General features: G+C 38.0%; 2 protein-coding genes across 4 annotated transcripts; one reads left to right on the top strand and one right to left on the bottom strand.

Annotated features, from left to right (window-relative positions):
• The first annotated feature begins 31,414 nt into the window (after positions 1 to 31,414).
• On the top strand, positions 31,415 to 43,538 carry LOX (lysyl oxidase). Of its 2 annotated transcripts, XM_036409064.2 has the most exons (7): positions 31,416 to 32,422; positions 32,786 to 32,894; positions 34,819 to 34,956; positions 36,197 to 36,353; positions 39,801 to 39,896; positions 40,333 to 40,448; positions 42,301 to 43,538. In XM_036409064.2, exons 1-7 carry the CDS (start codon positions 31,774 to 31,776, stop codon positions 42,305 to 42,307), a joined length of 1,272 nt encoding a protein of 423 aa, XP_036264957.1. In that variant the 5' UTR covers positions 31,416 to 31,773; the 3' UTR covers positions 42,308 to 43,538. The 2 variants fall into 2 exon arrangements, with proteins under 2 accessions (XP_036264958.1, XP_036264957.1); XM_036409065.2 differs by lacking the exon at positions 42,301 to 43,538 and having other exon boundaries at positions 31,415 to 32,422; positions 40,333 to 40,452.
• Positions 43,539 to 62,536: 18,998 nt separating this feature from the next.
• Positions 62,537 to 128,343, bottom strand: SRFBP1 (serum response factor binding protein 1). Of its 2 annotated transcripts, XM_036409062.2 has the most exons (8): positions 128,189 to 128,343; positions 112,365 to 112,453; positions 110,787 to 110,859; positions 87,455 to 87,526; positions 77,148 to 77,229; positions 75,344 to 76,052; positions 72,761 to 72,798; positions 62,537 to 69,059 (listed from the first exon to the last, which is right to left on the bottom strand). In XM_036409062.2, exons 1-8 carry the CDS (start codon positions 128,222 to 128,224, stop codon positions 68,875 to 68,877), a joined length of 1,284 nt encoding a protein of 427 aa, XP_036264955.1. In that variant the 5' UTR covers positions 128,225 to 128,343; the 3' UTR covers positions 62,537 to 68,874. The 2 variants fall into 2 exon arrangements, with proteins under 2 accessions (XP_036264955.1, XP_045427830.1); XM_045571874.1 differs by lacking the exon at positions 87,455 to 87,526.
• Between the last annotated feature and the right edge of the window lie 15,836 nt (positions 128,344 to 144,179).

Raw genomic sequence — 144,179 nt, 5'->3', positions numbered from 1 at the left:
CGAAGGATTAATAACTACGTCCAGACAAGGGCGGGCACAGGTGCTTCAACATAGTTCCGCAAACATATCCCAGTTCCGACAAGCGGGCTATTTCTGACTGACTCCTTCAGACTTCAGTCACACTGTTTGGCCTAGGAGAAGCACAACCCCCTGGCAGAGCTGTCAACATCACCATCTAAAGGGACTGACTTTTTACTGGCAAAGTGCATTCTTTGAACATATTGACTCTCCGAATAGAGAACATCAGACCAACAATTTATTAAAAGCAATTGTGCGTTTCCTAGGTCTCGCCAAACATTTGGTGCATGTTACACAACCCTGCAAGACCAAACTCCAGTCTTATTTCTTTGAAGAAAAGCTTGCCCAACTAGCTCAGATGATGATGAACCCATGATTTCCCATGGCAAACAATGTCTGGAATGTTCGTTGTTCACTTCGCCATGTACTGCCATGTGCCTCTTCCATAAAATAGTTATTTTATGTTTTTATTCTGTTTTTAATTTCTCTCATTTGAAGTGTTTTCTCTTTACCTTTAGCTACATTTTAGACTCTTTGATGGCAAAGATGTTTTTTTTATATTTGTTGGCTTATATCTAATAGGCCTTAATATGTTTTTATTGATTTGAAAACACAATTTTAAAATTTCAATTTAGAAATAAGCATACACTCCTAACTCCTTTTAAAATTATTTTTGGTAGCAAGATGACACTTGTCTAGCATTCCTGTAGTATGAGAGAAAAAGAAATTAATTTTATTTTTATTAAATTTGGGGGTCTTGGTTGGTATATAAAGAGGAAACAAAGAACACACAATCTATGCATCAGATGTTCCAGAATAATCATCCAATTTACTAGTTAAAGACTATGGAATCAATCAAGTACTTGCATGCACATTGCCCAGTTTCAAGCTTAAAATCAGAGCCTCTTCTCTGCTTCCTAACATCCATTATTTGGAGGCTGATAGCTTTATAACAGTAATGTTGATCTGGTCAGAGCCATATAGTATTTGGGTCTTTCCTGTAAGTGGCAATTTGTACTATTTAATTTTAAAAATAAAAATTACAAAGTATGGTCCACATAATCATTTAGCAATTTACTAAATCATATGAGGTGACTCATATATTAGCTATACCAGCTAAAATCTGTTTAATGTTTAATAAGTATGGTTTCCAAATCTGACATTAGTAAATGACCTCTTCTTTCAAAGACCTCTTACTTGGAAGAATAGAACCTAGAGATCAGTGAATACAACCTATGTTTGAACCTGCTAAAGAAAAATCTGAAAAACTAGAGTTATTTGGCCTGTTTAATAGCAACTTTTAAAAAGGAATTAGTTGTTTTCAGCCTTATCAACAGGATAGAAAATGCATAAATAAAATGTTTTTAGTATCAGAATACTAATAGGGGATCTTTCTCTTCACTCTTGCAGATGGGCAGCTTGGGGGATTTAGAAAACCAGAGTCAAGAGGTACACTTTGTTATAATGATGAATCAAACATGTGTGTGTATATGAAACCAATGCATGGTCATGATAGTAAATATGTGCATCACCTCTGAATGTTTCCTTTTGCCCCTTTGTATCCCACTCTCCTGCCTACTTACCTGAACCCATCATCTCCAGACAACCACTTATAACCTTCTGACACTATATATTAGTCTTCATTTTTTAGAATTTTATATAAATGGAACCATATAGTACATACTCTTTTGTTTGGCTTCTTTCATTCACCATCATGATTTTTATAATCACCCATACTGGTGTGTTCAATAGTTCAGTTGTTTTCATTGCTGAGGAGTATTCCATTGTATGTATACACCAAATTTTGGTAATCCATTCACCTGTTGGTAGATACGTGGGCTGTTTCCAGTTTCTGTCTATTGCAAATGAAACTATTATAAGCATTTGTCTATAAGTCCTTGTATAGACATATGCATCTCTTTCTCTTGAGTAAATGCCTACAAGAAAGGCTAGATTATGTGGTAGGTCTGTATTTAACTGCTAAATTGCTTTCTAAAGTAGCTATATCATTTTCTATTGCTAACAGCAATATATAAAAGTTCATGTTCACCCAGTTGGCATGGCTCAGTGGTTGACCATCAACCTATGAAACAAGCAGTACATAGTTCAATTCCTGGTCAGGTACATGCCTGGTTTGCAGACTCAGTCCCCAGTTGGGGGTGTGCAGAAGGCAGCTGGTCAATGATTCTCTGTCATCATTGATATTTCTATCTCTCTCTTCCTTTCCCTTCCTCTCTGAATAAATAAATATATATATTTAAAAAATAAAAATAAAGACAATAAAAGTTAAAGTTTCCCCACATTATTGCCAACATACGATAGGATTAATCCTTTAATTTTAGCTACTCTAGTAGGTATGTAGTAGGATTTCAGCATGTTTTCCTTGCATTTCCCTAATGACTGATAATTTTTAACATCTAATGAGGATTGAGGAAATACTAAAGCGTTTTCCCTAACAGAAACCCAGTTTTCCCCTTTCTTGCCTTTCTGCAAATAATGTTAAACCCAGAGTTTTACTGTCCCAGAGCAGGAGTAGTAGATAGATATTCCCTAGATTAAAAATTCCATTGCTGAGGTTTGAGTCTAAAAGCAGACTCTTTTGATCCTGTGTGAAATAACAGCACTAAAATCCAGGTGTTAAAACAGAGTTTTAAGAGTAAATCTAAACTTCCTTCTGAAGAACAAAACATGAGGGCCTGATCATATTTATTGTAAGCCTTCGTAATGAGAAAAATGAAGCTACGATGTAAGGGAAGACTTCATCCAATAGAAATAAGGAAAGGTTCTTCCAATTGCTGTGGAGCAGAGCCAAGACGGGTGAGAGTTGGGCAAGTGGTCAGATGCAAGTATTTTAGCTCCTCTCTCAGGGTCAAAGTCTCTGGGGTTAGGGGACAGATATCAAGCAAGTTTAAGGGATGATTCAAGAGCACTAGAGCTAGTGGTCTATATCAACAAAACCAGTCAGGGCAACTACATTCCTGTGCAAAGCTCCACATCCAGTTTGGTGTTGGAGTAATTGGGCTCATATGAGCAGAATAGCAGCGTCTGAGAGAGGAGCCTTGTGCCTTCTCACAAAACACTGTACCCTGCAGCGAAGTGTGAAGAAAGCAGAGAAGACTCTGGAGCTTTCCAGTGGGGCACTCATAGAACCAGCAGTTCCAGCAGACCAAGGAGGCCTGGGGCACAGGGGTCATTGGACATAAAAGCAATGGCTAAATCCATGACCATTGACTTGTAAATGCCAGCACAACACCACAGCACTACATCAGACAAAGCCAGCTGCAACTGAGCAACCGCCACAGCGGTCCCAGGAACAAGGCAAGATTAGGGAATCTCAGCAAAGTGGTGAGCAAGAAACTGCCTTTAGCCAATGCTACAGGTTGCATTCCCTTCCGTTTACATCCAGATGCCAGCTTGGACAGAAAGAAAGGGAGTAAAAATCTTGGAAGTGAAAATTAACCCCAATTAGAAATGTCCATCTTAAATGTCCTTTAGTTGGCAAATGCAATTATTTTTTTTGCCATCAGAGGAAATAGGGTTTCCAAGGCAAGATGACAGTCTTAAAAAGCAAAGAAACTACATTTTGTCATAGATTTGAATCATGGTATATACTTTTCAAGCCCTCCCCTCACTGCACTACACATTCCTACATGTTACCAGCTATTCCTCAGGCAGAATTGTCCAGGGAGAGCCTGGTCCCTTAGGTGATGCAGATGCCTCCTATCTCCAGGATTCAGAGCCCAGAGCACCAGGGCTAACCCCTCTCTGAGCAGCTGATGTCCTGGCATAAGGATCACAGACAATGATGCTTTGTTGGATCAGTTAACCTTTTCCCCATACTTTCTCTCCCATAGGGAATGACAAGAGAATTAGACTCTTATTCTGACTCCTCTTCATAGATGAATATGTACATGAAAGAGGCAAACGAAGTTTGTTCAAATCTATTATTCCATCTTCTTAGTCTTATAAATAGTTCCATGTGGAATATTTATGAAAATAACAGAATTCATACGTAACTTTTAACTTCTAGTGGGTTCTAATTGTTCCATACAGTAGAAATCATGATGTAATCTGGATCTATAGTTGGTCATTAATCAAAAAAATCTGTTAAACACTCATGCATAAAAAACTATACTTACCTTTAACTTTTATTTCAACTTAAAAATACACATTTATTTACCACTGTGGAAATGAATATGCATTTATTCTCAGTCTTTTGATGGAAAGCTAATAGTCAAATGATTGGATATATGCCGGTTTAAAAAACAAAACACCTTGTCAATGTGCATTACCTATAACTTCTAATTTTTATTTCTTTAAGGTGGGTTGAGATTTTGAAGGTACTAGTAAAACAATCTGAGTGTAAAATCCTTCTAAATTAATTTACCCCTCTCCCAATTTTTTATACTAATTGCCCACATGTAATTCAGTAGCAATGTTAGGAATTTATTTCTATCAACTCAATTTTCATTGAAACAACTATTTTCCCTTTTCTCACTCAGATTTCATTAATTTATTAATAATTTACACATTTAAAGTTGTAAGCACAAACAGTTCTGGGAACAAGCACAACTATTATGTAGGTGAACATATGCCTCACCTGGCAGCAGCTCAGCAGTCTGGAGAACAAACAACCTGATGACCAGGAACGTGCACCAAGCTCTGGGAACCAATCAATGTGCTTTACAGAGAGGAATGGAAAATACTGGTTAGTATGGCAAATTGTCATAACAATGGAGTTTCTTGCAAAAATATTCCCAGGACACTAAAACTGCTGCACATAAAATGCTTTTACAGTGCCCACCAGCAGCATCAACAAAGTCAACTCAGTTTTCATGTACTTGCTTTGCAGTGTTCAGCACAGGCACGTTATGTAATCTTTTTCAACCTTTTTATTATTGTTTTTATAATCTATTTCCCTCCCAGTCTTCTCACTCTGAGTAAGTTTTGTCTGTTTATGCCCATTGGGAACTCTCAGCCAGGCTTTCTAGTCATCTCCAGCTTGCTTTCCTAGGACTATCCCTTATTTTCCTTCCACTGTTTGTTCTGACTTTTATCTACTTCCTGGTTCAATCCCATACCATCTTATAAACCTGAGCAGTTTTTCAAAATGTTTTTGTTGTTGTTGATGTTGTTAATCCTCACTTGGGAATATTTTTCCATTGAATTTATTTATTTATTTATTTATTTTGAGAAAACAGAAAGGAGGGAAAGAGACAGAGAGAAACATTGATATAAAATAGACAAATCAATTTGTTGCCTCCCACATGCACCCTGACCAGGGCCAGGGATCAAGCCTGCAACCAGTAGTGCCCTTGATTGGAATCAAACCTGGGATCTTTCCGTCCACAGGCTACCATTCTATCCACTAAGCAAAACTGGCTAGGGCTCAAAATATTTAGCAATCAGTAAGATGGGGGCACCTACTTGTCTTTCTCTGATTGGCTTATATCACTCAGTATAATGCTGTCCAGGTCCATCTCACCCGTCTTGGCTCTGCTCCACAGCAATTGGAAGAACCTTTCCTTATTTCTATTGGATGGAGTCTTCCCTTGTGTCATATCATCATTTTTCTCATTACTAAGGCTTACAATAAATATGCTCAGGCACTCATGTTTTGTTCTTCAGAAGGAAGTTTAGATTTATTCTTAAAACTCTGTTTTAACACCTGGATTTTAGTGCTGTTATTTCACACAGGATCAAAAGAGTCTGCTTTTAGACTCAAACCTCAGCAATGGCATTTTTAATCTAGGGAATATCTATCTACTACTCCTGCTCTAGGACAGTAAAACTCTGGGTTTAACAAAATTTAGAGTATTTCTGTTCATTAATTAATTTAACAAGTATTAATTGTGCACCTCCTCTGTCCAAGAACAGTATACTATGCACTAGGGTTATCTGTGGTAAATGAATAAATACATACTTAAAAATCTTAGTTCAGGAAACATATAGTTATAAAATCTATGCTGAATTTTAGCTACTTTCCTGTTTGGAAGAGCACAATGTACAGAGTGCCTTATTAAAAATTTGCTTTCTGATAAGAAATACATAATTTGTAAGATTAACATATTTTCATATTGAATATTTTTCTATTGATTCATTTCTATAAGGAGCTTATCACCAAAGCAGGATAGTTCAATAAAATACATTAATTAACCCCCAAAAAAGGTAAAAATATTAATTGTAGAATAGTACAGTGAAAAATATTTACAACTTGATGGGGAAACAACTCTCAGGTCTAGGATTTGATTTTACCCTCCTTACAAACTAATAAACCAGCTCTTTCCTGACTCCCAAATCAGCAGCACAGGACCCTGCTGCCCCTGACTCAGCACCCACAAGAGTAGCAGCATATTTACTTTGGTTCTCCCTGTCCCCAAGCCCCACCTGCACAACTCAGTATGTTCCAATGGACTCAATACATACTGTGGGTTGCATCACAGCTAAAGGAGACAGAACTTGGGGGAACCACTGCTTTTTTAACAAAGTGTAAGCAAGTCTGTTCTTTCTCTGGGGAAACACACTTACCTCATCCTCTCTGAAAAGATTGAAAGTTCAAGTATATTCTAAACTAGAAACTGGACTAAGGGACATCTGCAATCTCTCTCAACTCTGATTCTTTAAGCCCCATGATTAACAATTGTTTTCCTATTGACATCATGAGGCATAGGAGTTCTTAATTCAATCAGTTCTTAAACAGGCTTATGAAGATATCATGTATCAATTTAAAAAATGATGTATGTAACTGCTCAGAGCCTTGGCTGGCTTCCCTTCCACACATCACTCCTGTCATGTGCCAACAGGCCATACGTAGGATCCCAGTGGGTGGATAGTGAAGTCACAAGAAAAAGAGAACATCAGTTAACAAAGTATTATCCCACTATACAAGCCTAATCAAACACTGCTTGATGCTCAAAAGTGCTAGGGTGATGGAGAAAAATAAGAGGCCAACTCTTGTAAAGTTAAAAGTCACTCATCTTCAGGTTTCTTTTCTTACAGAGGAAGTGCACATAAGTTTCCTGGTACAGCAGAATCTGGAATGAGTTCCTGAACAGTACTCATGGTGACCAGGAGAGGGCATCTAGCACAAGTGAATGAAATACTTGTGCCAACATTAGGTTTTAAAGATTACTCTGAGTCTACTATCTACACTTTACAAATCTACTTATGTGTCCATTGCAACTTCCCTTTGATCCAAGGATAATCATGGTTACACATTCTTAATCACAAACTGGTACTATCCCAAGTGGCCGAGATGCTGGTTTTTCCATACAGGCCACAGAAGCAGTCCATATGAATATGAAATAAGTTTCAGAGAGAACTTATTTATGTGGACAATTTCCCAAAATGAACACTTGAGAGGAATAAAATGTGCTTAAGCAATTGTTCAGAAGAGGGGAAACTCATATTTATTGAAACCTTCTTGTAAGGAAAGATTTTTGATTTGTTCTCTTTTCTCCATTTCTTACATAAATATGTGGTTTGGTTCAAATTGTGAGCTCCAAGAATTCAAGATCAAAGAATTCATGCTCAAAGAATTCATTTTTCAACACACTAGAACAGGAGAAAGAATATTATTCTATCATCAAACAAAATGGGTCACTATATTTCCCAGAAGAAGAAAAAAACTTGAATTCTATGTATTTCCTTTCAGGCCTAGCACAGACATAAACAACAATAAATCGGCCAACCATATTCTTCAGGCATATAATTTTCTTTCTTTCCAAAGTGGACACTCCCTGGGAAAATACAAATCACTTCTAATTTCAAAGCCCTTCAACACAAAAAGAAAACAGGCCACCTTGACCAGAGCACGAAATAATCTTTTCCAAGAGGACTTGAATGAGCACTTCATCATCCAAAAAAAATAAATAAATAGCAAGAGTTTTTACTACTTTATTTTGTTCATTTTAAATACTTTTATAGCCATGAAGAAAAAATATATTGATGAATCGATTTTTCCAAAATAAAACCATTATGTCTTTTAATGTTAGCCTAGAAATGGCTCCCCATGCCCAGTATTTTAGAAATAATAACACTGTGGCAGAGTGTGGCTGAAAGGCTTGTTCAGGGACACACAATGTTTCTAACTTTGGGAGAGTATTTCCACCCATGAGGCATTGATTTTCTACTATAAAGTCACCTACAAATTCCAAACTATTTCTATCCTACTAGATAGCAAGCAATTTCAAAGTAATTAAAAGAGATTATGGTTTAATTTACATTACAGTAACTATAATCAGGTTTAGTCGGGAACCTAATTATTTCCTATTAAAAGGAACTACATTTTGCTCTTAACTCACAATTCATTTTCCATGTCATTCAGAATAATAAACACTATCATTAGTGTTGATTGATTTCTATGTGCCTTGACTATTTCCACTATCTTCCCAGGTAATTTTTGTTGTTGTTTCTGTTAATCCTCACCTGAGGATATTATTTCCATTGATTGTTAGAAAGTAGAAGAGAGGGAGCGAGAGATGGAAGGAAAAGTGAAAGAGAGGGAGAGTGAGAAACATCGATGTGAGAGAGACACATAGGTTATCTCCTGCATGCTCTTCAACTGGGGCCTGGAATCAAACCTGTGACCCTTTGATGAGCAGGCAGATGCTCTAACCGCTGAGAAACACTGGCCAGGGCCAACATAATTTTTATTATCCCCATTTTATAGAAGAAAAGACTGAGAAGGCTCACAGATGTTAAGTAACTATCACTAAACACAGAGCAATTAGTGGTAGAAGCAGAACTGGTCCCAGCTGTGTCTAACTTCTAAACCTTGCAGTCTCCACTGTGACTCACTTCTTAATTGCATAAATTATTTTACCATATTGGAACACAAATGTCATTTCCTGTTAATAACAACTTTCCTAATTTTCTAATTTTCAGTTTGGGGCAGAAAGTGGTTGCAAAACAAATTAACTTTTTATTGCACTTGATAAGAATCCAGAAAATACCATGAATTTTTGCTATAAAAATATACTTGGATTACTAGGCTTAGTACACAATGCTACATACATTTCTAAGATATCTTGTTACTAATCAATAGGAAAGCATTTTATCTACTTATTTAAATCTAGATAAAAATCTTAATGATCCAATAATCAAGTTTTTGAAACAATAATATTTAGTTATCTGTGATAAAATGTAAATTTCAGGAATCTGAAGTAGATGATTTCAAAAATATGTTCATTTTGCTTACACTCAGAGGACCACACAATTTTTAAAATTGCTTTATGCACTTTATCAAGTTCAAACTAGGTGACATAACATGCTTTAAGTCTAGGACTCATTTTTAGAAGGTTACCTAAAATCTCAGAAGTGCATACAATCCTTTTGAACAGTTGCCATCTGAGAGCCACCAGTGACAAAACAAAAGACAAGCAGTAGCTGGTTTGGCTCAGTGGATAAAGCATTGGCCTGCGGACTGAAGGATCTCAGGGTACCATTCCAGTCAAGGGCACATGTCCAGGTTGTGGGTTCAATCCCCAATGATTCTCTCTCATCATTGGTGTTTCTCTCTCCCTCTCTTCCTCTCTGAAATCAATAAAAATATATTTTAGAAAACAAAGAAACAAAACAGGAAAGTTTTTTCACGTGGTCGCTGAATACCTGAGCCATTCTTTGGCCAGAGCACTCAAGACCAGCTGAGTCTTGGGGAAAATACCCAGAAGATGAATGGACAGAAGAGAGAATTCTGGGGGTTCCGAGTGGTCTCAGACTAGACCTTGCCTCTGGCTCCTACCCTCTCTATCAGGGGGTAGCAGTAAGATCTCAGCCTGCTCCATGTGTTTGAAGGAGTCCATGTAGAGAGCTCTGGGCACATCAGAGCATTAGTGGTCTAAGCAGATGCAAGGGCAGGCTCTCTGCTATGGCTCTCCCCTGTTGTGGACCTGGTCTCCCAGTGGGAGCTGGAGCAAGGCTGCTTCGCTGGTGGGAATGGTAAGATCTTGCGATCTGACTAGTCAGTCCACTGTTCTCTTCAAATGAGCTACCCCAGAGCCTTAAGGGAGGGAATCCCCATATTCTGTCTTACTGTACCCACCCCAGCTTGTCTTCTACACTGGGGTTGCTCCTGAGGTTGTACCCAGGAGGCCTCAGCCCAGGCTCCAAGTCACCTGAGTGGCAGGGTTTCTCTTGTGTGCTCATCCTCTTTCCACCCAGCCTGCTCATGTTAGAGGCCTCTGACAACTGAGGTGCCAGCCACTGTCTCCAGCATCCCCCTTTCTGTCACTCAGCATGGTAGCCTTGTTCCTGCCCCTGCTTTCTCACTCACTACCTGTGTGACATGGGAAATCACTCCTCTCTGAAGCTGAGTTCCACATTTTGTGCATTATATAAATTGACATGTAGCATTATGTAAGTTTAAGGTGCATAGCATGTTTCAAATCAACATACTACAAGTCTTAAACTTACAGTGTTGCATGCTAATTATATCTCAACTAAAGACCCAGTGCACAAAATTCGTGCATCAGTGGGGGAGGGGAGGTGTCCTTCAGCCCAGCTTGCACCCTCTCCAATCTGGTACTCCTGGAGGGATGTTCGACTGCCCGTTTAAGCCCGATTCCAAATGGGCAGTAGGACACTCCTTTCACAATCCAATACTGCTGGCTTTCAACCGCTCACCTGCCTGCCTGCCTGATTGCCCCTAACTGCTTCTGCCTACCAGCCTTGTCACCCACTACTCACTCCCCTGCCAGCCTGATTGATGCCTAACTGCTCCCCTGCCAGTCTGATCGCTCCTAACTGCCCTCTCCTGCTGTCCCAGTCACCCCTAACTGCCCTCCCTTGCCATCCTGGTCGCCCCTAACTGCCTTCCCCTGCCAGCCTGGTCGCCCCCAACTACCCTCCCCTCAGGCCTGGCCACCCCTAACTGTTCTCCCCTTCAGGCCTTATTCCTCCCAACTGCCCTCCCCTGCTGACCTGGTCCCTCCCAGCTGCCTTCCTCTGCTGGCCTGATCACCCACAACTGCCCTCCCCTGCCGGCCATCTTGTGTCCACATGGGGGTGGCCATCTTGTGTGTTAGAGTGATGGTCAATTTGCATGTTACTCTTTTATTAGGTAGGATTAAAATAAGTAAATAAATTAAGAAACAAACAAGGGCCCACTCTGAGGAAATAGGCTGCAAAGCATTAAGAGACACTTGGTAGACAGAACTGAACTGTTGTAATGTTATCTTTGTGAATCTCCTTAAGAAGGCAACATTGCAATTGTTACAATGGAAAGTTTTCTCATCTGGAAAGGAAAATAAAGTGGGATCACAATCTCACTACTTAAAACAAAACAAAAAAAATACCAAATTTAAAATACAACAGCAAAAACCATAAACAAATGGAAAATAAAATGCTGCCTGGAGAAACGATACAATAAGCAAATGAAAATAATATTGGCAGCACACAAGAAAAACATTTTAAAACATATTCCATGAACATTTAATTAGCTCCATAAGCCATATTGAAAAGACTAACAGTTCATGAGACAATGAATATAAACACTTAAACAGGGCTGGAAATACAAATTACTCTTATATGTAATAAAAAGATGCTCAAAATCACCCAAAATAAAAGAAATGCAAATTAAAACTACATTAAAAGAACTATCTCCATTCATCAGGTTTCAGTTAAAAGAGTAAGGAAATATTTCAGTTGCTTTCATAGATAGCTGATGGGAGTGCAAACTGAAATACTCACCTCAGATGGCAATTTGACAGTGAATGAGCAAAAACACTAATACCCTTTTATTAAAAAAATTCCATTTCTAGGAATATATCCTCCATACACTTTTGAATATGAGCTAAGCTATATATAAAAGAATATTCATTGCAGTTTTCACAATAGCAAGAGCTTGGAAAGAATTTATTGTATTTATAAGTAAGGCTTGTTACACAAATAAAACTCTAGAGAGATAACACTGTGCAGATATTAGCAAAACCAATAAGGATACTCCACTTGTACTAATATCTAATGGTTGCCAAGAGAGGTAAAATGAATATATTTTTTAAAAATATAAAATAATGGCTCAATACTATCTTTTAAAAATTATTTGTGCCTACTTGTATGTGCATATATGCATACATATATGGGATACACAAGAAATTGGTAACAGACCCCCAGGTAAACTGGTATCTGAGGGACGGTTATAAAAGGGAAATTTATTTTATAGCATTTGCATCATTTACTTACTCTTTTTTCTTTTAAGAGTAGGAGCTTTGAGGTCAAACAGCTCTGTATCAAGTCCCATTTCTACTACTCTAGACAGGTTATTTAATCTCTCATCTTTACAATGAGGATAATACCCTAAGTGGAAAGTCTTTTCCATTTTAAAAAGGACAAGTATAAGCAACAGTAATGGTTTGCTTGTGGTAGATTTTTCAGGCATTTTGACAGTACATAGGCTACTTGGGGCAATGGCTTATCCTAGTGACATGACAGTTGTTGTTCTGCTACCCAGCATTCCTTTCCCTTCTGGCAATCCCAATAAATATTCCTTTGTAAATTAAGTTGGTATGACTATAGGTAGAAGTTACAAAAAGGTTACTTACAGCATATGAGTTCTTCATACATGAGTCCATAAAATTTTCTCTCCTATTCTGGATACCTAGAATATTCTATAATTTACTTTTTAAAAATATGTATTTTTTATTATTGACAGATTATTACAGATATCCCCCCTCTTTCAATTCTTTACTTCTTTTAGTAAAATTTTGAAGTGAAAAGTATTTTCCTTTCTGATGTGGCTTTGTAATTGGCTTCCTGTGGTGTATGGGATCAGATTTTACTTATGAGTCTGAAAGAAATGTTGTAAGTAGGATGGAACATGAAGCAAATTGGCATCCCCCAGTAGGGTGACTATATCAGCAAAGCTCACTACAAGTTTTTAAAGCAAGGAAAGACTAGAATACTGGGTATAAGAGACTACTTATGCTCTCATGAGGTTAATGGGTATAGTTTGGGGGTAAGCAAAAATTTCCAAATCCACCCAAGGATCACCTCTTCACATCTCAGAATCTGACTCTCCCCAAGCAGTGCGTTTTCACATAAGAAACCTGGCCAGTCTTTGAATTCAATCTATGTTGTAATTTAACAAGCCAGAGGGCCAGACTCTGAGATTGATTTTTGGCTACCAACAGCCACAGAAAGAAGATTCTTTTAAAGCTAAAAATTCCCTGGTTCTCTAACCACATTGCAGGGATAATTTAAAGCCTTGGATTTTTCTCATTTCTCTTTTTAATTTCTCCAGTGCAGTGCACAGCAGTCATTTCACCGATCTGTCATGCCATCATACTTTACCTTGGTCCTTCTCACTCAGTTACTAAAGCCATGTTCCTATATGCCCTTCATCCTAGGTAATACAAGTAATAACTTATATAACCATTCACCACCAGCTGCCATAGATTCTAACTAGACCATCATTTAACAGTAAGTTGATGTTCACTTCCTTCAAATCCAACTTGGTTAAATACCTAACCTTCTGCTTAATCACTATTATCAATCAGGATTTACAGTTTTAAGGTGAAAGTAATTTAAATCAAGAAATTTGGTTCATATAAAACAATTTAAAAAGATGGAGACTTGGCTCTAGCTGGTTTGGCTCAGTGAATAGAGCATCGGTCTGAGGACTGAAGGGTCCCAGCTTCAATTCTGGCCAAAGGCACATGCCTGGGTTGCAGGCTTGATCCCGAATGGGGGGGCATGCAGGAAGCAGCCAATCAATGGTTCTCTCCCATCATTGATGTTTCTCTCCCTCTCTCTCTCTCTCTCTCTCTTTCTCTCTCTCTCTCTCTCTCTCTCCCTCCCTCCCTCCCTCCTTCCCTCCTTCCCTCCCTCCCTCTCTGAAATCAATAAAAATATATTTTGAAAAATAAAATTTGGAGGCTTGATCTCTAGACTAGTCTTCTGAAATAATTTCAGAACTAGTGGGCTGTTGCACAAAATTTGTGCATGGGGGAGAGGGTGTTCCTCAGCCCGGCCTGCACCTTCTCTAATCTGAGACCCCTCGAGGGATGTCCGACTGCCAGTTTAGGCCTGATCTCTGTGGGATCGGACAGGGATCAGGCCTAAACCGGCAGTTGGAAATCCCTCTCACAATCTGGGACTACTGGCTCCTATCCGTTCACTTGCCTGCCTGCCTGCCTGATTGCCCCTAACCATTCTGCCTGCTGGCCTTCTCCTCACCCCAACTGACACTCCCCTCCCCCTCCACCCCGCCCCGCCAGCCTGCTCCCCTGCCAGCCTGATCACCCACAACTGCTGTCCCACCCTGGCCTGATCACCCACAACTGCCCTTCCCTCTTGCCTCCTAACTCGGCCCCGCCTCTACGGCTTTGTCCAGAAGAACGTCTGGAAGGTCTCCCAGTCTAATTAGCATATTGCCCTTTTATTAGTATAGATAGAGGCCTGGTGCATGGGTGGGGGCTGGCTGGTTTGCCCTGAAGGGTGTCCCAGATCAGGGTAGGGGTTTCCTGGGGGGCAGGGTGGCCTGGGCAAGGGGCCTGTGGTGATTTGCAAGCCAGGCACTCCCCCATTGTGGGTCCCCACTGGGGATGGTGTTGGCCTGGACAAGGGGCTAGGGCAACTTGCAGGCCAGCCGCATCCCAATGGGGTTAGGGTCTTTTGGGGGGGCCTGGCCAACCTGAGTAAGGGGCTGAGGGCCATTTTCAGGCCCCTCCCTTGGCAGCTGGCCCAGGCTATACTGACCCAAGCCTCCTGGGCTCCTTGGCCAGCTTTGTGTCCACCACCCACAGGCCACTCCTTCAGCGGCCGGCCTCCCACACACCCAGGCTAAAGAAGGGGCCTGTGGGTGGCAGCCAGGGAGCTGGCCCGGTCAGGTGGGAAGCTTGGCTTATTCCATTGCCAAGGGTGACCTAAGCCTCCCACTCACTCTGGCTGGCTCTGTGGATGCTTCCATCTTTGTCCTGATCATTTGCATACTCACTCCTGATTGGCTGGTGGATGTCATGAAGTGATGGTTAATTTTACATATTTCTCTTTTATTAGCGTAGATAATTCTGGAACACTATCCCACCAAGAGAGCTGCCACCGAAACTATGTTCAGGCAAATTGGGAATCTGGAAGCTCTCCCTGAAACTATTGCTCTGGGAGCACTTACCTTAGCTGCAGTCTAGGATCTGGAAGGTATAGCTGTTAGTCTCAAGGCCATCTAGCACCTCCTAGGTTCTGCACCATGAGTCACGCCAAGCTCTCCTAAATGTAAATGATCTGGAACCTCATTTGCAGCAGGGAATTCTGATTCCTGAAGAATTATACCTATGAGCAAAAGCAACAGAAAATGAAGGAAAACTTTAAATTTTGTGCACCACCATCTGAATGCAGAATCTAATTCTTTAGCCCTAGAATCAGTGGTCTCTGAGAAGTGTAGGTTTTAATATCCCCACTTCTGTGGTTCAGGTCATATGAGGGGGGTCTAAACCCCCATAAAATCCCAAAGGAAAATTCTAGCAAGCTTGAAACAAATGACCTCACTTATTCTTAGATTTGTAATATATGTGGTTCTTGGATACTCATATTTATAAAATGTAAATATGTGACATTCTGAGTCTAAAATCAGCTTAAGCAAATGCTTGTCCCAGCTGATGTCCAGTGAGTTGGGCCTGGACTAGTTCTGGATCTTTCTCTATGTGGTTAGTCAAGGGCTTATTCTAAGCAAAGCAAATTAACTTATAGAGATTTGTGAACCAAAAGGTTCTATAAATATCTTTTTAAGTAATGTTTAAGTTTATTTAAAGAAGTTTGGGATAAAGTTTCCTATGTATCAATGGAAAGAGTAAGGAAATATTTCAGATACTATAGACATAACAGAGGAATATTATCTTCTCTGAGTAGTTTTTTCCCCCACCTGTTTCTTAGACAAATGTACAGATCTTTTTATTTATAAAAGACAAAGGTGGCAAATTACATCATGATTAGTAGAGTAATTTTCCAAAATAATGAATATCCAAGTGACTTACATGCAAGGGAATAATGAAATCGATGAGCGCCCCAGTGTGCCCTGAAAACCCCATGCAGGCCCATTTGTAAATAAAGTCACAGTTCTGCAGGGTCTCAGATGAGATCTGTACAACCACGCCTCATGGTTGAGTGTTTTTAAAGCATGGACTAATCAAAGAAGAGGAAAAACTATACTTTTTAACCATTTATGTTAATGGTTTAACTTTCAAAAGCAAACATGAATTGTGAACAACTATGTTCAATGAATTGGAATGAAAATGAGAAGGAAACCAAAGGTAGTGTAATCACTTTCAGAGCCTAATAAATGTGCAGCAGTGAAGAACCATTTTAAATTTTTCTTTAATTGATTTCTACATTTAATTAACTTCTACTTTGGAGAGAAACCAGCTTGTTTACAAATGAAGTTTTAAAAAATTAACTTCTGCTGTTAGGGAATACCATTTGCAATTTATTTGCTTACACTTATATTCTTCATTTTTATGTATTTGTTCCACACGTTACCAAATGGGAAAGAACAACAAAGAAATTCAGTTTTAACTCCAGTTCACTAAGAGGAGAATATTAAAGTCCGGATCTGGACTCCGTGGCTGAGCACTGCGGGCTCAGTGTCCCTGACTAAGCAGTGATGCTGTGACCCTGTGGTCTCTATCATCATCAGCTCAGCTCCTCATAGTCTTGAGGTTGCTTCCAGTCCATGTGTGTGCTGAAATAACTGGCCTCATCTTCCTAATATGACCTGGGTATGGTCTTTTTACTTCTATATCCAAAGAGTATAATTTAACAGACAGTTTATTCCAATAGTATAAAGAACAATGACAACAAAAAAGCAAAAACAAGAGGAAAAACGAGTCTATCTGTTAGGAGAAAAGGGGACCCAACACTTCCATATTCAGTTTGGAGAAAACATATACCTTGTTTCTTGGATCTGCTGAGTGACTCCACTGAAAAATCTCTCTTTCCAGCATGTGGCTTGAACTAACCGACCAACTTTCCAACAGACTAAAGTCTCCACCCAGCTTCTCATTCCAGAGTTAGAGTTATTGAGTCAAATACTTTGGCCATTCTAAGAAAATTCCACAAGTAACAATTACTGTACTTGGCAGGAAGCCTGGTAATACCCGGCTAGAACTTTATTATTTTGTGGATTTAAAAATACATTTCTAAAATATTTTCAGATTTATTGTTACTTAGGAAAGTGTATGATCAAAATATAAAGTGAAGAAAGAGCTCAAAGAAGTATTTTTAGGTTAATAAATACATCATAATATTCTATTGAATTATGATGTAAACATAATTGAGTCCCTGTCCCCAAATGGCCTATTCAAATAACAAAGACATGTAATTGGGATCTTTACTAAATCTCTTGGTGGGGAAAGATGCCTAAAGACAAATATTGTATTCTTAATATAAGCCACATGACTTAACATTCTTTTTTTTAAAATAGTTTTCTTACTCATCTCTTTACAATACTCAACTTAGTCCCTTAACATGGTCCCCCACTGCCACCCTTTCTCTCATCTACCTCCTTCCAGAAGAGAGACCCTCCTACTCATCTCTCACTAACAGCGCCAGCCACCCACAGAGACTTTCCAGGCTGCATGCAGCCCTATGTCAAGTTCATCCTCACTTGGTGCTTTGATTGCTTTTCTTATAGGAATTTCCCCATCATCCAAAATATGCATAGAAAATAGAGATCCCACCTGTAAGAATTTTATCTCCTTGGAAGAAATCAGAAGGGTGGGTGAAGGAAGCTATGGATATTTGCAAAGTAATTCTATTTTCTCTATTACCTTTACCCTACTTGATTTTTACATGCCACTATCCAGAGAAGAATGCCTTATGTGTTAGTATTACTCACCACTACCACTCATCTCACTCCAAGTTGCTTTTCTTCTTTGCTTGGGTTCGACAGGCTTCCCACCAGGCAATCTGGAAAGTGTATCATGCTTATGCCCACCTAAAATTTTCCTACAACACTAGAAGGGAAATGCATCAGCAGTAGGGTTTTAGAGCTCACCCACCCACCCAGGGTCCTTGTTTTCATAACATGCAGAGCAAGGTAATTCCACAGAATTGTTTCCATTACAGGGGCACTTGAGCACTAGAATGGCCTGCATCAACATAGCTGAGAGAGTATGGAACCAAGCCAAGCCACTGATGTTTGGGGAATCAGAATTGGTCCAGAAAAATCCGCCCCTTTCCCCCATTCTGGGTGCTATAAAATATAGGGAGTTACATAGCTGAGAAATCACAGTGAAGTTAAATTAAGGGGAATACTTCCCACTGGGCACTCCCTTGGGGCCAGAAACCTCACTTAAAAGCATCCACCTTGAAGAAGCTGAGTCAGCCTTGCCTCATTTCTTCTTAAGTCTTCTCCAGACCTAAGTATAGGCTCACTCATCTGCAATGCAGGGCAGCTACAGTCATCTCTTGGTCTACTTCAGCCTGTCTAGCTTTACTAATCAGAAACATTGAGTGAGACTCTGGGGTGGGGGTGGGGGCTATAAAAGTTGGAGCTTATTTAATGTTTTCTAAGATTTATAATAATAATTCTTTGTGATCAATCCTTCTCAGAGGAGCTTGATCCAGTCAATTCTGAGCCTATATCATACTCTATTGCCCCCTAGAGGATGACTCATTTCAGTGGTTTCTGTAGGAATGCAAACGCAGAGTGTGTTTTTTTCCACCTTATAGTTATGAGCTTGACATATGAATTACAGCAATTCTCCATCCTGCCACACAATGATTTTAAAGCAGTGAGGGGGTCCACTATGGAATGGAAAGTACTGTGTGGCTTTGAGCCCACTGGAACTATAGAGAACATTTTTCTGCCTCTGAGGAGGTCTACTAAAGCAGATTTCAGTCATTCACTAACCACACCTAAAATTCTGCTTCTTCAGCTCCTGGTGAGACATCTCCCTTGAATTCCCCAGATTCCTAATAGAAAGTAGTCTGTATCAGTAACACTAGGAGCTGTTTGACTTCAAATCTCCCAGTAGAAGCCATGTTCTGAGGACATGAGGTTTGTGAAAGGAAATAGAGAAATTAAACTAGTTTCTTTCAGTTTAGAAATTATTCCAAGAAATTAAGATCTGTTGAGAATGAATTAAAAGCCAAACCTCTAGATACCCTCACTACAACACTGCATAAATCTAGTTCTACATTTAGACCCTCCTGTCCACAAAGTGACATCCCACAACATAACATGGCTTTTGGTGTCACTCTAAAAACCATTGGTACTTATTCTGGGACCATTTCCTCCTTTATAACTATGCACTTCAGAGTCTGTCATGCATAGGATAAGTGTTTAGCCCTAGCAATTATTATACACTAGGCTCAAAATCCAAAAACTTACTCCCGAACATGTAACTCAAACAGAACCTAAGCTCCATACTAACTCAGCAGGATGCCAATGTAATTAATAATAGTAAATTATCCTAATTGTCATAAGGCAATTAGAAACTTTATTCAGCCATTTATTTATAAGAAAATGAGAAAACAGTGTCAATTTGTTCTCACTCATCATTTGTTTATATAACTGATTACTAATACAGGGCTATAGCATAGTAAAAGTATATTGATAAATTCAACAGTAACTTCTGTCAATGTTTATTCTTCATTCCTATAGCCAGTTGTAGGGTTTATTTTTCCTTTTTGAAAGCAGCCTCCTTCAATGGAGATACTTAGAGAAAAGCCTTTGATTGTGTACATAAGTGTCAACACAAATTCAGCTGTAGTAATTTGTGGCTTTCCTCTGTGGTTTGCTTGAAAGATCACTAAATGATCATTTAGCACTTCACATATGAAAATATCACCATTTTTACTGCAGCTGTACTGCTCTTAGCAGGGTCTTTGTGATGTCCCAGAACAAGTCACAGCATTTTTTTTTTTGAGCCCTTAACATGTAACTCAAATGGAACCGAAGCTCCACATTTAATGTTATATCATCTTAAAGTATTTATTTTTCTCAGCATTTTCACAATTCACCATGCAGTCATTGTTGAGCTGCCCAAACACCATTCTTATCAAAAGGCAACTCATAAAATAACCAGTGCTAAGGAGACATGAATAACTGCTCAGTTAAACAAATTATTCAGTTTACAAATAAAAATTTAAACTGACTAACTCTAAAACTATTTAGTCTACCATAATACTTCTTTGTTTACAATTAAGTTACCCTTACCCTTTCAAATTAAGAAACATGTAGATTTGGATACATGTAAATGTGAAAGCTAGTTTGGTTTGGTCAAGTATTGGGCAAGATTCCCCATTCACCTCTGCCAAGACCCTGTTATTTTAGTGAGATTAAGGTTCCAATTGCTTCAGCCCAAGACCTCTTTGGAGCAGACACTCAGCTATTCTGGTTAAATTATGCCCATTTCTTTCCCAAGTGAGTAAATACTTAAAGTTCCCATGCTGAGACAGCTGAAGTGACTTTTCATTTGGCATACTGATTCTGGGAGTGTAATACATGTTTGTTGAAACTATGCTTTGGGCTGGGACAAAGTGTTTTTATGATTACGACTTACTAACATGCATTGAGAACAGATATTGTACTTGGTCCCCACACCATACATAAAGGATATCATCATTCCTACAGATGGAAATAAGCAGCTTGGATGACTATATTATTGATGACATTTATATCCCTATAAAAATATAGTTGAGTTGGGAAGACAGATATTGAACACATAGTTACAGGTGAGCCCAGCTTTATAAAAAAGTGCAGTGTACTATGTATGTACAGAGAAATGAGAAGTTTCCACACTGAACATCACAAGAGATTGCTGAAAGAAATGAAAGAAGACCTGAATAAGTTTAGTCCTATACCATGTTTATGGATAGGGAGATTCATAGTTAAAATGTAAATTGTCCCCAAATTGATCTATTGATTCCATGCAGCCTCAATCAGAATTCCAGCAGTTTTTTAGGTAGAGATTGACACGCTATTTTGTATATGGAAATGCAAAGAGCCTAAAATAGTCAAAGTATTTTTTAAAATATTATAAAAATGGAAAACTTTCACTACGTGATTTCAAGACTTAAAACTACAATAATCAAGACTGTGGTACTGGCATAAGAATACGTTACCAGATCTGTCAGAATGAAAAGGAAGTGGAATAGATTTTTGACAAAGGTGTCAAGGGACATTGGCGGGGGCAATCATCTTTTCAACAAACAGTGCTGAATCAACTAGATATCCATGAAATAAACCTCGACTCCTACCTCATACTAAATGTACTTTTAAAAGGACCATAGACCTAAATATAAAGCTAAGATTACAAAGCTTCTAGAAGAAAACATGGAATAAAATATTGTGGACTTGGGTAGAGAAAGATTTCTTAGACAGGATATAAAAAACAAAACCAAAACACACTAACCATAAAAGAAAACAGATGGATAAAATGGATTTTATCAAAATTACAAACACCTGTTCTTCAAAAATACATCATCCTACATAATAAAAGGCCAATATGCAAATTGACCAAACAGCAGAATGACTGGTCACTATGACACACACTGATCACCAGGAGGCAAACCTCAATGCAAGAGCTGCTCCCTAGTGGTCAGTGCACTCCCATAGGGGGAGCACTGCTTAGCCAGAAGCCCTGAGCCGGGCTCAAGGCTGGCAAGTGCAGTGGCAGTGGCAGAACCTCTCCCACCTTCACGGCAGCGGTAAGGATGTCCAACTGATGGGGAGCAGGCCTAAGCCATCAGTCAGACATCCCCCGGTGCTCCTGGCTGTGAGAAGGCACAGGCCAGTCTGAGGGAACCCTTTCTAGTTAAAAAATAAAAAGGTAAGCCCACAGAGAAAATATATATTTCTCATATACATCGTGCATCCAAAATGTATAAAAAACTCCTATACCTCAATAAGAATGTAAAAAACTAAAAATTGGGTAAAAGATTAGAATATATATTTCACAAATGTATAGTACATGAAAGAAATGCTCAAAACCATTAGTCATTAAGGAAATGGAAATTAAACAATAATGAGATATCACTTCACACTTACTGGCCAAAATGAGAAAAGACTGAAATATCAGAGGTTGGCAAGGATGTAGAACAATGGGAATGCTCTAGCTGGCTGATATGAATGTAACATAATATAATAATTATAACAATATTTGAAAGTTTCTTATAAAATTAAATATCTACCTTCTCTAAATATACAGCAATTCTGTCTTGAAATATTTGCCTAAAAGAAATAAAAAATACATTCATGGAATAATTTGTAGCTGAATGCTCAATAGCCCCAATCTGAACAAAGCATGTTCACAGCGTGAAACAAGTATGTATGTTCACAGTGTGAAATTCTCATTATTAAGGAAAACAAAAGAACTGCTAATTGAGTGACAGAATAGTTGAATCTTACAGACGTGCTGGGCAAAAGAAGAGACACAATGGTGTCTGTTGTATGAAATTCTATATCAGTGGGTGCAAGCAGTGGTTCCAGTACCAGCAGCTGGTGAGAGTGCTGGACAGGAACAAAGAATTTTCAGTAACCACCAAAGGCTCACCCTGATGACAGTGACTGGTGCTCGCCATGGTCTGGCGCCCCTGCTCCACCATCCTGCTGCAGCTGATGCCTGCCTTGTTCTGCGCTCTGCCGCCTGCTGCCGATGCCTGCCATGCTCCATGCGCACCCCCTGGTGGTCAGTGCACATCATAGCGACTGGTTGTTTGGTTGTTTCACCGTTCCATCGATTTGCAATATTAGCCTTTTATTATATAGGATACCCAACAGAGTTGCTTAATATATTTTTCAAAGAATATTCCTTCCTCAAAGTAACATAATAGGCATTTTAAAAGTGTAAAAAAAAAACAAAACCCATTTTCATAGAAAATGCTTTCTATATTGTACCACAAATAGTCTTTGCTGACTTTTAAATTCTAATGTCTAAGCAATTAGCAGTAACAACAGTTACCATCCACTTAATGCCAAATATAAGCAAGATTCTCTGCCATACACATATAAATATTAGGTCTAGTAATAATTAATGTCGTTTTCTAATACTTTTTTTAAATCGAATTTATTTAAACAATACAACAAAATTTAATCAACAATATAGTTGCCGTTGTTTTCTACTACTTGTGCCCAATGCTCAGGAAGCATTTTAATCCCTCTGTTGTAAAATTCTTGTGATTTTGATGCAAAAAATTCGGTCAATGCATTTTTGAGGCATTCATTATTAAATTTTTTTCCAAGAAGAAAGTTTTGCAAAGAACGAAACAAATGGTAATCGGAAGGGGCAATATCAGGAGAATATGCAGGTTGAGGGAGAACTTCCCATTCCAACTGGCGCAGTTTTTCAGCAGTGATTCTTTCAGTATGCGGTCGTGCGTTATCGTGGTGAAGAATTACGCCCTTCCGATTAATCAGCGCGGGTTCTTTTTCTCTTAAAGCTTGGGCTAACCTTTCCAATTGGGCACTATACACTGCACTTGTAATGGTTTGGTTAGATGGTAAAAGTTCATAATGAAGAATTCCTTTAAAATTCCACCAAACACACAACATCACTTTTTTCGCATGCAAGTCAGGTTTTGGCGTGGGCTGTGGAGCCTCATTTTTGTCCAACCATTGAGGCCGCCTTTTCAAATTAACATACAGCACCCATTCTTCATCTCCGGTAACAATTTGCTCTAAAAACGGCAAACGGTTTTGACGAGAGAGGAGCGAACTGCAAATTGTGACTCTTTGATTACGGTTGTTGTCGGTCAACTCATGAGGAACCCATTTTCCAAACTTTTGGACTTTGCCAAGTGCACGCAATTGATTGGAAATTGTTTTTTGTGAACAATTTAAAGTTGTCGCAAGCTCTTGTTGGGTAATTTGAGGATTTTGCACCAAAAGAGCTTGAAGAGCTTCTTGATCAAAATTGGACACACGGCCTCGACCACTCTTGTCATCTAACGAAAAATTTCCCTCACGAAATTTCTCAAACCAACGCTGGCATTTTCTGGCGCTAACTGAATCTTGACCAAGAGCACTACAGATGTTTTTTGCAGCCTCACTTGCTTTTCTTCCTAATTGGAACTCGTAAAGCATGCAGTGCCCAATATGCTCTTCATCCGCCATCTTCTTAGCCCTAGTTTTGCAACAAAAACCAAACCAAACACAAACTTTTTCAAGCAAAACTTGTTAATTGCACTTCACACGTTCTGTAGATACCACGTGTTTGAAGGTTATGTCAATACAAGTCAACACCAAGCAAGATTTTAAACGAATGTTAAAAAACGACATTAATTATTACTAGACCCGATATTTCATCCTCGTAACAACCCTGCAAGATAGGTCTTATTATCTTCATTTTGCACGAGAAATCCACGTCTCAGAACAGTTAAGCAGTTTGTCCAAGAACATCCAGTCAGTAGGAAGCAGAGGTAGTGGTTATCCAAGGACTATCTCTGTCATCCATATTCTTTCTACTACTTGTCACCTTTCAGTAATTCATATGTCAGACTTATCCCAAAGCCATCTAGCTACTAGATGAACAGCCATTGCTATTCTATTCATTTAATTGGTCTGGTCACAATGTCCTCATCATGTTACTTTTAATGAGTCACCCATTTAATAATTATCCCAATAATTAAAACTAAGAAAGAAAACCAAAGAAACAAATACTTAACATTCTTTCAACTTCACATGGCAAAAGTTCAATATGGTATTTAAACAGAATAGACCTGGGTTCAAGATCTAGCTTTGGCAATTTGTAACTGAGAATATTGCTTAGAATCTCTAAGGTCCTATTTCTTACATGAAATGAAAGTATTAATAACCACCTCATAGGGTTGTTGTGAGAATAAAGTAATACATTATAAGCACTTTGCATTATGCTAAAAACACTGTAAATGACAAGAAATAAAAATGTTATTAATGAGAGGACAGATATCGTTTGTTAGAAAGACTCAATAATTGCTTATTTTTCTTATTATTACACATTTCCTTATTATTTCCTTTTACTAGGGACCATTTTAGCAAGCCTGAAAAGACCCTGTGTATTCAACTCAATTATCTGGTCTTCAGAGATTCTTTAGCCAAAAATCATTTTGAGATTGTATACATTTAGTTTCCACTTAATATTTATTTAATATTTTCCACATGCCATTGTATTATCTGCCCTTATATTACTTCCAATAACTTATATGGACAATTGAGAATAAAGTATACAAGGTATGCCACTGTCTTGTTCTCTGTAATTAGCCCAAAACAATGGTCAAACTGTCCAGTGCCATTATGTGACCTATAGGGACACAGTTCCCACAAACTGTGAGCTTCAGTTTTTCCCTTTTTATTTTCCACCCTCTGGAAGAGATCCATGAAACAGTGGAAACGTAAAAAAAAGAAACTAGGTAGAAGCCAAAGAAACCAATGTTTCTAACAATGTACTAACTATAACTAACTGAGCCTGCTTTAAAAGACTCTCCCAGCTTTAAAAGGCATTATAGAAAACTAGAGGCCCGGTGCATAAAAATTCATGCACTGGAAGGGGAGGGGGTCCCTCAGCCCAGCCTGCCCCTTCTCACAGTCTGGGAGCCCTAAGAGGAAGTAGGTGACCCAGTGATTAGGGGAAGGTGACACCCCCTCACACCTCTGCTGCTGCCATTGCCAGCAGTGCAAGTCTCGGCTGGCCCTGGTTACCTGCTTCGGGCAGCCCTGGTGGCTTAGCAGCCACCATCCAAGGCTTGCCTGCACCTTGGGCTGGCCCTGGGTGGCTGAGGGGACTGGATGCTGCCACCTTGTGGCTGTGGGCACCACCATCTTTGAGGATGTGACAGTCGATTAGCATATTCCCTCCTTATTGGCTGTGAGCACCATCATTTTTGCAATGACATGAGGGTCAATTAGCATATTCCCTCTTTATTAGATAGGATTCTTTGATTCTCTGCTTAGGGTGTTATATAATGGAGAGGAAGTAAGATGATACAATGAGTAGTATTCTAATAATAACAGAAAAGGAAAGCATGATTCTCAAAACTGACCTTAAACCCAGTTAGGGAACAGATTTTCATCTCTACAGCCCCATCACAATCTTCCTTCCAATCTGCCTCTATTCCAAACATAAAACACTCTCAAACGTTCTCAGAACTATCATTTTTATATGGAAGAGAAAAAAAAAAAAAACTCCATATAATTGCAATAAGTTATTAGTAATTTGTTGTCTTGCTCCTCCTGGGATGCAAAAGAAAGCAGTGCACCTTGGGTTAAGTTAAAGCAGAGGGCTTACTATGGTGGATTGCAACTATTTGTGTGTGGCAGGCAGATAAGAAAGATGCCCCGATGCCCCGGTTAAATATAAATGTCCTTCCCACCTCTATCCTACCATCTCAGAGGATCACATGCAGATTATATTGAATTAAATAGTTTTTAGGGTTCTGGGACAGTGAAGCTGAATCCGAAAGAGCTGAGGAGCAGCAAACAGGCCAGGATGTAGACCCAGAGTGCATGGTACTCTATCAGTTAAAAACAGAAACGACCCAGTACACTCCACAGCATGAACAGTTGCCTCATTGTCATTGGACAGTCTGTCAGGCCTAATCAAATCACTTGGGCTTCACTTGTAGGCAGTTTTGCCAACTGGCTGATTCCTTATTTTTGTGGTCAATATAACCAAGTTACTTTGAACTTTGTTTCATTGAATTTCAAAGACCCATTCTCCTATCATAACTTCACCTCTTCTCATTTCTTCCATTTTGTTCTAGCTACTAACATTATTTACTTAATCACATATGAATATGCATTAAAGATACCAGAATGAAATACTTTTCCATTCCCTAGGGTTAAGCTCCACTTTTCCATTCCCTAGGTGGCCCAAGGGGATAGGTAACCAAACAAGATATATTTAAAATTCATTATTTCTGGAATTCTCCAACCCAGTCTGTTTACAGATTTTTTTTTCCAGTTCAGTCTTGACACACAGACAAGTGTGTACCAACTGTCTACTTTTTATATTTGGGTGAGTACCTGGAAGTGGTATGTGGCAGAAGACAAGAATGAGGAGAAGGGAACACAAGCACACTGTTAACTTCAAGACTACCTTACTCCTCACCTTCATTTTTCTCCAAGTGAAAAGATTCCTGGTTTTTATTTCACTGTTACCCATTTTGAATTACCTTTTAAAAATGTGTTTATGTCCTCTTTTTACCCTTCAGTTCATCCCCCTTGTATTGGATGTCATACCTACCTCTTCTCTCAATAGTTTTCCCTTTACAGATCTCCAACTTCACACTTTCTTTATTCTTCTTCCTCGGATATGTTCAAACTACACAGCATCAAAGCACATATGAGCATTAGTCTTGACCAAATGGTATGAGCTTCCTGAGGCCCCAAACAAAAGAATGTATGCTCAACCTGGAGCCCTTTGACAATGGCATTAGTGTTCTGGAATTGGTTATTCAGAAACATTACTATATGGTTTGGGCTTTCTATATAACACAACTTTCCATATGAGTTATTCTCAAAATATAAATACAGTTAAGTATCAGGAACATAGCTTTATGACCATTTTCCCTTTTATGACAACTTCCCCTTTTTGGGCCAGATCTTGAAGTCCTTAATATTGATAGCCTAGAACAGTGGTTGACAAACTCATTAGTCAACAGAACCAAATATCAACAGTACAATGATTGAAATTTCTTTTGAGAGCCAAATTTTTTAACTTCTTCTAATGCCACTTTTTCAAAAGAGACATGCCCAGGCCATGGTATTTTGTGGAAGAGCCACACTCAAGGGGCCAAAGAGTCGCATGTGGCTCATGAGCCACAGTTTGTAGACCACAGGCCTAGAACCTTAAATAAATTTTAAAAAAAATTTAAGTGACATCAGCCTGGCCAGTGTGGCTCAGTGCTTGAGTGTCAACCCAGAAACCAAGAGGTTGTAGCTGTCCCCAGTAGGAGCCATGCAGGAGGCAGCTAATCGATGATGTTTCTCTCTCATCGATGTTTCTATCTTTCTATCTGCCTCCCTTCCTCTCTTTCTAAAAATCAATAAAAACATATATATTTTTTTTAAAGTAACATCATTCCACCTCTTTTCCTCTTATGGTATCTTCTGCAAAATTGTGCACAAAAAGAAAGTCTCAGTATCAAAGTGAAAACATCTGTGGATCTTACTAAAACTAAAGGTATCTTGATATAGCTGCAGTTACCATTATTATTATTTCAGTGTTGAGTAGAAGGTATTGTGGTTTCTCCAATATTGTGAATAATTGTTTTGTCATTAAACAGAGAGTACAATATGTGTCTAGACTATCTCCCATAGGGCTCACAAACACTTTCAATTGTCCCCAAATGTGGTAGCCACATGTTTGTTTTCAGCTGGCTGAGTCTTAAGCCAGAGTTTAGAGAAAGTGGAAGAGAGAGAAAACCAATTAAGCGTCTCTTTAGGATGTGTCTCAAAGGGTAATGCATTCCCCCCTAAAGTAATGTGTTTAAAAGAAAATAAATATTGCACACCATTACTGTTCTCCTTAGTTACTTATACTTTGATAAGAGTATAAAGACATTTTTTAAACTGTTGGAACAAATTCAGAAATTGGTGAACCTCATTCAGCTATAAATTCTGAGAATGCATGAATTCATTGATATTCATTGAGTGCTTATATGTGCTGATTACCATTATGGTATACTACACTTCAGAGCATAAATACGTTCAAAGTATTTATAAAAGAAACAAATGGATATTGAATTTCATGATAGGAAATAAGTAAAAAAGGAAAATGACTGTCTGCAAACTCTAGCTTACACATAAAATATATCCCGTGTTTTAAAGTCCAACTGAAGTAATTATTCAATTAAATATTAATAATCATAATGAGACACTATAGTGACTGAAAGTAGTTGCAAGTACTTAGACATTTACCAAAAAATCAGAGGATTTAAAACTAGAAAAACTACTTTAGAAAAGATTTTGTGTAATTCTGATTCCTACAGATAACTGAGAGCCAGGGAAAGTAAATCAGCTGTCTAAAGATACACAGCTTTTTTGTGTGAGCACCGGGATTGGAAACAAGGCTTATTTTATCTGAGATCCAGCATAAACTTTCTTGCCTCCATTAGGAGCTGCTGTGGTCAGCCTCTCTGACGGCGTGACCTCCACAGCATAGGTCTTCCCTCAGGAACATGTGGTCAAGCCCTAGCAGTTACAGGCTTCTGTCTTCTGGGAAATACACTGCTCATGGGTGCACACAGAATCTTTTTCAGATGAGAGATAATTACACACTCTCCCTTCCTGCTACTCCTGTAATTTGGCCTGTCCATTCAAATTATATACACCTGCTTCTTTGTACTCTATCTTCTTTTTGTGGGTTTGAGGAAATGGACTGGTTTAATTTTAACCACAGCATCAAGTCCATAAAAGTGACAGCTGGAGTTGTCTCTGACCTTCGCAGAAAGAAATGACACCATTGACCTGTCATCAGAGGGATTTGCACTTGAAGTTTTAGCTTCATCATATATAAGCAATAGGTTTGCTAATCCACTGGCAAGCTTCCATCTGACACCTCTTTGGACCAAAGACACTATGGGGTCATCAGCAGAGCAAATCCAACTTGACTCAAAAAGAGCTAAACCTATCACCCTGAACTCAAAATTGTGTGATCAGAGTAGTTGAGAGAAGCAGCCACAATTCCCCCAGTGTCAATCAGGGTTCTTTAGGTGGCAAATAATTGATATTGACTCTTACCAAGGGAACACATTCGGGGGGAAATGGAAGGACCAGGTCTTCAAAGGTATTGGTGTAACATAGCTCAGGGGGAATCTGTGTGGCAAGACCTCACAGACACTTTCTTCAGTACTGGGAAGAGTGGACTCCAACATCGTTGACCCTTGTGACCCTTTGCTTAAGAGTCAAATTCTAGGGAGACAGTGTGAGAAGCCAAGGTTGGATATCATGACTACCCCCTGAAGCGGGGGAAGTGCTCAGTTAGTGCCACAATTCAATGGGTAGAGGAAGTTTCCCAAAGGAAAATAGTTGTTCAGAACAATAACAACAAAAGGGAAGTGGATGCTGAGCAGTCAAATTAGCAGATGTCCACACCACCACCAATGTGGAGAGACAGAACCTGGCTGGCACGGCTCAGTGGTTGAGCGTCAACCCAGAAGGTCGGGGTTCGATGCCTGGGTTGTGGGCTCAATCCCCAATGTGGGCATGCAGGAGGCAGCTGATGATGATTCTCTCTCATTGTTAATGTTTCTATCTCTCTCTCCCCCTCTCTTTCTCTCTGAAATAAATAAAAATATATTTTACAAAACACGTAGAGTGACAAACAGAGATAGCTGAATATTGAAGTATTTAGCTCAAGGATGACACTACCTCAGACAACAGCTCAAGGATGACACCAACAAAAGGTTACTAAAATCTGGTATTGAGTCATAGTTTTAAATCAGGCTGTTTAGCAGCAATTTTCCTTTGAAATGTCTCCAGCACTGTCCAAAACCTGCGTGGTATGTGAATATCTGGTCCATTAAGCTCTCTTTCCTACCTCCCACCCATTCTCCTCCAGCCACTCCTACTCCCTTCTCTTTACCAAAATCTGAATCCCAGCTGTTTCTTTAGCAACATTTTTTTGTTTAAATTGGAAGATCAATCAAACATCATAGGACTTTTTGACATTTAGCAAATGTGACTTACATTTTTAAAATCCAAAATGAAGCCTAATTATTAGATGTAAAAGAGAGAGAAGGAGGGGATGTCAGATAATATGCTTCTTTGTCCTATGAGTGCTCTCTCAGGCAGTCTTGCCCAGCCCCTGTTCAATGAAGCTTCCTGGTAGACCCTGTTGAGATGAAAGATGGCTCTTCACTTCCACTCAACATACAGATCAGACCAGCATTCTGAAAAAAAGAGGCAGGTTTCACTGTACTGGCTTTTGTTCCCTGAAAAAAAAATCTCACTTTTAGTTATTAAAGCATTCACTGTAGGAAACAAATTTGTAACCCATTTCTCATGTTACCAACACACAAAAAACAAAATTTGATATCCTGGGGTTTATTTGCTGAGGGCACTTCCCATAAAAGTGAGTGAGTATGCATTGGAAAATGTGTCTGGGTAACTCCTTAAGGATAAATGTTAGTCACAATCCTTCCACCCCCAACCCCCAACTCTCGCCCCTAGCGCCCTCCCCACCTCCTGACTTCCCGCCTCCTCAGAGCTGGTGACCTAATAGCATTTTTCTTCATGCATATTTTGGCTTCGCCCCATGGCCTGGCTGCCTTGGTCTGTCTGAGTCTTTTGAAATCCCTGCATGTTCGCCCCAGATTAAACCGAGTGTGTCTCAGGATGTGTGTTCCGTTTGGTTCTTTCCTCTTAACGTTCCTGTGCAACGTGTCTGGGGGGGGGGGGGGGGGGGGAGGAGGAGGACGGGACGGGCAGGCGCGGGAGGGGCCGAGGCAAGGAGCTGTCCCCCTGCACGTTTCCAATCGCATTACGTGAACAAATAGCGGAGGGGTGGCCGGGCCAGAACGGCTTGTGTAACTTTGCAAACGTGCCAGAAAGTTTAAAATCTCTCCTCCTTCCTCCACTCCAGACACTGCCGGCTCGCCGGGCCGCCGCGCCGCTCCCTATCGCCTTCCAGAGCGCTGGGAAAGAGCAGAGGCGGGTGCCACGTCCCAGCAGCCGCCTGGACTGGAGGAGGGTCTGCAGCCCAGCCTTGCTGGGGACTACCATACCCGCGCTCCACCGCCTCCCTGGTGGAAGATTTCTCCCTCCCTCAACGAGATTTCAGCCCAGTTTTCCTTTTTCTCTGAGCTACGTCCTCCCGGAGTGGGGGCCACCGGAGAAAGGGAGAGATGCGCTTCGCCTGGACCGCGCTCCTGCTGGGGCCGCTGCAGCTCTGCACGGTCCTGCGCTGCACCCCGCCGGCCGCCGGCCAGCAGCAGCAGCAGCAGCAGCAGCCCCCTCGCGATCCCCCTGCGGCTCCGGGCGCCTGGAGCCAGAAGATCCAATGGGAGAACAACGGGCAGGTGTTCAGCCTGCTGAGTCTGGGCTCGCAGTACCAGCCGCAGCGCCGACGGGACCCGAGCGCCGCCGCCCAGGGCGCCGCCAACGCCGCCGCCCCGCAGCCGCGCACGCCGATCCTGCTGCTCCGCAACAACCGCACGGCGGCGGCCACCCGGGCGCGGACCGCTGCCCCGTCGGGAGCCGCCGGCGGCCGCCCCAGGCCCGCCGCCCGCCACTGGTTCCAGGCTGGCTACTCGGCGTCCGGGACCCGGGACTCCGGCCCCGCGCGCGCCAGGAACCGGACCGCGTCCGCAGAGCGCCCGGCGCTCAGTAACCTGAGGCTGCCTAGCCGCGTGGACGGCATGGTGGGCGACGATCCCTATAACCCCTACAAGTACTCCGACGACAACCCCTATTACAACTACTACGACACGTACGAAAGGCCCCGGCCTGGGAGCAGGTACCGACCCGGCTACGGCACCGGCTACTTCCAGTACGGTAAGCGCCCCAAGTCTCAGGAACCACCCACCCGGGCACCCCGTTCCATAATGTGGCTGGTGGCTTCCCCGACGTGGCTGCCAGGGCACGGCAGGCCCCAGTCCCTGCAGACCCTCCCCCTCCCCCTGCGCCTGCAGAGACAGCCCTGGAATCTGGTGCAAACCGCGCGCCTGGCCCCTCCTGCTTCCTTTCCACATTGGTCTCCAGCCCCAGGCATCCCCCATTCTCATGCTACCCGCAGCCTGGCAGGAAAACAGCAGTCAGGCTGGGTAGAGGTTGAGGAGTAAGGGACACGGAGGGACCAGTAGCCAGGGCAGGGGGCTCAAGGTTGTCTCACTGTGTCCTTTGCCTGCTGACGTTTAGGTCTACCGGACCTGGTGCCAGATCCCTACTACATCCAGGCGTCCACTTACGTGCAAAAGATGTCCATGTACAACCTGAGATGCGCTGCGGAGGAAAACTGCTTGGCCAGGTACCAGCTGGGATATCAGCGGCCCGGCTCCCCTCTCTTGGTTCCAGCTCCCCTTTCTTGGTTCCAGGGGCTCATCAGGTCCCTGGTTCTGACTACTCTTGTTCCTAACAGACAAGAGTTGGGAAGTAGTACAAGAGCTGGGAAGTAGGACTTGAACACCTGGGCACGCTGACCTGGATGGAGAGAGAAAATTTTTAAGATTTCTGTGGGTTCTGTCTTTCAAACTGCAGCACAAATCAAAGAGATGTAGCAAATCCTTCTCCCAAGTGTGTTTGGGGGGAGGGAGAGAGGATGTCTTTGTCTGTTTTCTAAGATCCTTCAACTTTGAAGCCAACTGTTTCCAATAACTTTCTATTAATTAACTGTACAATAACATGGGAAAATATTGTAATCAAAGAGCTTGTTAATATACCCTTAAAAGACTGGGGGCTAATTTGCCACTGAGGAACCACTTATTGGCAAAGGTTAAGTTTTATCCTTTTGTTTGAAGAGATAATTAACTTAGCTATTTGGGTGTTAATATAGCCAGAATAAGACTGTGAACAAGAACTTTGTTTTTCCATCAGTCCTAAAATAAAATCATAGCAATGAATTTCTCTGAAGTTGCTACTGGGAAACCAGCAGAGGGAGCTAGAGGTCATTTTGTTAGGTCTCAAAATGTTTACACTGTAAAATAAAGTCATTAGTAATCAGTAGTATTTAAATGCATATTCACACAAAATAGTGTATTAGAAGGTACACAGTAATGTTCATTCATATATTTCTTCCACTCTGGCTCTTTATAATTTTCAGGCTAAAGGAAGAGAAGAAATCAAAGCACATCATTTTCATTCTCGAGTCCGGCATCACTAACACCATTGCACTCTCTATACTATTACAGTAATGCTGTTGTTTTGAAGACAGTGTAGTTAAAAAATTGTCTAAAATAATTTGTGTACTTTTTAGAGTGATTTCCCCACTTTACATCATAGTTATTTGTTCAAGAAATGTATTGTCAAATACAAAGTTCTTAGGTAAATATGGATGATTTTTTTTAACATGGGATAATTTCCACCTCAGTTTCACTCATTCATATGGTTAAACTTGACTTAATTATAAAGTTTACTTATCAGTTGCTATTTTAAAATACTTCTTATTATTTATTTCAGAGAGAGGAATGGACAGGGAGAGATAGAAACATCTACACTAATAATAGAGAAATATGCAAATTGACCATACCTTTGCAATGCCCTCCAGCCAATCAGGAGTGAGTATGCAAATTAACCCAACAAAGATGGTGTGTTAATTTGCATACATAGGCACCAAGCTGCTGGGGATGTTTGCATCACCATGGTGATGATGCGGGCATACCACACCACCCTAGCAGCTCCAGGCCTCTGGACAGTGTGGGAAGGTGGAAAGGTGGCTCTGGACCAGAGCCAAAGCGGTGCCTGTAGCCAAGGGAAGGGAGGCCCATTTTTGTGTGAATTTTTGTGCATGGGGCCTTTAGTCAATTATGAGAGAGAATCATTGATTGGCTGTCCCTTGCACGCCCTCTACTGGGGATCGAGCCCAAAACCCTGGCATGTGCCCTGATCAGGAATCAAACTGTGACCTCCTGGTTTATAGGCTGACGCTCAACCACTGAGCCATGCCAGCAACGCTATAATACTAATTTTATTGTTTTTATATTTATACTGAGGATTTCCATAGTTTTCATTCACTTACCCATTCAACATGCATTCCAAAGCTCTGACTACTTGCCAGACACTCCTCTAACATCTGGAGATTCCACAATAATAAGCAAAATGCCTGACTCTTGAAACTCATAGTCTAGTTGGAGGAATGGGAGAGTCACCATTATATACTGAAAATGCTTTGCTTGTAGTTTTCTTTTTAGTTAATAGTCTGTGAAAATAATATTTTTTTTCTTTTTAAATGACAGCTCAGCATATAGAGCAGATGTCAGAGATTATGATCACAGGGTGCTGCTAAGATTTCCCCAAAGAGTGAAAAATCAAGGGACATCAGATTTCTTACCAAGCCGACCAAGATATTCCTGGGAATGGCACAGTTGTCATCAGTAAGTGGATGGGCCTTCTGGGTACTTTTGAGTTGGTTTTTCATTTTTCAAATGATTTTTACACAAAGGGAGAGAATTGCTGTTATTCACATTTAGAATTTTTCTCTATGTAATCTGACATAATCAAGGGAGTCTATCTTTAAAATCACACATCAATTAGTAGATCCTGTTAATTTTTAAATAGAAACTCTAAGTCCAGTTTATTAAAACTGTTGATAGGGTTCAGTGATTGGATTCACTAGAATTTTATTCCAATATATTTCAAGTAGATTTATAAAAATAAAATAAAAAAATAAAAATAAAAAAAAGCAGCCCATTGCGGCCAAGATCATCTGTAGTTAGCATTTAACAGCATTTAATAAAGACCACAAATTTTTATTAAAAGGGTTCAGATACCTTTCTCAAAGAAAGGTGCATATGATATACTCCAAGACCTATCTCCATCTTTAAAAAGACCTGTATCAATACAACTTTGCCTGTTTTGTCCTAAATTTTTAAAGATTCCACATTAGGTAATGCTATAATTAGCCTAGATAAATTGCTCAGGTATTTATTATGAGAAAATCCTGACATGTGCCCTTAAACTTGTTCTCTTCCTAATGGGAGAAGATGAACAACTTAGCATGTTCTCTTTCATGAAATGATAACAACAGATACGAGCACCTAATGTGCTGATAAGATAGAATTATTCATTTCCAAACAAAAGTTTATACTAGTTAAAACAATAATGGTGGGTAAAACATGCCATTTTCTCTTTTGCATTTTAGTAATGATTTCAAATCTATGAGAACTTAAATTTCTAAAATTTCACAGAAACCTCCCAAGAGTCATATGCTCTTCTTTACTGGAATGAAACATCAGTATGGCAGCCAAGGGAAATATACTAGAAAACACATGGCAAGTTTCACTTAAACACATAAATTTACTGTCTGATTCTATTTAATATTCAAAGATAAAACAGGATATGGTAGAAAAGCAAAACACTCAAAACATGTCTTCCCCCCCCCCCCCCCCCCCAAGTAGCAAAGTTGAAAACTTACGGTTTTTATAGACTTATGACCCTGGGTTGTGGGGGTGAGGAGCTGTAAATCATGCATGAATCTGGCTTTAAAAAGATAAACATTATCTCAATTTTAATGTGCAAACAGACTGGTGGGGCAGCGGGGAAGTCATCTGAAGTTCGCACTGCTTTTTCTCTCTCGGTCACTGACCACTGTCTCTGTGTTGTGGGGCACCCTAGACATTACCACAGCATGGATGAATTCAGCCACTATGACCTGCTGGATGCCAACACCCAGAGGAGAGTGGCTGAAGGCCACAAAGCAAGTTTCTGTCTGGAGGACACATCCTGTGACTATGGCTACCACAGGCGGTTTGCGTGTACTGCCCACACACAGGTAGGTTGGCATCATCCAATCAGAAATCTGCAGGCTTCGAGAGAAAACAAAGGAGTCTTCTATTTTCTTTCCTCCCGCCTGTCTTTTACAAACTGCTTCATCTAGGGGTTTATCTAGTCAAGATAGAAGATAACTGAGAAAACAAACGTGCAGGCTTGTTGATCCAAATTAGTTTGAAAGTATTTTATCATCATAGAAAGTCACTGCAGACTCATTGTGTTCCACAATCAAAAGCAGCACATTACTCTCTGGAAAAGTCTGAATGGTTCCCAATATCTGAGCTCATTCTGTATTCTTTCCCTGGCTTGGTAAGTAACTATAGAAAAGATACCTGTTTTCCCACCTGCAAAACCCAGTATGCTAAAAATAGGATACCCGGTGATTATGGTTAGCAAAAGGAGAGAAAGTAGGCTTCTTAAAAAGCACTGTAAAAAACTGTCTCTTTTAATCATGTAAATAAAAGCAGAAGGATACAATTTCTTTCTTTACACATATATATTTAAGGCTACAGTATAATTGATGTCAGATGTTCTTTGGGTGAATTTTTAAAAATCGTGCTGAACTAAGCAATCTGTGTGTCCTATAATAGGAAAATCTGTGTCAGTTCAAAGCCATGCCAGTATTTCCATAAGAAACTCTAATTTGTAAAAGGACATTGTAATTTTACCCCTGCCGAAATCTTGGCAAGGAGTAGTGAGTGTATATGTCTCAGGGCAAGGGGAAGCAATTCCAGGGCTGTGGCAGGAAGCCTTTGGTGACCTAAATGTTACTGCTGCTTCTTTCTCTAAGCTTAGAATATGAGAGCAATTGGAGGGGGTAGGGTTCAATTCCATGTGCCCTGAGGCACCACTTATTCTTTAAGCAAAAGAAGATGTAACCTACATACAGGTTACAGATATGTGTCTATAGAAATTCCTTTTTCACTCTGAGAGTCCCACAGGGCCTGCCTGAGAAGGGACTTAGTTTCCTCTTTTCATTCACACAGAGGCACTGTGGGTGGCTCACTGCTGAAATACTTGAATCTAAGACAACAGGTATTTACAGCACTTCTAGGCTCTCAATTCTTGGGGTCACCCCACTTCGTTTTATATGGTAGCTTTCCCCTAACTGTCCTCATTTATGTCCTATTAACTATTATTTGTCAGTTCTTGTATTACAAGCAATTTGTGCTTTTCGCTTAGACAGGCTTATCATTTCAAGGAAAAAATAATTCTCTCAAAGCCCCAATATTGACTTAGATTAGTTGTATTATAATGTTTATTAAATGTATCCAAATATGATACTAGATATAACTTCCTTATATTTATACTTTCATAACAAATTCATATATTAAATGAATACAAAGCTAGATACTGTCATATTAACTTACTCTATCAAATAGTTGTGTTTTGCTAAAACCAAATAGCTAATTTAGACAGCCTCAGGTAAGGTTCTACATTTAATCTATTTTTAAAGCATGACTTTCAGTATATGAAATGCCTGTTTCTTTAATGGCTTTAAAAACTCCCATATTTGTTTGCTAGTACAAATATTCAAATTCAGACTTAACTTCTGCGAGCTGAGTAATGCTAGAGTCCAGTTTCAGCGTTCTTTAAAGCTCTTTTATTTACTTGAAAGTAATATAAACATTGTAGCATTATTTAAACCTGAATTAAAGATATATCTATTCCAATGACTCCCTTGTAATGCCATAAATTTAGTAGTAGCAACAGCAACAACGAGAGCTAACATTTATTAAGTATTTATTATGTGCCAGAACAAACGATAATCTGGGATGAGAAAGCAAAAATTATTCATTACGTATTAACAGTAACATACTGTTAATGCGTTGGTATGAGCCAAGGTGGGTGCGTGGTTCTCACTGCTGTGGCTAAGGTACTTCTGAGTGTGGCGTGTCCACGCTACATTGTGTGTGGTATGCGAGCACAATTCTTCCTCTTCCTCCCCAAATCAGGTGATCGTCAAACCAGCACTGGTAGGACATGCTTAGATGATTTTGCCATCTCTTTGGTGACGAAGGTGATATTACGCACCAAACAATTTGGGGTGCTGAAGTTAAATAGCAGTATTGAGTTAAAATGATTCTAGCATACGCTTTTTAATTTACTTTAGATTACCATTAGAATGAAAATACAACAGTGAAACTTCTTGTGAAGAACTAATAGATTTGAGACTGCCCCTTCAGACTTCAGTTTGAACAAACTTCTCCAGACTATAACTTTACAGAGAGAAGGACCATATCTCATTGGTATTCTCCTCACAGGCTGTAGAAGTCACTCATTTACTTGCTGACATGAATAACTTAGCGAGTGAAGTAAGATGGGATGTGTACATTGAGACATACATTCATCCCTTTAGTTCAACAAGACATTTCAGTGACTATATGAGAGAGGGAACAGTGTGGTAGGGAACACCAGAGACTCTGGATCCAAAGGCCTAAGCTCAAAACCAACTCAGCCACTTTGAAGCTATATATCCTTCCGTGAGTTATTTGACCTTACTGCGCCTCAGGTTCCTTATTTGTAAAATGGGGATAATAACAGCACCTGCCTTGTGTAGTTCTGGGAACTGGATTTATGCTTAAAATGATTCCTGACATGTAATATATAATTACTGTTAGCTATTCAAAAATGCAATCATAGACCCTACCCTTAGGGAGCTTACAACCTTTAATTAGATGGTTTTATATAGTATGATTATAATTCAGAGCAGAAAAGGATAAGTACTATGAAAGCTATATACACAAAAAAGTATCATGGGCAGAGTACAGGAAGTAATTTCCAAAGGTCAAAATTAGGAAAGGTTGTACTGAAAAGAGAATATTTGAGCTATTATAAATTGATTATTATGTGGCCTTTATTCTTGAACTGATAATAGTCTAGAATTTTGGTGCAGGTCTATTTTTCACTTAAGCTTATACTTATCACTGGTGACTTATGACACTTTTAAGAAGCTAGATCTACTACTTATATGGCAGTTTTTTGCTGTTGGAAGTGCTATAGGTTGAGTAATATATACTTCTCAAGGGAGATGCAATATAAGTATAGTTGTACTTACAAACTCTTGTAAGTGCTAACTTAAAATTTGATTAACAAATAGTATGCATATTCATTCTCTCTCTCTCTCTCTCTTTTGTTAATCCTTCATCCAAAGATATTTTCCTATTGATTTTTAGAGAGAGTGGAAGAGAGAGGGAAAGATAGAAAAATCGATGTGATAGAAACACATCAATTGGTTGCCTCCTGCATGAGCCCCAACCAGGGCCCGGGGCAGGGAGAAGCCTGCAACTAAGGCACGTGCCCTTGACCAGAATCAAATCCGGGAACCTTTGGTCCACAGGCTGACACTCTATCCACTGAGCCAAACTGGCTAGGATTAATATGCATATTCTCTAGAATACTCTAACCATATATCATCTTTTTAAATTTTCTATTTTATTTGTTTTAGGGGTTGAGTCCTGGCTGTTATGATACTTACAATGCAGACATAGACTGCCAATGGATTGACATCACAGATGTAGCACCTGGGAACTACATCCTAAAGGTAGAGACCTTTAAGAATATACAGCTGTAACTTATTTCCACTGCAATTCCATAGATCCCTTTCTCTGGATTCAAATGTTAGATAATCATGACCCTGAAAGCAATTATACATTTTATATAACCATTTCTAAATGATCCCAGATATATTATTTTTTATTTTATTTTTTATTATGTTTATTTTTTATTGTTGATAGTATTACAGATATCTCCCAAAATGTCTTATTTTAAAGAACTTGAGGAGAAAATATACAACCTCTCCCTAAAATGGCTCCAGAGTTGAACCATTTGCCTAAAATTTCATCCTCCCTGCTTCTGTGAGTTGAAGCATGGTAGCCATGTGAAAACAGGAAGAAATTAACTGGTAAACACTGCTAATAAAATCTGAAGTGCAAAAAAAAAAAAAAATCTGAAGTGCAGATGATGTTTGTGTTGCCCAGGTCAGTGTGAACCCCAGCTACCTGGTGCCTGAATCGGACTATTCCAACAATGTCGTGCGCTGTGACATTCGCTACACAGGACATCATGCGTATGCCTCAGGTTGCACAATTTCACCGTAAGTCTGATTTGCCTAACTGATACTCTTTCCCAGGCGTTTTAGTTCATCAGCAGGCATTACACAGGGTATGTTTGTTTCTATCATTAGTATAGCCTCCTTGCAAACTAGACCAAAGGTAGAATGGTCTGCACTGTCACAGAGTTAGAACTGATCTTTGTTGGCTATGGTAGAGAAAGGAGGGTGTACTCAGCTTTTTAGCATCTTAAAACTTAGTTCTGAAGACAACACACACACACACACACACAGAAAGAGAGAGAGAGAGAGAGAGAGAGAGAGAGAGAGAGAGAGAGAGAGAGAGAGAGAGAGAAAGAGAACACATTGTTTACTCAGAAAGTATGTGTGGAGGCTGAATATGTAAAATATGCAATGCACAGTGTGGGCGGCCTTGTGGGAGCCCAAACGGTTGGGTTTCCTGCTGCTGCCAGAGTGCATGATGGAGCTCTGGAGAAATTCCTAGAGTTCCTCAAAGTACATTCTGAAAAGTCACTGCCTTAAAGAATGCAGCTGAAGGGATCAGACTGCCTGCTCTGTGCAAATCAAGAGTTCACATATTTGAGTTCTAGAACAAATACTAGGGAAATATTCCACAAAAGAAGGGATGTGTGGAGGTACCTTCATCATTTTCTTAGTCCTGGAACCCTTCTCCGAATGACATCTTAGATAGAATCCCAGCTCATTAATATTAACAGGAGTGGTGTGTTGATGAAAGTTCTTAGCGAAAGCTGGGCAGGTTTCCTGCTTGTCTGTCCGTCTCACCCTCATGCCTTAAGCACTGACTGCTTTAGTGTAGCTGGGTTTTAGATTCTAACTACACATGCCACCTGTAAGCAGCACCTTCCGAACACTGAGCACACCATGAGAGTGATACTGAACGCGCATCAGCTTTGCTTTGACGCTGGAGAGTCACACAGAAAAGTGTAACAGGTACATAGAAACTCATAATAGTAATTTCTCCCTGATATACAAAACCAGGACAGTGGTTCACCACACACGCACCTGCAGTTGTAGGTTTCCTCAAGACCACCTACACCTGGTTGTGCAGGTTCTGCCTTAAACCTGGGCTCCTGTCCCATGCTCCACTCACAGAGCCACCTCCTGTGGCTTGGGCTGCATTCACCTTACAGGGGCGCCTTCTCATTCCCATGAAGGAGCAAAGGCTTCGTTTTACAAGTGTCATCACAGCATTCAAGGTCAATGAAGCTTGTAACAGCAAAGGGACAGCACTGAAAAAATAATTATATTCTTCTGAACATGCCCCACAGTAGAGGAAACCTAGATGGGTTTATCACTCATATAGTACAGAGTGATCAGGGTGTACCTGCAAATCCTCAGAACAGCAATGGAATTTGAGCTACCGTATTTTCCGGCGTATAAGACGACCCCCTAATTTTACAGTTAAAACATAGGTTTAGGCCTATATTCGCCCCCACTTCAAAGAAAAGACTTACTTTGCCGTCAAGATCTGCAGGTAATTTTTGTGCAATTTTGGTCTTTTGCCTCCGATTTTCAGTTGATTTTTTTTCGTTTCAAAAGTTGTCTTATACGCCGAAAAATACAGGTAAAATGCATGGGTTACCTTGATTTTTATAATTCCTTAATTCTCTAATCCTCTGTCAGGGCATATATAAGAAGTAATCAATGAATGCATAAATAAGTGGGACAAGAAAGTGATATTTCTCTCTCTCAAATTAATAAAAATATTTTTGTCAATCAAGTATTAATGGATAATTTCATAAGGTAACTGCTGCTTAGGTGGAGGAAAAATGATACCTCAATTTTTCAAACTTGTCTACTGTATTCAGTCATAGTATTGTCAGGTTAATAACTTATCTTTTGTTTTTTAATATAGGTATTAAAAAGCAAGCCAAGACTCCCAATGGATAAATCAGTGCCTGGTGTTCTGAAGTGGGAAAAATAGATTAACTTCAGTAGGATTTGTGTATTTTGAAAAAGAGAACAGAAAACAACAAAGGAATTTTAGTTTGGACTTTTTTTTTATAACTAAGCACATAACTGGATTTTGAACATTTATATTGGCATTGTTTGGAAAAATTTTTAATATTATTATTCACATTATTTTGTGAATTGACATGTTTCAATTCTGTACTTGCACCCTTGGCTCTTTCAAAGAAATCCAAATTTCTTATGCTCTTTTTGAAATTATAATACAGAAGGGAAAGTAATATTGCAATGAATGAGCCACAATTACTTTGAACTGGGAATTTTCTAAAGTGCTGTAACTTCAGTGAACTACGGTAATCATTGGCTTATATATGTCCTGGCTCCTACTGTTTAAATAGGAATGGACACATTTGGTGCTGAGGAAGGAACAAATGCATTACCATTGGTCTCAAAAAATATTACTATATAGCAGAGAAATGGCAGTATATGTATTCAGATAGCTATATCCCTATATAAAATTTATGTTTACATTTTTAAATTAGTAGATAAACTCCTTTCTTTCTATCAAGTGTACACTCTGACATAAGTCAGTTTTTATTCTGGAACAAATTGAATAATTGAGCTGCCCAACTCTCCCTGACATTTGTTGATGCTCCCCTCTACTCTTCAATTTTCCTCTGGGCAGAAACCTTTTAAGTGCCATCTTAAAATTACCCTTCTGGGGACTGGTATACATAGGACAACTGTGTCAATGGGAAGTTATTCTGATGACAAATATGATACATCCAAAAATAATGCACAATTAAGTATATTGAAGTACTAGCCAAATTTTTTTTTCTTATGGACATAAAATAAAAATCATAATGAACAAGTCCCTCAAACCACAACTGTCTCTCAAATAATTTTTAAAAAGTAATGAAAACCAATTTGAAATTTTCAAATTTTCTACATTAAAAAAAATGCAGCTTTAAAAAGAGGAATGCTAGAAAGTTTTAAGTTATCCAGAATAAATGACATAATATGTGTGGATACAGGAATCATATCCTATGTCATCCAGGAATCAGTCATGTGGAGTGTGAGTGTGTGTGTGTGTGTGTGTGTGTGTGTGTGTGTGTGTGTCTGAAATATAATCCAGATTAGCAAAGCACACAGCATTACATACTTGAGGGGTTAGTGAATAAGGATTAAAAAAAAAATACTTTCGGCAAAACTAAAGGCTGTGCTACATAATGAGACAGCTGTGCTTTTATTTTAAACTGTGAAATCATGTGCCACAACAGAATTGGGAGACTTTCTCTTTTTTCTAGATTCAAAAGGTGCAGAAATAAATAAAATTACACTTTTAAGTTAGTGGTGCTTAAGCAGAAGTTTTTCTATAATAACCAGTATTAAAATCTCAAGCAAGGTACTTCAAGTGCCAGAACACACAGGTAAAATTTAAAAATGAGTTGGCATCCATGTATTATATGCCATGGAGTTGTAAAGTCAACACCAGTCAGCACTCACTCAGTGCCTAGAGCGGTGGGAGGGGCTAGAAATGGACAGTCATTGAGGGATGGAGGGCCACAGATCTACATCCGCCAGAGCACACTCTTCCCAATAGAGAACACAGACAACTTAGTAGAGATCAGGGCTTTCACTGAGCTAGTATCTGATCTATGGGATAGCTTCTTTGATGTACCTCTTTGCCTTAAATAGCTTTTTAGTTTTAAGATTGCAGGAAGAGCCTTTCTTTTAGATTATAATATTTTCAAATATTTTAACATGCTTACTTTTTAAAAAAACAAGAAACTACTGTCAGTATTAATACTGAGCCAGACTGGCATCTACAGATTTAAGATCTATTAGCGCAAGATTTTTACCCCTGTATTAAAAGTTAGCCATTATCATGGCCTTTTGGATACATGAGAAGACACATTTTCTATTCATTCATCAGACCCTCCATCTGTCTGTCCATCCATCATCATTTGAGGGCCTAATATATGCCAGGCACTGGCATGCTAGGCAATAGGATATAAAAAAGATTTTCTCTAACCTCAATTAAGTATTAAAAATGTCATTATTATGCTTTAGGTTCACTTCATTTCATTTTTTAACAACTATAAGTACATGTCTAAAAATTTTATTTTAAGCTCTATTGTTTTTCATGACCATATTTTATTTTAAAAATAAGTTAAAAACTAATAGTTATATGCATGTATGTGTTACTAATAATTAAAAATGTTTCCAATTCCTGAACTGTCTGCGTTTTAAATATAAAATGCGCTATTTGATTTTGGGGGGGAAATTTCGATTAGGAAGTAAAGATTCTCACTTAATCCTTATGCATCCTTCCCCCTCAGTCATCTCTTACTATTCCCTTAACATTCAATATTTTTGAACCACAAGGGATCTCTTCTCTGAATAACCACAAAAACTCATACAAAATGACTAGCTGGTAAAAGTTATCCATTAATAAAATAAAGAATCCAGCCTTACAAACTCTAAATTAAAAAAATTAAATAGAAAGTAGAAATGATACAAAGAATGTTGAATAGTGAAAAGAGACTGACTTTTAAACTAATAAAGACTGTGAAAAAAAATGGGCTAAACAGGAAATAATTTAATGAGTCTCCCACTCACCATAATAGTGACCTCATAATTATTCAGACCACAGTTTGAACTAAAGATGTCTTGACCTTGTGGGCGAGTATTCAGTTTTCCAGCAGTACCAGAACACATGAATCTACAACTTGCCTATTTCTAGAAAATCTTTACACTTTTACATAATTAATTTATTCATAATTTCAATCACTAGGTATTATTTGTAATAATGAACAATAATTGTTTTTTCTTTGAAACCTCATAGAATAGTCACATTTAAACATTCCCAATATTCAGATTCCAGAGGAAATGCCATGCATTAAAATGATCATGGCACTGAGAAATCACCTTTAGCAAATTGTGTGAAAATATATCATTTCTGGTCAGAAGATGCCTTATTTTAAAAATAACTTGTTCTGATACTAATAGTATAGTAACTGATAAGTAAAAAGTTACCCCTTTTCTACATTTTTTAATATTTATAATCCATATTCACAAATAATACATTCAAACAACAGCTATGTATCATTTCCAGTTACCAAAAGGTTGGACCACTTTTAAACATTTCAAGCATTTCATTTATCTTTTAAACTAAAATGGTGCTGAATTATTTCAACTTGAATGTAAAAATGTGTTGTCTTGTTCACAGGATACAAACATTTAATTAATAGGTCACTGCTTGCTACTAACTACATATCATTTGATATTGTAATACTTTCAATGAAGTTTTAGTTTCTTCCAAAATTTTCAAGAATCCTATTTGTAAAACATCTCTAACTCTTTTTTAGAAGCTCTTAATTTACATGCCTGACACTGGCTTTATAGTCTTTTTGACACTCTCACATTCTTTCATTGTATGCTATACTATGAGTGAAAATTATATAAAAATGCCTTGAATAAATGATTTCAAATTTCCATAGTGGTCATTTGTTGTTACATATAAATAAATGATATGAACTTCATTTTAGGTTAAAATCTAAAAGCCCATGTATATGGTTTGTGGTTTTGCTTAGTTGCCTTTTGTATTGACAAATTGTTTAATAAGCTCACATGACTTGAAACTTGTCTATGATGGATTAAAAAAAAAATCTAGTTGATGTTTTAAAAAAGAAACTATCATACATGAATGGATCCTAACTTCTGTCATCATTACCAGCCATTTCAAGGACACAGAGCAGGCATTGAGAGGACAACCGCACTCTGTTTTAATTAGGATTTAGAAGAAATATGCATAATCATATAAACACTCAGGGGATACATCTAATTAAAGCTACAAACTAGCCATAAAAAGAGAAACATTGCTATCATAGAAATCCTTATTTAAATGTTTACCAGATTAGCCTGGAAGCTGGTAACCTGAGAAAACAACCTGGCCCCAAACTATGGACAACGTTTTTTGTTTGTTTTTTTGGGAGGAAGGGGATTCACAAAATTAACCCACACAACAATTCACCTTTAAAGAGCTCTTACAGATGAAAGAGATGTAGGCTTGTGGTAGGCAGTCTGGAGAGTTAAGTTGCATAATATCTGGTGATACACTGAACGAACAATTTCCTGCTTCCCTAGCCTGCTCAAGGCAAAGCATCTGAATACACTTTCCTTATTAATGCAAAAGGTGATTTTCTTTGTCCCATGAATGTTCAGTACTTCTCACACTGTTCAACATTAGCTCATTAACCAAGACATGGGAGGGCAGAAAACCTGACTGCCTTATGCTACTCATTTATTAATATTTCAAATCCTTGCCACAGATATTAGTAGAGGATTATTAACCAACAGGTTAAATATATCACTTGCGTTGCAGTAATCTGTAGCTTAAATTTAAACAAAGCTCTTGCATCATTCCTCTTTTTAATTTGAAAAGTAAAATATTTATTACAGAATTAGGATAATACTGATTTCTTCAAGCATGTATTGAGAGAGTCTTATTTTACAAGACAGTCTACTAAAAAAAAAACTCTATACAAAAATAAGAGAAATATTATCTCTGTGGCAAATATTTACAATACATATAGACATATTCAATAATTATAAGAAGTTCTGTAATAAAGAAACCACTTTAGCTTTATTATCTAATGTTTCTCAGATTTGCTTTGCCATAAATATCTGTTTTAAATAGCATTTACTATGCTGTCAAAATGTTGTTTTTTCATGGAAAACTGAGATATGCCATATTATTTAATTATCAGTTCATAAAAATGAGATTATTTGAAAATGACTTAAAACATACCTAATACATAGTCACAAACCCAAACAGATAGCCAAAATGAGGAGTCAACCCCCAAATGAAAGAACAAGAGATAAATAAAGCAGAGATAAGAAATTTTTCTGAAATAGAGTTCAGAGTAATGATGGTAAAGATGCTCAACAGAATGGAAAAAAATATAGTAACTAAGAGAAAAGGACAGTCAGAAATAAAGAATGACATAACAAAAATAAAGAACACATTGGAAGGAATATACAGCAGATTAGGGGAAGCTGAGGATTGAATCAGTGAATTAGAAGACAGAGTTGAAAAAAATCACTCAATCAGAGAACCAAAAGAAAGAAAGAAAAATAAAAATAAAAAACAGGAGCACAGCTTAAGGGAGCAGTGGAACAATGTGAAATGTAACAATACTAGAACTGCAGTTGTAACAGAAGAGGCAGAAAAGGAGAAAGAGATTAAAAAAACAAACAAACAAACAAAAAAACACATTTGAAGAAATAATGGCAGAAAACTTCCCTAACCTGGTAAAGGAAAAAGTTCAGTTAGGACACAAAACAAGTCTTTACAAGTTCAAGAAGATTAAAATCATATCAAGCATCTTCTCAGATCCCAGTGGAAGAAATTAGAAATCAACTATAATAAAACACCTAAAAACATTGAAACACATGGAAGCCAAATAGCATGTTATTAAACAATGAATGGGTTATCAAGATCAAGAAAAAAATAAAAAAACTTCCTGGAAATAAATGAAAATGAATACACAACAACTAAAAAGGGCATTCCATCACCTGCCTGGAGGGCTGATCATGTCCCATTTTACAAGACAATCTACTAAAAAACCTCTTCAGCCAGTCACAGGGCTCATGGTGGCGAGCGCCGCTATGGTGGCACAAGCCTCTCCCAGTCAGGATTGACTGGGCATGAGCCCGCAGCAGGCACAGCAGGGCCAGGATGAGCGGAGCAGCAGGCAGGAGCAGCAGGCAGTGTTGGCCTGCTGGTAGCATGCCATGTCAAGGGACTCCACCCATGCACAAATTCATGCACCAGGCCTCTATTCCATTATAAAAGTCAAGGAGACAGGGTCAAGTAAGAGAATGGCTGCTTCCAGACAAATCACATGACTGCATTTTTACTTTATGTGTAGGTGTGAGTGGAGGGTGGGGGAAAGAAAAAAGGATTTCCCCGAGAAAGGGGTCAGTTATTATGGGTATTTTCAATAAGAAATTTACTGGGAACCAACAATCCACCTACTTATATCCAGCAAAAAGATTAATAAAATCAACATATATGTAATCCAACTCAGAACCTTTCCTTCCATGCTACTCATTCACCATATTTCTGTTAAGAGAATTTAACAGAATTTAAAGGCTGACTTTTTCACAAGAAGGACATAATGTCACCTTCCTCTCCCTTTCAACAAGATTTTCCTCCCCTACTGGCAGGTCTAAGCAGTCTTCTCCCTTCCACCCCACTGGCAGTGTTTCCTAAAGTCTTAATAGGTTAGCACAGACTTTAGTAAACTCATTAGTCAACAGAGCCAAATATCAACAGTACAATGATTGAAATTTCTTTTGAGAGCTGAAAACTGACTTCTGCACATGGGCCACAAAGTTTAATCGCTCTGTACGTGCAATGCCCGCACATGGTATTTTGTGGAAGAGCCACACTCAAGGGGCCAAGGATCTGCATGTGGCTCTTGAGCTCCAGTTGGCCGACCACTGGGTTAACATTTTAGAAGGGAAGCTCAGCCTTACAGGTGAGAGAAAATCTCAGTTCCTTCTAATTCAACCAGTCACACTTGAGTTGCAACAGGTGGGTCATACCAAAAAGAAAAAGGGAAAAGAAAAAGAGAAAGAACCATTCTTTTAGGGTTTTGCTTCTCCAATTGCTACCCATTTCCACTGAACCCTCTACCATCCATCTACCCAGTTTATTTGTCTTTGACCATCAGTGAGAGACTCCATCTGGAAGGAGTAATTTAGGGGAAGGGGCATTGCACTCTTTATTTCTATTAGTTACACTATGATTTTAACACACTATAGTGCCTGTGGAGTGGGTGCAGTCAATGGTGAAGTAAGGTGGCAGGGAAAACTTCAGAGAAAAGCACAGCAAAATGCTAGTGTTCTGGAAGAACTGCCATGATAAATGAGAGGCTAGGATGAGATAAAAAAATAGTCAGTATACCCGTCTCTCTCCCAATATTCTTTCTTGATGTTCTCACCATCTTTTAAGGGCATCCCATCATCTGCCCGGAGGGCTGATTACGTCCTGGCCCCCACAAATCTCTTCAGGACGGGCGCCAGACACAGAGCTCAGGTGGCAAGATATAGAAACATGAACACGTGGTTATGCGAGGGTGAGGTGAAAGTAGTATATAGGTGTGACAACTCATCCAAGAAGTTTTTGAACCTGAGTCTGAGATACAACTGTTAAATTGGCTTTGCAGAGAAGAACTCTAAGAGGATGAGGTCAGAGGAATGGGATGGAAAACATACACATGGTGCAACTTCTTCCCTAATTTAGGCAACTTGCTGGAAAAGGACTATAAAGCCAAGACTTTCTTCAAAGCCAAGGCTGACCAGAGATGCCTTTCAGTCCACAGGGGGTTATCCTGTTATTCTTTCAGAGTTTGAGAAGGCTTATCAAGAGCTAGGCACACATAACCTTATTTCCTATCTCTTCTCTCCAATTTTCTCTGGGGAATATTTCTGAATATTAGAGACATGGAAAGAAATAACATATTCTCCTTTTCTCTCTCCTCATGTAGGGATTTCACAATTTAACTACAGGGGGCCCTCTAGAATTCTTTCTCTCAGTGATCAAAAAGAGGCCAATGTGAGTGCTTTAACCTCAAACACTGGTCTCAATTGAATCTACCAGGAAAAAAAAGTCTAAGAGTGAACTTTGCCCTATCACAATAATTTGCATCTTCACCCAAAACCAATACTTCCATCCTGGTGATGCTAAAATCATTTACACTGATTATCATCAATATATAATACTCATTTCCCTGAGCTAACTGCTAAAGTAACTGTTTCTTATATCTAGTTTGTATTCAAATTTCATCAATCATCTTGTAATGTTTTCCTTTTTTTAAAGTATATTTGTTTGAATCAGGATCAAACAAGGACCATACCCTGAATTTGGTTATTAATGTGTTTTAAGTCTTTGAAAATATTTCCATTTTATCATTTTTGTCTTGCTATTATTATGTATGAAAAATAGGTATTTTTCACTTTCTGGATTTGCAGATTTTATCCTGGTAGTGTTATATAATACATTCTTTTATTCCTTATATTTCCTATAAAAAATCAGATCTAGAGACTTGACCAGATATAAACTAGGTTTGATTTGGAGAAGCAAGAAGACTTGATTAGTGGTGATATGTCCTTCTTAACTGCCTCAGATGCCCCGTATATCTCTAGTTGTCTCTTGGTGGTTTTAAGAATGAACAGTGTTCACTGTTGTCAGTCTGATTTGCTCACTACAAAATCCCCCATCAGATTTTCACCTATTTATTTTAGCAGCCATTAATAATCACTGCTAGATCCATTATTGATTATCAAAAGTGATTTTTAAAAGAACTCAGAGTATTTCATAATGCTTTTTCATTTAAAGTGAACTATTTGTTTCTTTCATTAATGCACTTTATTGAATTAAATAACATTTAATATGAAACTTGATAACTGACCTTTTTCCCCCCTGTAGTAATCTGAGATAGTTCTGGAACCTTATGAAAGACATTCAAGGTGCTGTGCTCTTTCATAAGAAAAGCCAAAGTGTTGTTTTTGGAGCTGTTTTTGTCATGTGCATGTGTATTTTTCTCCCTTTATTGTCTAATATAATTTTAATCTTACATAAATGATATGTTGATTTGAAATGTCATGGGAACACTTTGACCTAAAACATTTTCAAAAAGGTTAGTTACCAGATATACAAGCTAAGGAGACATTACACAAGCATAGCTTCCTTCTTCCTCAGATTTTTCTATTTTAAATCTGGCTTCTCAATTTCTTACAGATTTTAAGAAGCCTAACTGACATTCAAGGTTTCCTTTATCAGGACCCAATTCCCACTTAATGGTTTCATATCCTACTATTGTATACTAGAGGCCCAGTGTACAAAAATCGTGCAGGGGTGGGGTGGGTAGGGTCCCTCAGCCCAAACTGCATCCTCTCCAATCTGGGACCCCTTGAAGGATGTTAAACTGCCAGTTTAGACCCGATCCCACCAGGTCTAAATGGGCAGTCAGACATTCCTCTCACAATCCAACTGCTGCCTGCCTTCCTTATTGCCCCTAACCACTTCTGCCTGCCAGCCTGATCACCCCCAACCACTCCCATGCCAGCCTGACTGATATCTAACTGCTCCCCTGCCAGCCTGTTTGCCCCCAACTTCCCTTCTCTGCTGGTTTGCCATCCCCTGCAGAGTTGATTGCCCGCAACTGCCCTCCTTACAGGCTTGGTCCCTCTCAACTGCCTTCCCTTGCAGGCCTGGTGCCTTCCAACTGCCCTTCCCTGTTGGTCATCTTGTGGCAGCCATCTTGTGTCCACATGGGGGCAGAATCTTTGACCATATGGGGGCAGCCATCTTCTGTGTTGGAGTGATGGTCAATCTACATATTACTCTTTTATTAGATAGGATAGAGGTCGGGTGCATGGGTGGAAGCCAACTGTTTTGCCCTGAAGGGTGTCTCAGATCAGGGTGGGGTTCCCTTGGGGAGTGAGGCAGCCTGGGCAAGGGGCCTGTGGTGGTTTGCAGGCCAGCCACGCCCCCAGTGACCCAAACAGAGGCCCTGGTATCTGGGATTTATTTATCTTCTACAATTGAATCTTTATAGCCTGAAGTGGAGCCAAGTGACAGCCATTTCTGTTGGAATTAATGTATCTTCTATAACTGAAACTTTGTAATCTGAAATAAAGGCCTGAACTTCCTCCATCATCCAGGGCAACTCTAACCTCCTGCTCTCCCAGCTCTGTGGCTGCTGCCTTTTCTGTTGGAATTTATTTACCTTCTATAATTGAAACTTTGTACCCTTGAGTGGAGGCCTGGGCCTGCCAGGGTGTGTGAAAAGCTTGGCTTCCTCCATTGCCAGGGAAACCTAAGCCTCTCTCCTGCTCTCTGTGGCTACAGCCATCTTGGTTGGGATTAATTTGCATACTCGCTCTGACTGGCTGGTGGGCATGGCTTGTGGGTGTAGCAGAGTGGTGGTTAATTTGCATATTACTCTTTTATTAGATAGGATTCTCATATATGGCTCAGCTAGACAACTGGCTGCTTTCCTTAGATCTCTTATATAACCAGGGGTAAAGTACTTCCTTTAAACACATAGAGCCTTTACCTCTCTGTCTCTTAAGGTACTTGTTTATTTTTTATAGATTCACATATAGCATGTCCTCCCAAAATGTTTACACACACCTTGAATAATTATACAGGCAGCATTTATTAAAATACATTTCATTTTCAAATCTGAGTTATCAGCTATTCAAGTGTGTATACATTTTTGGGGAACACCCTGTGTATACATACTCTCATATTAGACTTTAGTATACAGCTACTGTTTCCTGGCTAACACCCTTGTGTTTCTATTGGGATGAAAAAAATTTTTTAGTGGTCTTACGGGGCGACTTTGAAAAATATAGAGAATACAGGCTTATTTGACATTTTCACATCCACATTTATAAATGATTTTGCTCCTCCAACCCCACCCTCCATAGTCTTTGTTAGGTTTAGTGTGAACATTATCCAAGCTTCAGCAAAAATGGCAGTATGATATAGTGGCTAACAACAAAGGTTATTTAAGTTAATATCCTAGCTTCACCGCTTAACAGCTACATGACCTTCAAAAAGTTACTTAGCTGCCAAAGACTAGGGTGATAAAACAGAATGTAAATCACCATCTTTGTTGGGTTAGTTTGCATATCACTCCTGATTGGCTGGTGGCGAAGCAGAGGTACAGTCAATTTACATGTTTGTCTATTATTAGGTAAGATTCTCATTTTTTTCCTAGAGGAAAACATTATCTTCTCTCCCATTCCCATTCTGTACTGTTACTAACCAAGTCTGAGCCCTCCTGTCTCTCACCTGGATTATTCTAATAGCCTCCTAACTGGTACCTGTAGCTGTTCAACTATTGGAATCAATAAACTGAAGGAAGAAAAAAAAAAAACACCTTATAGATATTCATGATTATTTACTCAAAATAACAATATTTATTCAAATATCAATAGAATATGTATTCAAAAGTAAGTATGTAACTGAGTACCTACTATTAACCAGCACTGTTCAAGTTGGGGGCATAGCAAAAAAACAACAACAAAGTCTGTACACTCACAAAACATATATTCCAGATAGGGAGACTGACACCCATATAAATATACAGAGGCCCAGTGCACGAATTCGTGCACAGGTGGGGTCCCTTGGCCTAGCCAGCAATCAGGGCGATCGGGGCTGTCTTGCCCAGTCCCAATAGGGGCCAATTGAGGCCTGCTGGCCAGGGGGAGGGACTGCAGTGTTGAGTGTCTGCCCCCTGATGCTCAGTGTGTATTACAATGACCAGTAGGCCGGTCTTTCAGTCTATTGGTTGTAATTGTCACTTAAGCTTTTATATATATAGATGTGTCAGATGATGAATGTCATAAAAGAAAAATCAAGCAAGGAAAAAGCAACTATAACCACTTAATGTTTTTCTAAGGGCAGTCAAAGAAGCTCTCCCAAATAAGATGAAATTTGCACAGAGACCTGTAAAACTTAGGAACAGAGCCTTGCAGATGTCAAAGTAGAGAACAAATTCAAGCCCTAAAGAAATAAATTCTAGATATTTATAATGCAACTATAGTGCTTAAAAAATCTTTAGAAATTTGATGGACCTGAAAATCTCTCCTTTATCATCCATGATAAAAATAAAAATTCAAAAGTAATTCACACCTATTTCAGGTATGAGCTAAGTTGGTTGTTATTAGTACATGTGAAAACTATGAACTTCTGTCCACAACGGAGAGACCTAAGCTAAATACTGAGTATTCACACCATGTTTAGTTTAAAAATAAATACAAATAACCTTCTTCCCTTCAATGACCCTCTAAATTTTGGCTGTTTTTACTGAAAAACATCCTTTTAAATTTGTCCTGAAGACAACATGGAGAATTACTTTCTTTCAAAACAAGTTCTCCCTTGAGGAGAAACACATGTTCAAAGAACAAACAACATTCCTGTATCTGACTTAAGGCTACTTAATTTCAGCAGGATGGTGTCATACTTAGGCTACTAAACATATTCCTGTACATACTATTTCTTCTGCAATTCTATAAGTCAGGCCTATTCATGAAAGCAGACCCACCATTTTATGCAATTAGAGAACAAGTTTGAAGTACAAATACATCCCCAGTAATAAATAATTTCTAAGGGAAATGAAAGAGAAAAATATCAACGTGAGAGAAACACATCAATTGGTTGCCTCCTGCATGAACCCTGACCAGGGCCTGGGCCAAGGAGGAACCTGCAACTAAGGTATATGCCCTTGACCGGAATTGAATACATGACCCTTTAGTCTGCAGGCTGATGCTCTATCCACTTGCCAAACCGACTAGGGCTAAGGATGTTACTTCTTATCCTGCCACTCAGCCTGGGCTCCAGTGACCAGGTTCCAGGGAGCACAGCAGGCCTCAAGCCCGGGAAGTAGCAGAAGTGGTGCTGAGCACAATGAGTGACCAGAAAGTAACAACAGCAGCTGAAGTATCTAATAAAAGTAATTGCTCTACTCTCATTGCTAGGTACCAGTGGGAGTATAGCGGCAAGAAGAGAAGTGTAGCACTGGTGGAGGTATTTACTTACTTAAATTTATCCAGAGCTTACCAGGAACCACTCTCCCAAGTGCTTTATAGTTATTAACACCTTTAATCCCCATAATAATCTTATTTTTGGTCACAATTTTTATTACAACCATTTTACAAATGAGCTATATAGATTAAGTAATTTTCCAAAAGCCACTTGTTCAGTAAGGGGTAGGGCCAGAATTTAAAATTGGCTAGTGCAACTTCCAAAGTACCAGCGGTAGGAGCAAAAGTAACAGAGGCAGAAGCAAAATGTTAACAATTGGAGCAGCAGCAATGGTGGTAGTAGTGTGAGTATTGGTGGCAAAAGTAGTCATGGTAATAGCACCACTGATGATGGTAGTTGTGATAGTGATATTAGAGAGCATTAACAGCAGTGATCGTGGTGGCAACAATAACAATATGGTACTGATACCATTTTGAACACCTACTGTGTTCCAGGCATCGGAGTGAGGTGTTTTCACATCATTAATCCTCACCAAAAGCCGTGAGGAAGGAGTTCTGACACTTTACAGCCAGGGTGACTAAGGCTTGCAGTGGTTCGATGACTTCCTGGGGTCACACAGCTGGGAAGAGATAGAGCCAGGCCTTCCTACCCACGAGGTTGGGTTTTCTCTCCTTCTGGAGTCCTCAGTCCTCCCCCTTACCTGAAGCTGCCTAAGAGGCAGAAGTGTGCACCTTCACTTGGCACCATTAGAAGGACAGTCTATTACCCCACACCCCCTACTCCTTGTTCCCAAACCTACCCCTCATCCCACTCCAAACACATCCACTCCTTTTGCCATGACAGTTTGTAGAGGTTGAAGGCAAAGATCTTATCCTAATCCATTGATTTCTTTCACATCTTCTTGCTTATAACACCCTGCTGGCCCTTCTCCAGGCATGATGTCTAGAACAGGGCTAATTCTGGAAATGGGAGAGTAGTGGAGGAGTCACCTTCCTTGCTCTGGCATGACCTCTTTTAAAACAGCCTGAGATTTCAAAACAGCCTGAGAGTACATGAGCTTCTCACACTGGTGATGTCCTAAGCTGACATCCTAAACCCTTGCTCACTCCTGGGTCTGCTTCTCTCTGACCTGCCTGACCCTGGGCCCTTTCTGTGGTTCTCTGAGACCCTCTACCTTGTCACCAATGCGGAATAGAGGGTTTTCTCCCACAAGTTTTTGGTTGTCCTCTCTGAGCATCAGATTTAAGGGATTCTATATTCAACCACTCATTGTTCCCCTTCTGCAGGATACTGGTTCAGTGATAAGTTAGTAAGTGTTCCTCAGAGAAAGGGTTCCCAGGTCAAATCAGTTTGTGAAACTCTGACCAAAACAGGCTCCTTCTCTGGAGAATTCAGGGCCTTTATGAATCTTTGCAATGGGCCTGGGACTCTCCCAGGAAAGGGTATACTTCCCAGTGTTTCCCAAACCTGGTTCTTTAAATGGCTGTTTATCTGAGTATGTCACACACAAATAAACTCCCTTTGAAAAGAAAAGTCCCAAATTACAGTTAAAGCTAAAAAAAAAAAAAAAAAAAAGGTAATATCCCAACATATATTTAAATAAAATTTAAAAGCTATAGTTAAATAAAATGTAAAAGTTATATTTAAAAATTCTTTGTAAAAAAAAAAAAGAAAAAAGAAATAAAAATATCCAAGAAAACTTTGAGAAGAAAAAAAGATAAGAGTAAAACAAACTACTAAGTATCTAAAGAAAATACAAAGCTATAATAATTTAATGTGTAACACTGGATCAGAGAAATGCAAAAAGCATTAGAATAATATTCATTTAGAAAAACATAGAATAGTTAGATCCTCACCACATAGCATGCATGTATTCAAATAATCCTAGCTGCAGTAACAGATAAATGGCCTAAATCTATCACTTAATCAAGTACTCACTGATTTCTTGCTCATGTAAAGTTCATAGGTGGTTGCATACAGCTGGGGGATCTTCTCAATGTAACCATGGTTTATAGAAATGTCATCATCTTCAAATTCTCTCTTGAAAGGTTGCCGAAGATGTCAATATTTAGCTGGAAAACAAGAAAAGAAATATGGAAAGCTTGGAAAATTTTGTGTGACAGGTGAAAATCATGTAGTCATCTTTACTCATATTCCATTGGTCAGCATTTGCCTAGCTTTATGGAGGCTGGAAATATAATTTAGCCAGTTATTTAAGGAAAAGAAAATTAAGATTCAGTGAAACTTTTTTTTTTAGAAAGTTTTCAACCATCTAGATTCCTAGAATATACCCCTTTGATCCTGGAAGAGATTGACAAACTGCTTAATCAAGTCAATTACAATAAAACACAAGTTATCTACATCTCCAAGCCTCTCTTAAAGTTAGATTGGGATCTTGTGACCTAAGAATTGCTTGACTGGAATATGGGTGAAAACTGTATAAAACATTTCCAGGTCTGGCCCATAAAATCCTCTTCTATCCTCCACTCTTCTTTTGTCCCTCAGATGAATGTGGGTTCCTAGGAAGACATTAGAAGAACTTATTTTTAAAGTGAAGAAGCAGCCATCAGTCTGGGAACCTAAGTGACTGAAAATCATGCTTATCAACCTTTTCTTCCACTTACGCCAATTGGATTTGTTATTAAAAAAACAATACTGTGTTAAACCAGAGAATTGGAGATCATATATATATATATATAATATATATATATATATATATATATATATATATATTATATATATATATATATATTTTAAACAGGACAGGTATTATTCTGATGCAGAAATTTTTGCTACAAGAATTCCATTATAAAAAAAAAAATCCAAAACATATGGCATTAGTCCAACAGACAGTCAAGATGAAAGCTAATATCCAGAGTGAGAAATGAAGTTTGTGTCATTCAGTGACAAAATGATTGTTCAATGGTCATTTGCAATTAGAATGTGGGATCACATATCTAAGGAACCCTTTGCTTTAGGGAAGGAGGTAAGAAAATGGAATGTTGATTATTATTACCTACATTTATCAAGATGATAGGAAAAAAGATATGGGATGTGGCAATAATTTGTTACTTGGACAGCATGGAAAAAAAAAAACAACAAACGTAAAATGATGGAAAAGCATCTAGTCCTAGATGATAAGAGATATACATAAAGGTCCATGAAGACTTCTTCTGGCTCCAGCATACACACCTGAGTAAAGGTGTGGTATTTCCTCTTAACCATGATGGTATGGGGCAATGGAAGAGAAAAATAAGACAAGCTTGAGATTTACATTTAGGAAAGAACTTTGGGAAATCCTAATAGCATGTAACTATTGTCAATAAAGATAACTTTCCCTCAAAAAACAATAATCTGCTTATTTGTAATGGCAATGAAATTGCAAGCCTGCACTTCAGCAGCCTAAAGATGCTCTGTCATTAAAGGTATCTGGGGACTCCCAAACTTGCTCAGGGAAGATATGGATTATGAAAACTGTAAAGGACCCCAAAAAGGCACACAGTCCCCATAATTTTTTTTCGAATGTGATAATGGACAAAAGAGAACCTGCAAAAGGGTAAGTCCAGGGCTGGGAAGAACATTTAAATAAGTAGTTTCTTCCACTTAGCAAAGTTCAAATTAAGGAGATGTCCCAACTGCTATATCATAGGGACCTCAATATGCCTGCCAGATGAACCAGTGCCTCTGTGTGTCTCCTGTCCTTCAGCATAGTAGGTTGAGCCAGGTGGCAGTAGAGAGATTTCTATAACTTGTGTGGCTAGTGCAAGTGTCACTGAACCTTAATGGGCCATATTCAGAACTGATAGAAAAGCCATGCACCATTCAGAGCTCTTGGACTTGGAGCTGGTTGCAATAACTAGGTAGAATTTTAGATTGTCTCACTTGGGGAAAGAGGAAATATGCTCTAAGTTTGGTAGGATACTTAGTAACCAGAAGGGCATACTGCATTAAGAAAGGTAAACACAAATCTATAAAAAGTACTAGTGGAACTACAGAATTATTTAGGGTATGGGAGTTCCATGGACCTACTACAGAGAGTATTTAAAAGACGGGGGCAGAGCAAAGATTAAACTGTCCTTGATGGTGAAAGAAAAGGCTGTGGTTGCAGCAGGGAAGAAATACCCACCTGGATCCCTCTTCCCTGCTGAAGAAAAAGCCTTAAGCTACTGTAAGATAGTCAGACACCGTCAATCAGGACACAAGTAAAGACTCACTGTAGCATGGGTAAAAGAAAATACACTCTACCCCTGGGAAGAGACAGGAGGCTATCCTGAAGCCAGACTTGGGGAGGGGCAAGAAACAACCCAAACAAAGATTCACCAAACAAACTGTGAAGAGTTTAGCTGCCACAAGGAAGAGGGGTAGGAGCACTGAGAAAGCCATTAATCCTAAAATCTAGCCACAATCTAAGAATAAAAACTATGGAAAATATTTTAAAGATCAAGGGCTCAAAGACTTCTTCCCATGAGTTCTTTCCTAAGGAATTTACTAGAAACTGAACTTTATCAAAACAGAAGAGTGGGAAAACTTTAGCAAATTAGTTTTAGTATAACTTAATTGCAAAAATAAGATTAAAATTTAGGAGCATAATCCTATATAATAAAATCCTAATATGCTAAGTGTCCAGTTGTCTGTTCTATTCAACCAATCAAAGCGTAGTATGTTAATGATATGCTAAGGCCACTCAGTGGCTCCCTATGATGTGCACCGACCACCAGGGGGCAGATGCTCTCACTGGTAGGTTAGCTTGCTGCTGGGGTCAGGCTGATTGGAACTGGAACCCTCCTGCAGTCCCTCCCTGGCTGGCCAACCTCCCATGCCCCTCCCAGCAATGATGATGCACCAGTGGGGTCCCTCACCTGGCTTGCACCCTCTCACAATTCAGGACCCTAGGAGGATGTCAAAGAGCCAGTTTCAGCCTGGTCCTGCAGGCCAGGCAGAGGGACCCCACTGGTGCATGAATTTGTGCACTGGGCCTATAGTGTTATATAACTGTGCTCTATGCCTTGTGTTGTATGTTCCAATAAAATAAAAGCAATGCATCTAAAAATGGGAGGAGAATGGAGATGGAATAAGGAAAGTAGAATAAACTCATTAACTGTGATTTAGGTAAGTAAAAGTTAAGAAATATTAAAAATTGACAATACAAATTATAGATAAATGAAATAAGGAACTAAGGACACTAAGAAAGGTGTAAACACAAAGATAACCACCAGAACAAAAATGTTATCCTCCCTAAATACAAAATTTAGAGATTATTTAAAAATAAAACACTCTAAACACTTATAAAGAAAAACAATGAATTATTACAGCATAAATCTAATAATTGAAAGCGAGCATATTCATCTTATCAACATTTGTGGGTTTAATGTGCCTATCAAAAGGGAAGATTTTCAACTTTCATAAAGATGAAACTATATAGTATGCTCTATTCAAGAGACGTGCATAAAACAGAAAGGCTACAAATAAAAGGACAGTCAAAGGTATTCCAGGGAAATGGCAACACTGAGAAAGCAGGGGCAGCAGCACTGATATCAGACAAAGTAAAAGGCAAACAATAGTAAAGATTTCCAAATCCATATGCAAAAATGAAATAGAAGAAAATGAAAAGAGAAACTGATATATCTGACCACATATTAGTAAGTGGCAGACAAGCATGATAAAAAGGAAATCCAAGACAACTAACAAATTTGGAAAAAATATTTGTAATACATATAACAGATAAAGGGCTGGTATTTTTATTTTATTTTTTACATAGAGGGAGAGGGATAGAGTTAGAAACATTGATGAGAAACATCGATCAGCTGCCTCCTGCACACCCCCTACTGGGTATGTGCTCGCAACCAAGGTACATGCCCTTGACTGGAATTGAACCCAGGGCCTTTGAGTTTGCAGGCTGACACTATCCACTGAGCCAAACTGGTCAGGTCAGGGCTGGTATTTATTTTAATATAAAAATAAATCTTAAAAATCGGGGGTGGGGGTGGGGGAGGCGAGGACAAAAATAAAAAATAACTCACTTGCCCTGGTGAGTGCAGCTCAGTTGTTAGAGCATTAGCTCGCACACCTAAGAGTAGTGGGTTTGATTCCAGTCAAGGTCATGTGCCTGGGTTATGGGTTCATTCCCTGCCCCTGGTCAGAGTATGTGTGGTAGGCAATCAATGGATGTATCTCTCTCACATCAGTGTTTCTCTTTCTCCCTTCCCTCATATGTCCCTTCCACTCCCTGAAAAGCAATGGAGAAAATATCCTTGGATGCCCAAACCGGTTTGGCTCAGTGGACAGAGCGTTGGCCTGCGGACTGAAAGGTCCAGGGTTCGATTCTGGTCAAGAGCATGTACCTTGGTTGCAGGCACATCCCCCGTAGGGGGTGTGCAAGAGGCAGCTGATTGATGCTTCTCTCTCATTGATGTTTCTAACTCTCTATCCCTCTCTCTTCCTCTCTGTAAAAATTCAATAAAATATATATATTTTTAAAAATATCCTTGGGTGAGGATTAACAAAAACCCAAAACAAAACAACTCCTCACCAATTAAAAAAAGGGCAAGACAATAAATTCACAAAAATTGAGTCAATAAAACGTAAAAAGTATTCAATTGTACCCATAGTAAGAAAAGTACATAGTAAAACTGTATTTCACTTATTGAAAATAAAAATGTAAAACCACCAAACTCTGTTGGAGGGTGTGAGGAAACAAGCCTCTCTCATACACTTCTCATAGAAATACAAATTGGTACAACCTTCATGGAGAAAAATTTGGCAATTTAAAAAATGCATTTACCTTCTGACATAACATTCTTAACTCTAGGGACATACCCACAATATGAAAATGCATGTTGCCGAAACTGATTTGGCTCAGTGGATAGAGCGTTGGCCTGCGAACTCAGGGGTCCCAGGTTTGATCCCGGTCAAGGGCATGTATCTTGGTTGCGGGCACATCCCTAGAGGGGGTTGTGCAGGAGGTAGCTAGTCGATGTCTCTCTCTCTCATTGATGTTTCTAACTTTGTCTCTCTCCTTTCCTCTGTAAAAAACCAATAAAATGTATATTTTTTAAAAATGCATGTTTTTCCTATTTTCTTTGCAACATTGTAAATGTAAACTATGAAAAATAATCTATATACCCACACATTGAATAAATTGATAAGATTACCCAAATGAAGTACTAAAGTCTTTTTGTTTTTGTTTCAAATGAAGATTTTAATGAACAGATTTGCAATGATTTCCAGAATATATTTTTAATGGAAAAAGCAAAGTTTATAAAAGCATGTAGGGAATGCTCAGTTTTGTATAAAAAAAGAGGGAATAACAAAATACACATACATGTGTTCATTTGTGCAAGTGTACACAGCAAGGATACACCAGGGACTAATGAGATTGATTATCTAAAGGGAATGTATGGGGATGAGGTGGAAAGTAGAGAGTGGCCAATTCTCTTGAGTACAGCACTTTGTGTGGCTTTGACTTATGGGAAACGTTAATGTTTTATATACATAAAGAAAAAAATAAATCAAATTAGCAAGAAAGGAGGACAAATACTTAAAATTATACACCTTCAGAAACATATGACCAAAATTGATTTTAAATGAAGTACTACATAGAAAAAAGGAGGGAGAAAGCACAGACCCAGATAACTTTATTATTTTTTAAATTGAGATACAATTCACATACCATAATATTCACATTTTAAAGTGCACAATTCAGTGGGGTTTTGTTTACTGAGAAAACTGAGCCAACATCACCATCCAAATCCAGCACATGTTCATCAATCCAAAAAACCCCCCAAAAAACTGCCATACCCATTAGCAGTCACTCACAAGGCCTCCATCACCCAGCCCGCACAATTTTTTGTGAATAGGTTTTGACTCCCCAAAAACTTGGTTGTTTCTCAGTATCCACAGATTAGTTTCAGAACCCCTGCTTCTCCATGGATACCAAAATTCACAGGTCCCCTATATAAAATGGCATACATAGATCAATGCAGTCGGCTCTCCACATCCAGACTTCCAACTACAAATGAAAAAATGCAGGTATTCATTAAAAAGATCTGCATATAAGCGGATCCATGCAATTTGAACCCATGCTGTGCAAGAAGCAACTATATTGACTTTTGTTTATTCAATCATATGTTGGACATTTGAATTGTTTCCTTTTAGCTATTATTAATAGTGTTACCATGAATATTCATGTTTAAGTTTTTGTTTGAACATGTTTTCAAAGTTCATCCATTGCCATTATATGTATCAATACTTCTATCCTTTTTATGGCTGAATAACCCCATTTATGTACAGTTGATCCTTGAACAATTCTCTTAAGATATACAGCTGAGTGGAAATGTGGCATCATATGACTCTCATTATGCCTATGTTGGCACACTTGATGATATTCCACAAGTTTTTGTGAACCTGTTCATTTTAGTTGTTTTGTTTTTTTCCTCAGACTGGATCATCTTAATAGACCTATATGTAGGTTCACCTTATCATTCTTTTGCCTGCACAAATCTTCTGTTGAGCCCTTCTGTTAATTTTTTTTTTGTTTCACTTACTGTATTTTTCAGCTGCTGTTTCTTTTTGTCTCTTCATTATCATTTCTATTATTTGGTGAGATATTGTTCTCAGACTTTTTCAGCTCTTTAGACATGGTTTCCTTTGGTTCACAGACATAAAGTAGCTTATTTAATGTTATTGTTGAATAAATATAAAGTCTGGGTCTCCTCAAGAACAGTTTCTATTGATTGCTTTTTTCCCTCTGTATATGAGCCAGACTTTGCTTCTGCATATCCTATGTTTTCTTGGAAACTGAACATTTAAATACAATATTGCAACTCCAGAAATTAGTCCTTTCCCCATATTTTGTTACTGGTTTTTGTTGTTTAGTGACTTTAAAACTATTTTTGTGAAGTCTGTATTCTTTGTTATGTATGCCACTGACTCCTCTACTTCATTAGCTTAGTAGTATAACTGGACAGAAATTTCCACATTCTTGAAATCAATACTTTCCTGATTTTGTTGACCGGGCTCTGTGTGCTGGGACACACCTTCAACACTTAGTCAGAAAGTTGACAATTCCACCTTAGCCTTCATTTCTTGTTTGTGCAAGCTATCTCCTGTGTCCTTGTGACATGTAAGTCCTTTCTCTAGCAGTGAAAAATGTATATTGTGTAGCCAGCCAGAGATCGAGTTTAGGGAATCTTCAGCTTCTTCCTGAACATGCAGTTACACCTGCGACTTCCTTAATTCTAAGAAATTTGATTTCCCAAGGATATTCAATTCTTCATATTTCTTTTTAAGCTTTTTGATAAATTTTTTTTTCTTTTTAAGCTTTTTGATGAAATTTTTGTTTGCCCCAAGTTATTCACCGCCTCAAGCAGCTATGTTGAACAACTGCCTCTCTTTGTTTTCTAAGTTATCTCAGGAAATGGCTTTATGCACTGGGCAAGCTCTTTGACACAGACAGATTTGCAAGAGGGGCCTTCCAGTGAACTACCAAAGTAGTCAAATAATAATTCTGATAACCTATCTATGAAGCTGACCCCCAGTGGCTGTCAGCTGCTGGTTTGCAAGATTACCAGGCATATGAGAAGTGGGGACAAGAATAGAGTAAGTTAAAATGGCACAAAGATCACTGTTCTTATGAACATTCAGCTGTTTTTCCTGAAAAATATTCCCTGGATTGCTGTAAGCCTTTGGTTAATTCCATAGCTCTAAAAAGTTGCTTCTGACAATAAGGACAGTTTTCTCATTGCTTTTGACATCGAGAAAAACTTCTGGATGCCCTTATTCCACCATTTTTGCTGACATCATCCCAGATAACTTTCAAACATAGTTTTGGGACCATATGCCCTCGGGCAAAAGAAAAAAGCATTCTAAACATATACTGAACTTTGGTTAATGGACTACTTTTACAGAGGCATCACATCATTAGCAATTCTGAAACTAATTTCTGTGTATTTTCGAGTTGAGAAAACAAGTAAATATATTGTGAAAGACTCCCAGTGGTCAAATTAAGGACAATTTGAGTATCAAAATAAATAAGGGACTTCTATTTCTGACCATTACATAACTGAAACCAGATTTGCCCTTCTACATTAAGCAACTAGAAAACTTAATGAAATTTATAAAACAAAAGTTTTGGGATAATGGATAAAAAGCTGTACAGAATATTAACACCCTAAAGGAAAAAACCAAATGAGTTGAGTGCTTCAGCTCACTACCTGCTAGTTCAGAGTTTAGATAAGCTAATGTGACTAGATTGTGGGAGAAAAAATACAGAAGAGGAAGACGCACAGAAAGGTTCCTAGATGTACAAAAGGAAGGGTTCCTTTAAGTCGATCATATAAGACTGATCTGTGCAATGCGTATAAAGAATCTACCAAGGCGAGAGGGGAAAATCTCTAGAAAGTAGTGGAACAATACCAATAACTTATAGTCTCAGGAATAGTTTGTGTTTTCACCAGACACAACAGAAAGATTTCCTTACAAAGCATAAGATAGTGATTCAGTATTGGGGCCAAATGAGCCCTACACTAAGGTTTCCCAACCTTAGCATTGTTGACATTTTGACCTGGATAATTCTTTGTTGTATATACTATAGAATGTTTAGCAGCATTCCTGGCCTATTATCAGCAAAAACAATAACAATTATAGGGTTAAACATAGAAGCAAAATGTAGTATGTAAATAACAGAACAAAGGCTGGGAGGAAAAAAATTAAAATGTACTGTCCTGCCAGTGTGGCTCATTGGTTGAATGTCAACCTATAAACCAGGAAATCATGGTTCAATTCCTGGTCAGGGTACATGCCTGGCTTTTAGGCTTGATCCCCAATCAATGATTCTCTCTCATCATTTATGTTTCTCTCTCTCCCTTTCCCTTCTTTCTCTGAAATCAATTTTAAAAAATGTGTACTGTAGGTTAGACTGTGATCAATATGTATATTGTAAACCTTATAAGCCAATATTAGACACAACAAATTAAAAAATACCCAATAAAAATAGAAAGAGGTATCCATGAAATCACAATGAAATAAATTTAATACCTGAAGTTCTCCCTTAATATAAAAAACCAGCTAGTAATTGTAGAAATAAGAAACTTTTTTTTTAAATTACCATTTACAATTACTCTAGCAGTAATCATTTCAGTAAGAATTATGGCTGAATGGTATAACTAGTCAGTGAAAGTTTTAGAATAGTCTATAATCTGAAAGTATCTCCCTAAAAATAATTATTCATTTCAAAGTGGAAAATACTAACTTTCCAGTGGGGAAATCTCATAGACATTACCTGAAACAAGAAAATTAACATCACCAGTACTAGTCACATCAACATCACCTGCCTCTTAATATGCACTGGGATAAATAAAACATCCCTCCTGTGATGTTCCTGCCCAAAGTGCCTAACTTGAATTTAATAATGGAGACATCAGACAAACCCAAATAAAGGGACAATGCTCAATACTTCTAAAAAATGTCAATGTCATAAAATACTAAAATAGACTCAGAAACTATTATCAACTGAATGTAAGGTATGATGTTGGCTTTTCAGATGTAAAAAGACATGGGGACAATTGGAAAAATCTGAGCATTTGGTAACTGGATTGTGGTAATACAAGAGAATAGAGAATGACCTTGTTTATAAAGAGAATATAAAGGGAGGAGGTGAGAGAAGGAAAAAAGAAAAATGAAATGGCAAGAGAAAAGGATGAGAACAAGAAAACAGTTGGAGGGGGAGAAAGAATGGAAAACAGAAAGAGAGGGGGATAAATAGAAGAGGAGGAAAAAGAGAAAGATGAAAGCTGCATGTAAAGAAAATGCAGTAAAATGTTAATGCAGTAAATGTTTATGGAATTTGGGTGCAGGACAGGGTGTGGTAAAGAACTCAGCCTTGCCAAAGACAATAATTCAAGAAGGTGAAGGCAATCATGCCAGACCTGATTGGACTGTCTTTATTTAGGGTAGAAGCTGGCTACACTGAAAAAGACAAACCATGTGATTTACCAGAGGCTTGGGTCATGTAGTATCAGTCCCTCTGGAACAATCATGTGGGCAATCAATCAATCATCCCTAAATATTGAAGGCACAGTAAAAATTCTGGATACAAAACCTTGAGAAAGCTCCTCAGACTAGCAATCTGCATTTGATGCCTGAATGATATGTCCGGAGGACAAGAGAAGCTTTGCATTTAGAACCCTCATAGATATTGCTCTACACAACTCTTTCTATGGCTGTTTATAAGTTGTGATGAATAAACTCTGTTAATGTAATAGGTTTCAGTGAGCTCTGGAAATTTTTCTAGCGAATTATGGACCCTCGGTGTATGGGGAACCTTCCACCCATTGCCCTCCCACACACCATCTCCTAACCTGCAACTGGTGTCAGAAGTTAAGAGTGGTCTTGTGTGGGCTTTTCTCTCTAACTTTGTAGTTGGTCCCTAACTCCTTGCAATTGGGGTAAAGTCTTAAGCAGACTTGGCAGTCTGGAAAACAGTGCTCTCAACTTCGTAGCTTGGCTAAATCTGGATAGGCATAGAGACATTTTTCTTTCACTTTTTTTCTGTAATAAATTTTCATAATTGAAATTAATTTCAATCTAACATAACTAAAATTATATCAAAATAAAATTTGAAAAAACAAATTTTGCATTCAACATGAAATAATTTTCTTTCCACACAGTATCTTGAATTCCATTGCTCAAGTTATCTAAATTTTTAAGCTCATGGAAAATGTAGAAATGACTCTCCAGAGCTTGAGAATTCCTGATAACCAGAAGGCTTTCCCTGCCATTAACTTTTGAAGAGATTTTAATATTTATACATATATATTACAGACACACACATATATTTTTATTGATTTCAGAGAGGAAGGGAGAGGGGAGAGACAGAAACATCAATGATGAGAATCATTGGTTGGCTGCTTCCTGCACGCCCCCTACTGGATGTGCCTGCATTTTACTGAAACACAGGATGTGCCTTGTCCACGAATTGAATCATGTCCTCCTGGTTCATAGGTTGACGCTCAACCACTGAACAATGCCAGTTGGGCTTGAAGGAATTTTTAAAATCTTATTTTTCTCTTAAGAGCACATGGCCACGTAATTAGGTGTCATACATTTTGAATTTAACAGAAAGATTTATATGCAGTGACATAGAAAAGTAATTTTTGGTTGTGTTGCTACATTTAAACAATATGTTACCTAAATAATTGAAATGTTCAGAAATCTACAATTGTCCTGGGAAACTAAAACAGTCAAAAAGTACAAGATCATTACTAAATAAAACTATAATAAATATTAATATTTCTTGTATAATTACCTTTATACCCCAAATAAATATTACTTTTTTTTATTGCTATTAGAGAGAGAGAAAAACATCAGTTTGTTGTTCCATCTATTCATGTATTCATTGGTTGATTATTTTATGACCAGGGACTGAAACCATAACGTTGGTTGTACTGGAAAGATGCTCTAACCAATTGAGTTACCCATCCAGGCCAAACATTACTACCTTAATCTTAGTTTTATTAACAAGAATAACTTTTAATAGAGGTTATCTACTTTAAATAGCTACAATTTCCTCATAATTTTCAATTATTATTTTAAATATATCTCAACTTTTATTCTCAAGGCAAAGAAACACAGACCTACTCCAGTGAAATATATTTCATGATAAGCACAAATGAGGAAATCTGAGTAATAATCTCAAAATTATTTTATAAAGGGAATAAAAAATATTTCATATTTTTTAAATCAACTTATGTAGTTGATTTGTGGAAGATTTATATAAACAAAACTTGAACATACTTAAAAAAGAGAAATAAAGACAACAACAAACTTATTTCTATACCTCCTCCAAACAAACTTATCCAAATACGAGTTTAAATAATAAGCTGGCAAAAAAAAACAAAATGAAGGAAAACAATTTTTTAGATGGAAAAGTTCACAAAAAGAGGTACTAATTAATCAATCATCAAACGTAATTTTTTTCCCCTGAAACACAGCAATTTTAGATTGCTGCTCTTTTCGCCGCCTGCTTGCTTCCCATGAAGGATGAAGAGGCAGCTGTGTCTGCTGTTTAGTATTTTGTGGTCTTCTTGGTACATTCTTAATAAACTGATTTTTGAGTTGAGAATCGTCTTGCTGAAAATCTGGGAGGAGGAATCAAAAATAATGAAAATTAAGTATATACCCAAACAACATGAAAAAGAAATGTATTTTATCTTCTCAAATCAGTAATGAAGAAGAAATTTAATTTTACTGAAATGGAATACCTCATTCTAAACCCAAGTCCAATAGGGAACAGTCTAAAGTTGAAATATACAGAACATCAGTGTCAATGTTGGGACACATGCTTCCTAATCCTTGCAAGTGGATGTGTAGTGTATTGCTTGCCTCTTAATATGTGCTGTGATATTTTAGGAAATATCATTTGCTTATGAAATTTGTGTGTGAAGCAGATGTAGCCAGAATGCACACGTCTTTACTAAGATACTGAATCTGACAATGTTGGTAGATTTATTTTTAAAAGGCTTATTACCACAAGGTAAATTACTAAATCTACTTTAATACAAGGCAAAGTTTTGTTTTAATCATAAAGCTACTAAAAGATATGAGGTTGCCAACTTATATTCTAGTCCTTATGGCATCTTATATTATGAGGCACTTCAATTACATTACTTGGAACAAACTACTGTTTGAGAGAGAGAGATACTTGCTTGAAAATATCTGAATTAATGCATGTTTATAGAATCAGAAATAAACGGGGGAGGGGAGAAAGGAGACAAAAAAAAAAAAGAAACAGGGAGGCAAAAAGTTTAATATAGATGTATTAAGCATCCTATATTAAGTTTAATATAGGACACATAATTTCACCACTTCAATTTAGACATCATTATCAAAAGCCTTCTAAAGATCTCCTTAAAAAGCAATGGCATAATCTACATATATAAAAGCATAAGTGACCATTCGACCATTAACTATGATGCACACTGACCACCAGGGGGCAGAAACTCTGGTAGTTTAGCTTGCAGCTGGGGTCTTGCTGATCGGGAGTAGGCGAGACGGGCCGGACATGCCCTAGAGCTCTACTGCGGTCACTCCCCAGCCCCAATTGTGCACTGGTGGGGTCCCATGGCCTGGCCTGTGCCCTCTTGCAATCCAAGACCAATCAGGGGATGTCAAAGAGCCGGTTTCGGCCTGATCCTCAGAGGCCAGGCCAAGGGACCCCACCAGTGCACAAATCCATGCACTAGGTCTCTAGTGTTTTATAAATAAGTGCATACAGTTTCTAAAATGTGTACACAGATTCATATTTCATACAAATCACCATGTGCTCCAGAAATTCATAATACTCAGAGTAGCTCTATGGATGAAGAATGAAGTTTAAATGTTAAGTGAAACTGTTTCATGATAACTGATATTTGAATGAGACAGTATTTTTAAACTATTGTAATATATATTTTTATAATTATGCAAAGTAAATTTGCATGTGTGAGTAAATATTATAAATTAAAAAGTTAAGCAAAAATAAACAAAAAAATCTCTTTTACATAGGTCTCCTCAGGGAAAACATGGGTGTGACTTTAGTTTAGTTATCCTATGTTTGTGAAAATAAGGTAAATGAGATAGATGGCCTTGTGTTTGCCAAATTTGATCTTCTTTTCCTTTTTGGTGCACAACCATAATGTATTTCCCATCACACAACAGGTAAATAAGACCATGTAACTTGAGTTATAGCCAATGGAAGCTTCTATCTCTCTCCTTTATTTTTTTTGTAGTATATTGCCAAAGAGCCATCAGTAGACTAGTCTTTTACAGTTTCCAACCACTTACCACCCAAACTCCCAAAAACATGAAGCCCACTTTCCAAGTTTTCACTGCCAACCGTTTTACCTATCTTTAGCACACAAATGCTCCCTTTGCAGTCTCAGATATCTATTTTCTTACCATCTATCAATTTCAAATTTTTATGTTTTATTAAAAATATTTTTATTGATATTTGATAGGAAGGGAGAGGAAGAGAAAAAGAAACATTAATGTGGGTGCAACATCAATCAGCTGCCTTTTGCATACCCCCTACTGGGGACAGAGCCTGAAACCTGGGCATTTGCTTTGACTGGGAATCGAACTAGTAAATCCTTGGTACACTGGATGATGTTCAACCAATTGAGCCACAGTGGTCAAGGCCAGTTTGTTTTTTTAATGTACAAGTCAATGAACTCGGAGCAGTCACATCCGTGAGCTCTGTGGAAAGCACCACCATCATCACTCAATAATCCTGGGCTTTGAGTTGGATGGGCCTTTGGGTTGGCTTTGTTGGGAAGGAGGTCAATGTGCTCTATGTGTGGGAGGGGAAAAAAAATGGGCATCTGGTGATAACAAGGATGGTGATTATGTGATTTATCTGTTCAAGAAATTCCACTTTATTTTTTTTCTCCTAGCCACAGTCAGTCTGCATTTTTTAACTCCCTTGTGGCTAGATATGGGGTCATGTAATTGAATTTTGGCTAATGAAATGAGAACAGAACTGATTTCTGCCACTTCAGGCCTGGCCCATAATAACCTTCTGCAAAATTTTCCATGTACTTTATTCCCTTCTGTTGGCAAAATGAAGAATATCTGGAAACTGCACAAGGAAGAATCCAAATGAAACTTTATCAATGAATGACTATGTGAAACATAGCCTCTCTGCTGATTCATGCTTGACTGTGATGTGAGTGAGGAACAAATTTTTATTGTTTTTAAATCAGTGATAGTTTGGAATATACACAGAAGTTAGCCGACCCAAATATATTAAACTTGATTTGTTATAAATTAATTTAAAAACACTTTGAGCTGGCCAGAGTGGCTCAGCTGGTTGAGTGTCGTGCTGTACACTAAAAGTTGGCTGGTTTGATTTCTGTTCAGAGCCCATACCCGGTTTGGGGGTTGGGTCCCCAGTTGGGACATATACAGAAGGCAATAGATCAAAGTTTCTCTCTCTCTCTCTCTCCTTCCTTCCCCTTTTATTTCTAAGCATGTCCTCAGGTGAGGATTAAAAAAGAAAATCACAACAAAAACTTTGATTTTATCTCAACCCAGAAAGTAACATACTTGTTACTGAATGTTTAACAGCACAGTGTTGACTAAGATATAGCTCATATAATAATTTACTTAAAGAATACATTAATTTAGTTCAAGATAAGTTAAATACATCCAATATTTCCTAATAAATTTTGTATATATATATATCTTTCCCAATGGCAGGACATAGGGAAATAAAACAACTTAAATCTTACCTAATAATAGATAAACATGTAAACTGACCGTACAACTATGCCCACAGTCAATCAGAGTGAGTATGTAAATTAGAAGGCCAAAAATGGCAGCCGCCCAGGTGCTCCAGGCACAGAGTGGCCAGGCAAGGCAGGTCGCCTGCTATGAGAGGGAGGATGGGGGTAGGGGGTGGGGGTAGAGGGTGGGGTTTGAAGGGATCTACAGGAGCAGCGCTCTGCAGCAGCAAAGACAAGACTGCAGACTCTGGAGTCTGCAGCGAAGACCAAGATGGCAGACTCAGCCAGAGTCTGCAGCAAAAACTAAGAAGGCAGACTCTGGCCGGAGCAAAGGCCTGGGTCCCGGGTGCTGGAAGAAACGGTGCTGGAAGCCAAGGGAAGGAAGGCCTATTGCACGAATCTCTTCGTGCAATGGGCCTCTAATTAATTATAAGATGGTAATTATAAGATACTCTATTTCCATTTCTGTGGGTACATAATTTATTCAGGCTATTGAGTAATGAGAATTTTTCATCCTTCCACTTTGACAAAGCATTGCTTTATTGCATATGAAGGTCAACCAGTCATTAATAACATACCTGGGGTGCTGCTTTTTGGAGCCTGTTCTCTGTAATTTCTAAAAGAAGAAAACATCATTAGGATTTTTAAAAGATAAGTAAATCTTCTGACTTAACAGAGAGAAATAAATTGATTTCACTTACATGTAAATCTAAAGAACAAAATAAAAGAACTAACACAGATACAGAGAACAGACTGATGATTGCCAGAGGGGATAGGTTTGGGGACTGAATGAAAAAAATGAAGGGATTAAAAAGTATAGATTGGTAATTTATAAAGCAGTCACAGATATATAAAGTACAGCAGAGGGAATACTACGCATGGTGTCGAGTGGGTACTAGAAATATTGGGAGCAACACTCTGTAAAGCATATGATTGTCTAACCACTATGCGGCACACCTGAAATGAATAATGTTGAATGTAAACTGTAAATGAAAAATAAAATTTAAAAAGAAAAAAAACCTTCTAACTTAATATCCTATGGTTACCTTGTGTCTATTTTTGAGGTCTATCTAGACAAAGAATTCAAAAAATCTTTTCACAGGGGGAATGAGTCACATATAACAAAAATTAAGACTTACATTTAGTAGGAAAGAAAAAGGATAGTGATATGTTATTTTCAAGTGAGAAAAAAAATGTTGACTTTTGAGGCAGGTTTAGGAGATGTGTTAATAATTTTCAAGGCCCCAAAGATGATTGTGTGTCTTTTCTATATTCATTATATATATACTAGAGGCCTGGTGCACAAAATTCATGCACGGGGGGGGGGGGGTGGTGGTGAGGGGGGGGCTTGTCCTTCAGCCCAGCCTGCACCCTCTACAATCTAGGATCTGTTGAGGGATGTCCAAGTGCCCATTTAGGCCTAATCCCGGCCAGTTGGACATCCCTCTCACAATCCAGGACTGCTGGTTCCCAACTGCTCACCTGCCTCTGCCTGATTGCTCCTAAACACTTCTGCCTACCAGCCTGATCACCCCTAACCAAATCCCCTGCCAGCCTGATTGCCCCTAACTGCCCTCCCCTGCCAGTATGGCCCCCTGTCCTCCCCTTCAGGCCTGACACTCCCCCCCACCCCCAACTGCCCTCCCCTGCTGGCCCAGTTACCCCTAACAACCTTCCCTGCTAGCCTAATCACCCACAACTGCCCTCCCCTGCAGACCTGGGTCCTCTCCTATTGCCCTCCCTTGTTGGCCTGGTCTCTCCTAAATCCCCACACTGCTCTCCCCTGCAGGCCACATGGGGGCAGCCATCTTGTGTCTTGGAATGATGGTCAATTTGCATATTACTTTTTTATTAGATATATCTAATAAAAGAGTAATAAATCAATAAAAAACATATATATATATATATGTGTATATATATATATATATATATATATATATATATATATATATATTATTGATTTCAGAAAGGAAGAAAGGTAGGTAGAAACATCAGTGATGAGAGAGAACCAATGATTGGCTACCTCCTGCATACCCCCTACTTGGGGAGTGTGGGTGGGGTCAAGCCCACAACCTGGGCAAGTGCCCTTTGACCAGAATCAAACCTGGGACCCTTTAGTTCCCAGGCTGACACTCTATCCATTGAGCCAAACCAGCTAGGGCTTCCATACTCTTAAACTTCTATCAACATCACAGTTTTCTATTGTATTAAAATGATCCCTGACCTCTAAATCAGTGTTTCCCAAAGCGTGGTACGCATACCCCCAGGGGTACAGGAAGAGTTTGGTGGGGGTACGTGTTGCACCGGAGTTTGGTGGGGATATGCACTGCACTGTGCTTAGCTGCGCCTAATTCTACGTTCTCATGAGTACGAGGGGTACTCAGCGTTACGAAAATTATAGAAGGGGTACACATATGTCAAAAGTTTGGGAAACACTGCTCTAAATATATAGAAAAACAGTTCACTGAAGAAAGCAGCTAATACTGAATAGCTTACCATGTGTAAAGATACCCCTACCTGACTAAAATTACAAATGAAAATAAACTTATTGATTTAAAACAGAACAGCTGTGCAAAAGTGATAGCAGAGATAGAGACAGCAGCATCACCAAACATTAAAAAAAAAAAAAAAAAAAAGCATTCTGGAGAAACTCTGCTGTTAAGGCAAGCAGCTGTACTGCAATAGAAATATATAATAAAATGATGGGTGCTTACAAGAATGGCCATAGGTTAATAAAAACAAAACAACAACAAAAACCTATCACATTTTTATTCATTAAGTTTTGTTTAAAGAGTGAACTATGTGAGACATTTTCAAAAGTTATTCATCAAGAGGTAACTCAAAGTTTCAAAACTTTGGTAATTGAAGGGATAAACTTAAATTAGTTAGAAAAATTATTTGGCTATAACATCTCAATTTTTTTTGAAGCTGGATAAATGTGTCATTGACATTTGTGTTTTTGTATATATTATCCTAATATAAAGTGGGAGAAATCCAAGCCACAAGATGTAGTATGTTGTATAAACTAGAATTATGGATGTATTTTGTATAAACTAGTCTCTTCTTTCACTATTAGAATGTGTAAATATTTAATGTGTAAATATTTAATATTAGAATGTGCTAAAACTAATAGTTATTTCAGAATACCAAAATATAATTACCTTCTAGAGCTTTTAGATCCAGATAAAGAATGGAAAAACACTGATTCAAACTTCCTTGCTTCTGTACTTGGCTTGTTTTTATCATTTCTTATACTCTCACGGGTTTCAAGTATATCTTCTTCAGGGAACACTTTTTTGGGAGATTTTTGTTCTAAAACTGAAGGACAACTACTTTCCTTCTTTCGTGTCCGTCTGACTTTCCCAATGAAGAAGTCATCTCCACTATCACTATCCTCAGACATGGAAGATTGTTTGTAAAACCTTTCTTCTGTGCTATCATCAAAATACTCCTTCTCTTCTTCATGTGATTCTTCTCCATCACTGTTATCACCAAGTGAACTATCAAAGGCTTTCTTTTCTTGCTTTTGACTTAATGCTTTCATTTTGGGGTCAGTAGGCGTCTTCTGTGGTCCAGAGGGAACTACAGGATCCTTGTCAGAAGGCTGTGATGGAGAATTTGGACTATCCACTGTTTTGAGTCCATGTTCCATATTGGCTATTTTTTCTTTTGAGCTATTAATTGGTTTCTTTGCTAATATTTTGGCTTCCTTGTCTTTTTGCTCACTGATAATAACACCTTCATGCTGCAACTTAATGGCATCATCATTTGAACATGAAGTGTCCTTGGAATGATTTTCTTCTGAAGCTTTTGTTGATGACTTAACTTCAGCATCATTTTGTCTTGCATCTTTGAAGTCTTTGACGGCAGCTGCAAGAAAAATAACACAACTTGTTTCAACATTGAAACAAACAACAAAAATCTCAATGTTCAGTACAATATTCCTTATATTATTTAGGAACTCTTGGGCTAATTTATACATTATATGAAATGCAATCAAGCACCTCATAATGACATTTCCATCAACAATGGATGGCATATATGACAGTGGTTACATAAGATTATAATGGAGTCTAGGTGTGTAGGAAGCCATACCATCTAATTGTGTAAGTATTCTGAACAGTGTTTGCATAATTATGAAATTGCATAATGATACATTTCTCAGAATGTTATTCCTGTCGTTAATAGATGAATGAGTGTACATATAACAAACAGGTCTGAATTTACAAAGAAAGCTACTGACTTTTTAGAAACCAAACTTTGAATAAGAAAGCTCAGGAGTATCCATTTAAAACATAAAATGAGAAAAACCCATCATTTTTTGCCTTGGAGTGTTGAAGAACAGTAAAAATTTTACTGAATGCAAATAAATAAAACAAAATGATAACTTTAATTTCTATAGGAGTAATGTATAGATATAATTGAAGAGCATTATGAATTGGTTTTCAGACATAAAAATATCTTCTAATCTGTGAAAAAGAATTTAATTATTTCAATACATTTTAGAATACACATACTAAAGGGAACCGGTTTGGCTCAGTGGATATTAATTCTTTCAATACATTTTAGAATACACATACTAAAGGGAAATCATATGGCTAAATAGTAGACACATCAAAAATAATAATATGAATTACATCAATAATTAGAAAATCAATAGTATTCAATATAATCATGAATATATATTACATACATTCAAATGTTAGACTTTAGAAAAGAATATGAATTAACTTGGGCTATAGACTCATATATCCAACCACCTACTTGATAGATAATTCTTCAGGTATCAGATACCTTCCATATTTTCAAGCCTCTACCCATACATATGGAAATATTTGAAAGAGATATTTGTAACAGAAAAGGTCCTTGAAAGGCAAAAGAACCAAAAACACAAATAAATCAACAGCCATTTATTTAAAATAATATGCATAAGTGCATTAATAAGTACATGGCTTTAATTCATACCTTTCAGTATATCTATTTTTTTCTTCAGAAGAGGGTGCATTGCTAATCTGGCAATTGCTCTTTCAGTTGCAGTAGATTCAGGCTGCAAATTGAAACAATAAAATTCACACTGATAAAAATACTACTGTCCTTGGACAATTATAATTATTGTGTAATCAATGAATAAATATTTTGACTTCATATTTTAGCTTCATGAATCATGAAAGAATATTTTAGCTTCATGAATCACGAGGGAATAAATTTCTGCTGTTTTAAACCATCTATTTTGTGGCATTTCGTTATAGCAGCCTTAGAGAAACTAATATACTTTGACTGTGACTCTTACCCATCTCTGTTCAACCTTTAAAAAATGTAGACCATTGGGAGATCATTCACTACACACAATATTAAATCAGTTTTCTGCTTCTTTAATACATTTGTAGGTTTCCTGATGCAACACTGGGCTTCTTACCCATTTTATCTACCTTAAAGAGATATGAGAGAATCTGGGAAGAAAGCCTATTGCTAGTATCCTGAGTCACTCAGTGACAAGCTAGGCTGCTGAAGTTTATGGGTCAAACATGCTTGCTTGAACTTTACAGAAAGCATATTAAAGGCTGTAGCGCAGAACCCCCAATGAAAGACATAATTTTTCAGGTTGAAAGGCTCAACACAATATATGAAAACAGTCACATCAGAATATTGACTTTACAAGCTTTCTGAAGAAAAAGCAAACAAACAAAGCAAATCACACACATATGAATAATAATTATATCACACACACTCACATACACAAATTTAGGAATCAGGATCAGAGGTCGAAAGACAATAAAGCAATGCTTCTAAATTTTTGCAGGAAAATGATTTTCAAACTAGGTAAGAATAAAAGTATGTTGAGACATTCAAGGTTTAAAAAAGTTCACATCCCTTGAATCATTCTCCCAAGAAGTAGCCAATGCCTCACCCCTGATATGAAGGATACAGCAAATGAGGAAGGCATGGGACGTAAGAAAGAAGAGATCCAGGAAAAGAAATGCCCACTATGGTGACAGATTTAGAATTAGAATACATGGTATATTAAATATTTTTAGAGGAGATTTCAGTAACTATTGAGGGGTTTGATCCTATGCTAGAGAGAAGATAGAAAACTAACAAAACAAACATAACAATGATAAACTACAGGAAAAGAAATATTATGGAAAGGGAAAAGTAATCACTCACTACATGACATAGTTAAAATAACATAATCACAAAATACTCTCATTTAACTTAAATTTATATATAATCCTACTAGGTGTAGCAGTTAATAATAGTGGATTTTATAATGAAAGAAAACACGGCAATTCCAAGAGAAACATCAAAAGTGTTTTATTCAAAATAATGTCCATTGCTAACTACATGTTTCCCTATCTTTCAGGAAATTTGTGGATACTGTCCCAATAGAACTGTTCTTGTTTTGAGGGTCTCATTCATAGACCCAATTTTCTACTTTCAGAACAAGTGATAATCTGAAAGAGCAAGGATCCTTGCAGATTTAAGAGATCACAATGGATTAGGGTGGGCCTTAAATCTAATATGACTGGTATCTCTTAAGGACATTTGGTTGCAGAGGCACAGGAGACAGAAAATGAAGAAAGAAGGCTGAGGCAGAGATTGAGTTAAATTGCCACAAGCCGAAGAAACCGGTTTGGCTCAGTGGATAGAGCGTTGGCCTGACGACTGAAGGGTCCCAGGTTCGATTCCAGTCAAGAGAATGTACCTTGGTTGAGGGCACATCCCCAGCAGGGGGTGTGCAAGAGGCAGCTGATTGATGATTCTCTCTCATCGATGTTTCTAGCTCTCTATCCCTCTCTCTTCCTCTCTGTAAAAAAATCAATGAAATATATATATATTTTTTAAAATGAATTGCCACAAGCCAAGGAAGGCCTAGGAACACTAGAGGTTGGAAGCAGCAAAGAAGGGTTCTTTCCTAGGACTCATTGCTTGTAAACGATCAGAAATCGTTTGCTGAGCAAGGTTTAATCTTTCTGCAAGTTGTTTTTAAGTTTGACATGCATCTTCTTCCAATAATGCTTGTAATTTTTGGTCTTCAAACTTTTTCGGTTGACCTGGACATTCTTTTATCTTTCAAAAGAAATCATCACTTTTAAAGCATTTAAACCAGCATTCACAAGTATCTTGAGATGAAGCATGTTCACCATAAGCTTACCGAAGTATTCAGCCACACTTTTCCTCAAAATAATGAATTAAAACTTCCTGCAAATGCTCTTTTTTGGGCACAAAATTCAACATTTTTAAGTGTAAATATATCTATGATGTTAACACCTTCAGCAAATTTGACATATGAAGTTTTGAAGCTTGTTGTCAATACAACAAAATAGCATATATATCAACATATGTGTAATTCCATCTATTAAAAAAAAAAAGTCCGCATTATTAATTGGTACACCTACAATATAATAAAAGGCTAACATGCAAATTGACCAAACTGCAGAACTACTGGTCTCTATAACACGCACTGACCACCAGGGAGGGGGCAGATGCTCAATGCAGGAGCTGTCCCTAGTTGTCAGTGCACTCCCACAGTGCGGGTGCCACTCAGCTGGCTCATAGCTGGAGAGCGCAGTGGCAGTGGTTGAAGGTAAGGAGTGAGGGGTCCTGGACTGCAAGAGCAATGTCTGACAGCCGGCTTAGACATTTCCTGAAGGGTCCCTGACTGCGAGAGGGTGCAGGCTGGGCTGAGGGGGACCCCTCATGTGCAACCCCCCACCCCCACCCCCCCGCTCCAGTGCTTCTAGTCTACATATATTAGAAGAATGGAAAGGTACAGATATGACATGGAGGAGGAACAAGAGAAATCCTTACAGATCACAGCAAGAAGTCAAGAGCTTATGCTTAAAAGTAATCATTTTAAGTTGAAAGTGGGGGGAAACTAATAAAGACCTGTCATTTTCACAAAAATTCTTGTAGAAGTATTTGACTCTTATATCCGGTGGTAGGCAAGCCGGCCAGTTCTCACCTGTTGCCTATCTTTTAAAATAACGTTTTATAGGAACGCAGGCCCATAAATTCATTATACAACCAGCCATATGCACTCCAGGGCCCTGCCCTTCTTTCTGGTTCCACAGGAAAAGAAGACACTGCAGCAACAACTATTTATCTGTAACTGCTTTCTTCAGTATATTTCCTGTAGCAACAAAAAATTTGTTTCAAAGATAATGTCCAACATATGAACATCTGTATTTATAAAATAGGCAAATTTGAAAGTGACTATTCTCATCACATGGGTTAATTTCACGTGTTTTTAGATAAAAAATTCTGGGAATCCTAATAGATTTTGACTAAATGCATTCACATAGAATTGCTCAAAACATCTACTACTAGCTTTGACAACTTGCTAAAAGCTTTGATAAATTGGGTATTTTTCTTTCCAGAGTTAGCTACAACTTTCCATCTTAGTTATAAAAAGTTTTAGAAGAGCAGTGGTAATACCTGCATGTCTGGTGTTGACTCTAGGTAAATACTGTTTTGTTAAGAATCATTTTATCACCGAGTTCATTTACTGTTATTTCTCTGCCCTGGAAAATATCCTACAGTGACTTAATGATGCAAATTCTGTAAATTCTATGTGTTTTAAAGGCTCTAGAACAGCGCTCACCAACTGGTGGTCTGAGGTCCAAAAGGTTGGCGACTGCTGCTCTAGAATAAGTTTTAAACTGTACAATTATGTATTAATTTAATAAATGAAGAAGTTATTCTTATTTATGTCTGATAGGTAATCTTGAAATCAAATCACGACAGTTTGTTAAATAAAATCTTTGGTCTGGCCAAAACCGGTTTGGCTCAGTGGTGGAGCGTAGGTCTGCGGACTGAAGGGTCCCTGGTTCGATTCCAGTCCAGGGCATATACAATACATTGGTTGCGGGCATATCCCTGGTAGGGGGTGTGCAAAGGGCAGCTGGTCGATGTTTCTCTCTCATTAACGTTTCTAGCTCTCTATCTCTCTTCCCTTCCTCTTTGTAAAAATATCAATAAAATATATTTAAAAAAAAAATCTTTGGTCTGTGTTTGCAAATCCTTTGCAAATTCTTATTAAAATTTATATTTAAACAAGTAAATGAATGGTTTTTAATTGCTTTTTGAAGAATAAAGTTAAAAAAGGATTTAAAGTATTAATTTCACTTTTTTTTTTACTTAGGAAAAATAAGTTTATTTAAATGATTGCTGAAATTACAAAATTGGTATTTTTAACTAACTTGCTTTAAATAAACAATTTAAGAACTACATGTATCAAAGTCAGGTTTCTGAATTCAGTCTAGTATGAGAAGTTGTTGAGAAAGAAAATTTCTTCCAAATTATCTGAGATAACTTTCTCTCACTTTGTGACCCAACTTCAAGCCCCTTTCCCCTTTTGGGAAAGAAATCAAATATAAACATTTTTAAAAAGAGGCTTATGAAGCAAGTGGGCTCAGGCTCACACTGTTGGTTGTGCTTTGGGACTGCTGCAAATTGTTTAAAGCACCAGGCTAAGTGTAGGAGCTCATAAGAATAAGCAGGCAGCCACTGCCGTGAGACTTCCTTTCTCTCGGTCTAATTTCTCTCCGATCCATCCTCCTTCCTCACTTACATCCTCCCTCTTTATATTTACTCATATTTATATTTTCATTTATATAAACATGACTTATTATATGAAAGTATGGTCTTGAAGACAAATACCATCTTTTGAGGTCTATAATCTTGCACTAATTCAAAAAATTAAGACAAATGCACAAAGAACAATTCCAAGGCAGAACGTGATAAACTTCATAGGAGAGACAGGAAATGCTATGGAAGTTTACAAAAAATTTTCAAATAGTGTCATACATCTTAAATTTAAATAAATTTATTTTTCAGTTAAAAGACTAAGTAGTCTGTGAGCAAATAGTTTTTACACCTGCATGAAAGCACTCACAATATTGTGGGGTATGAAAGGAACCTCAGGTTTCCTTATTTAAAGTTGACACAATGTTTGCCATGGAAAATTCTCAGGAAACTGTGGTTTAACGCACCTCCAGTTTCTTCCATTTCAAATAAATTAAATAAAAAAGGGAAAACACCTAATTTTTAATGGAAAATTTTTATTTTGGCATAGGGGTATTTATCGTGAGCACAAAGCATTTGGTGTTCAATTTTGAAAACCATTTTGAGAATGTACATATGAATATAAACAATCTAAAAATGCAAAAGCTCTCTCTCTCTCTCTCTAATATATTTTTATTGATTTCAGAGAAGAAAGAAGAGGGAGAGATAGAAACATCCATGATGAGAATCATGGGCTGGCTGCCTCCTGTAAGATCCCAGTAGGGGGATCAAGCCCACAACCTTGGCATATCCCTGACTGGAATCAAACCTGGGACCTTTCCGTTTGCAGGCCGACGCTCTATCCACTGAGCCAAACTGGCCAGGGCTGCTAAATTTCTCTTACATGGAATGTTCATTCCTTTGAAAATATGCCTAAACCTAAAACAAAGTGATTCTAAATGAACTGGTAGAGATAGACTGCTAGTAGCAGTACTTTTAATTGGATTTAATTTCAATTCTGTGTTTTACCTAAAGATATAAATCAACACTTCAATATTTGTATTTACTAAAAAGAAACAGTCCATTCGGATGGATTCAAAGAACAGTGGCAAACTAAGGTTTAGAGTTCACATTTAAGGGCACAGGAGACCTTTCTGCATTTGTTGAATTCATAATCCCTATGATACCAGGATTCAAAAATACAGTCTTACACATATGGAAACGTATTCCATCCTTTTGTCCTAAATTTTCATTCTGTAGGCCAAAAACCGAGAAACCTGGGTTTAGACCTTGGACCTGCCATTTCCTACCATGTGACTATAGGAATATTTTCTACCTTTCTGGGCCCATGGTCTCATCTGTTAACTGGGCTTATCATCATCTCCCCTGAGAAAGTTAGCATATATAAAGCACCTAATGAGCCAGGCAACTGGTATTCATGTTAACAAGTATTACTTTGCTGCCTCTTATCCTATAGTTGTTCACTGTAACTGTCCTTTATTTCTACTGGATTACATCATCCTTTAGAAAAGTTGTTGTATATATTCACAATAGAATACTAGATGGCTGTTAAAAAAAAAAAAAAATCCTTTCAACGGCATGGACAGACCTGGAGCTTATTTTGCCAAGTGAAATGAGCCAGTCAGAGAAAGACAAATACTCTATGATCTCCCTTACATGTGGCATCTAAGAAACAAAATAAACTGGCAAACAAAATAGATCCAGAGGTATGGATACACAGAACAGACTGACAGATCTCTGAGGGGAGGGGGCTGTGGAATGGATAAAATAAAGTGAAGAGATTAGTTACAGAATGTATATGCAGAGCCCATGGACACGACAACAGTGTGATGAAGGCCAGGGGGTGGGGAGGGCTGGGTAGAGGTGGGCACAGCAGAGCAAGGAGGGGCAGAATGGAGGGCATCTATAACTGTGTTAATAAAAAAATATATTGTCTCTATTCCCTTCAAATCTTCCACAGTGCCAACTGCTATGCACACAACAGATGTTTTGAATTGAGACGCTCCTGAAATTCTGGCAATAGCTGTCTGGAAATATCAGCGTTCCAGCCCCTAAATTCTCTAGCTTTAAACACTTATCACATACATATTAACTGGCTATTTAATCTTTGTACCCCGTTCCCTTGGTTTGAAAAATAAAGACATTACTATTATTACACCCCCCCCACACACACACACACACATGAATACTTTCTCTATGAGGTCACTGTTTTACAGTGTTTTAAGATCAATTAAGATAAGAATGCTGCCAAAACTGGTTTGGCTCAGTGGATAGAGCATCAGCCTGCGGACTGAAAGGTCCCAGGTTCAATATTACAAATCGGTCAAGGGCATACTTGGCTGCAGGCACATCCCCGGTAGGGGGTGTACAAGAGGCAGCTGATCAATGATTCACTCTCATTGATGTTTCTAACTCTCTATCCCTCTCTCTTCCTCTCTGTAGAAAATCAATAAAATATATATATATTTTTTAAAAAGATAAGATTGCATAAGGAGAAATTGTGCAAACTGTAAGATATTCCACAAAATTAGTTTGTTCTAGTCTATTCTGATGTCACATAACCGCACATAACAGAGCTCTATGCAACAGACTTATTTTCTATTTGGTCATCTTCCATTTAGCTCCCTTCCTATGGCAAATATATATATATATATATATATATATATATATATATATATATATATATATATATATATATATATATATATAAAAGCATAGGCGGCCGACCTGACGCACAATGACAACCAGGGGGCAGATACTCAAAGCAGGAACAGAAATAGGCAGGGAAACATGGAACAGATGGATGAACCTCAGAGGGAAGGTGGGAGAGGGGATGGTGGGAAGAAATTAACCAAAGATATTATATGCATACTACAGGCCCAGGAGGGGGTTGTCCCTCAGCCCAGCCTGCACTCTCTCCAATCTGGGACCCTTCGAGCGATGTCCAACTGCCCATTTAGGCCTGATCCTACCTGGCAATTGGACATCCCTCTCACAATCCAGGACTGCTGGCTCCCAACTGCTTGCCTGCTTGCCTTCCTGATTGCCCCTAACCATTTCTGCCTATCAGCCTGATCACCCCCTAACCACTCCCCTGCCAGCCTGATTGCCCCTAACTGCCCTCTCCTGCAGGCCTGGTCACCCCTAATTGCCCTCTCCTGCAGGCTTGATTGCTCCCAACTGCCCTCCCTTGCAGGCCTGGTCCCTCTCAATTGCCTTCCCCTGCTGGCCTGATCGCCCACAACTGCCCTCCCTTGCAGACCTGGTCCCTCCCAACTGCCCTCCCCTGCTGGCCATCTTGTGTCCACAAGGGGGCAGCATCTTGTATGTTGGAGTGATGGTCAATTTGCTTATTACTCTTTTATTAGATAGGACTAGAGGCCTGGTGCACAAATTCAGGTCCCTCAGCCTGTCCTGCAGGGATTGGGCCGAAACTGGCTCTTCAACATCACCATTTGTGAATTACTATTACAAATCTCAGGACTTCATATACAAATGAACTTACTATTACAAAATAATGATAAGGTAATGCAGACATTTATTTTTCCATTTTCAGCTTAAATGATATTTTAAACACTGGAAGGCTGAACAAAGGGCAGTATATGAGAGACAGAAGATAATCTAAAAAACTGATTTTACACTTACTACACATATATTAACTGATGTTAACTTTCCAAAGGGAAACAATCTGGCTGAGAAAAAGAGAAAAAAAAAAAGAGAAAAAAAAGAAAAAAAAAAGAAAAAGGCACAGGATATTTTATTTAGGATATTTTCAAGTTAAAGTTAAGTCATAAATAATTGCCAAGTGTTATATATAAAAACATAAAATTATTAAGAAACTAAAAATAATTGCTTTTTACTCTTGACACAAATTAAACATTATTAAATACCTTTAGAACTTAGCAACCAAAAAGCTTGAAAACTTTATTTTGGTAAAAATCTTAAATTATATATTTTTCAAAACTCTCAAGAGGAAGCAAAAATATATCCTGCCATATTTTTATACAATTACCACTATTCTATTTAAGATGTCATTATTTTGTGTGAGATATAGATCAAACCACAAGTTTAAAGCTATAATAAAACTAAGTTTTTCCTGCTCTTTTATGAATGAATCCTATAAAATAATATTTACTGAAAAATCATAGTAGTATAAAATAAAGAGGCTATTGTAAAATCATGCTCAATACTTTGGTGTTGCTTTACTGACAAGGACAATGATGGCAACAACAAGTCCTTATTCTCCTCAAATAAATAAAACCATTTTCTATTCTGGATTTCTTCTAATAAAATTCATTAACATTTAACATATTTAACACCAATTAATTGTAGAGAAGTCCGTGCAAGTCTTCATAAATGAAGAATAAGAGTATATTTTTCCTCAAGACTAGACTAGACAACCTGACATTTATAGATGGTGATTCCAATATTTTTCTCTCAGCAATCCTTAAAACAGGAAGAAAATTAGTAAAGATATGAATCACCTGAAAAACATCATCACTCAATTTGACCTAAAACATTTACAGGACACTGATCCCAATAGAATATATTTTGTTTTCAAGTGTACATAGTCACCAAGATAACAAATAATAAAGTTAAAATAATAAAAACCATAAAGAGTATGCTCATGTATCATAAAGAAAACAGTAACAAAGATATACCTGAAAAAATGAACCAAAGATCTTGTATGCATATATGCATACATAACCCATGGAAGCAGACAGTGGAGTGTGCTGGAGGGGGTTGATGAGGGGGAAAAAGAGGATATATGTAATATTTTCAACAATAAAAGTTTAAAAAAAAAAGATATATTTGGAAAATCCCCTATTTGCTCAGAGATTAAATAATATAGTTCTAATTAAGCCATCAATTAAAGATAAAATTTCAGAGGAAATTAAAATCATTTTGAACTATAAAATGAAAATATATCAAATACATGAGATGTAGCTAAAGCGGTGCTTAGATGGAAACTTATAGCATTAAATACTTACATTAGAAAACAAGATATTAAATCAGTAATTTAAGCTTCCACATTCAGAAACTATATAGAAAAGAAGCAAAGTAAGTAACAAAAAAAGCAAGAAAAACCAAATAATACAGAGTAGAGCAAAAGTCAAGGAAAGCAAAAACAGAAAAACAATGTAGAAAATCAATCAACCCAAAATCTGTTCTCAGGTAGGAATTCTCTTAATTGTAGGCATTAGTAAAATGAGCAGAAATATAAAAAGGCAAACAGTAAAGAAGAAGCAGGAGTTGCAAATTCAAGAAGTGGAACAATTGGATAAATATCCTAACTATAAGTGGTATAATCTTACATCCTCTCAGTTCTCTCATTTGTAAAAGGGGATTTAAAAAAATCGCTCATAGGGTGAATGGCAGGGGTTAAGGGAAATATTCATGGAAATATTACTTGGAAAGAATAAAAATAACTATTATTGTTTGAATTAGTAAGATTGACAAACTGTTACCTAACACATAAATATCACATAAAGTTATGTCAACATTTAACATGTCTGACATCAATTAACTGTAAAGAAGTCAGGGCCTTAAAGGACCTTGAAGGTGATAACAGCAAAAATATTAATAAACTACAAAATATTTTTTGGTGGCAATACTGAAGATCAGGTGGGAAAAATTCATTACATACTAATAAAACCTGGCTTCTTCATAAGTTTTCTCATTAACGAAAAAAGTAAAAAATATAAATAAGGAACTTAAAAAAAAAATACAACCCACTGCAGATATACCTTTTTGCAGATTTTTTCAAAATTGATATCATCACCAAGAGCAGATTTAGTTACTATGTCAGGTTTCAATTCCTGTAAAAAAAATAAAACAAAATAATTTTAGTTATAACTCTAATTTTAAACTGTTATTATTATTATAAATTTCTCCCTGTTTTGCGCTTAAGAAATCTGATGTTAAGTAAATTTTCAACTTTTCAAAGATAATAACTTCTAGCACACAGTAATAAATGACCATGCTAAGAAAAAATGTCACAGCAAAATGAGTTTAAAAGCTAATCACTCCACAACAATTATATTCTATGAAAGCTAGAACATTCAATGTGCTATAAAATTCCAGGATAAAAACATTTCCTTAATAAAAATATTAATATAACTAAAAATGTTAATTTAAGAATTATTACATTTACAGAAATTTTTACTTATTTTAATGACATTGGCAATTTCATCAATTTATAGAGAAATGTAGAGGTTTGTTGAGAAATATCTAATTTTAAATAATTTTTAAAACCTTAATTTATTAATGTTTGAATTGCCAGCATCGCTACTCTTGTACTTTTGGGCCATTATTTAGTAAAATAAAGGTCACTTGAATACAAGAACTGTGGTACCATGATAGTCAATCTGATAAACCCAGATGGCTACTAAGTGACTAACAGGTGGGTAACATATACAATGTGGATACACTGGACAAAGAGATGGTTCACATATGGGTGGGACACAGCAGGACAATGTGGATTGCACCATGCTACTCATAGAGGTGCACAATTTAAAACTTATGAACTGTTTGAAACTTATTAACTTTCCACTTAATATTTTCAGACTGCAACTGCCTATGGGTAACAGAACTGAGGAAAAGGGAAGACAACTATATACTAATTTATAACTGTATCATCAGTGGTTTGGGGGAAAGTATGTTTCCAACCAAACTATTTTTTATCAGGCTATGGAGAAGGATACTGTACCAAAATAAAAAGTAACTTGAAGGCAGTGACCATGTAGACATTTTAAATTTCAACAGGTTCTCATTAAAGTTGGGCTTTTAAATTTAATAAAATATAAAACCTAATTGATAAGATATGCACACACTTAATACCTTAAAAAAAAATGAAACAAACAAACAAACCAACAAAAAACCTCGTTTATTATGAGGAAAACAGCAGAGAATCCAAAGGGCATCCTTCAAAACACAGGACCAGCACTGTGCAGCCAAACACGGCCCGCCATGACAGGGGGCAGCTGAAAAGCTTGGAAAAGACAGACAAGAGAATGAAAGCTGGGTCTCGGTGGGATGCTGGTTCCTGAGAGACAGCACCCAACCCCAGAAACCCAGTCTTTATTTTGTAGCAGATGCCAGGAGGCAAAGTAAGGACTTGGTCAAGATGTTTACAGCATTCTCAAGGGTTTCGATCCTACTCCGTTACATGCACCTGATTAAACCTGGTTTACTCGCAGCTTATACCACTCAGAACATAGGTTCTAGCTTCCAACTCTAGCTGTTGGGTATAATTGTGCCGGAAGGCACTGCCTTCCAAGCTTGGATATGCACATGGCCAAGAGAGGATGGGTCCTCTCATTAGTCCCAGTCTTGAACCTCTCTCCACACAGCACCCTCCAATCTCGTCAAGGTCATTAAAAACAAGGACGACTGGGAGACAATGCACAGATGGGGCTAAAAGCAGTGTGGGGTTCTGGGTATATCCTCCAAGAGAAGAAGGCTATGAGTGAAAGACTAGAGAAACACAAGTCTATAGTCCGGTTCAAGCACGGCACCAGCATTCACTTGTTAGCTGTACTGGTGCCAGGGTTATGGAAGCAGTGAACAACAGGAGAGACTAGCTATGCAGATCTGTGTGCAGGAACCCTGTACTCACTATGCAATTGTGGGGGGAAATCTAGAATTACTCCAAAATAAAAATAAAAATTATTTTTAAAAATGTAATACACACACACATATAAATATATATATATATGAAACCTGCTTATATTTTCCAAAATGTGATGAAACTAAAATATGATGTTTAGATTAAGAGGGCTTAATTTCCAATACAAAGAATTACAAGGTGCCAAGAAAAGTCTGGATTCTTGAAGATTTTTATTTTATTTTTTTTTTTTTTTAGGCAAGAAATGCATTTCTCTGAAATAAAAAATCTGAAATAACATGTGAGAGAGTTATTGATATCCAAATCTTCATGCTTTTCCCCAAATAGGAATTGCATTATGGTTATCCTTTAGTAACAATAAAAACCTTATTTCCTAAATATTGTTCTACTGTTTGTTAAATACACTTCTACCAGATGGAACTTCAAGAGGTTACACTTTGTCATCATATTCCCAAGAAATTAAAAAACAACAACAAAAACCCCCAATAACCTTTGTCCTCTTCCCTCACCTATCCATGTGTTCTTCGTTGCAATTAATGGCGTCTCCAGCCTTTGCTGCTCAGATTAAACAGCTCAGGCATCTGATACTGCGTGCCTCTTTGTCATGTTTCTGTTATACTCTCATCCCTCTCCTTTCTTTCTTTGCTGTAGTGTCTGTTGAATTTTGTTCCCTCCTTTGGATTACCATTATCTTAACCACAGGCTCAGGACTCCTATACTTTTTCTAGGGGATCGCAAATACCATCCATTCAGTGTTACATAGAATCCCTTGAATGATTCTATTCTCCAACCTCAGTATCTTTGGTAAAATGTCTGCTTTAAATTTTTTTATTTGTGAACTGCCTTCCTCTATCTGGCCATCTATCTTTCTCACTCCCTCTCCTCCCCCCAATCAAAAGCTATCCACATTTCAATGCTTGCTTGCTAAATACCACCAAAATGAGACAGAACTTCTTAGAAAAAAATGGCTGACCACAGATCGGAGGCAGGAAAAGTATAAGCCCTGCAACATTTTGTTATGACAGAAAAGCATGGACTAATAGGGTTCTCTCAAAAAGTCACATACGTTAACCTTTGAAGGGATACAACTGGTCAATTTCAGGTGTGATAAAAGAATAATGATAATGACTACATAATTTTTTACTCAAATGAGGATCCATTTGAGAAAGAAAGGAGGCACTATTAAAAATTATGTTGTTAGGAATGGGAGAATTGCAGGAAAATGTGGTTATGTGGTCACTCTAATTATAACATTTATTAATTCCTTTTATCTCCAAATGCTCTTTATTTTCTCTTAAACCGATTTCAAGTAGGCTTCTGCTCCAAGTACTCCAACTAACAACATTCTTGTAAAAAAAAAAAAAAAAAAAAAAGTCACCAACAATTTCCATGTTGTAAAATCTAATGAACAGATCTCAGTCCTCTTCTTATTCAACTTAGCAGCAGCATCTGACTCTTCCCTTTCTTGGCCTGTTATCACCTTTTCACAGGTTAATTCATTTTTTCTATTTGCTATACTTTCTTTGTATGACTTTCAGGACCCATACTCTTGGTTTTTCTTCCTTAGCTTCCTTTGCTAGTTCTTACTCTTCTTTATAGCTTAATAGTGGACCAGAATTCTGTCGTTGGTACTCACCACCATTATCTAATACCACCTTAGTGATTTTCATTTAACCTCATGATTTTAAATATCATGTACAAGTTAACAACTCCCCAAGTCTCTTATCTCTAGCCCGTACTGTCTTCTGCACTCATATTAAACTGACTCCTTCACAGCATCATCACTCCTAACCCTTCTTACTCTGCTCTAATTTTCCATAGTATATCATCTACTAACATACTATTATATAATAAAAGGGTAATATGCTAATTAGACTGGAAGTCCTTCCAAGTGTCATTCTGGACGAAACCAGGGCAGGCAGCCAGGGGAAGGAAGGCCTGCTCTTGCAGGAATTTTCATGCATGGGACTCTAGTTACTATACTGTCTTTCCCAATTCTTCCCAAATATCAGAACACTGTAAGTTTCTGTTTCTCAGGTATATCTTAAGTACCTAGAAAAGCTCATGACATTTGACAAATCCTTCAAGAATACTTGTTTAAAGAATGGTTACTAAGAATATTTTCATTTATTAGGTAGTCTAATTAAATTGTTAAATTGAATACTTCATTTATCTCATATTAGGAGAGCATAAGCTAGACCTGCTAGTAAACACTGCCCCTGTTCAGGAACTATTATAGAGAGCACATTTAATAACTATGTCTTTCATTAATTTAATTTTCTAAAGTAAAACAAAATTTTTAATATTGTCATGTTGAGATATGAATCTATATCACTATTAAACCTAATGCAACACTTCATGTAGAGAAAACTAGTAAAATAATCTAAAAATTTTTTTCATTTTCAAATTCTCTGTTCACGTGTCCATCTCACTCATTAGACCAGTGTTTTTCAACCTTTTTTGGGCAAAGGCACACTTGTTTCATGAAAAAAATCACGAGGCACACAACCATTAGAAAATGTTAAAAAATTTAACTCTGTGCCTATATTGACTATATATAAAGTAATTCTCTTGAATAGGAATCAAATAAACACAAAGAAAGTATTTTATAATTACTTTATTATGAAATATTAAGTAAACAAAATAGTGAAAAATTATAAAATTTTTCTTGTCTTGTCTGCACCTACGGCACACCAGGCAACATCTCACGGCACACTAGTGTGCCGCGGAACAGCGGTTGAAAAACGCTGCATTAGACTATAAGCTTCTCAAAGAAAACATCACATAAATTTCTAAATTTCTATAAACTAACAGAGTACTTGGTAAACAAAGTACAGACCTAACAGATTTTCTTTGAGCTGAAATAAAGTGCTTTGGATGGCTCCAAGATGACATGATAAAAGTATGTGAACTTTTCTGGCAAATTATAGGACTAAATAACATCTGGTAAAACTTTTGTTTTTTGAAACCTACAATACTAACTAAAATAGTAAGAATGATTTCAGCTCTGGTCTAAAGTTACAATGTAACACAGACAATGATGGTGGACATGGTGTATGATAAATCTCCAAAAGACCTCTGTTCAGGATTTCTCCATACTGAATAGTTTTGGCATAATTTTTCAAAATGGCATTGAAGTCAATCCTATCTTAATATTTCATCTATGCCAGTTATGTGGAGTAAAAGACTAAAGAGATTTGAAATTGTTTTAAAAATTATTAAACTAGTACCAGATTAAGAACAATGGTATTGCATCTTAGTGGTACAAAAACAGTATTAACCCAACTTGTTAAAATTTTCAGGAAATGATAGAAGTGGCTTTATTCTTTATTCTTCTTTGCTTTTATAATTATACCCTTCTACATCTTTAAAGTCATCTATGCTAATTTTACTTCAATAAATTAATTACAGGTGATACTCAACAACATGGTTTTGATCTGCACAGGTTCATGTGCAAGCAATTTTCTCAATAATCATAGTCAGCTCTCCACAACCCAGGGTTTTGCACCCATAGAATCAACCAACCATGGATCAAAACTTATCACAGTTTGGAATCTGCAAATGCAGAGAGCCAACTATATGCATTATTCTATGCCATGCTATATAACAAATCTGAACATTCACAGGTTTTGGTATTTGGCGGGTGAGTGTGTGTGTATGTGTGTGTCTGGTGGGTCAGAGACTGTGTGTGCGAGTGTTGAGAGAGAGAGAGAGAGAGATTGTGTGTGTATGTTCTGGAACTAATCCCGAGGGACAGCTGTAGCTCAGTTTTTGGGGGAATCAAAAGTTACCCTGCTTTTCCACTGAGCAGGGTGATAGAGATGCTGTTCAAAAGTCAACTGTATTTAAAATTCAAATTCTTAAACCTGAAGTGGAAATTTAATCTCAAGCATTATTATTAAATGATTGATAGGAAAAAAGGAACTGAGAAATCTGCAAACAATAGACAGAAATTTATTTTTACTTTGATTAGCAAGATTTAATGTGAAGCATGTTACTGAATAGCCTTCTAGAATCCAGAACACTGGGCACTGTATACAAAGACAACCAAAAAGAGTAGAATTTATAATGTGCAAATGACCTGACATAACACAAAAGAAGATATAATATGGTAGATTGTTAAAAACTGATATATGTACGAAGATCGGAGCAGCGGCTGCCAGGCTGGTAGCGGCCAGGCCCGGAGCAACCGGGCCCAGAGCAGCCAGGTCGGGTGCGGCCAGGCCTGGAGCAGCAACAGCCAAGTCCAGAGCAACTAGGTCGGGAGTGGCAGTGACCAGACCCGGAGCAGCTGGTTGTGGAACAAACCAGAGCAACAGAGGCCAGGCCCGGAGCAGCCTGGCCCAAAACAGCTCGCTCCTCGCCTGCCCCTGCCCCACGGCTGCCTCTCAGACATGACTGGAAACTTTTGCGGGAACTTGAGGGTCTGCTGAATCAAGTGATGAAGGCTTAGATCTGGATGTGTTGAGTTAGTATAGCGCTGGGGTGTTGATCTGTGAGTGCCTTGGGTGGGGCCTGGATGAGGCTGGTTGACCTATTTGGAAATGTCTTTTGTGTGAAGTGTATCATTGGGCATGTGGAGGTATTATTGATATGAGAAAATGCTAAGTAACAGATTTACTATCTGAAAAGGGATTTACTATCGGGGAAAGGGAGGGAGGAAGAGACTGAACATAAACTGTTCACCTATGGATGAGGACAATGGGGGATGGGGAGAGGGTGGAGGGTGGGGTGGGAACCTGGTGGAGGGGGGAAGAAATGAGGAACCTTTGTAATAATATGAACAATAAAGATTGATTAAAAAAAAAACAAAAAAAAAACACCTGATATATGTACGAAGATAAAATAGGCAAGATAGTTTCTGTTTAGTTCTCAATAGTGGGAATAATAAAAAGATAACCCAAATATTGGGGTTCCCGTCTCAATTTGCACAAACCTCCCCACCCGTATGATATTTGTCATTAGGTGCAATCCTCATGCATCTATCCTGCCTCCCCCAACAAAAGCTCTGTAAGAGTATGTGTGAGGTGATAGTGAAAGCCATGTGGTTACCAGAGAAACTTAAAAACAGGAATGTACAAAGTATGTGTAGGGATATAAAGTTGATTGTATTATGTAGATAAAAATGGGGATGAGAGATAAAGTTGATCAGGATGAGAAGAATCAACTGATGAATTAGCTTTTACTACCCATAAGGAATTAGACCCCATCTGGTAGACAAGAGAAAGGTAATTTAGGTTCTTGAACAAAAGAGTAATATATAAAACAAAGTAGGTTTACTATTAGGAAATTTTACTAGTGTCAGGTTTTGCTGGCAGCCAGTTAAAGAATTACTAAATGTCTACAAACAGTACTGTCTCACTTTAGTTCCAAGTTGACTTTCATGTTTAAAGCTGAATCTTCATATTCTAAAAACTGAACTGTAATGCATCTTTCAACTATAAATTATTTCATCAAGCTGTGAAATTACTGATGTGAGCAAAAGCTAAAAAACAATGTGTTAAATTCAATAGTCCAAAGATATGCATTATATTTAAAAGTAGATACTAACAGAGCATAAACATAATCAAATAATTTCACCAAATGAAGCTGCAACCCCCCCTTGGCATTATATAGTCCTCTCTCTCACAGTAGAAATACCTTTTAGAAAATAGGACAAAACAAAAATAGTTTAACTCAAGTGATTAAACATGATAACATTTTTTAAGCCAAATAAAAACATCTAAACTGTTCTTGGAACTTCATGAAATTACCCACTTCTGAATGTTCAAAGAGGCAAGCAGAGAAATGAGATGCAGCAATTACATCAGCCTGAAGGTTTTACTCAGAGCACTTCTGCAAATCAAAGGAATAAATCAGGGTAGACAGCTTTTTCTTTTCATTTTAGAGACTATCTTCTAACAAAATGCCTGGCCTCGGAAAGAAAAGTTTACTATTTTGTAAATATATAGAGAGTAAATAAAATATTTAAAACTATTTAACTTTTGTTTTCCCAATAACATATTAAAAATAAAATAGAGGAGGTGAGATCTATACAGTTATTATTTTTGTTATTATTCAGTATATCAAATAAAAGACATAAATACAGCTTTATTTGAATATTTTATTTTTTTAATACGAGATACATACACACATACATACACACACACACACACACACTCACACACACAGTACTTTCAAGTTTAATTTTCCTTGCCCTGCACCAAAGAGCTGAAGGGGGGTGGAAGGGAAGCACTTAAAACTTAATAAACAATTACATAAGCCCATAGAACATTTTTTTCCCCCTTCAGTAAATTACCTAGGAAATTCATCAAAAGACCTTAGGAAAATTATATTAGGTGATTGAGACAGTAACTATGTAGCACATCCCTATAACTATTATAAGATATAGGGATGTGCTACATAGAATTTAGGAATATGTTAAAAGACAGTGAGTGGTTCTTAACTGAAAAAATAAAGGATAATCTTTAAAATATCAAGGAAGTCAGACTATTTATTATAGCTCTAATTCATTTAAGTAGTTTCTCTAGAACTTTAAATGTCCAGTAACCTTTCTCAAGGACAAAATAAAATGTATACTTGTCTTTTTCAGAAAAAATTTTTTATTGTTGAGAGTATTACAGATGTATCCCATTTCCCCATCCTCTTTCCTTCCATCCAGCTTCCACTCCACCCCATACCTTTGCCCCTTCTTCCCTCCCCTCTTTCTTCCCCCCCTCTCTTTTTCTCTCTCTCTTTGGTTGATTTCAGAGAAAAAGGGAGAGGGAGAGATAGAAACATCAATGATGAGAGAGAATCATCACACTGGGGATTGAACCTGGAACCTAGTATGTGCCCTGACCAGAAATCAAACTGTGACCTCCTGAATCATATAGGTCAATGCTCAACCTGTGAGCCACACCGGGCAGACTACCAAAGCTTTTTAATCTACTTATATACTGATGGGCATTTGGACTGTTTCCAGAACTTAGCTATTGTAAATAATACTGCTATGAACATAGATGTACATTTTTACTTTCTTTTTTTCTTTTTTCTTTTTTCAATATATTTTATTGATTTTGTACAGAGAAGAAGGGAAAGAGATAGAGAGTTAGAAACATCGATGAGAGAGAGTCATCGATCAGCTGCCTCTTGCACACCCCCTACTGGGATATGCCCGCAACCAAGGTACATGCCCTTGACCGGAATCGAACCCGGGACCCTTCAGTCCCCAAGCTGATGCTCTATCCATTGAGCCAAACTGGTCTCGGCCATTTATACTTTCTGATTGATGTTTCGGGATTCTTAGGATATATCCCAGAAGTGAGATGGATGTTCCATTTATTATTTTTTGAATACTTGGCATGCTGCTTTCTATAGTGGCGGTACCAGGCTGAATTTCCAACAGCAGTGTACTGAGGTATCCTTTTCCCCACATCCTTTCCAGCACTTCTTTGTTGATTTATTAATGATAGTGATTCTGGGAAGTGTGAGGTGGCACCCCATTATAGTTTTAATTTGCATCTTTCTGATGATTAGTGATATTGAGCATTTGTTCATATGTCTCTTGGCCATTTGTATGTCCTCTTTGAAGAAATGTTTATTCAGGTCTGTGCTCATTTTTAAATTAGATTGTTTGTCTTCTTTTTGTTGAGTTGTATGAGTACTTTATATATTTTGGAAATTAACCCCTAATCAGATTATCATTGACAAATATGTTCTCCTATACAGTGGGTTCCCTTTCATTTTGTGGATGGTTTCTTTTCCAGTGAAGAAACCTTTTACTTTGATGTAGTTCCATTTGTTTTGTTTTTTTTCTTTTTCTTTTGTTTCTCTTGACCTAAGAGAGATGTATTAGTTAAAATTTTGCTTTGTGAGAAGTCTGAGATTTTACTGCCTCTCTTTTCTTCTAAGATTTTTAGGGTCTCAGGTCTTACATTTAAGATTTTACCTATTTTGAGTTTATTCTTGTAGTATATGGCAAGTTCGTGATCTAGTTTCATTTTTTTTTGCATGTAACTGTCCAATTTTCCCAACACCATTTCTTGAAGAGACTGTCTTTATTCCACTGTATCTTCTTGCTTCCTTTGTCAAACAATAATTGACCATATTGACCTGGGTCCATTTCTGGAGTCTCTGTTCCATCGATTTATATGCCTGCTCTAGTGTTAATGCCAGGCTGTTTTGATTACAATGGTTTTGTAATACAGTTAGATATCTATTGTGATTTTTCCAACTTTGTTCTTTCTTAAATAGCTGGTGGAGGTTTTTTTTATCCATATAAATTTTTCGAATATTTGTTCTAGATCTGTCAAATATGCTAATGGTATTTTATAGAAACTGTGTTGAATCTATAGATTGCTTTGAACAGTGCGGACCTCTTAATGATGTTAATTCTTCCAAACCACGAACACAGTACAAATATCCACTTATTTTGTATCTTCCTCTATTACTTTTTTCAATGTCCTATACTTTTCTAAGTACAAGTCTTTTACATCCTTGCTTAACTTTATTCCGGCATCTCTCTCTCTCTCTCTCTTCTCTCTCTCTTTGTGCAATGGTACTAGTAAATGCCTTTTTTTTTTTTTTTTTTAGTTTCTCTTTCTGAGAGTTCATTATTATTTTATAAAAGTGACAGAAATTTCCAGATTTTAATTTTGTATCCTGCTACTTTGCCAAATTCGTTTATTAAATTTAGTAGCTTTTTGGTGGCATCTTAAGGGTTTTCTATGTTCAATATCATGTCATCTGCGAATAATGACAATTTAAATTCCTCCTTTCCAATTGTAGTTGTCAATTGGTAGTTGTCAACACAAACTTTTATTTTTTTCTTCTTGTCTTATCCCTGTGGCTAGGACTTCCAGTATTATGTTGAATAAAAATGGTGAAAGCAGACAACCCTACCTTATTCTTTTTTATATATTGACTTTTTACAGAGAGGGAGAGAGAGAGAGAGAGAGTTAGAAGCATTGATGAGAAAGAAACATCAATCAGCTGCCTCCTGCACACCTCCTGCTGGGGAAGTGCCCACAACCAAGGTATATGCCCTTGACAGGAATCGAACTTGGGAGCTTTCAGTCCACAGGCTGACGCTCTATCCACTGAGCAAAACCGGTTTTGGCTATTCCTTTTTTTTTTTTTTTTTTTTTTTTTAAGGGAATTACTTTTAGTTCTTGCCCATTGAATATATCTTCATGTGCTAACAGCTTAAAGAGTCTACATCAATTAATACTAGAATCATGTTACACTCAATATTGTTTAAAATATTATGCCAAATGCAGCAAGGAATGAAAATGCTCAGAAACCTAATCATAGCTACGGTGTTTCCCCGAAAATAAGACATCCTCCGAAAATAAGACCTACTTACAGGTTTCCTTCTGAGTGAAATATAAGGCATCCCCCGAAAATAAGGCCCCCCTAGGCTAAACATGAGAGATTTGGTCCACTGATTCTGAAAGAAATGGAGTCACAAGAAATTCACCAGGAAATTTAGGAATTGGATTGTTATGATGATGGTCCAGAAGATGATGACATGATTGTCATTGAATAAATGAGTAAATTCTTGATACTGTAGGATTCACAGTTTGTCTGGTTTGTGTTGACAACTACCATACTACCGTTCCGTATACAGGTAATAAATTTCTTTTATTTTCATTTAACAATAAATGTGTACCGTATTCTTCTTCATGGAAAAATAAGACATCCCCTGAAAATAAGACCAAGCGCATCTTTGAGAGCAAAAATTAATATAAGACACTGTCTTATTTTCGGGGAAACAAGGTAGCTACTAATTCATGATGCCTCAGGAATTGATAATTTGGATATTTAGCGTCCAGATATTATTTCTAAATGTTAACTGCTTAAACAGAAATCTTTATATGATAACCAGTTATTCTATCTTTAGAAAGGCCTAACTATTCTAATTATGTCAAATTATAAACAAATTTGATTTTGTCCTCAAGAGGCAATGATGATAAATCATCTCATTACTTTTACTTTTCATTTAATGAGCATTAAAATTATAATGCAAAAGCATAGGTATTTCTTTTTTTTTTTTTTTTTTAGAAAAAGCACATTTCTTTATAACACCTAACTATTCTTGTTAAAATTGTGAACTAATACTTAAAAGGAAGAGAGTTTTAGGTTTGTATAGTATTAAAAATATGAGTTACTGATTCAGACAGATTTGTATTGCATCCTGACTTTAGCTACACTCTAGTCGTGTAACTTTGGGCAAAGCAATTAATTTGTAAATCCCTCGTTTATACATCAGTAAAGTGAGGCTAAATAGGAGTCTTGAAAAAATACTATGAAGATTACAGATAATACAGGGGTTGGCAAAGTAGGTGTGAGTATGTGAAACAGTTTATTCTTGTATTACTATTTATTCCTGTATTATTTTTCATGTGAACAATTGTAAATCTACTTTCACCCATTCCTGTATATGTATGTTAGAGCAGAGAGCCTGGCACAGAGTAGGTGTGCAGTAATTGATAACTAAAATTACTATTAAATTGTTTATTAGCACGCCTTTACATCTGAAGTTGAGCTTCCTAGCTATAAATAGCATAAAAGTCTGGGGTGAAGTTGTTGCATTAAACAGTATCCTTGCTGGGCTGAGGGACACCCCACCCCCCATGCACAAATTGGAAAGGGTGCAGGCTGGGCTGAGGGACACCCCCCCATGGGATCAGTTAAAGATTATCAAGGAACTCATATCAATTTGGTAAATCAGTAATATTAATATTTTTCATTTAACTGTTTCCTTTTCCAGGAAACTGTCCCTGATTATTAGCTAGCAGCAACCTCTTATTCTTTTAAAATTTTCAAAGCACCTCTCATAACTTAGTCTGCTCTTAAAAGTGTGAATATCAGCCCTTTTCTGATAGTATAATACTTTGCAGAGCAAGAACAGTGAATTATGTTGTAAATTACATTCTATAAAGATGGGCTTAATAGATGTCTCCTTAGTGCATGGAAAAAGTAATTCAGTCACTGCTTCCTAATCAGTTATCTCCCCTCCAATCAATCCTTCACTCTCCTTCAAATTTATCTTTCTAGAAAACACAAAAACTTTCATGGTCCATATTCCCTAAAGGCTTTAAATGGTAATCTCATCTACCATTAGGCCACTATCTTTAACTTTTTGCTCCTCTATCCATTCCATATCCCAGCCATGATATTGACTACTAAAGAAATACTTGCTAAATGGATGCTTTATGCCAATTAGTACACTAAGAACTGGAGATAAAAGACAACATTCTACCCTTAAAAGAGGAGACATTTAAAGAAATAATTATATTTCAATGTGCTAAATATTGTAAAAGAAGTACTGAACTGCTCTTCCAAATCACACCAAGTACTTTCAGATCTGTATAATTTCTTATTGATATGCTCTATTTACCTAGACTGCCTTTTCCAAAGTTCCAACCCAGTGCTTGCCATTCTGTAAGATCTCCCCTAAATCCTGTCAATTAACGAATCCCTTCTCTAGGTTCCTGAAACTCTGATTAGTATATTATCAGTATAGTATATATCTCAGAGAGACTCATATGCTTATTTCCCACAGAATAGTATGTTCCCTGGCAGCAGAAATCTATCCATCTATAAACATAGGATGTTCTAAATTATAATTTATTTAACTAGCCTGAACAAATAGGATGGAATTTGTAATAGCTATTCTTGAAATTCCTAGTCTTTTTTTAAATTTGTAGTTTTTCTTTTTCTTTTCTGGTTGCAAATTTTGAGTCTTAAGAGATATATGATCATTAATAAACTGGTATGCTATCTTAGATAGTGAGTAACAGAATTATTAATAGTAACTAAAACCCACAAGTTTTATTTTAATATATTGAGTTTTACCAGAAATTAAGAATTAAAATAGTAAAGATCTCTCCATACTTTTTTTTTAACCTTAATATAACAATTGAAGGGTCTGGATAGTTTTTATACAGAAGAAGGGCAAGAATATAAGTAAAGTATACATTTTCACTGTAAACTGCCAAAGAATCATTTTTATAATTTAATAGCAGGTAGAGACCACGGAATAAACTTCATATTTAAGGAAAAAAATAGAACACTACTGAGTTTCTCTTGTTGTCATGAGATATTAATACTTTGAGTAGCAAAATACTAACATTAGCTATTTTAGTTGGGGGGTGGGGGAGAATGCATGGTTTCCACTACAACAGAAATCTAACAATACTATCCTATCTAATAAAAGAGTAATTTGCAAATTGAACATCACTCCAACACACAAGATGGCCATTTCCATGTGGTCAAAGATGGTTGCTCCCATGTGGACACAAGATGGCAGATGGACACAGGGAGGGCAGATGGAGGAGACAAGGCCTGCAGGGGAGGGCAGTGGGGGGCAACCAGGCCTTCAGGGGAGCAGTTAGGCATCGATAGGCTAGCAGGAGAGTGGTTAGGCTCCAGGCAGAAGTGATTACGGACAATCAGGCAGGCAGGCGAGCAGTTTGGAGCCAGCAGTCCTGGATTTTGAGAGGGAGGTCCAACTGCCCTCGAGGGGTCCCAAATTAGAGAGGGTGCAGGCTGGGCTGAGGGACACCCTCCCAGGCACAAATTTCATGTGAGCATATTAGTGAGTACAAATGTTTATTTATTTATATTTTTAATTTGTTTCAGAGAGAGAAAATGACAAGGAGAACAGAAACATTGATGAGAGAGAAACTGATTGGCTGCCCACTGCACACCCTTTCCTAGGGATGGAACCCAAAGCCTGGATATGTCCTGACAAGAAATCGAACTGGTGACCTCCTGGTAACCTTCTGGTGCATGGCCAATGTTCAAACAACTGAGTCACACAGGCTGGGCATGAGTATAAATGTTTAAAAATAATGTGTCTCTGTTAATCCCAAATTCAGGTGACATTCTAGTTGAATAAAAAAGAAAAGCCCATTTTCTAGACCAGTTATTTATTGTTCTTATTGTTGCCTACTCTAGGACTCTATGTCTCCCATTGTGTGTTTCAAACAAACTATGTTGTAATATTTGCCTCTTTTCTCAATCACCACATTATTTCATGCTAACATTATGATAATAGTATCGGTTGTCCAAATTTTTTGAATTAACAGTTGAAAAGGGCTTTGCATACTTGCACAATTAGTAGGAACATTGTGCCAAGGTTGTAAGTTCAAATCTGCAGAATTACAAAACTTTAAAAAAAAAAATCAAAATAAAACAAAAAATATTTTTGACGAAAAGCTCATGTGATAATCCTTTCTTACTTCCTGTTCCCACACTATTCACATACTCAAAAGCCTCTGAAGTCAGTTTATCTGAACTGAAACAATTCCAAAATTAGTTTATTATTTTAAAATTAGGTGTGTATAATGACTGAATAAATGGTAATAGCATTTTCATCACTTTTGTCAACAAGGATATATAACTTTTCCTGTGTTTTCAAATAGAATCAAGTAGTTTCAAAACCAGGGAATACATACAAATTTTATTTGTCACAACTGCTCTTAATTTAAAATATAAAAATATTTTACAACCACCATATGCTTGAGATAGTATTTTTATATCAACACAGCCTACAGTGAAAATCATGAACCCTACATATTAAAATTGTAATACTGCTAAAGATTAGAGGACTTATTCAAAATACTGGCTTAAAGTTATAGAAACCACATGCCAGGAAACAAACTGGAATTCCAACATGATGATCTCTTTCTAAATGTTGTTTCATGTGTATGAGGAGAGCAGTATATATATAATGATCTTTTAAAATACCACTATGATTTCCTGTTGATTATTTCAAATGTCACAAGCTGAATACAAAAGAATATTAAATCAGGGCATCTTGTTCTGCCTTAAGCAGCAATAAAAGTTGTTCCTTTAAAAAAAAAAAAACTGAATTAGAAACTAAATGGCTTTAGAGAACTGGCCAAAGGTGACTATAAAATGAAGAGCCTATCCATTTTTCTGTTTCCGACACTTAACATTAAACCAACTACAACACAAAAACAACTCTGGTTAGAGACTCTTCTTGTAATAGTTCAGTAATACTCTCCTTATATATTGAGACTCAGAACAACCTCAACATTGTACATATGACAATAAATATAAGAAATGTTACATTAAATGTCACTTAGTCTGGCCAGCCAGGCAGCATCATTTATCATACACCTGACACGTTACCAGCTGTTGGGGTCAAAGACTTGACAATGTACTAATATTTTCTTAAGAAGGTCTCTGTGAGTAGTGTAGGAATAGCACAGAAGCAGATTCATACAATATGACAGTAGAAATATACGAAGGTTAAGGAGCTGTATAGAAGACGTGGTGAATAATTCTTTTCGGGACAGAGTGCTTATATCAGGGAAAGTTTCATAGTGCAAGTAACATAAGAAGTGAAGAAAAGCTGCTGAAATGAAGAGTCAGTCTTTATTCAGGGAGAGGTGTGTTACCTTTCCCTTTCTCTTCCATTCTCTATAAAAAGTGCAAGTAGGCATGAAATAGATTGATATGTTTGAGGTTCATAAATTATAGTTGGTACAAAAAGTATGGGATAGGTAGATGGTATAATTGGAGAAAAAAGGTATCTTGAGTATATATCACAAACGACCATGTATGCCATGCAGGACAGAATCTTGATCAAATCTGCATTTTAGCAAGGTCACTGGTTACAGTGCAGAATGTGATTTGAAGTGTGGTAATACCTAAGGCAGGAAGTACAAGTGAGAAATATTAAGAACCTAAACTAAGAAGTAGTTACGTATTTAGAAGATAAAAATAACAGATTTTGGGGAAGGACAAGATATGGGAATAGAAAGTAGCTAAGGGAGAAGGGAATTCAAAAATAATTCCTAGACTTCTGGCTTAGGAAACTACATGAATGATAGTGTTAAAACCAAAGTCAGGAATAGAAGAGAAGAACATCTGATTAGAGTGTGTGTGGGTGGTGAGGAACAAAATGTTAGAATCTTTATTCAGATACTGACATCTTTTGGAATATCTCCTTATCCATCTTCTTTTCTTTACATCCCATCACCCTGTCCCCTAATGCCACAGCTGATTATACTAGGTAGGACCAGTGATGGACATTTAACCCAAGACAACCCAAGAACTTGAGTTAGTGTGGGCTGAGGTTGCCACTATACAGGGACCTTGGAAATACCTAAGCAATGAGAGCTGTTTGGAAAGTCAGAGAGAAGGGGAGTGAAAGAGAACAGAGTGGGCAGGATAGGGGCAAGATGAGGAAAAGCAAAGATGAAGCCCAAAATGGAGGAAAAAGAGGCAGGAAAGAAACAAACAGAACTACCTGAGTTTCAGATCCTGATTCTCATCCCTGCTGAGGTTAAAATTCAGTGCCCTTAGGCTTCATAAGAAAACCCACAACTTGAACCATGCTTTCTAACTTACCCCAAGTGAATCATGTAAAATGTTGAGTTCTGGGTGCACCTAAAAACATTAAGAGGAGTTGAATATAAGGCTGCAGGCTGCCCTATCTGGTTTAACTCAGTGGATAGAATGTCAGCCTGTGGATCGAAGGGTCCTCTATTTGATTCCAGTCAAGGGCATGTATCTCGGCTACAGGCTCCTTTCCAGCCCGGCCCTGGTGTTTCACTCACATCAATATCTCTCTCTTTCTTTCCCTCTCTCTTCCATTCTCTCTAAAAATCAATAGAAAAAATATCCTCGGGTGAAAATTAAAAGAATGCAGACCTTCAAAAATGCAAGTAGCCATGTTAAAGAATATAAATTTAGAAGATAAAAGAAGAACTTTGTGGGGACAACAACATCTAAGAGTCAGTATGAATCTTATTCAAGGACACTGATGGACAGGCAGACAGATAAATTAAGTGGGTTGCCGAGGGAATGGGAAGTGAGGAGGCCCAGTTCCCAGTGGTTATGCTATGGGAGGTAAGGATGCTATTCTAATACGGGGAAAGGAAGAAACTGAGAGACTGCCGGGACCGGTTTGGCTCAATGGATAGAGCGTCGGCTTGGGGACTGAAGGGTCCCGGGTTCGATTCCGGTCAAGGGCATGTACCTTGGTTGCGGGCATATCCCCAGTAGGGGGTGTGCAAGAGGCAGCTGATCGATGACTCTCTCTCATCGATGTTTCTAACTCTCTATCTCTCTCTCTCCCTTTCTCTCTGTATAAAAATCAATAAAATATATTAAAAAAAAAAAAAAAGAAAAAAAAAAGAAACTGAGAGACAGTTAAAGGATGACGATGAGTTTTATGGCATATGTCAGTTTATTAGCTGACAAAACCCAGTTAGGGGCAAAGTTTGAAACTATAGGTGAAATAAGGAATAAGTAATAAAAGAAGAAAAAGAAAGAGACATAGCACATTAACAAGTTTTGGCCCTGAATAGGAAAAGAAGAAAGCATGGGACCAATAAGAACCAACTGTCAGCCTGGGATGACTTTGTGAAGAAACACAGACCTATAAAAATTTTTAGAAAGTTTCATTACATGTTATTTTTTAAATACCAAAATGCATGTCTCCTCATTAAGGCAAAGAAGATTATCATATTTAAAGAAAATCATCATCATTGTAAAAAGCGAGATGTTTCAAGGATAAACATCTAGAAAGGTCCTTACTCTGTCAACTAGACAAAATGAATAAGAAATTGCTCATTTAGTAAATTAGTATTTAAGTGGTATAAGTCCTATAATGATATGTAAAAAACATGTCAATCACTGCTTTGTAAATAAAATAAAAATTTCAATTGAACTACTTCAAAACAAAAGTACTATTTCACTGAGAAGCTAAAAAGCCTACATTTTTTGATAGAGCAGGTAGCACAGGTAGTAAACTCCAAGCTAGTTGAGATTAAAGAATAGGACACGGGAGCAAATGACTTAAAAAAAATCTACTCAATCATCTTAATTTTGTGAAGAAATTAAAGTCTACAGAGGTCAAAGTTTGTAACCTAAATTTCAAGACTTAGAACTCAGTTTTGTACTTTTCAATTCATACTCATTACACTTTTTTGGTGTGTTTTTTTTCTTCTTTCGGCCTATGCACAGCGGTGTTAGATAAAAAGATTTTATATGTTCTCACAAAAATGTAGGCAAACACATCTAAAGAATACTACTCTGTTCCAACTACTCTGAAGACTGTTGCAAACAATTAATCCAGTTCATAACTATAATCACATAGCTGAAAACTTCAAACTGTCAAGTACTAAAACAGCTTTATTCAATTTTCAGACTATTAGCAGCTATTCTTTTACTATCTTTGTAGATTAACAATATCATTTACTCCTCTCACAATATTCACAAAGCACAGATTTGTAATTGTTATACAAAGTTTTCTCTCATTTTCACATTCAACTAAATCATAATCCTCCATAAATATACAATAAAAAGATTAACATAAAAATTACTATAAAAAATTCAATTGCAACCCACATTAAGATTTTCAAAACTTGTGCACTCTCCCTCCTAGGAACACGCCCACACCTTTCTCTCCCTCCTTTTCTTCCCCCACAGGCCTGCATCTCCTTAACTCTAAGGGACCTCATGAGACTTGCAACCAGGGGAGCAAGGGACAGAGGATGCATATCCTGGGCTAACCCCCTGACCTTGTCCCGAAGGCCTCCTGTTCTCTAACTCTCCAGTGAGCTAACAGCAGCACCTCCTTGGCTCACTTCTTTCCCATAATGTTTCTAGAGAGCCACAGCAGTGCCGCATAGTCTCTCCTGTTGCTTCTTCTATCCTAAGCACTTCCTCAGATTCACTGTCTCCAGCATTAATAAATGTACTTCAAAATCACCAGGAATCTTTTGAAATCTTTCCTGCAGGAAGTCAAGAAACCATACTCCATAGGGGAAAATGGCTATTAGCACTATCTTCAATATTGTAAAGAAAAAATTAAAAACCTCTTAACAAACTAAAATCTTATCAGAGAAATAAAAAATTACAGCAGAAAGAGAAACAATTAACTGATTAAGCCACAAAACATCAGTCACTGGGTGAAAGACTATTCAGTTTCAAAATTATCACCTCACAGATTACTTAATAATTGCAAACAGGAAAATGGAGAAATCTGGCTGATAACATCTAACCAGGGGTAAGGAATGGCTGGCCTGAGGGCTGGGCCATATAAAGCCCACAAAATCATTTATTTTGGCCCTTCCAAGGCATTAGGGGTGAGTTAAATAAATGTTTGGCAAAATCTAGGCAGGCTAATTTTTAAGTTGATAATTTGTATGGCCCACGAAAGATGTTATAAATATCCAAATGGCACTTGGCAGTAAAAAGGTTCCCCACCCTTGCTCTAAACCAAGTAATTGGAACTAAGCATCACCAGTAAAGGGACAAACTAGGTGTGATACAATGTATTACTACTATACATTATAGCATTATAATTTTTTTCTAGGTTTAAAATAGTTTCCAAAACATTGGAGGGAGATGTAAACAAAAGGGGGGAAAAAAAACAAAGGAAGATTATTACAAATCAGCCGGTTTGGCTCATAGAGCGTTGGCCTGCAGACTGAAGGATCCTGGTTTTGATTCCGGTCTAGGGCACATGCCTGGGTTGCAGGCTCAGTTCAACATGCAGGAGGCAGCCAATCAATGATTCCCTCTTATTATTGATGTTTCTATCTCTCTTCCTCTCCATTCCTCTCTGAAATCAATCAAAAAAAAATATATATATATATATATATAAAAAAGATCAGGCCCCCCTTTTTTTCTCTTGGCCAGAAATAAACAAACTCCCATTTCTAAAAAGATTTTAGGTTTTCTCTTTGAGGAAGTCATCTTGCAACAAAATACCCTGTTATCATAGAAAGCAAGTATGGGACAGTATGTCATGAACAAGACTGTAAAAATGTAGTGGTATATGGGCCAAGGAAAAAATTCATCTGGAAAAATGAATAAGTAGAGGTTTTTCTTCAGATTTAATTGAGACTGTGAGCTTCCTGTTTGTGACTATTTCTTTGATACTCCCATGTATATATGATAAACTCTTCTTTAGGAAATTTCAAATGACCATTCACTTAAAAAATGCTCTATATATTTTTCTTTTAGAAAAGTAGACCATTAAAGGGATCATAAATAAAGAATAAAATTAGATGTGTAAGAAAAGCAAACATAGTCTTACTCTTTTTCTCTTTTTTTATATTTAAATTTAATTCAACTTTTAAAAAGCATTAAAAAAAAAAAGTTCAATTCAGAGCATCCAATTCAGACCACCCTAACCCATGCCATAAATAGGGGAAAAATATACATATATACTATTAATTTTATGAATTTCCAGACTATATAGGCTATGCATTTTAGCTTTTTATGAGGCAACAATTCCACAGTGGTCTTATATAATATAATAACATACATACACAAAATAAAACTATAAATGTGACACAGTCATGTTGCAAACCTATGAACTTTCTCACTGAGTTCGATATTCTATTCCTGATGAGGTTTAAGAATAAAAGAAAACAGCTGAGGCCGGTTTATCTCAGTGGTAGCGCGTCGGTCTACGGATTGAAAGGTCCCAGGTTCGATTCTGGTCGGGGGCATGTACATTGGTTGTGGGCACATCCCCAATGGGGGGTGTGCAGGAGGCAGCTGGTCGATGTTTCTTTCTCATCGACGTTTCTAGTTCTCCATCTCTCTCCCTTCCTCCTCTCTGTGAAATATCAATAAAATATATATATAAAAAAAAAAGAATAAAAGAAAACAAGTTTCACATATAAATCAATTAGGACAACTTATTTTTCTGATTAACTTCAAATTTAATCCATTATTATTACAGAAAAGAAGTATTCTGAAGATTAATGAATATCTTTGTTTTCAGAGTCTTCATATACTACACAGTCTATTATATTATAATGCATCCTTTCCAAGGAAAAATAAAATCAGCAATTATATAGTAGTTCAAAGACTTTAAATAATTGAGGACTACAAAAATGACCATTCAGAAGAAATTACAGGGGAAAATTTAGGTAAGGAATGTAATAATTTAGTAAGAACCTTGGTTAAGAGAAAGTGAAAGACACAACCGGATACACAATAACTTCCTATCTTAAAGTTATCCTCAAATCAAAAATATCTAAACATTTTCTCTCTCATTTTTATTTCATGAGAAATAAAAAGTATATGAAAAAGTCTAAATGATATATCATTCAAAGTGACACAAATACCAATTAGGAGGCAAACATAGAGTATTTTAACTGAATGGGGGGGGGGGAAAGAGAGGGATTAAAACACTAGAGAAGATAGATCAAATGTATTTCATAAATTTTGCAGTCCTGTGATTAAAAATAATTCCACACAAAAAAATAAAATCACCTCACACCAAAAAAAAGAAAAAAAAAGAAAAAAAGAAAAATCATGTCCTGCATCTGTTTCTACTCAGATTAACTGTGAAAAATAACTGGCCTAAAAAATACTTTACTATCCCTTCAAACAAAAAACAAACAAACAAAAAAAAGCAAAAAAAAAAGAAAGAAAAAATAAGATGAGAAACTTTGATAATTTAACTCAATTAAAATAGTTTTAGAGAATTCAATCATTCTTTTATCTATCTCAAAAGTTGGAAGTGCCCAATTGGTGTGGCTCAGTGGTTGAACATCAATCTATGAACCAGGAAGTCACAGCTTGATGATGCCCAATGGGGACGTGCAGGAGGTAGCTGATCAATGATTTTCTCTCATCATTAATCTCTCTCTCTGTCTCTCTTTCTCTTTCTCTCTCTCTCTCTCTTTCTCTCTCCCCCTTTCCTCTCTGAAATCAGTAAAATTAAAAAACAAACAAAAAAACCCAAACTCTTTAAAGTTATACCAAAATGTAATAGTCAAACATACATGCAAAATGACCCTGCAATTAACATAATTGCTAGTACCAAATGTTGTTTTTAAGTCCTGCAATAAAAAACTCTTCCAGACATTTAATAGTATGTCATTTGGTAAATGAAAGTTTCCACAAAGTAAGAGCAGTGAGAAGACCTAAAAATTATGCTAGTGAAGAGTCTGGCTGAAAGAAACAAAAATATGGATCATTTTGGTCCAATACTAATTTTATTTCGAGTTACTACAGAGCTGAATAAAATGCTGACACCATCACACAAAAATTTATTGAGTTGGCAATAGGTAAAGCATGATGTCAGCCACCAATATCCCCATCCACATTACTAAATAGCATGAACACTTCAATTCTTGAACTCAACTTAGACTACATGCCTAAAGTTACAGTAAAAATAAAAGACTTAGGCATGAGGCATTATTAAACACAGATGAGTTTAGTTTGGCAGTGTTTTGACTCAAATTAGTCAAGTACTTTAACAAATTCAGTGAAAGAGAAAATGCAAGCTTCAACATATTACAATTTTCTAAATGTGCTACATTCTTCACCCAACAGACCCATAAAATAAGTCTTGGTAAATCTATAATAATATTCAAATAAGTAACCCAACACACTCACACAAAATGCAGTCTGAGATGAGAGACAGAAACACGCATACACATAGCTGCACAAGTCCTTACCTTCATGGCATGAATTTCTTCAAGCAACCGTTGTGCCCGCCTTTGGTTTTTCAACAGTGCTTCTTCAGTACCCCTGCAAAAGATAATTACAATATGTAGACAGGAAAAGCATTTAGTACAGACTCATATCATAATGAAAAGTCTCATTTCTTTTAGAAAAATATCATAAATCTCAATGTCATCCTGCACTGCTTTCTCCCCTTCCAACATACATCCCAATTCTACTAATAAACCCAAGTTCTTGGCAAAATAGGCATAGTCCTGGCATAATATTAAAATTTATTGCTGCTGTTTGCCTTATAATTCCTTAATGGGAAGGTCAAATAATACTTTTTAATTAATTGGTTAATAGCAATTGTATTTATATTAAGGTCCATAAGATACAACTAAAAGTTAGATATAATTTTATTAAATAAATATTTGTTTTCTGGAATTAAAAGAATATACAAAGATGTCAAATATCTGATTGTATCAGAGAGGAAAGACATCTTCTGCAACATTTATGAAAGAAAGCACTAAAAATTAATCAGGAGCAAAACACATTTGAAGACTTTAAATAACATACTTTTTCCTCTAATACCAGTGACACTGAAAATACAAACTACTATTTTTTCAAAAAATTAGATGGAACACAATTTTTTGATAAACACTTCCACAAGGTACTGAATATTTCAAGTAAAAAAAGTGATATGAATTTTTACAACTGATTTTACACAAGGTATTTCTAGATTTGCAAAACCATACCACATCTTTTTTTTTTTTAATATATTTTATTGATTTTTTAGAGAGAGGAAGGGAGAGAGATAGAGAGCTAGAAACGTCAATGAGAGAGAAACGTCGATGAGAGAGAAAACGTCGACCAGCTGCCTCTTGCACACCCCCTACTGGGGATGTGCCCGCAACCAATGTACATGCCCCTGACCGGAATCAAACCTGGGACCTTTCAGTCCGCAGACTGCAGACCGACGCTCTACCACTGAGCCAAACCGGTTTCGGCACCATACCACATCTTAAGATAACTTCTAATAACATAAAACATATACATAACCCCAAAGGACTTTCATTCTGAAAAAGCCAAAGAGATTTTTGAAAAAAATAGCAGCAGAATTCATCATGTATTTTAAGCAAATATGATCAAAATCATGTAACATGCTGACACAGCACATTTTATCTCACTCAGATCCTCTCTTAACATATATATTAAAAAGTGCTGTGTGGCCGAAACCGGTTTGGCTCAGGGGATGGAGTGTCGACCTGCGGACTGAAAGGTCTTGGGTTCTATTCCGGTCAAGGGCATGTACCTTGGTTGCGGGCACATCCCCAGTGGGGGGTGTGCAAGAGGCACCTGATCAATGATTCTCTCTCTCTGATGTTTCTAACTCTCTATCCCTCTCTCTTCCTCTCTGTAAAAAAGCAATAAAATATATATATTTTAAAATAAATAAATAAAAATAAAAAGTGCTGTGTGATTAAGATAATAATTATTCCTCTAGGTCCCTCTTTCAAATTTTGTAAATATTAAATAAAAACAATTTTGACATTTTATCAATCAGAAGGCCATAACTTTAAACGACTAACTTTTTCGACTTCAGTCTGCTAACACTTCTGACAAGTTTTCGGATAACCAAAACTCGGATTCTCTTCACTTCTTTTCTCATCTTCACAACCTTTGAAGAATAAAGCAAAATTTGAAAGATTATTAATTAAAAAAGAAACATACTTTATTTGGAATCTTAATATTGTAGGCTAAGTCTACCACTTTATCCAAATTTTTGGTTAACTATATTTATAGTTGGATGAAATCAAACATTTTCCACTGAGAGTGAATAAAGGAATACATCAACATTTTAAAATGTGTCTGAGGACTCAAGAGAAAAAAGTTTTCTAAAAAAAAAAAAAAAAAGTCATAGCATTCCGAATAATTAGTATTTTAATATTATACTTATTATATCTTGTTGGGCTTGGAACATAATAAACTGAGTTTTCTGAGATCAGAGATCATCATATCAATCCTTGTGTCCTTGTGGCTTAAAACAGAGCTTCAACCATCATGATGGAAATTTAATTTATCGAATGAGTGTGTTAACAAAAGCAAATGCATGAAAGGGATCATATTTACTTACTTATAGAATACCCTATGCATTTATTTTTAGCAATAAATTATTTGAGGCATAACTTTAAAAGAAATGCCAAAAACACAAAGGCACATTGTGTGTACTCACACACATACTAGTACACAGATACTTGCTTTAAATCATCCCATTAAAGAATAATACTGAATTCTAAGAACAAAAACAAAAACAAAACTAAACAAACAAACAAAAATGTTTTGGCCAAGAGATGGAAATATTCCAAAGATAAAGAACTACATGTTATAACAGTTACTTAGTACAATGGGATGCTATCATTTTTTAACTTATGTTTGTCTATTATTAGGAGCCATACATCTTATAATTCTTCCTGTATTGTCTTTCTTCCCCTCCTCCATGTGAGAAACTTCCTAAAATTCATTTCAGATATCTTTCCCATAAAACCTTCAATGACTTCTTCAGTTAAAGAAAACCACTCCATCCTTGGGGTTCCAAATATACTTTGTAGGTAGATTCTACTTCACCATACTGTCATTAATCACTGTATCACTGTGGCTGTTTGAGTACCTGGCATACACAATCCAACAAATTATTCTTGCCAAAATACCAATAATAAGGCTCTTGCATTTGGCTGTAATGGCTTCTCTTACTTTTCATGACTATCATTCACCCTCTGTATTACATTGAAGATAATGACAACCAACTTATAATTTCTCTCCACCCTAAGTTTTGACATCATTCTTATTGACTGAAATGCCCACTTACTAACCCAATATATCCTCACTTCTTGACTTGCTCTTTTCTAGCTACCTAATCTATTCTATCTCAGTGACCCACTCCCATGGTCACAATGCAGTCCTTATCATCACTTATAATAATTCTATTTCTAAAATGATCAGTTGAAATATTCCACAAGATTACAATTTCTATCTGTTTGCTTATTAAATTCCATCCACCAGAATCATCTCTGACTTCACTGGATCAGCAATTCACTTACATGCGTACTTTTTCTCAGTTAGTCCTTTGCTTTTGATTTTCCTCCTTTATCCAATTTAAGTATATGATCAATATTTGCCAATACTTTAAATTCCCCTATGGTTAGCAATCCCTCTAGTTAACCTTGAGTAAAAAGAACATTCTGAGTTCTTTATCACAGCATCCCAATAGCCAGGAAATAATACATTCTATCTACTTTAAATTCACCATACCGTAATTAACCTCAAACAGGCTCCTACACTTCCTAGCAATCCTACATATATTTTTTGGCCAATTCACTCTACAATAACTATTTTTAACCTGTCTGCTTTTCTAACATATCTAACATTCTTTTTCATTTCTCTTTACACATATTTACTTCCATCATTTACCCTATTCTATTAATAAAGTTGTATTATGCTATATAATAAAAAGCTAATATGCAAATCAACCAAATGGTGGAACAATCAGTCACTATGATGCAAACTGACAACCAGGGGACAGACGCTCAACACAGGAACTGCCCCCTAGTGGTCAGTGTGCTCTCCCACTCATCCAGAAAACAGCTGGTGAGCACAGCAGTGGTGGCGGGAGCCTCTCCAGCCTCTGTGGCAGCGCTAAGGATATCCAACTAAGCCATTAGTCAGACACCCCCAATGGCTCCTGGACTGTGATAGAGTGCAGGCGGGCTGAGGGACCCCTGCCCCCCAGATGCACAAATCTTATGCATCGGCCCTCTAGTAAGAAGTAATCCTACATATATCTCAGGTTACCCTTTTAACTGTTTTGAATCCCATCCTTTCTGCCATCCTAGAACCCTCACTATACATTATTTCTTTCTAGCATTATTAATCTCTTAACTGGATTATTCCCATTGATTTTTATCACGCTTGAGTCATTTTCATTAAAAACAAGACAAACACATCCTCACTACAAAGTTCACGAGGAGCACCCTCTGTCTTCAACTGCCTCAGAGCCAAGCTTTGAGAGATGTTCAAAGTCATTATCACCATTTTCATGCCACATAATTCCAGTTTGTGGTGTCCAAGACAGCAATGATTTCTAAATGACCCTGAATCCAACAGGAAATTTTCAGACTTCATTTTACTTGAAATCTCAACAGCATCTAACATTTCACCACTTCCTCCTTTTAAAAAAAAATATATTTTTTATTGATTTTTCACAGAGAGGAAGAGAGAGGGATAGAGAGTTAGAAACATCGATGAGAATCATCGATCAGCTGCCTCCTGCACACCCCCGACTAGGGATGTGCCCGCAACCACGGTACATGGCCTTGACCAGAATCGAACCCGGGACCCATCAGTCTGCAGGCCGATGCTCTATCCACTGAGCCAAACCGGTCACAGCAACTTCCTCCTTCTTAAAACACTTTTCCAAGTGTTTACATGACCCATGACAGAATATGGTTTTCCTTCTGCCCCTCTAGCCTCTCCATTTGGTCTCCTTTGAAGGCTCATCCACCATTTCATGTCATGAAATGTTCAAGTTCAAAGGTCAGTCCTACGGCAGCTGTACTTTTACCATCCATTTTATGGCCCTAAGTGATCTTGTGTGTGAACATCTTTTCAATTTACCACCTAAACAAAGATGACTCAAAAATTTCTACCTTCAACTGAGATATCTTTCAGATCCAGACCCAAGTGTGCAGCTGCCTACTCAACAATTCCTTTGGAGCTTAAAGTCACTTCCACCTCACACTGGAACCCATGTTCTTCACCCCCAACTGGATCCCTTTTTTATGTTTCATGTTTCCAGGAATGGAACAATCTTTTCATTATAAACCTGGGGCTCACTATAGATAGCTCTCACTTCTAAATCTCTCACAATAAATCTATTACCAATTCCTGTTAATTTTATCTCCTAATTATCTCTCAAATTGTTCCACTTTTTTAAATCTTGACCTCACCTAGCTATCCCGGTTGAGTTTGGTAACTCATTTCCCCACTCTTGCCCCTCTCCAATTATCCAAAACTCAGAATACATTATTAACACAGAGATGTCATGCCATACCTTCCTTTCACTCTCTTCAATGGTTTCCAATTGCTTAGGATGGCCACATGGGCTCTTTTTGAGTCCTTTGTCTTTACAATGCTCACACCTACCAGCAAGTCTTTACATTTACTGTTTTTTTCTGGTAAATTTGCTCTTTCTCCCCATGTCAGCTTGTTAACGACTGATCCTTCTGATTTTTGGCCTATTTGTCCTTTCCCAGTAAAGTAATTTTTTGGGCGCCAAGTCAAAATTCCCAATTATAAGTACTTAGAGTACATATAAAACTTATCATGAGTAATTTAAGTTTAATACTTTATTTTTAATTTGATATTTAATGTTTCATTCTCCCTGTAACTTATATTCAATGAAGGTCAAATATCTTGTTTTACTCAACATTATATCTTAACACCTAACATAGTGGGTGACATACAGTTAAGTGTGTTCAATAAATATTTGTTAAATAAATACCAGAAAGGTAGAAACAGTCATTTGTTCATTCATCATTTCAAAAGAATAGTATAGTAACAGAATGTAGAACAATCAGATTTCTTTTTCACTAGATAGGTTAACCTCTTTGAAAACTGTTTCAATGTTAGGTCTATTTAGAAAAAAAAAAAATCATCCTTATATACCGTAATAAAAGGCCAATATGCAAATAGATTGAAAGGCGGAATGACTGATCGCTATAATGCACACTGACCACCAGGGGGCATTCATCAATGCAGGAGCTGCATTCTGGTGGTCAGTGCACTCCCACAGGGGGAGTGCTGCTCAGCCAGAGGCCTGAGCTGGGCTCAAGGCTAGCAAGTGCAATGGTGGTGGCCGGAGGCTCTCCTGTCTCCAGAGTAGTGCTAAGGATGCCTGACTGTTGGCTTAGGCCCGCTCCCCGGTGGAAGCAGGCCTAAGCCATCAATCAGACATCCTCCCAAGGGCTCCCAAACTGCTAGGGGGCCCAGGCTGGCTGAGGGAAACCCTGCCAAACCAAGTGTATGAATTTCATGCACCAGGCCTCTAGTACTTGCATAAATGAAAAGCCATTTAGACTAGGTTTGAGTAAGAAAAAAAAAAAGGTTTGCTACATTTCATAAGCAGCATAATAGGGTTAGAAATAATTTTTTTTAAAGTTAAGTCATTCATAAATAAATTAATAACAAGTGATAAATTTTGCCTTAAAATATATTAGCAAATGTTTCCAATTGCTGTACCCTGCAGTGCATGAGATTATATACCATTTTCTAACCAGTTAACCAAACTTAACTAATAAGTAGTGGGCAGAGTTGATCCTAGGTTACATTCCAATCATAGGAAAGCTAGATTCCAATTTTAAAATTCCAATTTAAGAAGAACTATGTTTGTCATTACTGCATAAGGGAATGTAAAAGGGAATGCTTCATGTACTTAGTTTCATGCCAATGTCAAAAAATACTTTTCTAGGTTAACTTTCTCAGCATTTATGTACAGCAGGAAAAATATTTAACAAGTTTATTAAAAAAGCACATTCGCTTCATGTAAAAATTGAATTATACTTTTCTTTTTCTCACAACTGCTTACCTCAAGCATTTAGTTTTCTCAAAGTATTTAAATTTAGTTTTGGAAAACTGATGAACTGCAATAGACTTATAGTTAGAATTTCAGAGGGTTCCAAATCATTTGGCACCTAGCAATTATGAACCTGGTTGACAGATAATGCTGAAGTTAAATGAACAGAAAGGACTAAAATAACCAATATCATTAGAAAGCTGGAAAATTCACTTTGATTAATTCTCCAACCAAAAGCAAATAGAACTTTCATAGTTAGAAATGCAATGAGTATGATACTGTCTGGAAGGGAAATGACAGAAATGAGAGCAAAGAGGCAAAAAATGGAAACGAAATGTGCTGACAGAAGAAACAACGTGAGAGAAAAGTGGAAAGAGTTTGAAGACAGAAAGTGAAGGACAAATTGGAAGGTTATGACCATCAAGACTGAGAAGCCTAAGCTAAAGTGCTTCCAAGCATTAAAATAAATTTAATACAATCTCCAAGAGCAGAAGAAAAGAGTGAACATATCAGACACATGCGCGCGCGCGCTGAAAGTGAGGTGTTAACTAGAACCTAAGCTTACTGATGCCTCAGTTAACCTGGTAAAATCTGAACATAGTAATGTAACATGGATCTCCCCTTGGATAGACAGTACAAAAATATGACCTAAAATAAATTAAGTGGAAAGCTTGCAAAAAGACCGTGAAGTATATGGGGAAGAAAGAACATAAACACAGGAAAGGGAACCATGAAAGAAAAAGCTGGAAGTGTCCAATTCAAGGAAATTCCAAATTTTACTGGAATAACTCAAATATAGAGATAGATATATCATAGCCCAACACCGAATCATGCAATTAAAACCTATTCTATGGTTCTATATTCCAAGCAGCCGATGTGTAGATCAATACGGGGGTGGGGGTGGGGGATATGTTTATAATGTGAGCATCTGTCTACATTAGATATATTTCTTAATAAACAGGCTTTCTCCTTAGTATAATCTCTAATAATAAGCTTATGGTTGATGCAAATTTGCTTTGAGAGAATGAGCTATACTTTTGGGATGATAGCAGCAAGTTTCTGATCTACAAAGCTCAGAGCAAGCTTTGGTCCACAATGTAAATACTACTTTGGGTTAATTTTTTTGCATTTGAATGTTTTTATTTAAAGTTTAAAGTAGGTGTTTAAAATATAATATTTCCATTTTTAAAAACTACTTTATTTTCCAATCATAGCTGGCATACAATATTACAACATAGTGAATCAAATGTACAACTTAGTGATTAGTGCTTTATACGCCTTATAAAGTTATCACCCCAGAAAATCTAAGTATTCATCTAACATCATATATGTGTGTGTGTGTGTGTGTGTGTGTGTGTGTGTGTATTACAACATTATTGACTATACTAGAGGCCCGGTGCACAAAATTCATGCACTGGGACAGGGGTCCTTCAGCCCAGCCTGCTCCCTCTCACAGATTAGGAGCCCTCAGGGATGTCCTATTGATGGCTTAGGAGCGGGCCTTAAGCCACAGTCTGGCCTCCCTCTGTGAGAGGTGACCAGGCTGATGGGGAAGGCGCCAGCCCCATCACCTCGCTGCTGTTGCCACTGCTGCAGCCACCAAGGAGTTTTCATCAACATGAATGAACTCCAGTCTCTTCACCACGAAAACACAACTTTCTTTAGGCATTCTCAAGATGTGTCTTTCATAAAATATGACATTTCTTAAGATATGACATTTCCTTTTTTTTTTTTAAATTCTCACCTGAGGATATGTTTCCACTGATTTTTAGAGAGCTTGGAAGAGAGAGGGGAAGACAGAGAGAAACATCAATGTGAGAGGGACACTTCAATTGGCTGCCTCCTGCAAGAGCCCTGACCTGGGCCCAGGCTAGGCCGAAGCCTGCAACCTAGGTACATGCCCTTGATCAGAATCGAACCCGGACCCTGCAGTCGGCAGGTTGAGGCTCTAACCACTGTGACAAACCAGCTAGGGCAGGATATGATATTTCTTAGTCCCTCGAGCCGCAGACCTTAGTTTTTTCCTCCAGGAGTGAGGTGGAAAACCCTAGATCATCTTCTTGGATTCTTACTACCCAAGTTACCAAGAACACTGTGAGTGATGGTGTTCAGGGAACTTGGCCAATGAGCAGTCAGAAAAGATGCTTCCTCTGCAGCTCATGTGCAGAGGACCCTCTATGTTGTGTCCACAGGGCTAGGGATGTGCCGGGAGCTGTGCGGTGGCTGCCGGGAGCAAGCCTCCAGCCCAGCAGCCCCACATTGTGTCCGCAGCCCTCTCTCCCTCCGTGGTTGGGGTGCTATGGCTGCCACCATCTTTGTGTCAGAGTGATGGTTAATTTGCACATTACCCTTTTATTAGATTAGATTCCCTATGCTGTACTTTACATTCCTGTGATTATTTTTATAACTGACAATTTGGCTAGAGGTTGGAGATGGCGATGTGAATTGACTCTTCATTGACTATCTGCTAGCCCAGTGGTTCTCAACCTTTCTAATGCCGTGACCCTTTAACACAGTTCCTCATGTAGTGGTGACCCCCCAACCATAAAATTATTTTCATTGCTACTTCGTAACTGTAATTTTGCTACCATTATGAATCATAATGGAAATATCTGTGTTTTCCCATGGTCTCAGCCAACCCTGTTAGCGGTTCTCAACCTGTAGCCAGTGAACTAGTCAGCTTCTTTTTGATAATGCATTGACTTCGTCATTTATTTGAATTAACCTGTAACAAAAACCCATCGTTAGTCTAAAACCATTACTCCAAGAGCTAGTATTGTTATAGGGGAGCTTGCAGTGCTAAAAAAAAAAAAATCTGTATCGTTCCAATTTTAGTATATGTGCTGCCGAAGCGAGCACTAAAAAAAATCTGAGTATATATGTGTTTCTTACAATACATTAAGACCTCTGAAAAAAACAGCAACAACTTCTGGTTATTCATTACTCATTTATAAGACTGACAAAGACCAAAAATCTAGGACAACGCATTCTTTAGTGAGGCTGTGAGGAAGCAGGCACTCTCATACATTGCTGGTAGGAATGCAAATTTCCAGAGGAAACTTTAGCAATATCTAACAAAAACTTACTTCTAGGAATCTAGGTAAAAGACACATCCCCAGTAAGAGCAAAAGGTTATGCATAAGTCTATTTATTGCAGCATTCTTTTTGTTTTTCTTAATCCTTACCCCAGGAAATTTTTCCCATTGCTTTTCAGAGGGGGGGTGAGGGGGGGAGAGAAAGAGAGAGAGAAAGAGAGAGAAAGAGATGTGGAAGATAGATACAAATCAATTGGTTCCCTCTTGCATGCCCCAACTGGGCCTGGGGATTGAACCCCTGATCCTTCAGTGCTTGATTGAGCTGACACTCTAACCACTGAGGAACACCTGTCAGGGCTCACTGCAGCTTTCTTACAAAATGTTGCATAAGAGATAAAATATTATATAAGGTATACACAATGTAGTACTTTAAACCAATGTAATAGATTTGCATGTATCATGAGTAAATCTTGAAAAAATTTGGCAATAAAAGTAACTTTTAGAGTGATATGCATATGATATCATGCGCAAAGTTTAAAAATATATAACACAATATCCACTGGATATAAGCATATATATGTCACTAAAATTATAAAAACTTATGGATGAGAAAATAACACCCTAAGAGTAATAATTACTTCTGAGGTTGAAAATACAGTGGATAGAATGAGGAAGTCTAATATGGCAAAATATTGACATTTTCTCAACATAGGAAATAGATTAAAAGGACATTAGAACATTTTCCATATATTTGAATTATTTCATGGTTAACTAAATTAATTATGGTTTCATATGAAGTACTTATTTGGCCATTATTATTGAATTATATATTTTTTATTTCTAATGAATAACAATGTAAAAATTTTAGAATGCTTGGTAATTATCTACCACTTAATCATTATTGAGAATATGCTGCCACCTAGCAAAACTTCTCAGAATAGTTTAACAACAAAGCAGAAAATAATTCCCTTCTTATGGATGGATTCTATTTACTATTTCAGTAAAAATTATTTAAAAGTACTACACACTCAATTATGAAATAGCAGTTTTGCAACATCAAAAGCATAAACATAGTTTCTGACAGTCTTATCTTTTACAATACATGGAGGCAAACCATTTGTTCTCTGGCACATTCATTAGCTTCTGTCTATTATCTTATAGGAAATGAAAAGCAACTTTCTAATAGGTTTGTTGTTAATCTGCAATCAAGGAAAACATAATGTCAGTTTTATATAAAAGCCCTGGGCCCTTGTATGAAATTAAAGTACCCTGTTTCATCTCCTAATTCTGATTTTATATATCACTGCTATTCATTACTCCGGTGTGGCAGTGTTGCTCATTGAGCGGCAGCCTATGAAGCTGGAGGCCTATGCCTGGATTGCAGACTCGATCCCTAGTAGGGGGCATGCAGAAGACAATCAATGATTCTCATCATTGATGTTTCTATCTCTCCCTCTGCCCTCCTTTCTGAAATCAATAAAAATATTAAAAAACAAAAATAGCATGTTGTTTTCTATTGTGTATCCTTTCTCTAGTTCTAGTAAAAAGGGAGGAAAAAAGTCTACATGTAGGAAATTCCCCCAACCCCCGCATGTAAAAATTAGACTCAAGTTGAGCTATCCATACTTCCATGTGTCCAACACATATTTACTTGTTACTATCTATAGACAAGGTACTAGGCTAGAGGTTAGGGAAATTCTATAAGTCAGTCCACATAAAGTAGTGGTGAATATAAAGCATGCATTAAATAATCATAAGATGAAATAAAACGTGATAGTTTATTATTTTAAAAAGGTAAAATTTTACATTACTTCAGAAGAATAAATGTATTTTAAGGACCTAGAGTCAGAAAATACTCTATAAATGTTAGCCTAAATTTATCCTTATAATTTTTTAAAAGAATGGGATTATTAAGGGTAGAAGACATTGAAAGTTAGCATAATAGGTGCATCTGGAGGCAGGCTTTTTACACACTTTGGGCACTTAAATATACTATAATTTTTAAAAAGAAAACCCACAATACAAAATTACAACACAAGTAATTCAGTCAAATAAACTCAGATATTAGTGCCAACATCCTAAAGATAGTACCAGAGCTTTATAGATGAACTAGTGGCCCAGAACACGAACTTTGTGCAGAGCGGGGATTCCCTCAGCCAGCCTGCACCCTCTCCAATTGGGGACCCTTTGGGGGACATCCTTCTCACAATCTGGGACCACTGGCTCCTAACCACTCACCTGCCTGCCTGCCTGCCTGATCACCTCTAACTGCCTCTGCCTACCTGCCTGATTACGCCTACCTTTTCTGCCTGCCTGATCCCCCCTAACTGCTCTCCCCTGCCAGCTTGATCTCACCCCCAACTGCCCTCCCCTGCTGGCCTGATCCTGCCCACAACTGCCCTCGCCTGCTGGCCTGATCTCGCCCCCAATGGCCCTCTCCTGCCATCCTGATCTCATCTTTAACTGCCCTCCCCTGGCTGGCCTGGTTGCCCCCAATGGGCCTCACCTGCCAGCCTGATCTTGCCCCCATCTGCCCTCCCCTGCAGACCTGATCTCGCCTCCAACCGCCCTCTGCCAGCCAATTTGGTTCTGATTGGTTGGTTTCTATGCCAGTCAGTGTCAAAAGCTCCATCTCTTTGGCAGCCATTGGCTCCTCACAGTTGACCCAGATTTGGTTCTGATTGGTTGGTATCTATGCCAGTCAGTGTCTCTGGGTCTATCAATGGGGCCTGATCAGAAAGGTGGGGCAGATCAGCAGCCCTGGTGGAGGTCTGGAGAGAAATGGAGTTGTGGCTACTGGCCAAACTGGGAGAGAAAGAGAGAACCAAGTCCTGATCAAAAGCTGCCAGAGGCAAAGGATCAATACCTGCTTCTCTCTTCAGGCTTCTCTCTGACCCTGATTCGCAGTGCCCTCAGCAGTCAGTTTTGGGGCATTGCGCCTGCAGTGGAAGCAGACTGCAGGAGTGACTTCTGGTTGGTCGAGTCTCAATTGTTATCAGACTTTACAACCCAGGGTTTTTATATAGTAGGATGTCTAAGGACTCTTCCCTTCAGAGACAGGCGAACAAACCCCAAGTTATACATAATTTCTGGTAATTATAGGATCCCTGAAATACATTCCTGAATCTCAATTAAGGAGAGCTAATTTAAGTTACTAAGGATCATAAAAATGATGCCTCAAATTCTCATTCAACAGATAGGTACTGAGGATATGATAGTGAACAAAAACTTAGATGGAAGGAATAGAAATCTCTCTCACATTCACATAAACACTAAACAATTCTTACAAGATTATCTCTAAAAAGAGGTAAAATAATTCTACAAGAGTTTATAAAATGGGTAATGAAGGTCAAGAATGCTTTCCCTGAAAAAGTATGAAATGGACTAATGAAACAGTTAAAAGCAATAACATAGGATCTGTAGATGCTGTGCTAAATCAGGGGTGAGGAATGTCTGGCCTAAGAGCCATATAAAGCCAATGAAATCATTTGATCTGGCCCTGCCAAGGTATTAGGGGGTGAGTTAATTAAATGTTTAACCAAATACAGCAGGCCAGTTTTTAAGCTGATAATTTTGGATAGCCCTCAAATGATGTTGTTATAAATATCCAAATGGCCCTTGGCAGAAAAATGGTTCCCCACCCCTGAGATAAATGGTGTAATAAGACAAGTGTAGTTGAAGTAAAGAGAAACGGGGGTGTTGGGGTTGGGAATGGTATAATAGAAGATGGAGAAATTGGCTTTATTTAGATAGATCTTGACCAAAAGCAATGGGAAAATCATCAAATAGGTTCTAAGCAAGGGAGTCACATGATTAAGTTTGTTTTAAAGAACATATTAATACTTCAGCTGTATTAAAGGGAGTGACAAGATAAGATTTATGTTTTGAAGAGAGTACTACAGCTGCACTAGAGATGAGATTCGAAGGAAAGAAGAATCCCAGGTACATAGTTGGAAGCTAGTAGAGTAGTGCTAGAGGGAGATATAATGTAGACTAGGATAGGGGTAGTAATGAGAAAGATAACAGTGAATTTGAACTTTTTTCCAGGTACATTTCTTCTTGAAAAGTTAATTCATTTATTTTACCAATTTTCTATGAGACGGTTCCTCTTAATTTTCATGAGGTATTTTACAGTAATGGCTTTAGCCATTTATCTGCCACATTTGCCCTAGTTCTTTTCCTAATTGGTTCTGTTTCCCTCCCCCCTTTGGGATGTTTTTCAAATTTTATGCAGACAAATCTATATTTGCTTTTCCCTTTGCAGTTTTCCTTCCATTCATTTAAAATTATACTATCATGTCTACTTTCCCCCCATCTTCATATTAGAATGTATAAGATTTTAGTGTGAGATATGTAAGTTCCAATTTGATAAGTTCATTTAGTCATCCAGTAAACATTTATAGAGCACATATGTTGTTGATAGACATGCACACAATAAGAAACAGGTAAATAAGTGTTTTCAGAGTAGAAAGCACTCTAGTTGCACAAAAAAAAGATACTTAGCCCAGATTGAGGTGAATTAGGTGAATTAGTGAAGACTTCCTAAAATTTATTTGGAAGAGGCCTGGAAATTAGCTAAATGGAAAAAGAGCCTTAAATGAGGAGTGGCATGTCATTTCTACTCTCAGAATAATTTCAAAATTGAACAAGAACTCACTAGTATTTCCAGTAAACTCCCAAGAACTCCAATTAGATCTTTTATACCCCACTAGAGGCCTGGTGCATGAAATTTGTGCATGGGGGGTGGGGGGGTTGAAGGGGAGAGTATCCCTCAGCCCAGCCTGCACCCTCTCCAATCTGGGACTCCTTGGGGGATGTCCAACTACCTGTGTGATTGGAACTATAGGGTCCCAACTGCTCGCATGCCTGCCAGCCTGATCACCCCCTAACCACTCCCCTGCCAGCCTGACCAACACCTAACTGCTCCCCTGCTGACCCGATTGCCTCCAACTGCCCTCCCCTGATGGCCCAGTAACCCCCAACTGTCCTCCCCTGTAGGCCTGATCCCCAGCAACTGCACTCCCCTGCTATCCTGGTCACCCCAACTGCCCTCCTCTGCAGGCCTGGTCGCCCCTAACTGACCTCCCCTGCCAGCCTGGTTGCCCCTAACTTCCATCCCCTGCCAACCTTGTCACCTCAAACTGCCCTGCCCTGTCAGCCTGGTCACCCCTGTCGTTCCCTGAAGGCTTGGTCTCCCCAAACTGCCTTCCCACCCCTGTAGGCCCGATCATCCCCCAACTGCCTTTCCCCAGGGCCTGATCGCCCACATCTACCCTCTCCTGGGGCCAACTTGTGGCAGCCACCTTTGATCACATGGGGGTGGCCATCTTGTGTGAGGGTCAATTTGCACATTAGCTCTTTACTAGAGGCCCAGTGCACGAAATTCGTGCATGGGATGGGAGGGTGTCCCTCAGCCCAGCCTGCACCCTCTACAATCTGGGACCCCTCGAGGGATGTTCAACTGCCCTTTTAGACCCGATCCTAGAATCGGTCTAAAAGGGCAGACAAATATCCCTCTCACAATCCAGGACTGCTGGGTCCCAACTGCTTGCCTGCCTGCCTTCCTGATTGCCCCTAATCACTTCTGCCTGCCAGCCTGATCACCTCCTAACCACTTCCATGCCAGCCTGATTGTTGTCTTAATTGCTCCCCTGCCAACCTGTTTGCTCCCAACTTCCCTCCTCTAATGGCCTGGTCACCCCTAACCGCCCTCACCTGCAAGGTTGATTGCCTCCAACTGCCCTCCCTTGCAGGCCTGGTCCTTCTCAACTGCCTTCCCCTGCTGGTCATCTTGTGGTGGCCCTCTTGTGTCCACAGGGGGGCAGGATCTTTGACCACATGGGGGCAGCTATCTTGTGTCTTAGAGTGATGGTCAATCTGCATATTACTCTTTTATTATTTAGGATAAAGGCCTGGTGCAGGGGTGGGGGCCAGATGGTTTGCCCTGAAGGGTATCCTGGATCAGGGTGGGGGTTCCCTTGGGGCATGGGGAGGCCTGGGCGAGGGGCCTGTGGTGGTTTGCAGGCCAGCCATGCCCCATGTCGACCTAAGCAGAGGCCCTAGTATCAGGGATTTATTTACCTTCTACAATTGAAACTTTGTAGCCTGGAGCGGAGCCAAGCCCCCTGCTTGCTCCATGGCTGCCGCCATTTCTGTTTGGATTTGTTTTACCTTCTATAATTGAAACTTTGTAGCCTAGAGTGGAGGCCTAGGCTGGCCAGGGCAGGCGGAAAGCTTGGCTTCTTCCGTTATCAGGGAATCCCAAACCTCTCTCCTGCTCTATGTGGCCACAGCAATCTTGGTTGGGATTAATTTGCATACTCACTCTGATTGGCTGTTGGGCGTGACTGTTGGATGTGGCTTGTGAATGTATCGAGGTGATGGTTAATTTGCATATTACTTTATTACGTAGGATTATATAGGATAGTTAACCTAATGCAAAAAAGCCCACTAAATGTTTTCTGTAACAAGATAAACATACATTTATAAATATACACAAAGCATCTTTAATATTTCCCTTTCTAATAAATCCTGTACTCCACTGCCAAGTGAAACCCGGATTTACTGACCTGGCAGTAAGGAAGTAATATATTTCAGTTTCATTTCCTACTTCATCCCACAAGTTCTCATCAATGGGAAGTTTCTATCCCTATACCATCCAAGCTGTTTTCTAATAGCATCCCTTTTCTGCTTATACTGGTCCATTGGTCTGGAATGCCTTCTTCCCCTTTATTGAATCACTGACCTGAAATTCCTGCATAAGATTCTTAAATCCCCAGAACAAATACTGCACTCACTTCACTTTGCCTTCTTTGGAAACTTTTCTGTACTAACTGTTTTTCTGGGCATTATTCGGAGTCATAAGTGAGTTTTCCTACCTGGTATAGGTTGCTTGAAAATTGAAAGTGCCTTACACAACTGTGTAATATAAACAGTGAGCAGTTTAAAGCAAACATACGTATCCACTGAATAAAGAAGATAAAGAACAATCTTTGCTGTAGCTGTGAATCCTAATTTGAACCTTGCTTTTACAGCTTAATTTTAATCTTCAGGTGCTTAATGACTCCCTTGACTAGAAGCAAAAACTGTAAAGAGAATAGTAGCACAAACGGTAGCCTGGTGACATGAGCACGCTATGGTGGAGGTAATGAAGGCAAATGTTTGAAACTGGAATCAGAACGAGCGAAGAAAAATTGGGGGGCCACAAATATAAGCAGCTCTTAAAAGTTTTGCTGTCAATGAAAGCAAAGAAATGGGGCTTTCGCTGAGAGAAGAAATGAGGTTCTGAGCAAACATCCTCATAAAAAGATAGGACCTCATTCAGGGTCAGCAATTTCTTAGGAGAAGCTACACAAGGTAGGTAACGTGTACCGGAAGTTTACTGACTGTCAGGCACTGGGCAAACAATTTACGTATTCCAGCTCATTTAATTCTCACAACCTGGCCCTATATTCCGAGTTTAGTTGTACAGAGGAGGACTCTGAATGCATACATCTGTATAACTCCCCAAAGTTCCACAGACATGAATTCCTGGGTCCAGACCTAAGGGATACGTCTCTTGCTTCAATCACTTAGAAACCTGAAGCGGAGTTACCGCTGCATCCTCCGAGTTCCGGGGCCCACCTGCAGGCTCCTCTCCGCTCTCCCCATCCTCACCCCGGCCAGACCACGCGTCCTTCGCAGAAACGCACGAGTGCCCTTCAAAGGCCCCCGAGGTCATCCCCACGCGCCCCCAGACCTCCGTGCTCACCTCGTTATTGAGGTTCAGGGTCCCAGGCTGGGCCATGGTTGATCTAGGAAGCGGATCCGCAGCGGCACGTGAAGTCTGTCCGCCTTTGGCGTCGGCGTCGCCACGCCCCCTCGACGGTGGCCTGTTTGCCCCAAAACTCCGTAGTCGTGTGCGCTAACCAACATTTGAATAACTTTGAATAACAAGGGACGCCGGTGCTGAGGCAGGACAACTTCCGGGGCAGAGGGCTACGCGCCGGAATTGCGCGTTCCTATGGAAACCAGGCGTGAGCGGTGTGCCCTGAGCATGCGGCGATCTGTTTGTAAATGATTTTTTTCAAGAGGCTGGTTTTATTTTATTCTCTTGTAGACTGGGCCCGCGTTGTAAGGACCTTAGTTGTTGGTTGTTTTTTTTTGTCCCAGTGGAGGTGAGAGAGCCTTTTTGAAAGCATCACTTGAACCACCAGGTGTTGCTCTGAATTTTTATTTATCTAGTACATGTGAAGATCCTTCCACGCCTTATTAGATTCAACTTTTTGTTTCAGCCTCACATTATAACTTAGGCGTGAACATGTTTTTCCTGAACGCTGTAAGAAAATTTAATTATTTTTAAAATTTTTATTTTATTGTTTAAAGTATTACATATACAGTAGTAGTACATATATCTCCTCCCCCCCCCCCCCCAGGTTTTCCCTCAGCCTCTCCCACCCCCTGTCACATGTCCATTGGGCGTGCTTATATGCATGCATACAAGTCCTTTGGTTGATCTCTTCCCCCACTCCCCAACACTCTCCACTCTTCCCGTTGTAAGAAAGTTTAATTAGATAATGAACGTGTGAAGCAAAACCAGGACACATATTGCTGCCGCCTGTGGAAATGGATATTTTAAACTTTAAAATATAAAGTAATACTTTATATTTAAAATTTAAAGTATTAGCCTGAAGGCAAATGAAACATGAGGGAGGGAGTATGAATTAGGTAATATATTGATTAATACTTGACACCTGTAGTTCTGAGTGTAATATGAATCAGGTACTGGGACAAATGATCTCCAAAATAGCAGCAAATCAAATAGGAACAACTATTCTTATCTTACAGATGAGGAAACTGACTTTCCAGGAGGACTCTAGGGCTGGTGGTAATCTCCGGATCTCAGTACAAAATGAAAATGCAGAACTCCTCACTCAAAAAGTAGGAAAAAGTTTCTTTTATGATTTATTGACCTGTTATATATTTCGTATTGGTATTTAATCTGTTGCTCCCTGGATAACAGGAATGAATACTGGTGGGACTAGTGCACAGCCTCACAGGTGCCTAGGAGCCCTGCCCCAGCAATCAGGGAGGGGGGCCTGTGCTGGGCATAGACAGGGCTGTGGGCAGCCACAGAACCCAAATGGGAAGATGTGGACAGCAGGCCACACATGACCTGAGACTGAGCCTTTGATGTATAAGGAGATCATTATATGATGTAGGTTCCACTGCACTCACAAAACTCAACTTCCCAGATAAAAGTATTAGCGATTTCAAGAGTCTGATGAAAGAACATTTAATCCAGGCCCACTTCTGAACTCTGTCCAAGAGCCAGTGCTGTCCGGAGCCCATGCTCTTAACTGCTGATTCTGTACTCAATTTACAGCAACTCAGATGTACCCTTGCATATTATTGGAATTTACACAAGATTAACATACTATTTGGATTAGGATTCTTCTATCGATAGTTTAATATATGATTTGAGCACAAATGAATTAATGGCTGACTTCCGGTTTGTCTAGTGTCTCATAAAGGTAGTTTTGTGTTTGTTTGTTTTTTGCCACGAATAAACTATACACTGACTTGTAATGGACTCCTTATCCCTCAGCTTCCCTCATTAAAGATGAGTTCCTGCCCTAGCCATTTGGCTCAGTGGGTAGAGCATTGGCCTGCAGACTGAAGGGTCTCAGATTCGATTCCAGTCAAGGGTACATGCCCCCGTTGGGCACCATCCCCAGTAGCAGGAGGCAGCTAATCAATGATTCTCATCATTGATGTTTCTCTTCCTCTTCCTTCCTCTCTGAAATAAAATAAAATACATATATATTTTTTAAAAGATGAGTTCCTATGTAGAGGCTTTTTTAACTCAGCAGGTCGAGACACTACATACATAAATACCTAGGGATAAAAAAAGAAAAAGAAAAAAACATAAATACCTAAGAAAGGATGTTTTAGAGCTAAATGTAGAACTTTATGAAAAAGGTGTTTTCTTATTTGGCAGAAAGGTGTTGTTATGATTTCATAATGCTTCACAAAATGTATTTTTTTTAATAAAGTTTGTCTTAAAGGCTATAGTATTTACTCATGACCACACCTCTTATTTTCCAACACCTCATCTTTCTAGCAACTACTGTCCCCTCAGGCTCAGCATTTGTTTTCTATCTTTTCATAGCCCAAGCTCTCTTCTTTGTCTTTGATACCTCACCTGTGCTAGTTTACAAGACCAGGTCAAATTTCATCTATCCTTTAAAAAAAAATCCTTCCCATAGACCCCAACAGAAGTTATTTTTTCTCATCAATAATTTATTCTTATATTATGTTAGAGGCCCAGTGCACAAAATTCATGCATTGTGGGGGGAGGGAATCAGCACAGCCTGCACCCTCTCCAATCTGGGATCCCAGATCAGGCCTAAGCCAGTAGTCAGACATCCTTCTCACAATCCTGGACTGCTGGCTCCTAATTGCTCATCTGCCTGCCTGCCTGGTCACCCCTAACTTCCAGAGTAAAAAAAGAATGATATATACTACAATATGGATGAATTTTTAAATAATTATCTGATAGAATTCAGACCAAAGAACTACCAGTATATACTGTCTTATTCTATTTATGTAAAATTCTAGGAAATGCAAACTAATGTATAATAACAAAAAAAAGTAGGTCAATGGGTTTGCTTAAGGACATGGGGTATGGGAGAGGATAGAATGATGGGAGGGATTAATCACAACAGGTCAAGAGTGGTTAGCTGAAACCGGTTTGGTTCAGTGGATAGAGCGTCAGCCTGTAGACTGAAGGGTCCCAGGTTCGATTCTGGTCAAGGGCATGTACCTTGGCTGCGGGCACATCCCTGGTGAGAGGTGTGCAAGAGACAGCTGGTCGATGTTTCTCTCTCATCGACGTTTCTAGCTCTTTATCCCTCTTCCTTCCTCTCTGTAAAAATCAATAAAATATAAATTTAAAAAAAAAGAGTGATTGATATGTTCATTATCTTGATTTGGGTCATGGTACCACACTGTATGCATATGTTAAAAAGTGCACTTTAATTATGCACAGTTTATTGTGTGTTAATTATACCCCAATAAAGCTGTTAAATAAATACACTTACCATTGAATTATAAATTCTCCTAAAACATTCTACAATGATATTGATACAAATTGATGATGCATATACAAGAATACTTATTACATGAGTGTTTGTAATAACTAAAGTTTGGAAGAAACTTGTCCATCAATACATAACTGGTTAAATTAATGAATTCATTAAGAATAATCATCCCTAGCTGGTTTGGCTTAGTAGATAGAGCATCGGCCTGTGGACTGAAGGGTCCCAGGTTTGATTCTAGCCAAGGTCACTTGCCCGGATTTCGGGCTCAATTCCCAGTAGGGGGCATGCAGGAGGTAGATAATCAATGATTCCTTCTCATCATTGATGTATCTATCTTTCTCTCCCTCTCCCTTCTTCTCTGAAATCAATAAAAAATATATATAATATATAAGATATATATTATATCTTATATATTATATATAATCTATATAAACATATATATAAAAGAATAATATATTTGTTCTTTGGTGAACAAATCAAGTGACATTATACTATAGTATGCTATCTTTTGTGTGTGTTTATAGGAAGGATATATATTACATTTACTTGATTATATAGCATTTTTTTCCATGGAGGGGAAGTCAGTGGCTGAAAAACATAAATAATTTCTTCCTTGTTCTCTTTTGTGTCTTTTAAATTTTGTACCATGTAGTAGTATTCACTTTTAAAACAAAAATTAAAATATATTCTCATGTTTGTTACAGTTGTCAATGGCATATGTTTTCTCATTGCTGACTGTGTTAGCTGATAGTGCCAGTATAGATATAAGGTACATATTTTTTATATATTTGTTATGCAATCACTTATCCAAGTGTTTTGTTGTGTTCGTATTTTTCTGAGGGAGTAGAATTTTCCAAGTATATAACCATATTACCAGAAAGAGAATTACATCTTTTTTTTTTTTTTAGTATTTATGCCAATTATTTTATTTTAGTGTATTATTATACTAGAAATTATAAAACAATAAGTAGTAACAGTGATGGTGAATATCCCAGCTTGTTCCTGATTTTAATGGGAATGGCTTTAACATTTCACCATTTGAAATGATATTTGTTGTTCATTATGGTGAATAGTTAAATAAAATCCATGTAGTTTTATTTTTCTAGCAGTTTTTTTTATGGGTAGAAATGGTTGCTGAATTTTATCATTTGCCTTTTTAATTTTCATTGCTTTGATCATATTGATTTTCCCTTTTAAAGAATTTTCCCCACATATGTTCTAATTTTATTGTAGCTATTAGACAGGTATGTTGTAGATGTTAGCATCAGGCATGCCTGTCTGCAGATTCCAGCAATGAGCCCACTCATCTGTGGACCCTGCCAGCTGACCTGTCCCTGCCCACAAACCCCACTAGCTATCCTGCCTGTGGACCCTGCCAATTGGCCTATGCAGAATCTCTGGCCGAGTTGAGTGGGGAGTGACTCTCCCTGATGATTCCAGTCTGTAAGGTCTACTAGAGATGAGTGCCTCTTCAGATGTGTAGCCAACAATTCAAGGCTACTAAGATCCTGATAAGTCTGGGAAACACGAGACCACCAAAGTAACAAAATGAAGCTCCAATAACCCATCCAGAAGAAATGGAGAACTATGAACTGCCTGATAAAGATTTCAAAATAGTCATCCTAAAGAATTTCAAAAAAGAACAAAGATATAAAACCAAATGGAATTAGGAAGACAATAAATGAACAAAATGAGAACTTCAACATCCTTTCATGATAAAATCTCTAAACAAATTTGGCATGGAAGAAATGTACCTCAACATAATAAAGGCCATATATGACGATTCCACAGCTAACATCATACTCAGTGGTGGCAGGTTGAAAGCTTTTTCTCTAATTTTAGGAATAAGACAAGGATGCCCACTATCACTATACTTATTGAACATGGTACTGGAAGTCTTAGCCACAGCAATTTGGAAAGACAGGGAAATAAAGGCATTCAGATTGGAAAAATAAGTTAAGTTATCTCTGTTTGCAGATGACATGATGTCATATGTAAAAAAACTCTAAAGATATAACAAAAAAAACACATAACTTATTTGAACTAATACACACATTCAGTAAGTTGCAAGATTTTAAAAAAATCAACAAACAAAATCTGTACAATTACAAACTACCCAAAAATAAATTAAGATAACAATCCTACTTATAATAGTATCAGAGAGAATAAAATACTTAAAAATAAATGTAATAGAAAAACTATTTTTGGGCGGGGATTAATAAATAAATAAATAAATAAATAAACAAACAAAACCTCAAGTGAGGACTAAAAAAATAGTAAAGAGAAATTTATGAGCTGGTACTAGCAAGGTGATTGTAATGTTACATTGGATGGGTCAGTAAAAGTTACTTGGAATTCTGTCTTTTGTTAAGCATATTTTCAATCTTTAGTACTCAAACTATCTCATTAGTAATTTACCTCAGAACAGATTATAACACAGCTGAGTGTTTCAATTCCCTCCTGAAGACCTCTGCATTAAGTTTTTCAGTTATTCTGGCTCTGCCTTTTCAATCCTGTGTCCCCTGGATGGCAGTGTTGTTCTCCAAATTTCACAGTACAGTGGAAACTTGGAATGTTAAGAGAAAATCTGAATTGATGGATATGATAGTGTTTTCTGAATTTAAAAAAAAATAGATCCCAGGTTTTATATTTCTTTAATGTCTAAGAGTAACCCCTCAGGTTTCAGTTTTTTATTTAAAGTAAATTACTAAATAATAATAAACCCAGTAATTGAACTACTAATGGATTTATTTAAGATTCAATGTTTTGTGTCTATATAAATAAAACTTACTGAAGGTTATAACTAGTTACTGTATAAGAGACAGAAAATTTGCAAGTCACTAGGCTAATATGTTTGCTAAATCAATTCTCCAACATATTTTTGGCTAAGTTTCATTTGAATTTTTATGGAGTGTTTTGATTAGATTTGTCACTTTATATATCTAGGAAATCTAAAGAAAAGTTTCTATTCTTGGAATTTTAGATCTTAAAATTTTGAAATGACTTATTAATGTTACATAACCAAGTTTTACAGAATCTGAAGGGATGCAGATGATACTTAGCAATTTAGTATTTTGACTAGGAACTTTGTTCTGAAATCAGACTAGCTGATATCAAATTCTAATTCTATCTTTTAATATCTATGTGCCCTTGGGCAAAATATGTAAGCTCTATGTAATAAAATTATTTATGAAAATGGGTGTGATAATCAAATTTATAAGATTATATTGGTAATTAAATGGAAATGTAGAGTTCTTGATAAATATTTACCTCAATAATTCAAACTGTTATGCTTTTCCATGATTTCATTTGATCTTGATTGTGAATTTGTGAGATAGGCATGATACATATGAAGTATTCATTTTTTAAGAATAACAAATATGCTTGAGATCATAAAGGTATAGAGGGCAATCCAAGTCTCTTGACACAAAATCACTGGTGGCAGATTTTTAACACTATGATAAGAACGTATAAATTATACTAATAATATGATATGTTATTCTTTCTCATTGATCTAATTATTTATTGAATGTTCAGTAATTAATGAGCTAATGCATTTTTATGACCTATATATAATTTATTTTTTTGTTTGCCAATTAACCCAAGATAGGCTACAGATTATGCAACAAAGTATATAATAATTTAAAGATAAATTCAGAAAACATTATTAAAGCCCAATTCAGATTAATTTTCAATATAGTAATTGGCTTTGATTCATTTTAATCAACATTTAAAGACAACTCTCTCTCTGATGGCTGAGGACAATTGTAAAGCTCTACAAATAGAAAGTAAGGGGTTTAGCCAAAACCGGTTTGGCTCAGTGGTAGAGCGAGGTCTGCGTACTGAAAGGTCCCAGGTTTGATTCTGGTCAAGGGCATGTACATTGGTTGTGGGCACATCCCTGGTAGGGGTGTGCAAGAGGCAGCTGGTCGATGTTTCTCTCTCATCGACGTTTCTAGCTCTCTATCCCTCTCTCTTCCTCTCTGTAAAAAATCAATAAAATATATTTTTAAAAAAGAAAAAAAGAAAGAAAGTAAGGGGTTTGAACAGAGATTTGATTTTTAATGTAAAAGGAAATCTTGCATCTATTAAAGGTAAGCCCCATGAAAATTGTTTGATACTACCCATAGAGCAGAACTGTTTTGAACTTTGCAAACATAGAAAACAATGTGTTACAGGTTAAAATGAGAAAAATGAGGCAAAGGGAAATAAAGGCAGGAAAATAATATAGAAGCAAAAGAAGGGTATGTGATGGACTCTGGCTTGTACATTTTGTGGTCAGCCCTGATTCTGACACTTATAACTGTGTGACAAAGCCAATTACTTAACTTCTCTCTGCTTCAGTTTTTCCACCCATAAGATGGGGAAAATGGTACTACTGCCTCAGAAGGATCATGTTATGTACTACTTTTTATAATCAGGGCAAAAAAAATATAGTTGCCCATACAACAGCAAGATGCCTTTCACCTGTATGAAAAGTATGGTCACTGGTGCATGTAGCATCCCAAATTGCGAGAGGGATGTCTAACTGTTGCTTTAGGCCTGACGTCCCCCGAGGGGTCCCAGATTGTGAGAGGATGCAGGCCAGGCTGAGGGCCCCCCCTCTTGTGCAAGAATTTCATGCACCAGGCCTTTAATAAATGCAGTAATTTTGATGCTCTAATTGTCTGTAGCATAAATTATGTCTTGTTTTTAGAAAGGCAGTTAATGTAACTTTAAGATCAGAGAAGTACATCAACTAGGTCTTCCCTTCTGAAACCATCATGTCATAAGATGACATTCTCAACATCTCAACATCTTTACAATAAAGTGATTTTTTGTTTGTTTACTATGTATCTGTCATTAAAAGATACTTACATTTTTATTTTCTACTAGGGGCCTTATGCACAAATTTGTGCACCTGGAAAGGAACTGTAGGCCTTGACACTGTGGTGGGCACAGGGGCAGATCTTGGCCCATCCTCTATGCATCTCTATCTGGCCCCTCCTGCCATGGCCCCAGTCCCCTGTCTGCTGGAAGCTCTGTTCCTACCTCTGCCACTCCCATGCACTAACAGTACCAGCCCCACTCGCACCTGCTGAGGGTGTAGAGTGATTGCGGCCAACATTGTCAGTGAGAGTGAGTAGGACTGGTGCCAGCAGCAGATGTGAGTGGTGGCTGCTGCTCTGATCACCCTCAGGAACAGGGGAAGGTGGAGAAGTCCTCAGGGGTGATTGAGGTCAGCGATTACTGCTCACACCTGCAGATGGTTCTGAGCAATCAGGACTGGCACCTGGCACCAGCAGCAGGTGCAGGTGGGGCCAGTGCCGGCAGTGGGTACAAGCAGTGGGTCTGGTGCTGACAGTGGGTGTGAGCAGTAGCTGCCAGCCTTGATCACCCCTCAGGAGCAGGGGGAGGTGAAGAAGCTCTGAGAGCAATCAGGGCCAGCAGCCACAATTGGGGGCAGTGCCAGACACCGACAGCAGGTGTGAGTGCCAGGCAGGACTGCAGTGCACAGGAGCAAAGAATTTTCAGTAACCACGAGAGGCTCACCCCAATGATAGCAACTGGCTTGTGCCCTCATTCACTTGCTCCATCATCCCACTGCAGCTGATGCCCGCCATGTACTGAGCTTGGTTGCCTGCTGCCAATGCCCACCATGTTGCGTGCGCACCCCCTGGTGATCAGTGCATGTCATAGCAACCAGTGTTTGGTTGTTTAGTGTGGAGATTGGCTACAGCATTTGAACAAGCCTCAGACTGACAAGAGGGCACATTCCTCTTGTGGCAAAGCCACATACAAGTCCCAGCTTGGAGGGCAAAGATCTCTCAGCACAATTATAGCCAAAGGCTATGTTTGTATGTAAGCTTGACCTTATAGTGCAACCTTGTAGTTCTAGGTAGCTGAGGGATATGGGCTGCAGGAGGTATCAAACAAAGCTTGATAGTATTCAGAGAATTGCAATAACAGATTGGGAAAAAGCAGATTGGAAACTTGAAAGAACATTGTAAATATCTTGACCACTCCCTTGTTTTGCTTTGTGTGATCTGACTATAGAATAAAGATTCTGCTTACAGGCAGGGGTCCCTGTGTCCTCATCCAGGCCCAGTGATCCACCTCCCCCAAACTATATTCTCTTGTCTCTTTTCTTTAATCCTTCACCTCCCTTCCTCAGGCTCACCACTGGCTGTGCTGGATGCAGTTCAGTTCGGTTGTTTTGCCATTCAGTTTATTTGCATATTAGCCTTTTATTATATAGGACTAGAAGCTCGGTTCATGAAATTTGTTTATGGAGGGGTGTGTCCCTCAGCCTAGCCTACACCCTCTCCAATCTGGGACCCCTCAAGGGATATCTGACTGCCCGTTTAGGCCCAAAAATGGGCAGTTGGACATCCCTCTCACAATCTAGGACTATTGGCTCCCAACTGCTCGCCTGCTTGCCTTCCTGATTGCCCCTAACCACTTCTTCCTGCTAGCCTGATCATCCCCTAACCACTCCCCTGATTGATGCCTAACTGCTCCCCTGCCAGCCTGTTTGCCCCTAACTATCCTCCCTCACAGGCCTGGTCACCCCAACTGCCTTCCCCTGCAGGCCTGCTCACCCCTAAATGCCCTCCCTTGCAGGCCTGATGCCTCACAACTGCCCTCCTCTGCTGGCCATCTTGTGGCAGTCATCTTGTGGTGGCTATCTTGTGTCCACATGGGGGAAGCCATCTTTGACCACATGGAGGCAGCCATATTGTGTGTTGGAGTGATGATCAATTTGCATATTACTCTTTTATTAGATAGGATAGAGGCCTGGTGCATGGTTGGGCGCTGGCTGGTTTGCCCTGAAGGGTGTCCCGGATCATGGTGAGGTTCCCTTGGCCTGTGGGGCATCCTCGGTTAGGGATCTGTGGTGGTTTGCAGCCTGGCAATGCCCCCTGGTGACCCAAGTCGAGGCCTTGGTATCTGAGATTTATTTAACTTCTATAATTGAAACTTTGTGGCCTTGAATGGAGCCAAGCCTCCTGCTTACTCATGGCTGCAGACATTTTTGTTGGGCTTTATTTATCTTCTATAATTGAAATTTTGTAACCTTGAGTGGAGGCCAAGGCAGGCAGGGCTGCAGAAGTTGGATTCCTCCATTGCTTGGGGCAACTCAAGCTTACTGTTCTCTCCGACTCCATGGATGCCACCATTTTTGTTGGGATTTATTTATTTTCTATAATTGAAACTTTGTAACCTTGAGTGGAGTTCACCACTGTCCAGGGTGTGGTGTGGAAAGCTTGGCTTCCTATATTGCTGGGGAAACCCAAGCCTCCTACTTGTTTCATGGCTGTAGCCATCTTGGTTGGGTTAATTTGCATACACACTTCTGATTGGCTAGTGGGCATGGCTTGTGGGTGTAGAAGAGGTATGGTCCATTTGCATATTACTATTTTATTAGATAGGATAGCTGGAGGGCATCCTAGGTTTTGATTTACCAAAGTTTTGTTTCAAAATATTAAAGATCAAGTTTTAATAAAGAGGGAGAGTGGTTCATCTCTTAGTCCTGAGAGACTAACAGTCTCTGGGATTACTTTTTGCTGTAAACTAGAAAACTGGACTAAATGTATAGAATTTCACGTATAATTAATGAATAATTTTTGTACATTGAACAACAAGCAGCAGAGGGCTGTGTTCCCTGAAAGAAAACAAAAAAATGAATATAAATCTATTTAAGGTGTTATTCTATGCTCTCAGTGTCACTATTAATTATTCTTGTTCTAATAAAGATATATTTTGTTATGAAGTTTTGAGTTTTAAAATTATTCTATTACTTGAGACCTAATGCATGAAATACCTGTACAGGTAAGGTCCCTAGGCCTGGCCAGCGATCAGGGCCAATTGGGGCTTTTTGGCTGCTGGCCAGTACCTTCCTTCCCCAGCTGCCTGTTGCTGGTGACCAGCCAGGGCCTTCCTTTGTTCTGTGCCAACCTCTGATGGTCAACACACATCATAGTGAGCAATCAAAGTCACTGTCTCCTGAATAAACTTCTGAGGAAACACTTTGCATATTAGACTTTTATATATATAGATTGTATTATTTTAAGCACTAAAATCACCCCTAAATACCATGGTGCCATTTATTTTGTTCCCTAACACCTCTATTTCCTGTGATTTGGTACTTAGAAAACATTTCATTGATAATATTGTGTACTTCCATGAGAAGGCATGAATATGTGACTCCTTCTGGAACATCAGTACTTATTATGATCATTGTCTATCTCCATTAATTTCTTAATGGTTCAAAAATGGTAATATTTTAATTCTGTCATTTGTTTTTCATTTAGGAGTTGTTCTGAAGGATAACTTTTCAATTACTTGGTTATTAGGGTTCAGTTGTATAGGAGAGGCAGAATAAATACTTCATAGCCTTCATCGGTTTTAAAAATGAATTGGTTTCCTAGCATACTTAAAAAATTGAGTAAGAAGTTTTCTGTGTTTTTAAGAAATGCTTGTTTTAGAAAATAATTACCAGTTTTGGGGAAAATAATCTACATCACTGAGGTTTTAATCCTACTCATTTACTCACTTGGTCAGGGAATAAGTAAAGGTAGGTCATATATATTATCCTGTAGCTATCAGAAGTTACATATAGGCTACTCAACTACTTCCTCTCTTTTCCTAGATTCATTTCAGAAAAATCAAAATGTTCCTGCTTCTTAATTTTTTTTCCCCCCTAGGAAAAAAGGCCAAGAGCAAGAATCATAAGGGGGAAAATGGGATAGGCAGAGGATTATATATTATTTTAAGGTGAAATTCACAAACCCATTAGGTTGTTTGGGGAGGCTGTAGATAGGCTGCTGTTTGATCAAGCATATTGATTTTCCAAAATGAACTTAAATAGGAAGACCCAGAGACACATCAAAGTTAGAAAAAGGAAAAGCCCTAGCTGGTTTGGCTCAGTGGATACAGTGTCAGCCTGTGGACTGCAGAGTTCAATTCCAGTCAAGGAAACATGCTTGGGTTGATTCCAGTAGGGGACATGCAGGAGACAGCCCATCAATAATTCTCATTATTTATCTTTCTATCTCTCCCTTTCTCTCTGAAATAAATAAAAACATATATTTTTAAAAAGTTTTTAAACAAGAAGGCAAGTTCTATTACTAAGTTCAGGAAGTTATTTTTGATCTGGAAACTAGACATAAAGGAAAGAATGTTAGAGGATGCATAAGTTCTAGGATGATAAGAAAACAAGACCAATGATAAAATCAAAGGTCCCAACATAATTGTTCTTTTAAAAAAAGGAAGAGGAAGAAGATAAAGATAAAAATTATGATCAACAAATACGTAGCTATCAACAAGTGAATCTAAAAACCAAGGGAATTTAAAAATCTGATGAACAATATTAACTGGTGAATATAATAGAATCAGAGGTATGGAAGGGGAGTGGACTGACGATTCTCAGGGAAAAGGGGGGTGGGGGTGCGGGAAGAGACTGAACAAAAACTGTGCACCTATGGATGAGGACAATGGGGGATGGGGAAAGGACAGAGGGTGGGGTGGGAACCTGGTGAAGGGGAGCAATTGAGGGGGGAAGAGGATCACATTTGTAATAATCTGAACAATAAAGATTTATTTTAAAAAATAAATAATAATAATAATAATAATAATAAATGGAAACATTTATGCAAGACTTGAGCAAAAAGAGAGGAAGAAAAATACTTGTAAAATACTAAGTGCTCAGTTCTTAATTTATTCTTGGGTGACCTAATTTGTTTTAGATTTGAGGGAGGTGGTTATTATGTTTGATTATATGCTGATTTAAGTGCTGTGTATATCTTTATCAGAATAGAACTTAGTTTTAAATGGAGTTACTCTCATTTTTTTCTATTTGGATGATAAAAGCACTGTTAATTCTAACAGTTCTTAAATTAAGCAACCACTAATTATAACTTCTTGTCAGAAATCCTAGGTAGAAGGATAACAATTGCTTGACAACCTCATCAGCCTGACATTTACAAATTACCTGCGTTATCTTCAGCATTGAGATTCAGCACCATTATTGCAGAGCTACAGCCAGACTATAAATTAAAGAAGCTGGTAGAATTCTTACAGTTGCCTCAGTTTTGATACATATCTTTAGCTAAAAAAGGATTATATCTTAGCATATGACCTGTTATTAAAATAAGAAACACTAATAACTAAATAAATTTAAAAAACCTGAAACTGCAAATTCAGTAGAACCCAAGGAACAATCCTATATAATAAAAGGCTAATATGCAAATTGACCAAGCAGCAGAAAGACCAGTTGCTATGACACACATTGACCACAAGGGCAGACACTCAATGCAGGAGCTGCCCCCTAGTGGTCAGTGCGCTCCCACAGGGGGAGTGCAGCTCAGCCACAAGATGGGCTCAAAGTGACAAGAGCCTCTCCCACTTCTGTGGCAGCATTAAGGACCCCACAGGGAGTGGGCCTAAGCCAGCAGGCAGATATCCCCTGAGAGTTCCTGGACTGCAAGAGGGCACAGGCGGGCTGAGGGATCCCCCCTCACCAGTGTATGAATGCCATGCACCAGGCCTCTAGTAGCATAAATAATCTATCAGTGGGGTTTAAGTTCATTCTTCATTGGCTTTGTATTGCAAGACTGAACAGTTAGAACAAAAATAGCCATTTAAAAAAAGTTTTTTAAATAAATTGTATTTCATGTAAGAATATTAGTGTCTTTATTAACTCTGATAGTCTGTTAAGTTCAAGTACTGACAGATGTGGTTTAACAAATGTCAGCTTTGATTAGAATTTTGACAGTGTTCTAGCATTTAATGATTTTATGTCCATGTAGTCTAGAATACTGTGTCAAACCAGGACTGGGGAAAACAGACACATGAAGTTGACAGAATTGTGAATAATCTATATATAATCATTTTTTGTCAAAAAAAGAAGCCCAAAATTATAATTTTAGGTTTTTATTTTGCTTTATAATTAAGACTTTTACAAGATAGTTTCCATATGAAGTAAAGAAATGGTTTTTCCCCTTGGAATAAATGAATTTCTTTTCAGTTTTCAGAAGGTGAACTTTTCATTTTCATAATGTTATATATAACACTAGAGGACCAATGCATGAAATTCAGGCAAGAGTAAGCCTTCCATCTCCTGGCTGTCAGCACCAGCTTCTTTCTGGCACCCAGGACCCAGGCTTCCCTCACAGAGGAAGGCCCTGCCCACCCACTGCAGCCCACACTCCGGCTGGTGGCCTGGGCCTCCCTCTGCAGGGCGATCATGGGGCAATATCCAGGCCCCTAACCAATCTCATTGCACCTGCCTTGGCTGGCTTGTTGCCAGTGGGTGTCATAACTACAGTCCCGGATAGTCCTCTAGATCAGTGGTCAGCAAACTGCGGCTCGCGAGCCACATGTGGCTCTTTGGCCCCTTGAGTGTGGCTCTTCCACAAAATACCACGTGGGGGCACACACGTACAGTGTGATTGAAACTTTGTGGCCCATGCGCAGAAGTCAGTTTTCAGCTCTCAAAAGAAATTTCAATTGTACTGTTGATATTTGGCTCTGTTGACTAATGAGTTTACCCACCACCCCTCTAGATGGCTGTCCAGAAGGTTGTCGGACAGTCATTCTGCTGTTTAGCCGTCAGGTCTAATTAGCATATTACACTTTTATTATTATAGATAAGAACTCATAACATTAATCATTTTAAATGTAGAAATGGATTTCAATGTATGTTTATATATTCTTAATGAAACTGATCTCTCCATGAATCCATTGATTGAAGAAATTTTATGCCCTAAGTGTATTGGGACATAATGCCAAAAATAAAAATTATTTATGAATCATTCTTAATTTTTTTAAGAAGGAGTCTTTTATGGTCATGAATATTTAATATATTCATTAGGGTTTAAGTTCATTCTTCATTGGCTTTGTATTGTGGTTTTTAGAACAGTACCACTGTGGGGCCATAGCCAAAAAAATAGGTCATCACAGCTTGTGAAATAATAAAGCCATATGAGTTCCTAGGTTAATGCCAGAAAATGATTTGGAATACATTAAGTTTTGTTTAATCCAACTCAGTAACTGTTCTAAGACTATGTTTTCAATTTTGTTGACTCCATAATGCATCAGGTATATAATAGGAGATCTCTCCTTACAGTAATATTAGTCAACTAAGATTACAAAATAAATCCCAACTGGATTACTCATATTCAGACTTAGGTTACCTTAACAAATAAGGCAGGGAGCATTGCCAGGATGTTAGGACACAGACTGAATTTATAGACAAGCCAGCTTTTTTTTCTTTAAACACTTTTCTTACATTTTATTATATTCTAAAGAAGTGACAAAATTGAAATAAAAGCTATAATGCCTAATTGCTTTCTTCAGAAAGGCATGCTTATGCTGACATATTTATTTTCTATTATGGCTAACCATAGGCTAATATTTTCATTATTAGTTCACTATTCTGAGAATAATTATAGTTATTGTCTCTTAATAAATAATTACTTCCAGAATACATTTTATCTTTGAGCTTAGCTGAATAAAACTCTATCATATATAGCATAAAGACACCATTAAGAAATTAAATGTCCACATCAAATCTTGCTAAGTTACATAGATCAGACTTTAATAAACTGGATTCAACCTGATATGGCTTTTACACATATGTGTTGATTTTTCATGGTTGCTTATAGTGTTATACAGATA

Source organism: Pipistrellus kuhlii, unplaced genomic scaffold, assembly GCF_014108245.1.
Source record: "Pipistrellus kuhlii isolate mPipKuh1 unplaced genomic scaffold, mPipKuh1.p scaffold_m20_p_4, whole genome shotgun sequence".
Lineage (NCBI taxonomy): Eukaryota > Metazoa > Chordata > Mammalia > Chiroptera > Vespertilionidae > Pipistrellus > Pipistrellus kuhlii.
Note: the sequence above shows the minus strand (reverse complement) of the source record. Positions and strands in the feature narration are given on the sequence as shown.

What these genes read in the sequence shown, in the direction of transcription:
- LOX (XM_036409064.2), top strand. Translation starts at nt 31,774, where the DNA reads ATGCGCTTCGCCTGGACCGCGCTCCTGCTGGGGCCGCTGCAGCTCTGC. An exon ending in GAGGAAAACTGCTTGGCCAG is followed by an intron (nt 32,895 to 34,818) that starts GTACCAGCTGGG and finishes TTTAAATGACAG; the next exon opens with CTCAGCATATAGAGCAGATG. An exon ending in CGTGTACTGCCCACACACAG is followed by an intron (nt 36,354 to 39,800) that starts GTAGGTTGGCAT and finishes TATTTGTTTTAG; the next exon opens with GGGTTGAGTCCTGGCTGTTA.
- SRFBP1 (XM_036409062.2), bottom strand. Translation starts at nt 128,224, where the DNA reads ATGGCCCAGCCTGGGACCCTGAACCTCAATAACGAG. An exon ending in CCCTGAACCTCAATAACGAG is followed by an intron (nt 112,454 to 128,188) that starts GTGAGCACGGAG and finishes TATTCTTCAAAG; the next exon opens with GTTGTGAAGATGAGAAAAGA. An exon ending in AAGAAATTCATGCCATGAAG is followed by an intron (nt 87,527 to 110,786) that starts GTAAGGACTTGT and finishes TTTTTTTTACAG; the next exon opens with GAATTGAAACCTGACATAGT.